The sequence below is a fragment of the Notolabrus celidotus genome, chromosome 3 (assembly GCF_009762535.1).
Source record: "Notolabrus celidotus isolate fNotCel1 chromosome 3, fNotCel1.pri, whole genome shotgun sequence".
NCBI lineage: Eukaryota > Metazoa > Chordata > Actinopteri > Labriformes > Labridae > Notolabrus > Notolabrus celidotus.
Window position 1 is genome coordinate 28,227,572 of NC_048274.1, and position 104,895 is coordinate 28,332,466.

At 41.1% G+C, this 104,895-nt stretch overlaps 3 protein-coding genes across 5 annotated transcripts; 2 read left to right on the forward strand and 1 right to left on the reverse strand.

The window, feature by feature from the left end:
• Positions 1–8,872: 8,872 nt before the first annotated feature.
• On the reverse strand, positions 8,873–99,763 carry cd276 (CD276 molecule). 2 transcript variants are annotated; one of them, XR_004630744.1, is made up of 9 exons: positions 99,471–99,763; positions 90,880–90,975; positions 76,173–76,523; positions 73,593–73,889; positions 42,009–42,146; positions 38,404–38,444; positions 29,679–29,717; positions 29,534–29,571; positions 8,873–9,799 (listed from the first exon to the last, which is right to left on the reverse strand). XR_004630744.1 is itself a non-coding variant. In XM_034679974.1 (8 exons), the coding sequence occupies exons 2-7, from the start codon at positions 90,923–90,925 to the stop codon at positions 29,712–29,714; spliced, it is 879 nt and encodes a 292-aa protein (XP_034535865.1). In that variant the 5' UTR covers positions 90,926–90,975; positions 99,471–99,762; the 3' UTR covers positions 8,873–9,799; positions 29,679–29,711. The 2 variants fall into 2 exon arrangements, 1 of the variants encoding a protein (XP_034535865.1); XM_034679974.1 differs by lacking the exon at positions 29,534–29,571 and having other exon boundaries at positions 99,471–99,762.
• On the forward strand, positions 14,868–16,780 carry LOC117810250. 2 transcript variants are annotated; one of them, XM_034679972.1, is made up of 2 exons: positions 14,868–15,731; positions 15,870–16,780. In XM_034679972.1, the coding sequence occupies exons 1-2, from the start codon at positions 14,931–14,933 to the stop codon at positions 16,725–16,727; spliced, it is 1,659 nt and encodes a 552-aa protein (XP_034535863.1). In that variant the 5' UTR covers positions 14,868–14,930; the 3' UTR covers positions 16,728–16,780. The 2 variants fall into 2 exon arrangements, with proteins under 2 accessions (XP_034535863.1, XP_034535862.1); XM_034679971.1 differs by having other exon boundaries at positions 14,869–15,722; positions 15,861–16,780.
• Positions 99,242–104,491, forward strand: ubl7b (ubiquitin-like 7b (bone marrow stromal cell-derived)). Its single transcript, XM_034679973.1, has 12 exons — positions 99,242–99,327; positions 100,747–100,872; positions 101,332–101,512; positions 101,681–101,800; positions 101,900–101,985; positions 102,951–103,035; positions 103,124–103,181; positions 103,301–103,434; positions 103,561–103,610; positions 103,714–103,890; positions 104,006–104,119; positions 104,256–104,491. The coding sequence occupies exons 2-12, from the start codon at positions 100,870–100,872 to the stop codon at positions 104,394–104,396; spliced, it is 1,149 nt and encodes a 382-aa protein (XP_034535864.1). The 5' UTR covers positions 99,242–99,327; positions 100,747–100,869; the 3' UTR covers positions 104,397–104,491.
• Positions 104,492–104,895: the final 404 nt, after the last annotated feature.

The following is a 104,895-nucleotide window of genomic DNA, read 5'->3' on the forward strand; positions in this document are numbered from 1 at the left end:
TCTTTTCTAAGTGTTTGTGAAAAACCAGACCCATAGGGACTCGAGCTATATTCCCTATTTGGCAAGAGCGGCCATGCCTACAATTTCCTCATCTGCTAGGGGAAACGCAACTGAGCTTACCTCTGAGAGTTATGTGCATCTAGGGCATGTAGCGTGCTGTTGTGGACCACCTGTGCTAAAAGGTGCCAGCATCCAACGCAAACTGTACTTGAAGAACTGCTGCGCAAAGGACAATATTATTAGAGGATTGAAAGACACTAGGAGAGAACGTGAGACAAAAGATGATAAGTGGGAGAAGAAAAGACAAAAAAATATGAAAAGTAAGAAAAGAATGCACAGATCGCAAGTCCCCTAAGGTTGTGCAGAGAAACAACAAGACCATGTATAGAGCCTGGGGGAGGGACTACTCATAAGCCTAATTTAATAGGAATAAAACATATTTAGTATAAACAAAATTTATACTTCTGCGTCGAATCGACAGCGTAGCCTACGCCGGGGGTCCGCGTAGCTCCCGTACCTCAATCAACCTTTATTTACACTCAAGAGATCATTGAGGGGCAACCCTCATTTCCAATGATATCGAGTATTTTACATTGACATTTGAAAAACAGCCACAAACAAGCAACAATGCATTTTTGATTTGGATATAAAAACAATTAAAAGATTCAATAAATATAAAAGGAGATGTTGGGGATTGACTATTAAAGCACTAAAATAAGAAGGGCCGGTGGTTAAAATGATACAATAAATATACGCAGGTTAACCTAGCTAAAACAGTTGCAGAGCGGGGTTGAAAGGTTAAAAATTAGGATTCTGAATTGTTCGAAAGTTAAAAGTGCATTTATTCAAGACGCTGCTGCAACAAAAAGGCAGTTTTTCCCAGTTCTGACCGAACTCGAGGAACATGCAAAAGTAGCTGGTTTGAGGTGCGAGTCTGATAAAAACGGTCTGGGTATTTAAGAAGTTCAGTGAGGTATGGTGGTAATTGTCCTAAAACAGCTTTATAGATAAAAATATTCCAATGGATATTGCGTCTTTCATGGAGAGAGGGCCAGCAAACCTTATTGTACAGAATGCATTGATGTGTGTGAAAGGGGTCACCTGTAATAAACCGTAACGCAGAGTGATAAATGGAGTCAAGGCGTTTGAGGGTTGAGGATGGTGTGTTTTTGAAGATTACGTCCCCATAATCCAAGACTGACATAAAAAGAGCCTCCACAACCCTCTTTCTACAAAACATTGGAAATACAGATCTGTTTCTATAGAAATAGCCGATTATTAACATGTACATTAAAATTTAGGTTTTCATCAATGTAAATACCTATATATTTATACTCTGTGACTCTTTCAATTTTTAATCCTGTTTTTGTGACTATATTTATATCATTGTGCTCTACTGATTTGGCCCTGGAGAATAGCATCACTTTTGTTTTGTCAGCATTCAGAACCAGCTTTAAGTCATCCAGAGTATCTTGCAGGTTGTTAAAAGAGTCTTGTAGATTACTGATTACAAGACAGTGCAGTGTCATCAGCATACAGATGTGCATGACAATTGGGCAAAAAAGAAACAATATTGTTAATATAAATAGTAAATAAAACCGGACCCAAAATGGAACCTTGTGGAACTCCCTTCGAAAGCGCAAAAAACTTGAAAAAATGGCTCCCAAGTTTAACAGATTGCAACCTATCTGAAAGATAGCTGTTAAACCAATTGGAAGAGTTAAAATCAAAACCAAGGTTATGTAGCCTCTGCAGTCGCAACTGATGGTCTACGGTATCAAAAGCTTTTGATAGGCCAATAAAAAGAGCTAAGCATTGCTGTCTTTTGTCTAATGCTGATGTGATATCATTTACAACCTTGGTCACAGCAGTGGTTGTACTGTGCCCGGCCTCTGAAACCAGACTGATATGGGCTGAGGATGTTAGCTCTGGAAAGAAAATCTTATAACTGATAATTTATCAAAGATTCCAGTACTTTTGCAAGGCAGGGTAGTTTGGAGATTGGTCTGTAGTTATTGAGGTTGTTTTTGTCACCACCCTTATGAAGTGGTATGACATGAGCCATTTTCCAGACTTTTGGAACAACACCAGATTTAATTGAAAGATTAAAAATGTTGGTTAATGCCTCAGCAATGATAGGTGCAGAGAGCTTTAGAAAGTATGGATCCATGTGGTGCTCATGTCCCCGTCAGCCCTGCTGCATGGGGTGACGCAGAAGTATAAATCAGCCTTAAGAAGTTGGAGGAAGTTTGTATTGGTAATTTGATTCTGAATAGGCAGGGGCACCAATGACTTGTCTTCTGCACCCTTACTCAGAAACTAAAGCCCTTTTCACATATGAACTCAAGAAAATTTCAGGACATCCTGCCCCTAAAGTCTTCCTAAGTTGCTCCCTGATTTGGTGAGGTGGTCTCAGGAGGCAGGTTGTTGTTAACAGGATATCCAAATGGGGGGTAAAGAGTAATTGGCCGTATTCATGGTGTTAATGAATGAGTGAAAAAGAACATGCTAGTGAGCAGAAAAGTACCAAGCACCTTCAATATGGGTAGAAGGATCGAACAAGTCATGCACCAGTCATGACTCCAGTCATTCAAACCCTCCCCCCTAGCCTGCATTGTCATAGACGTTCACCATGTGTTCACAAATTAGCTCAACCTGGCTCTTAGCAGAATTTTCAGGAGGCTGGCAGTAAAAGTCTTGATAGTGTTGGGGTGATAGATATGGCCATTGGAGTTCACACAAGCAGCTCACCCAGCAAAATGTGGGGTAATTTTCAAGAGTTCAGTGTATGTGAATATAATTCAAGTAACATAATAGGACGACTAAAAGCTTGCATGTTCCATTCATCTATTTTCACTGCTTACCTTTATCTCTGGGCCTGGGTGTATTTCTCCCAAGCCTTATTCTCCCCACACTGAGGGGGTCTCCTCCCAGTTAGACCTTCCCTAAACATCTGAGTAGGAAAGAATGTAGGGGGTGTCCAGATCAGATACTCAAACCATCTCAACTTTTGATGCTTGGTACGAGTGGTTGCAGCTCCAAATTCAGTTCAGACAATGGGGCTCCCAACCTCCTGTCTGAGCATGGTCTGTAAGTAGAAATTGTAATATTAAATCAGTGAGAAATTTCAACCTTTCCATCACTAGCAGGAGTTCTACCCAGAGTCGCAAAGGTTTATCTACTCCTTACCTGAGAGCTTATCTTTGAGGCTTAACTCTATCGTAACAGAGACTGAATCATAAAATGCAATGATCTAATTCTCTACCCTGCATATGTGTGTTTTGGTTCCTCCTCATGCAGTTTTCGAAGGTAGATACGGGCTCCAGAGACAGTGCAACCTTAAGGCTATACAAGAGTCCCTTAAAGAAACTCTGGGTTTTTATCACAGCTGCTTTTCTTGAAAACTTCAGATGGCAGCTTTAATTCCAAGCACCTGATTTGACTCTTTTCTTGGTTGTAGCTTTGCATGTCTGCCCTCCCAACAGAAACTTTCATTTTCTGACTCTCTTAAATTCTTGTGTCAACATCTCATGCCAAGCAAGGCTGCTGCTATGAGAATAAGGATGGTGCTTTCAAGTTTCTTTGTTTTTCCTCTTACTTTCACATTATGGTACACTCAAGGAATCTCAACCTCGAAAATAAAGGACGCTTCTGTCCTTGAAAATAAACTTATATGGACATACACACATGGAGCATAAACAATGACCTACAAAGGTTTTCTGAGGATCAAACATTGTTGTGCTGCTCTTAAAGTCACTGGCCTAAGAAGAGGTTCAATTAAAGGTCAATATTTTATTCTCAAACATAAAAATCGTACCACTGTGACTCATGAGACACAGAGGTGTACTTGTCTGAGTGTGGGCTCTATTTGTGTTTGACCAACTTATCAAGGATGCTGTCACACATTAGACTTTCCCTTTACAAGACTTTTACTTACACTGCAATGTTTTTCGATGTTATTGTTGAAGAGTGGTCCTCTTTGCATCTCTTTTATCTCTGACGTGGTCCCCTTTTAAAGGCTTAAAGTATAGGAGTTAGGAGTTTTCAACTGGTATGGAAACGGACTAAATTAATACTGATGCTTCTTTATGAGCTTAAAAGCAAATAAGATCATCAGCAGTGAGATTTACTATTTCTACATTGTATTTTTTTAATGCCTCAAACCACTATGAGGGAGTAGATGTTGCATCAGACAATTGATTGTTAGCATGATGAAGAAACTGCCTTACTTTACATTTTGAACAGCAAATATTCACAACGAATGACACATTTTAATGTCAAAAGAGAGCAGGATGAGACTTTATGTCAGAAAATAGTAACTTGGCATGTGCAGGACAAGATCAGCAAAGTGATATGATATAAATCTTTACCCAAAGGGGGTGCAAAAATCTGCACAAACTGAGAGCTCTTTATAGCAGCTTTAAAGGAACTGTTTATAACTCTGGAGCATATGTTTGTAAAAAAGTAAAAGTAGTGAGTAGTGGCCCTTTTCCACTACACAGTTCCAGCCCTACTCAACTCGACTCGACTCGGTTTGGGTACCTTTTCCACCAGCCCGAAAACCGTCTCACGGTGGGCGGGGTCGTCATAACACAGCTGCGCAAAACTGCGTTCACGTCATTTTGAACGCGACACAAACATAACACATACAAACAATGGAGGACATGGAGGCAATGGTGTACTTGCTGCTCGGTCTGTGGCTTTTTGTCACAGGCCACAGAGAAACTTTGCATGCAGACATTGTACAGTACTGATGTCGTTTTTTTTTAAATGGTGGCTTTGATTCCTGTGTTGGGTGTTGCACTCATGACTCTTCGGTGACGACATTCTGTGACCAATCAGTGGCCGGCTGTCTGTCGATATCACCTTTTATTATCGGCTCAGCTCGCTTGGAACCAGAGCAGAGCAGGTACAAAAAACTGGTATCTGACATGAGGTACCGCGCCCGTGGAAACACAACACAAACCAAGTAGAGTCGAGTCAAGTCAAGTAGGGCTAAGACGGGCCGGTGAAAATGGGCCATAGGAGTCTGATGAGAAGTGGAAAGTGGTTCCTACCAGAGATGGTGGGGCCCAGTGGCTCGATATGCTGCTCTCATGGTAGCTGCCATTATTTTCCCACAGTGACTGGTACCAACGTTTTTACCACAGTGTCAACAGGCAGAGGTAAAATATCCTGGACTCTTTTCATTGATCTGAGATTTTTACCAATCAGAATTAAGGATTCAACACAATCACAGGTATGACGCTAAGCTAAATTGCTCCTTTTTTCAGCTTCATGATTAGTGGATAGCTTAAAGGATGGTATCAGTTCTGACATTTGAAGGTTGTGAGTGAAGTCTTGCTATACATATTTGAAAAATATACAGTATCTAACATACTGTTGTGCTCATAAGTTTACATACCCTGGCAGAATTTGTGATTTTCTAGGCCATTTTTTCAGAGAATATGAATGATAAGAGAAAAACTATTTTTTTCACTCATGGTTAGTGGTTGGGTGAAGCAAACATTGTCAACAACTGTGTTTACTCTTTTTATATCACAACAGAAACTACCCAAGAAATCATACATTCTGCCAGGGTATGTAAACATATGAGCACAACTGTATATAAGTCCTTAGAATTCACATTAACTGCATTCAACCTGAGGGGTTCTTTGAAATTACAAGTGCGTAATCAGTACGAAGACTCTTACTCTGAATCAGTGGAGACCCATGAACTGATTGCTGTTTCCAAGCATCATAGAATAGTGTGATATTTAAAAAAAACCATGGTCCAAAAGTATCAGCTTCAGTATCAGCTTCCCAAACCCCATGCCGGTCAAACCCCATTGCAGTTGATTTGCCTGTTTTATTTCTACCACAGCCTCTGCATACTAAATACATAATCCAACCTCCTCAAGAGAAATAAAGCACAGTGTAAAATGCTGGCAGTGTTTTCTTCTTAAGCGGTGAACAATCCCAGCACATCGTAAAAATGAGGAAAGGATGCTCAAGCTGAGGAGAATTATTAGCAGTAAGTGTTTACATACTACGCTTACATCCAGAGTAACTGACTACTGGCCACAGCCCAAGCTAATTCCCTGCACCTTGATAACTTGTGACAGAGTGTCCAAAGATTCAATGAATAAACCAATTACACAGTGGTCTTCAATCCTGGTCTTGGAGCTGGTTTTCTTTACTACCGTCGACTTAATTGCATTTACTCGTGGTCCCTGGTGTGAATCAGTCCCTGATTAGACTGCTAGAATGAAACGGGCAGAGCTCTTTTGGTGCAGAGTGTTTGGACTGAGAGCTGCTGACCTCAGGTGTCCCAAAGCTGAACAGAATACAGGCCACATCAGGTATGAAAAGAAGAAGCTGCCAAATGCCTCCACTTTATTTGACTGGGGTTACTTTTATTAGAGAGGAAAGAAATTATTCATGAGGTAGTGAAAGGATGGTGGAAGTGTGCATGCTTACACTGAAGTATCTGCTAAACAAAAGGGGAAAAATAAAAGAGGGTGTTAAGTAAAAAAGCACACTAAGCATTTACTGTGCACTAAAATTTAAGGAGCACATCTGGCCACATTTGAGTGACTACTTTACTGGGACCTCATGTTCAAATCAAGTCAAATGCAGAGCAGCAAAGTGCTAATATAAAACTACAGCGTGATTGTGTGGCACAGTATGAGAGCTCTGCAGAGCAGGCATGTGGAGAGCTTTTTGAGAAATATCAGCACCAAGTGTTCCCGTTGGCATCATGATACTCTTTCATCCTGTTTGCATTGATAGCAGATTTTTCTTCCTTTTTGTTTGAATTAAATTGACTGCCGGAGTGTCTGTTTGGTCTGAGTTTTTCAGCCACAAACAACATTCACCAAATCAAGTGTGTGAAATATGCGTACCTGTGTTTGTGTGGAAGTTTAAACCAATCAAAACTCACCAGGAACTCCAGACATTTCACTTTAGGCTCTTGTTTGTACTTTTATGAAGTGGAGCATAACAATTTGAAATATCTGCAACCCTTGCCACACACACATACACACATTTACCTGAATTTGTGCTGCCTTGGGAAAATTGTGGTTTGTTTGCTTGCATTTTACATTGTTTGAATTACTTGTCTGCACTTGTACATGTCTACACTTTAGTGAGCATTGTACCTGTACATGAAAAACACCACAAATAAGACCTAAGAGCAGCATTTTGTTCACCCTCTATAGCCAACTGAAGCTGATTTTGTGTGTATGATGTAGTTTTGAGGCCTGGCTGCAGGGCAACTCTAAATCAGCGCGAGAAACAGGCACTGTGGGGATCATAGAGTGGGGGAGGATATGCAGTAACTCGTAGACACTTGAATCAAACCTGCAAACTCTGCGATGGACTATAGTCTCTGTACATGGGGCACGCGCTTAGAACGTTAGGGCAACAGCGCCCCATGAAATGTTTTTGTGTTTAGTGAATGTTTATTTGCTTCATGAATTATTAGTTTAGTTGACCTTCAAGGCAACCATAGTATTGTATCGTGTGCATGCACTTGACTTCACAGAGCAGCTGAGTTGATTTCTGCAAGTGTGAAGTATTCTGTAACAAAATCCAAAATCAAGTGGGTATCTTGTCACATCAGTGTTGTAGAAAGAAATCTATTATGGATAATAGTTTACTAGAAAACTTGTCATTGCTGTGTCATTTTTAGTCCTTCTTCATTTTAAGTTGGGATGAACGACACCAGTTTCACCTCATGTTCAAGAGTCGTTTTCTCTTTTGATTGCCAATTGGCGGTCACGAGTTGGAGTGTAGTTTGAAGTACATGTCATTTGGAATTAGGGATTTTGAAAAGCTTGACAGACTTCAAACTTAATGAGGGCTTGGCTTTTGCTTCTTTTGTCTCACAAGACTGATTTTTTAATTTTCAAGGTGTACATCCAGCAGAGTGTAAAGAAACAGTCGGCTGATGAGGTGCTGCTCCTCTTCCTTCACTTTGACTTTTCTTTGCTTTTTTATGAATGTTTTTTTTTTTTTTTTTGAATTTAGCTTCCTTGCACCAACCTCCAAAACCATTTCCACCGACCCTCTGTCCATTACTCCAATGTGAGATTTAGAAGTCTTAGCAAACATTTCCGTTTTAGCGGACCATTGGCTCCAGAGCTTGCAGTCAGAAGAAAGAAAATGTCTTCAAGACTGGCATTTTCTTCCTTAAATCCCATGACATTTTTTCCAGTGCCTGAATGGGAGAATGAGCACTTCTCAGAGAGGGGCCAACCAAATAAACCCTTCTTTGGGCCTGAAGCCACTAATCTGTAATTTAATTTCAGGCGGGTGTCTGGGCCATGAGGACACACAGCAAGGTCAAGGGCTACTGTACAGAGAGATCTGCGAATTTTGGCACAGCCTGGGGTTTGATCAACAGTCTCATCCAGCTTTGGAGGAAAACACGGGATATATGTGTGTGTGTGCTCATGTGCATGCATGTGTGGGTGTGTTAGGGAAGAAGGGATTTCTGCACTACCTATACAAGTCGGACTTGATGAAAGGTAGCTATTTGGCATATGACAGCAACAAACAATCACAGAGAAAATCCATTATTCAAAACAAGTGGAACGTTCAGGATGACTGAGCATCTGCAAACAGAGAGGGATTAGCCCTAAAATAGGACTGGGAACAATTCAACATGTCACTGGTGATCTGCATGTAAATGAAATATTTGTATTACTTTGACCATTATTCATGTTTTACTCATTATGTACACTAGTCTAGTCGGCAGATAAATCAACTAAGGATGAATATGAGCTGAATCCCGCGGGTTGAGAAACGTCTCTAATAAACTCTACCTTGCTCTGCTTGAGGGAGCACAAAGTGGCTGTGTGAATGGAACCAATAATTACCAATGACCAGGCAGTTTCACCATGTCCCTTTAATGTAAATTGGCACTGGGTTATCTGACACAAAACGGCTTTGGCATTCATACATGGACATAGGGCATGGGGACTTGCTCGAGTACCTATAAAAAAAAGCAATGAAACAACCTGTACAGCCCCGAGCATTATGTGATACAACATTCCACATGAGTGTTAAAAAAAAGAAGAAGAAAAGAGCTGAGATAGTCCTCATTCATTAGAAACAATTTCTTACATATAAGGCTGTCAGGTCAGTGAGGAAATCAGGGTGTATCCCATGCACCATTTGCAGTTTGTTGGAGCTTAGCTGGCATTCAATTTCAATCCCCTCAAGTTAGTGAGTATAGGAGAGCGGCACACACTGACAGGTACAAGTTACTCCGCCGACAGACGCTAATTAGCAAGTGCGGGAGTAATAGGAGAGCCAGAATCTCCGTCTCTCTCTCTCTCTCTCCCTGGCAGAGAGATGCTGATGGCAACTAAAGCAGGGTCATCTCTTTAAGTGTCTCACTTCCTATTAGACAGGCGATCTCTGGTACACGCCCCATCACAACCCATGCAGAGTGATGTCAGCGACAGTGAAAGGATCCTGTCACATCCTGTATGTTTCAAACGCAGCTCCTCTTCTGCATACTGCACTCTACTGCATTCACTCACTGCCCCCCCTCTCCCTTCCGTTGACAGACAAAAAAAATAAAAAGAGAGGGAGGGAGGGCGATAGGAAATAATGGCACATGATGTGTTTATGTGTTTTTGATGAAAACTCGAGGGAAAGTCTTAGAAAGGAGATGATGGACTCATCTTCCACTCAGCAAGGCTTTGACATTCTGTAGGGGGATGCTGGAAATAGTCTCCAGGTTGATGGATAGGTGGAGTGGGATTATACGCGCCAGACTCATCTCCTACCGGTCGCCTGGCCCCGGCTCCTGGAAAAAGACACAAAAACACAATGCGTATCATGTCAGGGTGTGCACAGTGGGAGAGGTTATTAGCTTTGAGAAATAATGAAACTCTGCAGGCTGGTCAGAATAAAAGCTTACTCAATAACTAAAGCAAGCAGAGGCAAGGAAAGGCCTCACATGCATACTTTCTGATAACTTCCTACATTCTTCATCAGCAGAGAAGACAAACGAAGCGGTTCAATGTGGAAAAACGTAGGAGAAAACAACAGAAAAACAAGCTAGTTTTGCATCATTAAATAAACATTCACACCAACAGGAAGCTGTGTTTCCAAGGATGCTACAACCTTCAAGTTGCTCTTCATCTAGTCATCCTTCTCTCTGTATCACAAGTGAACTTCTAATGCCTCTCCTCACTCATAGCCCCTATGGACCACCCCACTGCTAGCACAGCGAAAGAAATTGTTCTCCCTGCATCATTAAACAGTTTGAATTAACTCGTGTGGAATTTAATTATGTCACACATGAAGCTCTCCTACTTGAAGCCTTTAAAGGCAAAAATAGTTGGCTACACGCTTGGAGGTTCAGTTTTTAGATACATTATTCAAGTCAGTCAGCTATATCTGCAGGCAACTGGACTTCTTAATGAAAACAGCAGACTTAGGATGGATCTTTTAATTCCTGTTTCCTGGTGAGATATCCAGCATAAATACCCCGAGAGGAGCATATAATCTCTGCCTCATATCAGTGGGAATTCTGCTCATGCTCCGTGTTCCATTAAGACCTCAGCTGCACTGTCGAAACCTGTCAGGAATCCATGCTGGATTTAGATATGGTATAACTTTGACTGTGTGCACTTGCTGTTTGAAGCACTCACATTGTCTGTCCTAATATTTCATCACAGAAAAAGCAAAAATAGTTCAGTTAGAGAGCAGCTTCTTTTCCGTCTTAATTTGCTCTCATTATCATCTCTTTTATTATATTTTAAAACATGACAGGCTGCTGTGATGTGGATGAATCCGACATGAAACTCTGAGTGCAAGGATAACACTGGAAAATGTCAGAGAAAAACTGAAACAGAAATTAAATCTGTCATTCTTAGGATAGGATTCTTCATATACTGCAAATCTCACATAAGGATATCTATTTTACGGAGCCGTGCTACATTTGTCTAGCTTTCATTTTCTTCACGTCAGAGGGTAATTCAGCTGCCGACTCATCCATCAGCTGAATGAATGCAACACTTTTCACACAGGCCTTTTCTCATCATATTCAAATCTGTCCTTAGGTGCTCCAAGAGAGAACTCGGGACCTGTGTTTTGAATAGGAGTCACACGGTTGAGTCCAGAGGTCAGAGGTAAAATAAAACAGATAAGATGAGTGAATTTTTGAGAATAAAAAGAGAGACAAAAAGTTTGCTGTGATTCTGAACTCAGGAAATCAGAAAGTTAACTCAAACTTTAGTGTTTAACATAACTGCTTCTCTGCGTCTCACTGGGAATTCAAAGCAGCCGTGCCAGAGCCAAACCATTCCTCTACTCCACTCCAGCACCTGAGACACGAGGCTGATGGACAGATTCATTTACAGCAGGTACACGAGATTGAGCACTAATTTAACCCGGCTACAGGAGATTGTTCACGTGAAAGACACAGCAGCACCGTGGATTCAATCTAATGAACCGTAGCAAATCCACACTGTGCCCATTTCTTTCCTCATTTACATTGAAATGTAAGTGCCATCTTCTATTTCTCCCCGTCTGTAACCTCCCTGTCTTTCTTTTAAAAATCTGTATTTGAGGAACATCAGAACTGGAATAAAACTGCAGGCCTGCTGCTTTTTTGATACAACAAAACAAAAAAAAATAATCAGAGTACGTATCAAAGACAAACACTAGGGATGGTGAAATGAAAGTAAATGTTTGGGAATAACCTTGGAGAAGTATGCAGGATAATGAGGAAGCAGCTAAACCTTGGTGATTCTTGTACATCATTACCAGATGATCAAAAATGCTGTGACAATGTCTCCGTACTAGGATGGATAATTATAGATTATACACTGCTTATAGTGAGGACGGATCTTTTATGGATGCATTTATGAAATCCTAGAGACAGTAATAGGCTGCATTGAACGTATGATCCCCTGGGAACTGCAGGACACAAAATGGTAGGTTGTGTGGGATATATTTAAATAGTGGTTACCATCATCAGCGTGGGAAGAAATAGCAGAGGCTGTTATTATAAGGCGTAACCATGCGTGTAAATACATTACCTTCAAGTTAACTGTATATAAGTGCGCAGCAAAATAGGTTAAGTATTTTCTTGTCCTTCCCTTCTCTCCAGCCCCGTCTTCCTAAATCAAGCCGGTTACATTAACATAAGTGACACAGGAAATTGCCATAACTAACTTAAAGCTGATCATCAAAATGAATAAAGATACCATCACTGCTGCGGTGAATTCTGGCTCACAGCAAAAAAAATATGGCACAAGTGATGAACTCTAAAGATGTGTGGCTTTGCAGAAAATATTCAGGGCTTAAGCCAACCTATGCTGGCAACCTCCAGGAAGTTTCTGCTTCAGTTAAACCAACAGTCTCATCTTCTCGTGAAGTTAAAACGAGTCATTTTGGAGGCTTGGTTTTGTAGAAACAAAATAAAACATGTCAAGGGAGTGAGATTAAGAAGAGGTACATGGTGTGCTTTGACACCCAGAGGCGGTTGAGCTGTCTAGTCAGGTTTTAAGTGTTTATGCGAAGGTAAGTAGAAATGAACAGACGCCATTTTTTTCTTCCAAGATCTGATTCCAATACCTAGAGTGTTACCCAAAACAATAACGGCTCCAATACCAATGTGATACAAACATATAACCTTGCTTTAACTGACATTACATTCACTATCCAGGCATGTAATTGGTATCACACAAAAAAACAGGAGCATCCACCCTTAGAAATGAAGGTAATGAGAAGTCGTGATCTGTTCTAACCCCCTTTAAATGTGCAATGGACCCCTGTTCACGTCACTTTAAGATATTTCAAAACTCTGTTTCAGCTAAATTTCAGTAAAAGTTTCCTAGTTCACATTTAGTTTTGTATAACATGACTGAAAATAGTGTTTTTTGCACTCTCAACAATAGTAGAAAAATTGAAACTCAAACATAATTCAGGCAGTGGCTGATTTCTGTGACACAAACTGTCAGGCAGCACAGTCCATGAAGTGCAAAATCTTGATTCTGATAAAGTACAACGGTTGCAAGAAAAAAGGATGTGCTGCAGCTAACCGCGTGCACATGCAGGGAAAAAAACAACAACGTCCTTGTTATACAGTTAACTAGTGCCACTTTCTACATGAGGATACATCTATATAAATGCTGCAGTTAGAAGAGCAGCGTTTGCATTGAAATATAGTGAAGGTAAGTCTAAAGGTGGTAGAAGCTGAAACTGTTCCTATATGTAGGCCTAAAGCAGAATGTGACTTCACTTGGTTACTTTAACAACAGTCAGAGTGTGTCTGATAAACTGAGAGGTTATGTTTTCGATGCAGAGAGAGAGAAATTCCCATGCCTTTTTTTACTTGTAGTTTATTGATATTACCAACATTTGTTTCAGCTCAAAAGCACAGATTTTAAATTAAATTAAATGTATCAGGGGCAGCTATACCTGACACATGTTCTGCTGTGCATGGGGGGGTTGTGTGTGTGTGTGTGTGTGTGTGTGTGTGTGTGTGTGTGTGTGTGTGTGTGTGTGTGTGTGTGTGTGTGTGTGTGTGTGTGTGTGTGTGTGTGTGCGATACAGAGAGCAGAGGAGAATAGTGAATGCCAACCATGTAGAGACAGAAATGACATCCCGTCATGTAAATAAGATAAATTACATTAGGCTATTTAGTCTGTTAAATAAAAGAACAAGGTATAGATCTGATCTATGAGGGAGGAAACCTTCAATCACTTCTGCTTTGACTTCCAAGGGGGGGCGGACCCGGCGGGTGCGCCACCCATATATCGGCTGGGAAAACACTGTTTGGTATCAGGCTGAAGTCTTACACAGCATGCAGTATAAGACCACAAGTAATGCATATACGCACTTTAAAACCACATCACTATAGGACCACGGAACAACTCTGCTCTGCAACCAAAGAGGACACTCGTGCTTCCCTCTTGTGCGGACGCGCGCTCACACACACACATACATGAACATATGAACCCAGCAGACCATCGTATGGTGAAATAAAGATTTCCATATGAAGCACAGTTAAAACAAACGTGACCAGCTTGGACTGAATGAATGTGGGAGGAGCGCGCAGTTGAGTGGACCTGTGCTCGACAATGCAGCCCGAAGGAGTCGGCGCAGATCCGCTGAACTTTCAGCACAGAGCGCCTCGTCAGAAGTTGATAAAATGAATATAAAATTGCTTATTGTTCAGTTCATAGGGCGTACAGAACCGTGACCACTGTATCCAACGGTTCGATACAGATACACGTATTGTTGCACCCCTAGTATATATTTATATAGGGTAGAGAGAGGATACTACCCCACCTTTCCTACAAGTTACTTAAGTTTTCATCATAAAATGGGAAAAGTACTCTGATAAGATGTAATCTGAATGCTTTTGTGGGAGTACTCTAATAACATGTAATCTAATGACTTTATGAACAGTTACAGGATGGTAGTCTTTCTGATTAGTTTGGCGAAAGAACTCTGATCATTACAGGCATGTCAATTGTGTGGTGGTTAGCACTGACAATCTTCAACAAGATAATTCTTGGTTCACATCCTGGACCGAGGCTTTCAATGTGAGAAACATTTTTTGACACTGTCTAACATGTGCTTTTAAAAATGTTTAAATGAAAACACCTAAATCTCAGTTAGATATGCACTGCCAGGCAGGCCTGTGGTGAGGTGGCAGGACCTGCGTGCTTTCAGTGATATAGTTAAGGGTTCAAATCCTGGACAGAGACCTATTGTGTGGTATACAGGTAATGTTTTCATCACAAAGGAGACAAGCTTTGCTTTGGGAGTGCCATTAAGATATACATGAAAAGACCTAAAGAGACAAACAGAGGCAAAGTGGACAGGGCTGCTGCCTGAATTCAATGCAAGGGTCCTGGGTTCAATTCCACCAGGAAAAACTGTGACAACATCACATTCCATAATAATGTAACTGTGTGATGTCACAGTCCAAACATTCTGTTTCAGGAGAAAATTTCAAATGTCTCATTTCACACAAACCCTCTCTACAAGCAAGTCACTGTTTGATCGTGTCTGCTCGTGGTTTTCAATTGTGTTTTAACTTTTGCTACTTGCAAACTTTCACTGGTATCCACTTTGTTGAGATCATGAACTCCAATATACAGAGAGCTGAGGCTCAAACCGGCGACAGCTTCAAGGCTTCCCCTGTGGAAGACGTTTCCAGCCTTTCTGTCCCTGCTGTGGTCACTGTCAGCACTGACCTGGTTGAGGATCTGCTGGTCCAGCTGCTACTGAAGCTGCACCCTCTGGAAAGCTACACTAGCGCTCATCTAGACCAACAACAACTGCTGACACTCTGTCTCCACTTGAGTGCAACAACTCTGGAGACTCTGAGGAAAGACCCTGGTGTCTCTGTGGATGAAGACCTCCCTCTTCCTTCCTGTGAGGATTGGAAAGCTGTCGCGCTTCTCGTCTGCAGCGTCATGGAGAGGTTTGGGACAACGTACAGGATAAGGAAGCTAGTGTTGAACAAAGACCCGGCACTCCTGAGCTTCATCCCGGACCAAATCATTGAGTCTGTCCTTCAAATCTACAAGGACCAGTCTGAAGATGTGTGGATTCCCCCACCGATACCCTTTGATGAAGACGGCCTGCTATTCTCCCAGTTTCTTCCTGAGAACATCAAGGAGGAAATGTTGGAGCAGTATGGACCCTGGATAAGACGCATGAAGATCTTCCAGAGAGCGTTCCCAAAAACATCTGACGAGGAGATCCTTGAGATCACGGACTCCAGTATGCAGAGAGCTGAGGCTCAGAGCTGCGACAGCTTCAACACTTCCCCTGTGGAAGATGTTTCCAGCCTTTCTGTCCCTGCTGTGGTCACTGTCCTAAAAACATCTGACAATGAGATCCTGGAGAACCAGAAACCTCTTATTGAGCCTGTTAAGTCCATCCAGGACATTGAGTCTGGGGATGAAAAGGACTTTGTGGTTGATTCTGAAGAGGAGGAGAAAACTGCAGATGATACCTGCTGCCTGCAGCAAGAACCTTGCAGTGAGGACCACAAACAAGTCTCTGACTCTGAAGAACAACAATCTGATGATGGAGCCCAAGACCTAAAACTACCTGAGCTTTCTGTTGACCAGCTTATGACTGATGATGACAAACATCTGCAGACTAACATAGCTGTGGTGGAGCAATCCACTATCAAACAAGTCCTGTTGAAACTCTTTAAACCCCCAAACTTCTGCACACCGAGGAGCCAGAGGAGCCAGGACTTTGATGATGAGATGGTGGAGCACATCCACATGTTGCTCCAAAAGGAGGCTAAGAAGTACGCGAAGAACCGAATCTTTCTTAAACACCTCAACCGCCTCAAAGACCCGAAAGAAGAGGTCAAAATTAGCCGGAAACTGCATCGGCCAATCAAAGCCAGACTGAAAGATGTTTTGCCGAACACCCCCCTGAAGAGAGATGACCTCATGGAGGACGCTCAGGCTGCTTTGTCAGCCTGCAGTCTCATATCTTCAGAGATCATGAACTATCTCAAGCCATCTGTGAGTTTTGCGCCTGACACAAAGCCAGGAGACGAGACCCCATACAGCCTCAACATCCCCATCAAGAGGGAAACGACAGAACCAGGCAGAGAGCTGACCCAGCTGGAGCTGCATGCGCAGGAGCAGCAGGCAGGAACCAGAGAGAAGGTCAATAAAGAGGAAACCAAGATGAACAGGTTCATCTCTTGGTTCTGTAAACCTTTCAAGAAAAATAAATAGAACAAAAAACAAAGACAATAAGCACAAGCATCAACAGCTGCGGCTCACTGCAAAATAAAATTTGGCTTTTGCCAGCATTAAGTTGTTGTAGTTGTTGTGAATGTGCTGCAATAAAATGTGTTTAAATGCATCATTGAAGTCAAGGATTTATGTTGTATGGCAGCTAAATGTCAAGGTCCAACTCCGACAGCTTATGGGTCTGTGTTCTTCTCAAAGGGCTAGTAACTCTTTACACCCAACACAAGTCAACTCTTTGTGTTTCAAAAATAAAATAATTAGGCCTACATTTAAAACTCACTTCCAGAGTGGTTCCTTGCAACCTGCCGCCCTGGTAATAAATAATAACCTTAAGTAATGTTAATAGATATAATCTTTAGTAACTGATTATCAACAAGTCTTTGCTGACTAAATGCAAAAATCAAATGGTCAAAAACTAAATCTGGCTCCAGAGGTCAAACAGCAGACAGCGTTGTTTGGTTTCACAGCAGTTATCTTAAAGCGATCCTGCTTCTTCCTCAGGACACTAAACTGCTCATATTTGTGACAGTTAAAATATCAGGGTTTGAATTCAGGCCCTTGAACCTTGAACCTTCTTATATAATGTGTTGATGCGGGTGTTCCATTCATCTTGATATTTCACTGATACAGTAACACTCATTTACTTATTTTGATTTATTAGCCTTGTTGGTAAGCAATTGTGTTTGTAGACCACCCATCCATTATCTTGACCGCGTATCACGTTTTGGGTCACGGGGGGCTGGAGCATATCCCAGACTTTGGGTGCAAGGCAGGTTACACCCTGGACAGGTCGCCAACCAATCACAGGGGCAACCATTCAAAGACAGACAACCATTCACACACACACTCACACCTAAGGGCAATTTAGTGTAACTAATTAACCTGGAGTGCATGTTTTTGGACTCTGGGAGGAAGCCAGAGTACCTGGAGAGAACCCACGCATGCACGGGGAGAACATGCAAACTCCACACAGAAAGACTCCTCCTGGCCAAATATGAATCCAATACAAGTGGAAATTGTTCCATTAGATTATTACTTGGGTTTAAAGTACTGAAGTACTTGCTTTTTAAAAATACATAAGTATTCAAAGTACTTTTTAAAATATCTTAAAACGTATATTCACAAAGCATGAGTGCAATCAAGAATGCATGGGTGTACATTCTGCTACTTTATGTTTATCTAGAAAAAAAAAGTATACCATGAAATATAAGCAGTGACTAAGTTACTGCATGCACAGACAAGTTAAAAAAATGTTCATATTGAATGAAACAAGTTTGTAGCTACAGACCTCGACGTGCTTTCTCAGGTTAGATGGGGATTTTCTGTAGACTGTGAGGAAGTTTGTGTGGTAAACAGATGAGAGATTTACAACAATACGAATCATTCATCATTTCAAAAACCTCAAACGTGGGTTTAAGATATGGCCGTGGTGCTCAGGCGGAGAATCATCTTCTTTCTCGGCCATAGCCATCGTTACCACAACTAAATGAACGGACTGATCTGAATAACGTTTGATCTGTGTTTGCTCTACGCTCAACCGAGGTATGGCTACACCATTTAGACAAACCAAACACAAGTACACAAACAGTTTACGGTCTTTGAGATCTGATTTCAGAAAAGAACAGAAAATTGAGCTGACTTCAAAGCAAAAGTAGTGAGTAACTAGAGCATTGATAGAAATGTAGTGGAGTAAAAGTATGATAATTGTTTCTCAAATGTAGTGGAGTAAAAGTAATGAGTTCCCCCTCCAAATTATACTCAAGTAAAGTACAGATACTCAAAAAATGTACTTAAGTACAGTACTCAAGTAAATTTACTTTGTTACTGTCCAGCAATGGTTAAAATCAGGGTGCGATTTGTGAAAAAAACAGAGGGGGGATATGTCCCAAAAAATTTCAAAAATTTTGGTAAGCTTGCAAACAAAAATAACAGATATTCCTTTTTCTGAAACAACCTCTCTCTAACACATTGGAATGTAGCCATTATGTGTTTTAGTTAGTTAATGTATTCACATAAGTAATCAGTTATCACAAAATTACAATAGATGTCAAAACATAAATTATATACATATGATATTAATAATTTTAAGGTTGCTCAGGGTGACATGGTTTTGAGTTGAAGTGAAGGTGTCAAATGAGTTCGATGTGCTGTTGTCCTACGTTGATGAAGGGTCATTAAAGGCATCACGACGCACAGCAGAAGTTGTCACTTGGTCTTTCTTTCCCACAGCCCTCAAATGTGATTTAGTTTCTAGTTAACGCTGTTGAAGTTTAACAGTTCTGAAGAGATACTTAAACAAGTGCTCTACACTAATTTTGTCATTCAACTTTTTCGCAGTTTTAGCCATCCTCCCGTTAATATAAGTTGGATCTCCAGAAATGCTGGCAGCTGGATGTCGTTATCCCTCGCTTTATCTGTTCTTGACTTTTTCGGTTGAATTTTTGTTGAAAAAAATTAGGAAATGCTTTGTTGCCGTTTCATGTCAGTAGACATTTCGCATTACGTTGCTAGTAAACTTAAAACCTAGCCTAAACTATATTGTTTATATTTATATTTGTTCACTTGTCAGGAGGCGGGTCGGTTGGCACCATCTGCTGGCGGTAGGAAATGCATTTAATATTACCAGAGGGGGGAATGAGATGTATCCCCCCCGGAGATAAAAACTGTACAACCAGAGGGGGGGATGTAAAAATCAGAGGGGGGGAAATCCCCCCCATCCCCCCGGCAATTCACACCCTAGATGGGTTAGACCTCTGTGATATCAAAGCTGGTTACAGCTTTTGTTATGAAGACATACATTAGCACAACAGAAGCACTGATTGAAACTGGACCATACTGTTTAAGTATAACCTCCGTTGTTGTGCTGTAGTCGCTGGCAGTTAACAGCGTATCGTATTTTACTTGCACAGCAAATACACAAACAGCTAGCATGGCCAAGCTCAACATAAACACCAGCGTGGATACTTGAAAATATTGAGTATCAAAACAAAGTTTAGCCAACAGATGTCTTGAAATTCTCCTTTATTAAAAATGTTTTCTATGGAGATTAATTGTTATTTAGCTGATACCACATCCAAGGCAACATTGAAGGCTGATCAAGTGGCAAACTCTCTAAAAATATGAGTCCAATGCGGAAGTGCTAAAAACTGCAATTCAACGAGGATCTGCTTGAGGCTGGCTCCGGACGTACGGGAAACCACATACACACCAATTAAAAAAAAACGATCTTTACAGCAGAAATAAACATGTTTACAGCCTGGTACAAAAGACGAGTGTAGTTTGGATAGCTAATTTCTCGATCGGCTCACACTGTATGCTGGTGGATTTTTTTCTAACGCGGCAATTTCGAAGATATTGAGATTACGAGGCTTCCAATGAGAGGCACAGCTGACTTGATTGACAGGCGGGATCACTGTAGCTGTTGGCAGGTGTTTCCCTCTGCCTATTGGAACTGTGGCAATAACTTTAGATTTCATTAGCTTTCTAAACATTGTGGCAAAAATTTTGGTTTCTTTCTCAGGGTAATTAACAGCAGTGCTCTCAGATCTCAGAGATGTGATAGCAATTTGAAGCGCTAGTGTGAAAAGGTGTGACATTTGCATAATTTATGTTTAAAGGTGTGCCGACTGCAAAGCCCTAAAGAGAAGAAGAGCTGAATGAGGACAGAAATATCATAATTTCTGCAGAAGTCTTGCTCACCTTGTCTAATATCAGCTTCAGTGGAAATGTTCAGTTTGCAGTGCATCATGACAACTAAGCAGACTAATGTTTGAACCTGACTGTGAATTTAAATGTTCAGTTTAGTATTCTTTCCAATTTTCTTTCATTTTGAAACCAAACCCCTTTCCTTCACATGGTCCTGCTCAGCCAGTTGGGATTCTGATTTGCATAACACCTGTTCAGTATACATTATCCATTACTTCATTCACATTTGTCTCTCCTGCAGAGTGTGGCACACAATTACAAAATAGAAAAAAGACTTTCAAGACATTTCGGCAGTGGGTCATTCAGTCTAGTTGAAAATTCAGAAAGGGCAAAACATGATAACAGACAACAAGAACAGTCGCTGTGCGAGGTCCAATAATGCAGCAGCTCTTACAACGAGCCCTGCCACTTTTCCTAATGATACCCTGCTATAAGCGAGGTGCCGGACCGGCCATTCAGTGACCTCTGTTATTCCAATGCAGCTACAGCATTTCACACTCCAAAAAATCTCACACCTTTATCAACTATTCTCCTATGGTAAAGGTACCCCACCCCTGACCCCTCAAAAAAGCAGCCTGCAGCCCCCCTGGTGTTAATTATAGGACTTTTTCCCCTGGAGCCTGGGTGGGACGTGGAGGTGCATTAATCTTGATTCTTCACTTGAGTCAAAAGGATCGTTTGAAGAGACTCCTGGTGTAAACCCTGAAGGTGAGGTGACTCAGTCTCAGGAGATAGGCAGAAGGAAGGGAGAAGAAAGAGTCACAGTTTATTCAGCGCTCACACTGGGATGTCGGCCGTTTCAAAAGGCAAGTCAACCATTTATCCTCTACCACTTATCTTCCCAGTATGTTCGTCTGGATGAATATTAAGAGTCATGGGAGGACGTCCCTCCTGAGCCACTGTCTTCCACCTGTGCTGGTGACTGATGTGGCATGAAGGTGACTGTCACCCCATAGGCAGAACTGTGCAGAGCGAAGCATTGGCTGAAGGACTGTGACATGTTTACGTCAATGAATTTACTTTTAGCACCCACTCATCCCCAGCACTTCAGGTATGCACAGAGGTCAGTGCTGCATTTAGGTGTGACATTACAATCTTAACCCATGGCAGATGCATATTTACTATTTTTAGAGGCATTTTAAAAGCAAAAAAAAAGCCATTAGTTTTAAACAGAGGGCTGGCAACTCAGGTCGTTTGAAATAATGTTCATCATCAGGAATTACAAAATTGGTGGTCTAAGCACCCCATACACAGAGGCTATAGTCGTTATCACAGCAGTCGCTGGTTCAACTCCTGGCATCGAACAATTCATGCATGTCTTCCCCCAATCTCCACTCCCCCCATTTCCTATCTCTCTTCAGCTGTCTTGTGAATAATGGCGAAAATGGCCCAAATTATAACTTAACCCTTCTGTTATTCGTTTCTCAGGAACAGCAATAATGTTCCTTGGTCAACTTGACCTGGGGCATATTTAATTATCTAGAAGTGTCAGAACTCAAAAAATCCCAATACAATTTTTAAAATTTCATTATTAACTCCATTACTAACCATTCAAAGGTGACATATCACGCTTTTTTCATCAATATATATTGGTCTAAGAGGTCCCCAAAACATGTCTTTAAAGTTTATGAAAACACTTTGAAATCAGATTTTGGCATTCCTGAAAAGCCCTCTTCTTCAGTCCTCCTCAGAACACTCTGTTTTCTCTCTGACCACGCCCCCTCAGGAAGTGGGTGTGGCCTCGGATCTCCAGCACGTTGATCTAATGTTTACATGTTGGCTGAATATACACTCTGCTCACAGATCGCGTTACTTCAACCCTCTGAATCTGATCCAGAATCTGATCATGACAGAGAGGCGCCTGCAGCAGGACCTTTCTGAACGATTGGTCACAGATTTAGTGTTTCTTAGTGTTTTATTTATCAGTATGTAGACGTGTGTCTTGGTACACAGCTACGAACATGTAGGCTATGCTAACTAGCGCTAGCACTTATCCATGATAAATAAAATCATCCACTAGATCTTCAAATCTGCAGATGTGGGGAGTATAACCGACCTTTGCCAGAAAGGCAGCAGGACCTTTCTGAACGATTGGTCACAGATTCTGTGTTACTTGTTGTTTTATTTGTCAGTATGTAGACGTGTGTCTTGGTACACAGCTGCAAATATGTGAAAGGAACTATTTTATTTTATAACTTGATTACACTAATTAAGCCAAGCAGAAGAAGTTCCCAAAAAAAAAACAAAAAACTTAACATTTTTGTTTTTTTTGGGAACTTTGAAATGGGTCAATCTGACCTGGAACATAACAGGAGGGTTAAAAAAAATAAAAATAAATCTTAGGATCACAGTTCAATTACTATTTCTAAACAACAAGTCACAGTTTTTGCCAAACCCATTATTTTTGACAAAATAAGTAACCCATGAATTCTATTAAGAAGACAAAAAAGAAAAATCAAATGTATCATAAAAGGCATTTAAACGGCGCTTGTGCTCTTCATTTTAAAGATTTATTCTGCATGTTTAATGAAGCTCCTCCATATCTTATTAGTCAATCCACTTCACTGGTGGGGAATAAAAAAGCTAAAAGAATGAAGCAATTAGCTGCGTAAAGTGATGTGGGGGTTTCTTGTGCATGTGCAGCCTCCCATGCAGTTTCACAATAATGCATGCACACTTCAGAAAGCTACACATAAAAGCCACTGCTCGCCAATCAGAAGGCGGCATGTTTAGCATATTGTCATCACAGTGGGGGGACTGTTCAGTATTTAGGTTTGTGCCATCTGTAAATTCTCTGGTGCTGAGCATAGTCTCTTTGATAGGAGTTCTTTGTGAACAACAGAATGGGATCCATTTACAAAGACTTCTCCTGCGACCTGAACCTATAGTGAGCATGTTAATGGTGGCTGTGAATGGAAAAATTCCAATGCAGGCGATCGCACTGCAAAACAGCAAAGATAACCCAATTTGACAATTTGATTACTATTCAGAAGAGGTTTGTTTGGTCTGAGTGACAGATGTAAAGTGATGCAACTATGTTTTGACAAAGGCCATGGACTAGTGACCAAACACAAAACAGAGGTGCTCTTGCTTCTACATAAATTTAAATTTTATGATACTATAGACTATCCGGCTAGGCTATGAATCCAGAGCAGTCTTTTAGCTTTGTTTATCTGCTTTCATCAGTCCATCAGACTTCCATACTTTGGTGCGTGGAGTCTCATAAAACAGCCTCAGCCTCACGTACTTGTACGTGAAGATAATGTCAATTTTCATTACTGGAATGATGAATTGAATATATTATTTTACTTCTTAATTCCCTCTTAATGGCGCTCTTTCATCATCTATTCAGTTATTGCATATCTTAGGATTATTATGTCCCAGTTGTCTGAATTTGTGCATGCACTTCCGTTTGAGTGTGATTTCCAACATCACCATGCTGCTGATCTTATACACAGTCTCTCATCTGCATTATGAGCACTCTATGGTAGTTAATTGAGCCCAGAGGCAGTTGGTTTCAATGAAGGCTCCTGTGCTTTTCTGGCAAAAACAGGAGAGAAGGAGCTCTCTGGAGAAGTCAGCTCTCTGTCGAGAGGCAAACAGAGCAGAACTCCTGCCGTGTTCATTAGCTGTCATTGATCAGTGATTCAGTTGCTGTGCAACTCCTACCACAGCACACACAGTACCAGTTTTGTGTCCTAAAAAATTAATATAGAGGTAAGAAAGTGGAGCCAGCACAGCATTTTCCTCGTTATATTTTATTTTTCAAAGCACAGTTTTGATGGGAATGGATGTTTGCCAAGGTTTTCAACAGTATGCAGAGACTGCCACGCAGCACACTTGTCCATTCCACACTTTTCTGATATCAATAAGAGCTACTATATTCAGTTATTGGCTTCCCTCAGAGGCTATCATTGCTGCAGCCTATTCCATCACCGGAGATGTACTGTAGAATGAGGCTGCGAAGTATAAAAATGCTGATAAATGGCTGAGACAAAAACATAAATAATGCAGAGATCAGAGATACTGGAACGGTGAGTCAAACTCTACTTCAAGACACCTCCCTGGAGAGAGTCCAACATAAGTGTCCTGTCTGACATCATCAGTATCTGCCGGGCCTCACCTGCCACATATAGAGGAGAGGAACTGCTTCCCTCCACCCTGAAAATGATGACCTGATCATCAGAGCACCCCCCCACCTCACATATCTGACAGACAGAGCAGTATTCTTCTTTCAAATTCCACTCTATTTCATCCCCCTTTTATCTCTCACCTCATGTTACCTTCCATGACAATCCATGACAGTGTGCTATTACTGCAAAAAATGTGTAACAATAAGATCAATTGTTAGCAAGAGTGACCAAAGTTAAAGGGAATATACAGAGGAGCATCAAGTAAATATTCCAAAACTCTGCAATGGAGTTAAGAAGGGGCCATTATATGGCACTAATTACACATAAAGTGCTGATCTGTTATCAAGTGTAATCTGCACTCATTGGAATTCATCAAAAGTGTTCAGTTGATGACTAAGATGGTCTCTGCAGCTCACTGAGGTTTCTTTATTCTCTTCATGTTAGGCTTTGAATATTTATTCTTTCCTCATTTGCAGCCATCTATCGCTAGGCCAGAGTTCCGCCCAAACAATTCCTTATTGGCCCTTTACAGCTAAAAAGAACAAAGACTTAAAAAAATCATTGTAGATTATAACCCCAGGTCTAACAGTCGAATGCAAAAATTTCACTTGGAAATTGTGAGGGTTCTGGAGACAATGTTCCTTTGTAGATTATATTCTTTTTAGGTCAGATGAGTCAGTTTTCTGATGGGATGCATTAACTCCAGTGCCCAAAGAACAATAACACTGATATTCAGCATTTTTCATTTGAGTGTTGCTTGAACCAGCATTATTCAAACACTATGGTTATACAACTGTCTCAAGACAAAGACAAAGAAGAAACTTAAAAGACGAAAACTTAGGAAAATAACTAGTTGACTCGCTCATTCTTCTGAAGCAAGTTATTTTAGCCATCAGATAAGCTATTTTATTTAATGGCCAAATTATGCATGTAGAGAACAAAAGACTGGGGACTGTTACTCACATTTATGACAGGAATATTGTACTACAAGGAGACATTTCTGCATTATCAATATAAAAAAGTCCAACCCACAGTTTCTCTTTAAAAACATATAAAGCAGCAGAGTAAACAAATCAGATCTTACCTTGATAAAGACGACTCAAATCAACAAATTTAGGTTCTACTCACTTCAGCTGCTATGGTCCAAAGTTAACCAGCACTGCTCCTTGTTCTTCATGATCAATGTGCTATTTATGGTATCACACATTAGGTTGCAACAGAGTAGTGAGTATTGAATGTGCTGCAGATAGCCATTTAATATAATATCTGTGCATTGCTGCTATTAAAGACACACTAAAGGGGGGAGTACACCAACATAGGTCACAAATACACACATGTATCGATAAGGCCCAGGTTTGTGAAAACAAAGTGTCTCCTGGCTCTAAAACGGCTTAATTAAATGCAGTGCTTGGCTTTATTAAATAAGATATGCTGCACTCTGCATAAATGCATTAATCGATAGCTAAACTGCCACACAAATATTAGAATAATTGATCCAGGATGATTCAGCAGCGGGGAGGTCTGGGGGCTCGCAGGATATTACCTAGCGTTAACAATCACAGTGAAGGTCAGTGGATACTACAGTAATGACAAACGTCCTCGCTTTGACTCCTCCTTGGCCAGACTTTATTTTGGCTAGTAACAGGAAATGACTTTGTGCACCTTCCATCATCTACTACCCAGTCTGCATGCTGCGGCTTTATGGCAATGACCAATCAGGGTGTAATAAAAACAAGCTGTAACTGTCCAACCTTGTAATAAAAGTATTCACGCAACTGACACAGAACTGCTGGTTATTAAAGTAAGAGTTAAGAGTGCAGAGAAGAATGGATAAAGTCTGGGCTCATACTCTATACTTACAGTATGTGAGATGAGATATTAGTGAGCTGTGACTCATAAATGGTATAATGCAGTTGATTTCTTCTCTACCTACTCGCAGGAGATGTGTGTAGATACTGCACACATATATCGGGACAAGGACACCAAATCAACACATTGCATCACATTCATCCGTCCTCTAAGATTCTCTTAAGTCTAAGCATGTGGGTTATATGAGTGAAGGTTTACCTTCTTATTCAAATTCATTACCAAACTGATCACTAACAGATACATTTATAAACAGCTGTATCTGTCTCTTCCTGACAAAAGACAGGCTGGCTTCACCATCCTGTTATCACTCAAGCCCCACAGGGACCAAAAATCTTCAATATCTGACAAATCAAAATTGATGGAGTGTCTCTAAAATGTCTCCTAAAATATCAGCATCAAATATCAAAGCATCTGTGTCAAAAGAAAAAAAAACTAATCAGAAATGAAGCTTTGAAACCCTAAAATATCCTTTGCGCTCACAACTCCCAAAATAGCTCTAAGCTTTTGGGCTTTCCTGGCCCATAGGGGTGCACAAGCTCGGACCAGGAAGGGATAAAGCACCTGACACAGACTGTCCATGGTTGAGTGAACATGGGGCCATTGCCGGGATTGTTCCATTCCTCTCCCCAAGGGCCACTGCCTGCACCCCGGCCCCCATCAAATCGGAAATGCTCGCCTGTCTGCCACTGTATTACCGCTGCTGCTCTTGGTCTAGGTCAGTCTGCTATTACAGTGGAGTCACTACAACAACAAAAAAGGTTATATGGCCATGCAGTCGACAATCAGCCTGACAAAATGAGTGGGGAAAACTACACTCCCATACATCCTCTGAGCAACATGTTCTCCAACATTCCAACAAAGTCAAGAGAAATTGTTTTCACCACAGAAAAATAGAAAAGCCTGAAAGAATGATGAGCAGCACCAGGTGACAATGCTGACAAAGCATTTTGATTGACAGGAAAAGTTTGAACAGTTAGAGTGAAAAAATTCCTGGCTTCAAATAGCTTCTGTATTTGTTTTGGACTTGAAATTGCGGGTTAATAGCAATCAAGAAATGAAAAAGTGACCAGTCTACAGTAGCCAGGAGGCACATTTAAGAGAGTCAATCCACACTGCAGCAAATTGTTCCACCTCTACCTTTTCTTGCACCCAGCAGGAGGTAACAGAGATAGCAGCTGCAGTGGAGCAGGATTGATATCTCTGGAGTGGTATTTCAGAGATGCTTCATTTTGCGATGTATTGTACATTTTTTTAATGACCCCTTGTTTCACTTTTGCCTCTTTACTTTAATATTCTTTAATTAAAGCATACAACAGATAAATGTCCATGAAAAGACATGCACCCAGCATCTAAGAAAAGGGGCAGTATTCACGGTTCATTTGGCTGCAGCTGTTTCAACTCCCTTCAACAACCTTCCACTACTGTGTCAGAGGTGGAGCTGTCCATGGTGCTGAATCTCTGGTCACAGTACACACAAAGCATTCAGGATTGTTTCTTTAAAATGGGAACATATTTCTTGCGTATATCTCCATTGTTGTGTATTAAGTCATACTGTAGCATTTCTCTTGTGTCGCTACGGCAGAGGCCATTTTTATGACTGTGTTAAACTCCTACTGACTGTTGATTTTTATTATTGGCTGTGTGAAATTCTGATTGGTCAAAAGCACCCTACTATGATGATTAATTCTCAACAGCAAAAGCTGCTGCAGACAACCTGATCACACACATCATATCAAATCAATCTGCGTAAAGGAGTTCTGCCTCTTCCTGTTGTCACTGCCTCAGGCCGGTCTTGATATTTGTGAACTAATAACAGTTACCCGTAAGAGATGTGAAAGCAAACCCAAGAAAAGTGGAGCAAGATCCTGTCCTCCTATCAAGGTGATGACTGCAGAGCTTGTATTAGCATCTGTAAGCTGCCAATTTGTACTTTTAGAACATTGTATATTTTGATTATACTGTGTATACAAAAGCCCAGCTAGGGACAATAGTTGAAAATTAACAAAAGCAATAAACTCTATGTGTAATACATCAGTTTAATGCTTTGCATTGGTACTGAATTAATTGCATCATCCCTATTTTTTAAATAAGATTAACTCATGAATCAATAATTGCTACAATGTGACTTTCACCAGAAGCTGAAGTGGTAATGGCAACAAATGTTAAACTTTTGACATTTACTTCACGTATGTTTGAAGGTGTGTCAACTGGAAAAAACTATGAGATGAAGGAGAGCCATGTAAGGAATGTTGACAGTTACTTTAAATGAAAACGTTCAGTCCAATGGAAAACAAATGTTTTCACATTATCATGAATTTATTTATTTATTGATCCACAAGGATGCTGATAAGAATCTGTTGGATTTTTTTCAGCTGTACACATAAATCATTTTTAAATCAATTGAATCATCTTAAATTCATATTTCTTCTCAACTTGCTTATGCCTTTAATTGGTAGCCTGGTAACAAGCATGTTAATGTAAAGTGAGCAGGTGGTTATTCTTATCCTGTCGTGATTCTAATTTGTAAAAACCACCTGCTCACATTACGTAAATCCTTACTTTCTGCGTTGTGTGAAATCAGTTCCCAGATGTGGAATGCAACCTGAAGCACAGACTGTCTTTGTCTCCTGTCTACTGGGTATTTTTGAATGGCTTTGCTGAAATATACATGTAATATTCATGACTGGCCAAGCATCCACAGAAAAGCAGTGACACATTGCCTAAATGTAGCAGAAGGATGCTATTAACCTTATTATGTAAGGCTCTCATTGAAACACCAGAATGGTCTGCTGCAGCTGCAACTCATCACAAACTGAAGTTAGCAGATTGAAAACTTCATGAGGATGGCAGTGAATATGCATAGATTTAAAAACAAGGAGGCAGAGACTTACACCTTCAAAGGTTTAAGACAGACTCAAACAGCAGGGCATGATATTTATGTTTGCACGCCCAGTGAAATGAAATAGATCTGTCATAGCAGACCATGACCCTGTGTTTCCTAAAATCAAAATGTTAATACTTCTCATATTCCCGACTGTCTGCTGAATTAATGCAGCCAAGCCTCATTACAGCAGCACTTACCCAGAGCCTCTGGAGACCACTGTGTCCTTAGAGCAATACTGCAGAGAGTATAAGGCAGTTGTGATAAGGCGAAAAAAAAGGACACCTGAGCGACACTTAAATACAACAGTGTATGTTAAGACACATAAAAGTTGCACATGCTCACCTTGAATCTCCTGGCCTTAGCTGTTCAGCAGTGTCATGGCTGGAAAAAAGAAAACAAACAGTCATGAATACTTGAGCTCCAAATACTGTATATTTAAAGCTGTGTGAGAGTTACAACCGCTGTAATGTGGGATCATGTCAGCATCAATATAACTTTCATGTCTATTGTGTCATGGAAAAGCATCATTACAGCCTTGGTTGTTGTTATCGCTTCCCCTCATTCCTTCAGCAACCCCTCCTTCTCCTCCTCCTCCTCTGCTCCATCTCTGTGCACCAACCTTGCCATGGCTAACAGGAAGCAGAGGGCACAGCGCTTTATTTAATTAGTCACAGCAGCTGAGTGCTCATGTGGAACCAAACAGGGGAGGCAGATTGGGGTAGTGAGATGGATAGGCACTCTCCCACCGGGCCCTTGGCTGTGCTGTCAGAGGAGCGGAGATTACATGACAGAGGGGGAATGGGGGGGGCTGGGATGGCAGGAGGATGTAAATGGCGTCTGTACAGAAGGATTCATCCCAAGAAAAAGGATTGCCTTCATTTGTGAACCCCTGTACCCCTGTCCGCTCACGAAACCACTCTATATTACTATTACTTTTGTCAATTATGCAAAACCAGGCAGCCGCGGGACCGGCTTGTGTTGTGATGCCACTGAGTGGTTTGACTGCTTTTATTAACAGTGACAACACTCATTATTCCAAATGATTTAGGAGCTGCTATTTGCCTTCTATCTCTTCTGACAATGATCAGGTGGCCTTTTCCTCACAGGCCAGCAGATAACTTCTGAGAGGTTACAAAAGTAGCTCAGTGTGCAGCACATCTATAATGAAATCCATCCCAAACTCAAGGCAAAGGCAGGATGGAAGCAGAGAAAAAGTGTTTCCTTTTTTATATGTCGCACTTCCTCGTCTTCAGAGAAGGATAAGAGAGATTAGCTACACAGGAAATATTCATTTGTACATAATTATAGAAAACTGTGCTATGTGAAATCTATAAGATTCATGTGTAAGGAGGTTTATATTCCCATTATTACCCTACCAATCTTAATTGGCCTTCAACAGCAAAACAGCATCTCTCAGTCTTCACCCTTGGAGAAAACTCTGTAGTAAACATGTAGCTTACTGTGTGCTGCTGAAACAGCAAGGAACATGAGTGTGGTGCTTGAATAATGTGTTTGCAGCCACGAAGCAATGTGTGCAGGAAGCTCTTTTAATTAGCACTCTTGAAGTTGTCCTGTGACCCACATCTAATAATGAAGGCAACATGAATGTTCTATTTACATATCTTTAGTCAGTAATGTGTGACCGTTGGGAAAGCCCAGTGGCTGAGTATGTGATGCCAGTGAGAAAGGGAGGGCATGTCAAGCAGAGCCGCCTGAGGCTGTTTTCCGAGGCCCACTCAATCTGAACTGCAGCAATGTGGAATGGTATGTTAGTGACCTGCAGGTCTGTCAAACTGGGTTATTTTTAAGTATGCTGCATGCAACTTTTTAATAAGGCTTGGTTTGGTGATGCCATGTCGTTCAAAAATCCAATTCCCAGACTGTTTTCAGTATGACTTTACAGCTTAACCATCTGTAACACTCCTACTCAGTGTCCTCAACTGGGCCTCTCTAAGTATGTAAACACAGTACATAATGGAAGCAACTTTAGGGTGCCATGTGAATGTTTTCTGCAAACACACCAAACAAAATTTACATGGAGTGTTTGAAAAATACCTTGGGTGCATATCCATCATTTGCAAATCTGATTATACAGAGCATCATTTACATCTGATGGATGATAATTAAGATGTTTCTTATCATGAATAGCATATATGGCAGATTATTACTCAGCTTTCTTACTGATCTTCCGGCTGTTTAAGATGCTTGATTCTGATTGGTCAAAACCCCTTGACAATGGTCATTAACTTTCACTAACCTGAGCAATGAGGGACAAACTGATCATGCGTCACACCAAAAAAAAAAAAAAAATAGAAATAAGAGTTTGGGCACATTTTTCTTCTGCTTGCTGATACCATAGACTGTAAGGTGAGGTAACAAAACAGTGTGGTTAAAACGTTAGTTTTGGTTAGCATGTTAAATCGTCAAGCTACGGACACTTTCTATTGGATCCTGCCCAGCAATATTAGCAACTGCAGTGGAACAGGTAAGTGAAACTTGAGGTTATCGGTTGCTTATAAGAAACTTAAATCATGAGCGGTGGTGATGATAGTAGCAGTTTACATTTTTTTTTGTCTTAGCCTCTTTTAACCTTAAAGGTGTGTGAACCATATAGCTCAGAGAAGGAGAGTTATATGAGGACAGTTTCATGTGAAATCGACCTCAACAGGCACATAAGAACCCATTGCCATGTACTGCAAATTGCTGTGGAATCACTGGGACTATTTTTTAGAAAGTGCATACAGAAATAATTTTACATCAATAAAATAATGTTTTAATCTATGTTTTTTTTTTTTGCCAACGTGTCTGTATCTTAAGTAGTTGCCAGGTAATAAATGGGATAATGAGGGATTAGCAGGTAGTTATGGGTGGACAAGTCCCTCCACTTCACATCAGGGTCTTGTCTCACCCTGTCCGGATTCTATTTCCCATAACTACCTGTTAACCATACATTATCCCTATTTATGAAAACATTGTTTCATCTGCCCAAGTGGATAAAAACTCCACAGGAAATTACTATATCATTTGGACATGATCTTTGAACTGAAAATAAAAAGTGCATTTCAAGGATTAACGTAACTTTATATAACCAATAACAACTGAAAACCAAGGAATTTGGGAATCTGCTCTCTAATATCAATAATTCACCATAATAAACTCAAGGTAAATTGACTGAGTTAAGGATACAAAAATGTATATGTAACCCTACAGAACATACTGCTGTAACCTACACGGAAATATTAAAAAGCTTAATTGTTGCACTCAACACACTACACTTAAAGTCCCATGAGAACCATAAGGTGAATATTATGTTCCTCAAGTGGCTGTACTTCATTGTTATGTGAATAACTCAATAGAGAAGACAGAGGGGGATATAATAGCACAGAGGTGACTTTGACTCTGGTACAGCTGTCCTTGTTTCTGTCTGCTCAAAAGTCACCTTAAGCTGGCTAGCTTCTTAAAATCAACACAACATTTAAGGTGATGAGCTCCTGGGCTCGAGGCTTTAATATGATTTAGCAACTGTCATCCATCTTTCAGAGTTGGCCTTGGCATGAAGGAGTCATAAGACAGAGGAGGGTGGAGCTTCCTTCTGCAATCAGATTTATAACGCTTGATATTCTCAAACTTTCCACCTTCACAGGACCTTGCCTCAGCTAAGGAGGGTTACTAAAACCATTTTTCCTCATGGAGCTTCCTCTTCAGAGGGCGTGTCAAATTGTTCTTTCCGACAATTCTTTGTCTATGAAAGAACTGGGTCACTGACTAACACACTCTTCCAGTGCCTTGTTGCTAAGGCCCTGACTCCTTAGAGTCCGGGATTTAGGGAGACAGGGGCTAGTGCACACAAACTAAAGCCAGCTTCTGACAGGAGGAGCTGCACTTGCGTGACTGCAGCCCCCTCTAAACAGCACATCATGCTCAGATTACTGAACACATTTCAGAGAGGAGGTGGGGAGGTGAGGGATGAAGCCAGCAAGATGCAAATACACTGCACATCTCTAAATGTGGATGCAGATTAGTGTATCAAAGTGCTTTTATCTGTGTCTAGTGTGTGTGTGTGTGTGTGTGTTTGTGTGTGTGTGTGTGTGTCACTTTGCCCTTCAGTGCACGTGTGTGTAAAGGCGGTGCTTTTGGCTGCAGCAAAATCCAGAATTTGAGCTCCGCTGTTTGTTAAACATTATTTGCCTCTGCTGTAAAGGCAACAAAGGGATCCAAACCCTATTGCAAATGAATGGGCCCAGGTCCCTAGTTATCACTGGTTATTGTTCGAATCAGGCTGGCTTTGAAAGGGGAGGCGCGCTCTCCTTTGGACAGCTCATTAAGATAACACACAAACGTGGCTCCCATCATCCTGGGTTTATTAAAGTGGGGCTCATTTCAGCTCCATTGTCTCATACAGGAACCTCTGCTTTTGTCAGCGCAATTGGAGCCAGATGGCAAAACAAAGCTGCCTGTCTGGAGTGCTTACGAGTGATCTCAGAAGGCAGGGCCATTAACTTGACTTCACCAGCTCACCGCCCACAACGTCCACCTGGATCAACCAGGTGCATGGACGGTGACGTGAAGCAGGGAGAAGCTAGGGTGGCTGCAAGTTGTTGTCTTGTCACTTGAGCACAGGCAAGCTAGTGTCTTCTATTTCGAGTCCTATCTTCCAAGTTCCCTTCAGCTATAGCTGACCTATGAAGCCTCGCTAGTTGTGGGATAGCTGACCCCGCTCCTTGCTGCACAGATCTCTCTGAAACATTCATGAGAGCGGCATTAGAGAATAAAAGTCATTGTCCCCCTTCACTCAGAGACTCCCAGTCACCTCTCAGCTTATTAAAATCACATGGTATTAACTTTGCCGTTCACAGAAGGCTAAATAATTCAATCAGACTAAAGAAGGAGTCAAATGAATAACTCTAATGACATTAACGCTTGAGGGAGAACCGCTCAGGTTTGTGAGGGGTGGGCGCTGAGGCTGGGCAGCAGGCAGAAGAAAGCTTGCTCTGCTTGCTAATGGGGAAATTAATTCTGGACTCATAAGGTCACACTTAGCAAAATATCACATAACTCACATAGAAGTATAAGTTCTGGTCCAGTGGAATTACTGAAAAGCAAAAGATGAGAATCGAGCTAAACCTATAGCTTCTTTCAGATGTAAATATAGAAGTCTCATGAATATCTTGAATTCACTAAATACATATTTAAGACTAGTATGAAACTTTAAATCATATACAAATCTCCTTTATTGTGATGTATCAGATGAGAACGGTTTCTAAAACTTTTTTATGTCTTTGGTAAATGTGAAGCTCCACAGTTAGCGGCCTGTTAGCTTAGCAAGACAGAGAGTGGAAACAAGAGAAAACAGCTAGCTTGGCTCTTTCAAAAGAAATACAATCTTCCTATCAGCACCTCTACGTTCACTTTCACTTTGGCTGCTTATGAAACTGCCTGCTACCTACTACCTACTACCTAAGAATGCAGGATACAGGATGTACTGCATACTGTGTACTGCTTTTGAAGGTATTATGTAGTAAGACTGTTCTATTTGATCTGTTATGCAGTACGCTGGTTTTTCGGCTTTGAAAAGTGGAACTGAACAACGGCCAAGCTAATGGGCAAAACTGTGTCTGTAGCATCCACTTGTGTAGATATAAAGATTAAAGAAAAACTATGAAGTAGTGGTTGTATTGAATCTAATAATTTCACAGAATGAACAGTTTACCTGTGGGATGGGTATGGCCTCTGTAATGACCAGAAGTTACAAGATTTACTGGTGTCTTTCGCACTACTTCACTGTAAATGTAATGGGCCGTTAAATGTCTGGTACAGCTCCAACACAATGGTTGGCGGTAATACTCCTAAAAACTGAGTGCCACCCGTCTTATACAGAAAATAGAAGAACGTTAGCGCAGTGCATTGCAGGAAACAGTACGCGAGGGAGACTGGTCCGCTACATACTGAGAAATTTTCCTGAATAAGTACGACATCAGGGTACTTTTAGGTGTACTGCAGATTTTGCTCTTGTTCACATACTACATTTTAGCCAAATCAGTACAGACTGCTAGTATAGTAGAGCAGGGGTTCCCAAAGTGTGGGTCGGGACCCCCTGGGGGATCGCAAGATCACAAATGGGGGTCGTGAGATGTCTTCAACAATACTGTTTTTTAAAGTTATCCAAAGTAGTACATTTTACCCATTATAGTAAAAAATATCAACAAAAATATTAGCTAAACTTCAAATAAAACCTTGCAAATAGAAAATGTAATGAGTTTTCTGCCTTTCTTTTTGCCAGATGACTCCTCAGTTTAGGGTTAGTGAACATTTAATTATCAAAAGCATCAGTAGCAGTAGGTTCATTCATAACAGCACAGGTAACACAGCCACATGCTCATATAGGTAAGCTAATTTTCTGCAGACCAGCTAAATGAAGCCACATTAAATCACTTTGAGGGACAGTGGGGGTCCCAAGTCTTTGGCTCCTATATTTTGGGGGTCACTGGCTGAAAAGTTTGGGAACCCCTATAGTAGAGCATAGTAGGCGTTTCGAAAACTGTCTTACTCTATCAGTTAAAAAAAAACTCCACGTACAGTAAAATATGCATATCACAATGTTTTGGATTGAACCTGCCAGATTCTCTCTTGGCCCTGAGTACCTGGAACCTTGTCCCAGACCAAGCAACCACCAGAGACTCTAGCTTTGGCGCACTTTGATTTTTTAATGCCACTATGAAATGTTAACATGCTAACACATTAAACGAAGTTAGTCAGCATGTTAAACATGAGATTGTTTGGAGTTGTTAGCTCAAGGCACCACTCTGCTTTAGTGAAGCCTCACAGAGTCCTCGCAGGCTGAGACTCGTGTTCATCTTGCCTTCCTTGTTTAAATGCTTGGCTTTGAACACTTTCTGAAACGTCTCTCTGCTGAGGGGCACATTTCTAAAAAGGGTACAACGTTCCTTTTGGGTATTGTCTTTATTGATTGGTCTGAAACTAGTCAGACTGTAAGAAATAGTGTCTTGAAAACCCAGTGTAGCATTAAATAGAGGAAACACTGTCACAGGTGATGTCAGCCCACTTTGCTGGATTTCTCATCATAAAATTCAAGCAGCTTATTCCAGGTGACAACAATATGCATAACACATTTCAGCCAAGACTGAGAGCAAATCAATTCGTCTTGGTAAACAAGATCATTTGAGTGCAGGACACGGCAGCGCTGTTGTTGGCATTTTGAGAAACTTGGAAATTGCGGAACTTGTTACCATTAAATTTATAGGCAAGATAGATTTCACTGTTATGGCTGTAGCTTTGGGGGGGGAACGTGGTAATGTAAAACAGCTTGTTGGCATTGCTAAATTAGCAGTTTCGTCTCCTTCTCTCCGCCTCAAACACTTACACAGTCACAAAAAAACTGGAAGAGTTATGCAGGGGGTTGCTGTGGTTGAATGGATTTGGTGCCTGGAGCCTGTTTCATTTCTCACGTGCACTCATGCTTCATCAGTATTTGCTCGCACATCAGTAAACAAACTTAACATTTGGTTACTCGTTCTGTTGGGTCTCTGTCACCCTGACACCTGGATTTACTTTTAAATAAGACAGACTTAACACACTGGGGTTGATTTGTTGTGTTATTTTGCTATTTTTGTAGCTTCAAAACATTTCCCAGTATGTGGAGAGCCTGTACTGTATGTTTTAAAATTACCCTAGATCCAGTTTGTAATAAGATTGATAAAATGCACACTAGTATGTTCTTGAAGATGCTTACAGCCTTGTGTGCATACATATATTCAGATGCTAATTCTCTAGCATTCAACATTTTGAGCTGAGTTTATGGATATTCATCTCCCATTTAATATTCCTATGTATTGTCACTTTACTGCAAATTAAAAGGGTTTTATAGGAGTGCAATGTAATGGACTAACACAAAATAGCCACAGTCTTTAGGAGGCGATAAAATAATTCCCATTTATTTAATTTGTGTGTGTTTTGATTGTTTTGCTATAAATGCTGTAATATGATGGCCATCCAACTACCTCCAGGTTAATTTGCGCATCCTAATGTTTCTGATATTAATTGATTTTAGAAACAGCAGAAAGTTAAGGTTTGTCCAGTAGAGGTAGGATGCAGATGGTTTGTAGCAGGATCAACTCTCTCATTACTGGGTGAATTAGGAGTGTGTGGACAGAACTTGGGAAGTTAGTAAAGGAAACGTCAGATGAAGAAGTTAAAACAAGTCAGTGGATCTGGATGAGGAGGAATAATGTCATTGGGGGCAAGAACAGAAATAGGAAATCTATATAGAATGAGTTCTAGCCTAGACCGACATCTCATCTTGGCTCTGCCTCCCCTGCCTTCTAGTATATCTAGCTATAGACTCTTCAGTGGGGGTCAGGTGTAGGGTAAGTAGTGTTGGTGTTGTCATTACCTGGAGCTGGCATGTACGGAGCCTGGGTCCATTGAATGTGATGATGCTGTATGGTTGGGTTATAAATTGGGTGTTCTGCTAGTGGATATGATGGACCATGAGCTAGCATGGAGGAGGGTTGCTCTTGGACACCAGAGTTAACTGTTTAGCCTCTCCGAGGTGTCGTAGGCCTAATTAAACGAAACATCAGTGAAGGGAGGTGTCCACTTGATAACCACAGGGATGTGCTGGTTTCTCGATGCCCATCTGTCCTTTCTATCTAAGGCAATGGGGGAAATCAGGAGCCATGTGGTGGGCTATTAAACTTATCAGTAGAGGGGCATAGTGAGGTGGGGTGGGTTCTGCACTGAGCACTCATCCTTTCTTTTTCGAGTACCTTGTGTTAACTCAAGTTATTTTTGTAAGTCAAAGGTAAAAGTAGAAACAAGTATGTCTGACTTTCCAGTTTTTTAACATTGTGGGATTTGAGGTGTGTGAAAAGCAATGCAAGATAGTGTATTTTCATACATTAGGTTAAGCTAAAAGGTGTGGAAATTTTAAAAAAGTGAATTTTCAAAATGCTCCTTTTTTTTCCTGGGCAGCACTGCCAGCTAAATCAGACAGCGAGTCCCTGCTGCTAGCAGAGGCTGAGTCTTGACCAGGTGTGGATTGGCTGACCTGTCTTTGACTCCTCTTCTTCCAGCTCCTTGCCTCTTCAGCTGTGGGAAGACAGAGGAGTCATTATCAGTAGGAGCCATGGCACAAAGACAGTCGCACAATGCAGTCACTTCATCGCATGCCTATGGTGAGCTGATCCTTCACAGCTCAAAGGACAAGCTGTGTTGAGAGAGCTATATGGCGACAAAAATCCCACAATGGTACCCCACCACGTTCCCCACCATATATGTCTACACACAACCATACCCACCCCTTAACCTCTTATCCAGCCCTTTCACAAAGACAGTAATCACATTAGGCTTTAGCTGCTGGCTTTCTGGAAACCCACTGTCAACAGAGTTAGAGAGGCAACCCGGTGAAGGCTGTCACACTAACACACGCACGCTGCATGCATGTGCACACACACACACATACAGGCTAAAAATAGGACGTCGACTGAGTATCCAAGCAGCTGATATTAATTTTCTGACGCTATTACGATGCCAATTGAGCTGAGACTCACTATTCAATGTCTGATATGTGAGATTAAACTGATAATTGAACAAAATTAAATGTCAAAGCAACACAATTCATTTGTTATTATTCCTATGCGTATTCTTGATTTTCTCTGACTTTGACGGCAAAGTCTATAATCCTCTGGGGAAATTAAGCAAAATTCCTATTATTACAGCAGCAGAACACAGTTTGCAGACTCAAACAGCATTTGTATGCATAAGTCCGCCTACACCACATTCTTCAGACTTTCCTCCTCTGTGTTATGTTGCATTTTGAAATCTGATTTTATCAGTGTTTCATTTCATCATATGTTACTTTGGAATTCACAGTAAATGCTCATTTATTATCGTGGCACCGTCATTAGTCATTACAGGCATGGCTTTGGGGAGCTTACACCACACCATACAGCTGTAAAGGTTACATTAACTTGACATATGTGTGCTTATGTGTGAATAAAAAATGACAGAAACACCTCAGAAAAAGAAACACACCACTACTTCACATCATCAAAATTGTGGTGCAACATCCCTACAGATGTGTGAGCCTGTTTTCCTTCACCGTTTCACTCCCCACCTCTGAAATCGACCAACAGTATCACCACTGAGGCAGCAGTGGAAATACCTCGGGGAACAGAGAGCGAGGCTCATTTAAAGGCACCTTAAAGTCAGGGTGAAGGCGAGGGCATCCACAGGACAGGGAGTGAGAACTGCTGCCCTTGTACATTCAGAGTGTTACAATTTTATGCCCATGTTGGCTGCATCCCAGACGTGTGTGTGTGTGGGGGGTGAGGGGATGGGGGGGGGAGAAGTGTGGTTATGGCTTAAGCTCTAAAGCTGGACAAACCACATAAAAGATGAGAGAGTCGGGGGGCAGAAACAGCTACTCAGTGAAGCCAGAAGAGTGCTACCGCTCCTCATCATCCTCCCTTTCTGTCTCTATGATTCCCCGACACAGGAATGGTGCAGCACTGCTGCTGAATGTTTCTGAACACTGCTGTGTCTTCGTGAGTGCAAACGGCCCTAGTTAGTAAACCTATAGTCCTATAAATACACTGATTAGTGGGACTAATTAATTCATGTGTGCACCCACAAACACCAGAACCTTCTTCTTTTGAAATCCTGTGCATAATAAGACAGAAAGCTTAATGACAGCAGCGTTTGTGCTGGATTCCATTCATTCCCTTTTCCTTTGAATATCAACTCTTGATGTCAAAAAAGAGAATTGAAAAAGGGACAGCTTTATTTAGTCGATATTTTGATCGAGGATTTAATATTTTAACAGCATTTGCACACAGTGGAATACATCTTCATGTGTCTTGTTCACGTGCACACAAAGACAGTTAATCACAGTAAAGCCGAGGGTTAAACCCCGCAGAACACATGCACAACTGGGGTAAAAACCCCCTTGGGGGAGCACTGCTTCCCTCATGACTTTCATCCGTCACACAGGGGAGATCCATCTCATGTCACCTACACATGATCTGCATGCATAGGTCTGATTAGATCACATGCTTATCTAAATGTAAAATGAGCTTTGTGGTTCTGAATAGGTCACTGTAGGCATATATAAGACACATAGCCACAGTCATTTTGCAAAGTCGGATAAAAAAAGAGTATAAAATACACACCAGAGACAACTGAATCATACCAGTGATGAGACAACACTGCCTCTGGAATTGAGATTGCACTTACAACTGCAATACCACAAGCTGCTCTTCTCTGTTACACTACATGTTGGGTCTCCCACATATGTTATGACAGGGAAGAAAAATTAATCTCTTGCTACCCCACTCTCACTGACCCTTGGACCATCGCTACCAAGACGCAGGGAAGAGAGTCCACTTCAATCTGACCATACTGGAGAACGCCATTAAAAGATAAGACAACCACAATTAAGTTGCACTTCTGCGCTTTCTGCCCTTCCCCTACAGCTCTGGATATGTGTGTAGAAAAACCTCTTTTAAGCCGCTCCAGATCTGTATTCATAAAATATCATTCTATCAGGAGTACAAGAGCCTGCATGATATGTGAATAAGTCAGCGTTCCCCCTCCTCTCTTCAGGTTCGTGCTTGGAAAACATCAGTGGATGAAGAAGCATTGCTGGCTGGGGATAGAATAAGACTTAACATTTCAATAAAGCAGACAGTGGACGACCACATAATCAGTCCAGCCTTTGGTGTTGGAGCTGCGGGAAGGCAACGCAGTTCCTCATCCAGCCGAATGAACAAAAGGGCCCCACAACCCTGGGAGCCTTTTGCCCCGTGGGAGGGACTGCATTATATTTTTCTCTTTCCATTTCATTTGATTTCATATGTTCCATGGAGCTATTTACTCTTTCCTCTGAGTCTGTGTCACTTCCATATTTATTTTCAAACCTCTGGGCCCTGGTGCAGACACTGGCTGACCTTATTTAAATGTCTCCTCCACTCTGAGCGGATCTCATTACAGCAGAGCTGGTGGCTCTGCACTATCTATCTCATTTCAAAACTTTTTCTCTTTGCACTTGCGGCGATCCTCGGCTATTCCACAACGCTAATTACTGGACCCGAGTAATGATGTTCCTCTTTGCCGAAGATATGTGTCCCACCATCTGAGATCCTGCCTATACGCATTAAGCAGAACTCCCTCTGGATTCTCAAAGTTCCTTGAGCAGTTAACATCTCATCACTGCTTTCTGCTCTATCTCTCTCTCGTTCTTGCAGTGCCTCCCACATGATCGAGGCAACACGTCGCAATTATGCATATCATTTACTGGCCCACTATCTGAAGAGTTTAAGGAGTCACTCTGCATTTTAATGAAGGCCCTGAGAAGGGTTGAAAGGAGAATGATAGGTTAGCATCCATTATTCAGTGAGCCCTTGAACTGTGTTCGCAAAAGGCCAACACAGTCCAAGAAAAAACAGAAATCTATTTAATTACTTTATCTTTTAGCGCATATAACTCCAGAGTAGCCAGAGATTTCAAATGACTCCTAATGAAGGCCTGACATGCCTAAAACATGTTTTTATCTAATCTCAAGGATTAAACATGGCTGTGAAACAGAGCCACCACCAATTGAATTGTACTCCTTTTTTCAGAATATACACTGATATATTTCCCCCTCCTACCCACCTTCTCTCCTAGCTTCCTCGCAGCTCTCCTTGATCTTCCTGCGGCAGACAGCAGCCAGGGCAATGAGCAGCACCAGTAGACACACAGCCAGGCCAATAGTTACCCACAGAGCCACCGGGGGGAACGCGATGTTCTGACCTGAAGCAAAGGGCAGAGGGAGAAAGAGAGAGAGAGAGGGGGGGGGGGGGGGGGTAGAGGAGAGAGAGTCTCATTATTCACTCTTACAGAGCTAAAATAAGAGCACAACTGTCACCGCTGCATCCATCACCATTATTTTGCAATTTGACAAATTTTCTGACAGAGGAAGTTGTCATAAAATCCTGAATTATCCAGACAGCAGAGCAGCTAAAGCACAACATGATGACACCCATGATGATTATTGCTATCATCATCCCTGTCATCATTGGGATATCATCTGCGTATCAGGTTTGACTTTCAGAAACAGTGGGACTGTCAGACAAAGCAGGGACGAGCTGCCAATGACTTGTTTTATGTGCTTGGAGTAAGAGCTTCTTTACCAGTGTCCAATTAAGACTCTTGAGTCTTTCAATTGAGTCCAGATGGCACATAGCTTACCAGACGCACAAGGCTGTGTTGTCGTTTCACTCAAACAGCATTGGCACAGCATTAAGGGTTTGTTGGCGCTAACTATCCCACCCCCTGCAATCTGCTACACATTGCTCAAATCTACCAAGTTCTGATGCATTTACTTGGATATATAACTGCTTTATGTGTATAACATCAACACCACCTTGAACAGGAAAGAAACATCAACACTTAATGATATATTATAAACAGAAACAAGGTAAAAAAAAAAGAAAGTATGTGGTACATATTTCAACATAAACCTTTGATTTCTTGACAATTAGGTATCAAAATTAAGAGAGACTATCTTGGCAAACTGCAAACTGGTGAGGAAAATAAGAACTGGTCAGCAGCACACAAAAAAGGATATCAGAGACATAGAGAAAATTTCCCTTGGGTATTCAAACTGAACAGAGGGAGCAGAAAAGAAAACAGCAGAGCTGCTAAATCGCTGTGAGCCTGGCTGTAGCACAAACAGGCCTCCTTCAGAGATTGCCCGCTCTGGGCAGATAATAATGAAAAAAAAAAAGACTGAAAGATGACTGGCATTAGAAAGAGGAAATGATGAAGCATCTGTAAGGACTTGGCAGTGGCTATGAAGACAGGCAGACAGCCTATAATACAGCCCAGCCAAGATGGAGGGCAAATAGAGGTGTCCTTCTGGAGGGGGGTGAATTCTCAGATGGCTATCCAGTCTATGTGATGCGAGAAACAAATGTCCTACGAAACAGAGTTAATGAAAGGACACTGTTGGCCATAGAGGGGGAGGAGGTTGTGGGACATGTACCTACCAATGATACAACAGGGCAATTAAAAAATCTGTTCAGCCTTTAGTCTGCTGTTGTTTTTAGCTGGGCTCACTTGGCTCCAGGGACAGATATGTTGGTCTATCTGTTGGTGTGTCCACTGCTAGTGCTCCAGACTGTTATATCAATAACTATTGGCATTATGACATTTGGTACAGCGATTCACGGCTGCCAGGGGGAGGGTGAAGTCTGGGGTTTTTGGGGATACACTTTATCCCTGTACTAGCACCAACACAGGGTTAAAACATGGAGTTGTGTCTACACTCTAAAACAGGGGTTCCCAAAATGTGGGTCAGGACCCCTTGGGGGGGTCGCAAAACACAAATGGGGGGTCGTGAGATGTCTTGAAGAATGTTCATTTTTATTAATTATCTATGTACAGTTAATTTTACCTATTATAGTAAAAAATATCAACAAAAATAGAAGCTAAACTTGAAATGAAACCATGAAAATAGAAAATGTAATGAGTTTTCTGCCTTTCTTTTTGCCAGATGACTCCTCAGTTTAGCGTTAGTGAACAGTTCATTATCAAAAGCATCAGTGGCAGTAGGTCCATTAATATGGCACAGGAAACACAGCCACATGCTCATATAGGTAGGGTCATTTTCTGCAGACCAGCTTAATGAAGCCACATTAAATCACTTTGAGGGACAGTGAGGGTCCCAAGTCTTTGGCACCTATATTTTGGGGGTCACGGGCTGAAAAGTTTGGGAACCCCTGCTCTAAAAGGCTATTAGAAGGAATTTAGCAGACATTTATGTACTCCCTCTTTGGCATTATCCTCAAATCTGAATTTTAATTTGCCCAACACTTTGATTTATGATAAAGTAATAAAAAGAAAAAAAAAAAAATTCCCATCAGCCCCAGCCGCATTTTGTGTGGAGTTGACAGATTTGTTATTCAAAGAACAATTTGGATATTAAGATATATCCAAATTATCCGCGATCCATTTCTCCATGTAAGAGCATTGGTAAGATCCTCACTCTTTTGCAGGTATACTCAGTATCTCGTCTTCAGAGGGTAGGAATAAGCTGTTCTACCTTTAGCAACGTGACCGCTGGGTTCTTTAATATCGGATTGAACGCTTTTAATTGCTGCCATCACGCCACCCATTTCGGCATGAAAACCCTAATTAAAGGTCCGAATAACCTTTATGATGTCCATTGTGGAGGGATTTTCACATGTTTCAAAGTTATCAGCTATTCCTCTTCAGAGTTAGCTTCCAGGACGTTTTCCTCATTAAAAAGCCCCCCAATCAATTTACACTTCGGTTATTTTCTTCAGTATATTAACTTATAATACACATATGCTTTTGAGTTGACAAACTCTAACAGTGATTTTGGTTGTTTAAATAGTATCAATTGTATTTAAATAGTATTCGTGATTAGCAACAGAGCAGTACGAGCCATGACTGTTCAGCATGCCGCCATAATCAGAAGTCTGAGTTGGTTGATTAAATAGACGTTATAGCCTTTCAATATCAGCAATGCCAATGTGAGCATGCTACCATCCTGACATTAACATTTAGCTCATCAAATCCAAATCCAAAGTATTATTTACCAACCAAAGCCCAGAGCCAAGTAGGAGAACACTGTGGCTACATGCCATCTGGCGTTGAGTTTGATCGCCTGTGGGATCCAAAATCCAAACATATCTATGCCTGTAGTCAGCACTTTAGCAACTTTAACGTTATATTAACCTTATCCAAAGAGTTTATGATTGTTTAAGGGGTACCATAAATGTTGGATTAATAGTTAAAAGGCAAGTGAACTACAAACCATGCTTTTTGAGGCTGCTCTGTGTGTAAATCACTGCATGATAAAGCACATTGTCGATAATAATAATCGTTAGGTGCAGGGAATTCATTAAAACATCCTGTTCTATTTAGTGTGAATGAAAGTATGTTCATTGTATTTCATTACATCTCCAGCAAATGTGAAATTATCCCTTATCAGCTGATTAGCAAATGTTGTGTGTGGGTTCAGTGAGTGGGATAATTTGTTGTCTTTTATAACTTATCGGCAACAATCCGATCCTGTTCTGTTTGGTTTATTTATGTTTCATTCTTTGTCAATTGACAGTAACGGCTCAATTTAGGACATGACAATTTGTTCACATTAGCATCAGAGTTTAAAATCTGTGTTTGCAGTATTAAAGGGTGGGGGAACAGGATTGTTTTCCCCCTTGTGGAGCACCGCCTCCAACTATGACGTGGCGCCGACTGTATCTGTTCAATGATAAAGTACAGCCCCACAAAGCTACTAGCATGGCTGCGTATTCATTGACTTGTATTGCTGCTCCATTCATTCCAACACTTCGGCTTGGTAAAATAGATTAATTAGACCCACTGCCTCAACATGTAAAGTAAACATGCATATATTCTGTAAATATTACACATTCCATTTACATTTCGTCACCAAGTGTATTTAACCTTATTTATAAAAACTGTTTTCAAGAGCGTCTCTCCACACAAAGGGCACCACAAAGACTCTCTGGTGCTGCTGTTGCAAAGCAGGATAAACAACCAAATGTCACAGAAAAAGGATAAAATCTGGAAAGTCAATCTTGTCATTTTGATGAAGCTGTGTATGCCTCCCTGGGCTAGTCATGACGGATGGTGCTGTGGCTCGCTGTCCACTGAGCCCTTCACTCTGTTATATTTAGAGAATGACCATCTGAGAGCCTCTTCATACCATGCAGTGAACCCACAAAACATGTATGACAGAGAAATAATCATACATGAGCTTTTCACCTCTCATAAAGTCAGAAAAGTAATAAATGTGTCTAGCTTTTTAGTGCAGGTAAAGACGACAGCATCCTCTTTGTTTCCATTGTCTCCTCATTCTCTTTTATCCTCACACCTTCCCACCACACTCTCCCTCCCTCAAGGCAGACTGATAAAGACAAATGCCATAGTCGGCTATCATTGCTGCGCCGGGGCCCAAAGGGCTGCAGGATCATATTTTTCTTTTTCTCTTGTTTGATGATGTGATTTTGTTTTCTTCAGAAATAGATTTGTCTCTAATGGCTCTGTTTACCTATCCTCCCTTTCCCCCATTCTCTATTCCCTCAGTGCAAAGGGAAGGATGGAGTGCTTTGGGCTGCACTGTCACATTACCCAGAGTCTGCACTCTTCAGAGCTGCACCAAACAGGCTAAACTTCACTTCACACTTGGCCTTTTTGAGACACTGTGAATATCTGACACACATTAGAATACATTTCAAACGGTTTTAAGTCTGTCTATGCTTTAAATGAGCTGACATGACATGATAGAGAATTTAAAATCATATTATTCCTAAATAGAATCTACCCACCAAGTGTTCTCTTCGTTATTACCGTATTAACCTGAGTATAGCATATACTATAGGAGGATCGTCTTGTATTTGGGGTTTACTGATAAATTGTTACAACAGACAACGCCACTTCTCTATAAAGATGATCTTACCCCTCATGACTGATGTGTCACTCATTTCTACGTTACCAGGAGGAGGAAAGATAAAGAGACAAGGTCAACAAAGTCGCTCAAAAGTTAGAAACTTAACCAACAACTGAGGTGACATAATGATGTTTTTAATAAAATGGTTACCAGTGTAGCAGTGACATTAAAAAACTGTCAAACAGGCAGGAAATATGGTGTCACAGTGTGAAATGTCAGAAGATGATGTTCCCGAAGAGATAGCCTTAAAACACACGTATGAGCATGTTGCTGAGAAACGTATCGATGGTACAACCAGACCGTTCATCCATTCAAGAGTATTCAGGTTGTATTAATTTCTAAGCTGTTAAAATACTAATACCATCGGTGCTTCATTTACACATGATCACATTTTATTCCATTTAAATGTGAGAAAATCGTTTTAACTTGTTTCATCATTGTTGCCATGTAAATTTGTTTTTCTTTGTAAGAACAAGATTTTGAAGTCTGCCTCTAAAATTGAAACTCAGAAGAAGGGAGAGGGGGAATCGTTTTATAATCAGGGTCAATAAGGTACATCCTCCTGCTTTTGCTGATGCTAACATTAAATATCAGTTAACAAGTTAACATAAATAAGGATAGTTGATAAAGTATGTGCAGCTTGAACATTAACTGACAGAGAATGGAACTTTTCAGATGTTTTAAAAAAAAAAAAAAAAAAAACATCTGAAGGCCTGGAGCCACTGCAAAATTCTGAATGTTTCAGCATATTGTATGTAAAAGAAATGCGTTGTAGAGATAGTGTATTTAAAAGATTAGAGTACATTATATATTTTGATGTGGGAATAAAGCTGCACTTTATAATGCTGGCACTTTAGCACTGTCTGCAGTGTAATTCACCAATCCCCCCCCCCCCTTTTTTATATGGCATTACCGATCCATGATTATTTTCATATCTACATCAATAAAATTTGGTAAAATAAAATTTCAAGATTATTTTGCAAGGTAAAAAATTGAGTATAGATCAACACCAAGTAGCAGTGAGCTTCTGGTTTTGCTGTTTTTTATCCATAAAATGTCATATATGAGGGCAACATATAAAATGAAGACACACAGCTGTCTGAAGGGGCACAGGTCAGATCTACTGTATTTCAAACAGCAGTGAGAGATCTTGTTAAGTGTCAACACACATTTTAATTTAAATCCAATATAAAAGCCTTTCCATAAAAATGTAGAATCTAGTGAAACTTTTTTCCGGAGTATTGAGTCAACATAATGGGACTGATGTGTGAATGTGTCTATCTCCTGTAGCTTTTCTTTTTATTTTTTTTTTAAAGTTATATTTTTTGGCCTTTTTGCCTTTATTTTACAGGACAGCTGAAGAGAGACAGGAAATGTGGGGAGTAGAGAGCGGGGGAAGACATGCAGGAAATGGTCGACCGGCCGGGAATTGAACCGGCGACCCCTGCGACGAGGACTGTAGCCTCTGTATGTGGGGTGCTTAGACCGCTAGGCCACCAGCGCCCCTCCTGTAGCTTTTCTGTTCAAGCTTTCCTCCAAAAGATCACAGCGCTGAGACATGGCGCTATGGGTTGCTACAAACGTACCCCTAACTAATATTTACAATGTTTTTTTATAGGTTACATCGACCACACCTGCAGCACATCCACTGTTACTTCTTATAGGTGGTGCTTCATCGTAGGTGTTTTGTGTATCACAGGAGACCACAGAGGACTGCCAAGGTAAAAATAGATATTTAATGGGGGCAGGCAAGAGTATGATAAAACACCACCTCCATATGGAGGCTCTAACACAGGGCACATCACCAGTGAGAAATGAGGCTCCCTAAGTCTCTGGAAGACCCTATAGGGGACTCGCAAGCGGCCGGCTTAGGTATTGTTTGGGCTTCAGTGAATGTGAGAGCCAAGCTTTGCAGGCATTTTTACAAGCCTGAGTGTTTTCTCTCCAGCACCTTTGGAGGAATAAAGTGCTCCTAAGACTCCCTTGCCTGTCATCCTGGTTCTGCAACCTGAAGACAGTGGAGATCAAAGCTGCTTTCTCTCACACTGTCAGCCCAGTTTTACCTGCCTAGAAGAAACCTAGCCTCTTAAGCTGTGACCAAAGGAGAATAATGTCCCTTGACAGAACGATGGCTTCAGGCTGAGAAGAGCCTCAAGGCTCATTGTAGACAAGCTGCAGGGATGAGGAAGAGGAGAGGAAGAGTCAATTAGTTTTTTCTTTCATTGTCAAGATGAACAACCTGACCTTATTCTGCCTGGTTGTGACAATAGAGGAAGAAAGAGAGGAGGAGTGTTGATCACAGAAGTCGTGGTGGACTGGGGGCTCGCCCAGGGGGTGAGCAGCAGCAACAGGGCCTGGCCCTGCTTGAGGGCTACACAGCCCCTGAGACCAAAGAGGCAGAGTCAGGCCCGGGAGTTGAAATAGGCTTATATATCTCTCTAAAAACGAGTCATATGGCAGAGATAAAGACATTCATTCAGACAATGCAGTAAGGTTGAGAAGAACAGTGAAGTGAATGAGATATAAAACTCAGTGAGACTAAACGAGAGCTCACGCTTAAATCACATTCACACAACAGTGGTGAGGTGATTGATGCATACTACCTCAGCGAGAGCAAACAGGCTCGCTGACGCTGGTGATTTAAACTTCTTTATTCAGTTCCTGAGCTACACTGTCCATCTCTTAGGAATGAGATTGGCAGGAACAATAACAACAGTGCTAATGGAAAGAAGATGGCCTTGGTGTCAGAGGACACGGATTAGCCAGAATGGAAAACATGAGCATGAATATTAGGATTACATTGAACGAATGACTTTGAATTTGTTTCAGCTTCAGTTTCAATTATATGCCTTTATTATTAACCTTGAAGATGTCCATCAAAACCTCTAAACCCTCTCCCCATCAAGGCTCAGCATGACAAGCTTGTGAACACACGGGCACACCAGATGTTCTTGCAATATTTCCTTGGGAACACCTCTCTTCACTGTGAGAGGATGACTAGCTCACTTTTAGAGGGAAAACTTGGCAAACTGAGATGGATGGCGACAGGTTTTTGTCCTGTCAGCATCTTCGCTCTGAGCCTTCTCTCCTCTTTTTGCATTTCAATAAATTGCTATTCACCGAGATGCTACCTCGCTGTCTTATTGGCATGCAGGGAGGCAGTGTGCTCGTCTCTGGGACGACCTAGCGCCCATTTACTTACACAATTTGTCTGACATTATTGCCCTTCCCCTGATGCCGTGCGCTCGTGGCAAACACGAGTGTATGTTGTGCAGACATGCACATTAAAATAGAGTAATGGCTCTGCATTTATAGGAATAAAGTTTGTAACAGCCCTCTTTTTTTCCCCCTCAGCAAGGAGAACTATAAAAGCCATCTGTTGGTGATGGGGGCAGGGGTGGAGGGTGAGCAGGAGGAGGATGAGGTAGTGAGTCAGAGAAGATTGGAGGGATGGGGTAAGCAGGTGAGTGATTAGGCGACCTGAGTGAAAGACAAAACAAGCAGGTGAATGAGCTTGTGGATTTGCAAGCGAGCATGCATTAAGCTGGTCACTGTGTGAATGCTACACTTGCATGGAATCACAATGAGGTTTGGTGGTATAAGTCCACTTTCACCTCCTAAAGCTGTCCTTCACACACATCAGGCTGCTACTGACCTTTCTCCAGAGGAAGGTTGGCCCACAGTCCACAGACACTCTGCTTGTAGAGCTGAGCTATGGATTCAGAATGATGAGTGTGTGTGGTGTGGTGTTAAAATGAGTCTGACTTTAACCTGATCGATCCACAGGTGATTATTCCCTGCTGTCCAACGGTGTCACACTATTAAGGAAGGTTATAATGAGACATAGAGGCAGACTGTGCTTGATTTACAACTGATGGGGCGATGCAGAATATAAAGTGAGATAATGAATTTCTGATATTTTACAATGTGTTTAAAACAATAAGATATCAGATTTTGTTTCAAAACATGTGCCACATAGGACATTTCTTCTTCCATAATAAAAAAATGCATGAGTCACAGTTGAGACATTGATTACTTAGCCTATTAAACACAGTCCAATTCTCCATGGTATGGGCTTATTACCGAGTTAATCATCTCAAACCTACTGTCAGGAGTTTTTAACTGGTTATGAAACAGGCTGAAATTAATATTGATGCCTCTATATGACCAGCGAGAGCGAACCACACCATCAAAGTGAAGACTTATTATCACTATGTATAGTTATTTTTAATTCCTGAAACTGCTGCCAGCAGGTGAGACAAATCAAATTGCGCTGCACAGATTGGAAGTGCCTTTGTAAATGTTTTTTTTGTAAATGAAAAAAGTCAGTGAGGGATGTGATTGACTGTTAAAAGGAAGCGGGAGGAGTTATTTCAGTCTGAAAACACTTCTTATGTACAGTGCCGTGAAAAAGTATTTGTATAGTATAAAAGTAACTGGTTGTGCCACCCTTGGAGGCAATAACTGCAATCAAGTGTTTGTGATTACTGGCAATGAGTCTTTTACATTGCTCTGGAAGAGTTTTGGATCACTCTTCTTTACAGAATTGTTTTAATTCAGCCACACTGTAGGGTTTTTGAGCATGAACGGCCTGTTTAAGGTCATACCACAGCATCTCAATCGGTTTCAAGTCTGGACTTTGACCAGGCCACTCCAAAACCTTCATTCTGTTTTTTTTAAGCCATTCAGAGGTGGACTTGGTGGTGTGTTTTGGATCATTGTCCTGCTGCATAACCCAAGTGTGCTTAAGCTTGAGGTCTCTTACTGATGGCCGGACATTCTCCTTCAGGATTTTCCAGTAGAGAACAGAATTCTTGATTCCATCAATTACAGCAAGTCGTCCAGGTCCAGATGCAGCAAAGCAGCCCCAGAACACCACTCTACCACCACCATGTTTCACTGTTGGCATGGAGTTCTTTTTATCAAACGCTGTGTTGGTTTTACGCCAGATGTAACGAGATGCACACCTTCCAAAAAGTTCAACTTTTGTCACGTCAGTCCACAGAATGTTTTCCCAGAAGTCTTAGGGATCATCAAGATGTCTTTTGGTAAATGTGAGACGAGCCTTTGTGTTCTTTTTGGTCAGCAGTGGTTTACGCCTTGGAACTCTCCCATGGATGCCATTTTTGCCCAATCTCTTTCTTATTGTGGAATCATGGACACTGACCTTAACTTAGGCAAGTGAGGCCTGCAGTTCTTTAGAAGTGGTTTTGGGTTCTTTTGTGACCTGGATGAGTCGTAGCTGTACTTTTGGAGTAATTTTGGTAGGCCGGCCACTCTTGGGAAGGTTCACCACTGTTCCAAGCCTTCTCCATTTGTGGATAATGGCTCTCACTGTGGTTCTCTGGAGTCCCAAAAAGCCTTAGAAATGGCTTTGTAACTCTTTCCAGACTGATAGATGTCAATGACTTTGTTTCTTATCAGTTCTGGAATTTATTTGGATCGCAGCATGATCTATTGCTTTTGAGATCTTTTAGCCCACTTCACTTTGTCAGAGTGGTTCTATTTAAGTGATTTCTTGATTCAACAAGTCTGTCAGTAATCAGGCCTGGGTGTGTCTGGTGAAATTAATCACAGTTAAATTGTGATTTAAAAAGGGGGGGGGGCAAATAAGTTTTCACATAGGGTCAGGTGGGTTTGGATAACTTTTTCCCCTTGAAAAATAAAATCATCATTTAAAAGCGGCATTTAGTGTTTACTCTGGTTATATTTGTCTAATATTAAAATTTGTTTGATGATCTGAAACGTTTAAGTGTGAAAAATGTGCAATAATATGAAAAATCAGGAAGGGGCAAATACTTTTTCACAGCACTGTATGTAGGATAAGATTCGAAAATAGATTTGACATACTGGTTTGTCCACAGGTCCCTAAAATCATCACAAACTGCTTTAGATTACAACATCTATAAATATCAGTATCATCAGCAGATAGCGAGAAGATAAATCAGATTCCAGATCAACCACATAAGTACTAACTGATCTGTGTTTGCTTGTGACAGGTGGAAGGAAATTGATCAGTGTTGCATCATCATACTCATACGTTAGCATAAGGGCTGCACACTTTTCACCAACAATTAATATGCTGCTATAGTCCATGGCAAGCTAGCTGAGTTAAGCTAGTTCTTACAAATTCCAGTGGAGTATGTGGTGGTGTAAGGTCACATGATCATATAAAACATTACATGAAATAAAGATAAGCGACAAAACAGGGCATGGAAAGACGAAAATGTTGTGCTTGATATGAAAACAATGTTTGGGTTTAGTATTCCTTTCAGACAGACCACAGGGATCTTTTAGAGTCACATTTCCAATTCCATTGCTGCCGCAGACAGCCTGCTGCTGTGGACGTGCCATACTCCAGATGCTACAACAACTACTATTCATCTCACTACTATCATCTCTCTCTCTTCATCTTCCCTCTATCCCTCTTTCCAACCCAAACTCAGACGAGGCAGATGACTGTCTAACATGAGTCTGGTTCTGTTCAAGGTTTCTGCCTGTTAAAGGATGTTTTTCCTTTTTGCTGTAACTTGCTAAATGCTGCAAAGTGCTCTGCTCATAGTGGATTAAGATGAGATAAAACAGAGTCCTGTCTGTAAGATGGGACTGGATCTTATCCTGTCTTGATGTTGAGTACAGTCTAGACCTGCTATGTTTGTCTTGAGATCATATTTGTTGTGATTTGGCTCTATAAATAAAGATTGATTGATTGATTGATTTACAGCTATTGCCTTACATTAAATAATTGCGTGCAATTTTATTCACACATTCTTTGGGAAAGCACTTAGACTGTAGCTTTGCTGGTAGACCAATCATTACCTTTACTTTTATATGTTCCATTGTCACATTACAACATGTCCGTGCAGAGATGTGTCACTAGCAAAAATAATTACTGTAATGAGACATCTGTTGTGGGCAATACATCGCTGTGTTTTTTTTAAATGCCAAAGTGTCATGTAAACAAATGAGCAACAATGAATCATTGAAGTTATCTCAATTACTGTCAGAGAGCTTTTTATGTATTCCTACAGTACATGACCAGAAACGCTGGTGTGACAGGTTTGTCTGGAAGGGGAACAAGGAGAAGCTAAGTCAGTGGTAGCTTCAAAGGGATGATTTCAGGTCTTACTCAGATATGCCAGGGGCAAGGTTAGAGTGTTTTTTTATCTGTACAGTTGAAGGTAATCCCATACCCTGTAGACCCACTAATTAGGTGAATATACACCTCAGAGTCTACTGCATGTCATGTTAGTGAGGCAGAGGCCATGTTGCAGGCATGGTGTGAGAATGGGTGATATCCCGTTGTGTTGCCCTCTGGTAAAGGAGGACAGTATAACAGGAATACATTTCACAACGGAAATACGTGTTCTGATGCTGATTTGGTTACTCCATGCATTTCAGCGAAGAATGGATTCAAAATGTCATGTTGAAGTGCACAGTGAGCATCAGCTTGATGCATGTGAACTAGTGAGCTTTCCTTTCACACTAAAACAAACGAACATTTGTACACCAAGGAAAGAGTAAGAGAAGGAATGTGATCACACAGCTCAATAGAGACAAGAGCAAAGCTTGAGGAAATATGTCAGCGAGTATGAGGAATACTACAACGTCCACATTGTAGATGTTCTTGCCAGATTCCCTGTCCTACTGGTAGGACAAGTCAGCCGTGGAAGAACATTGGGGAAACATGGAGCATGGTGTGTAGAAAAATATTCTCCAGGAGTCAAGCCAAAAAAATCCTGAACAGCTGTTTTGAGACTGTCTGGTGTGATATACTCTTAATTTCCACCAGGTATGAAACTCTCCTCCACAGCCACTGATAACGGTATAAATATTTATTTGATAATAACTTTTACAGAGCTAATTCTAACTATTCTGCGCTTCGGTATATACTGTATTATTATTCTATTGTATATTGTTTTAACTTATTCATAGTTATACCTTATTTTATTCCTTCTTTGTTTTGGTATTTTATAAGTTTAATAAGATCATTCTGTAATAAAGTATTTCAGATTCGGATTCTTTAACTGTGGGAAAGAATGTGGAACAATCCAAAAGTCATGAAATCATGTTTGATCTGATTGGTTTGAGAAAAAACTCATGATAGGATGTATGACAACGGTGTTAATAAAAATGACTGATACAATTTTAGGTTGTACTGCCCTGGTCTGGGAGAATGATGACTGTGTGAACAGAACTGCCTCACAACTGGTCTACTTCATCTAACAACAGCCGGGCTACCTCCCTCTCCACATCTCCCTTGTCCCTCCAAGCCCTACTGGGGCCTCAATTAAAAACTCCTCTGATGTCTAGTAAGTGACAGAGACTCCATCACTTCCACACATCCCTCTCCACTGAGAGTGGCATTAAGATGTTGGAGGCAGAGTGGACTATTGATTTTCCTCTCCATTTTTTTTTGGGGGGGGGGGGTTGTTCCTTACTTCACAAGGCCATCTTCACATTGCAGGCGGAACTTGGGCGCAATTCTTGGTTTACAACAATGCGTTGTATAAATCTTTAATTCGTTTTATAACAAGAGTTGCCCGTGAGATGCTGAGGATGTGCAAACCAGAATCACTAGTGACAGCTATCTGTGCCAAAACTCACTAACTGGCTGGTTGATTATGTCGAGCGGAGGAGCTAAGAGCAGAGAGACAAGGACAAATAGGTATCAATAGACTAAAGAGCCGTTTAAAATAAAGTGTAGGCATTGATCCTGTGAAACAAACCCAAACTTAATTATCCACCTGAGCAACATTTGGTTCCTCTTAAAACAGTATAATTAAATTCCCTGTTGCTTTGAGCTTTGAAATATGGTGTAAACATAAAAATGACATACAAACAAGATAAAGAGTTCAGAACAAATTTAAGCTCAATCTCGTTTTTGTTTTACATTGGTGTCAATCAACTCCCTAAAAAAAACATCTTGCTCTTATGCTTTTAAACGCTCCTGTGCTTACCTTTTAGTTGCTTAATTTGTCAGCCTGCTTAGTAGCATACTTTGACGTTTTCAGCAGCGAAAGCAGGCAACTATTTTCAATACACAATGGTAAATCCATGATTAACCTTTTCAATGGTGTCTTGGTATGGGTCAACGAGTCTAAAAAACAAAAATAGACTGCAGGCCATAGTCAAGATATGCAGCAGTGTTGCGGGCACACCCCTGCCTGACATGTCAAGCCTCCACCGAGCCAGGACCCTCAGCAAGGCCTGGTCCATCGTGGCTGACCCATACCATCCCCTTTTTCTTGAATTTCGCCGTCTTCCCTCAGGCCGAAGATTCGCGATGCCGAATAGCAGGACGAATAGGAAGAGGAACTCTTTTGTACCGACAGCAGCTAGTCTGCTTAACAATGCCGCATAACTGTTGTATCCAGTTGTTACTGTTGTTGTTGTTGTTACCGTTTTGAATGTTTTGATGTTGGTGTTGTACTGTTTTGTTTGTTTGTGTCACCGCTGACTGAAAGGCAAATTGCCCCCCGGGGATAATAAAGAAACCTTGAACCTTGTACATTGTGGACTGCCAAATCAAAACAAAGAGATGAAAGATGCTAAAACGCACGATAAAGCTTAGCTGAGCAGTCAGGTGCCAATTATAAGTAGGTAGACGCTTTCTTCGGCGTACATATATTTATGTAATTGTCACCATAAAAACATTGATTGGTTTAACTTCAACAAGACTTCAACCCTGCTTGTAGCTTCATTTGATTAGCGAGTACTCAAGGTGCAAGCAAGTGAAGTGACTATATGTAAATGATCAAGTGCAAAGGTGAACACATTTACAAGGCTCATTACACTCACAATACTTCACTGACACATGAAAACAAACAGCAAATAGATATTAGCTCCTGTACTACTAGAAAGCGCACTGACACAGCAGATGAGCCACATTTTCATTGTGCTCATTTCAATGGCTCATTGCACCAGGAACAAAGTGCAGGTTGAAACTCTAAGCTCAGCCTGTGAAGTGCACACCTACAGTATTGCTGAAACAACTCCTGTGTTACATCAGTAAAGTATGAAGTGGGTGAGAAATATCATCCAGGATATGAACTTTAACATGGCACTTATTGAGCTGTCAATTCAAGCCTTCATTTAAGTCAGAAACACAACAAGCTATTCCCTTTGGCCTTTTCGCTTTCTCTCTTTAGATTGCTGGGAACCCTCTATGGCTCGTGGAAACTCAGTCTTTTTATATGACTGCCCATCTCTTGCCAAACTTTTAAAAGTCACTGTTGATTCCGTCAGATTAAAAACATTAATGTTTGTTTTTGAAGAAACAAAGCCAAAACCAGAGGAACAGTTGGTGCTTACATGATTGCATCTCTGAATACAAAGTGACAGAACACAAGCTAAACCCTGCATCACGGAGAAATGAAACTTTTATCCGAAACATTAAAGAACAGCCTGGACCTCTTCAAAGAGTGTAAGTTCTTAGTATGCTTCTCCCTCTGCTGTATTACTGGGAGAATATATAATGACAGATTTTTTTAAAAGACATGACTCTGTATGTCTTTGCCTAGGGCTGTCGTTATAAAACAGCATTGCTCATTTTCCTCCACTACAGTCTTCAGTGGCTTCAGGAGAGACAGATGAATAGCCTTAAAGCAGCACTCGACTCAGGCCGAGCAGGTCAGGAGGAGGCATAGCGCATTAAGACAAAAAAAAGTGAATCATTTATATGGATCATACAAGGCCAATGTCTAATCCTTCATTGTATTTATCTTCAACTTTTAAAGTCGAATTAGTGTCTTTATCACATACAACACTGGGAGAACTTAACATGGCAATGTCCCATGTTATCTTTTAAGCACAACTCATTGCCTACTCATAAATGACTGCAGTCTGCTAACACTGTGATCCATTTTGATATAGAATGACTGAAGCAGATATTTTAATATATTTGAATGTCTCTAACAGATGAAGCTATATCAATACAGGTAGTTCTTCATAGAAAAATCCAGTTAAACATCAGGTTCAAACCACAAAAAAACATCCCCCCTCTCACTTTTTCATTGAGTCTGTTCTTGTAAAATACCTCACAACCTCAAAAGACAACTCACAAAGGAGAAGTAGCATCATGTATAACAGATATAACTTTAAATTGAAACATTTATGGCACATTTACGTTCTTCTTTTATTGCAACAGTATAAAGCTTCTCAGGGTTGTGCTTTGACAGATTTTTCAGAAGAGTTCCTAACAATGCCTCTAAGCTGTTCCAAAATCACTGTCAAGTACAGCTTCTCATGGCTTATTGCTTAAATATGCTTTGTCTTCTTGCAGCGCTTTTAAAATATGATATCTCGGACAGACTGAAAAAAATGACTCTGTAAATCTCCCTCCCACAGGAATACTGCTAATCACAGTCTCACAACTTGTGTGAAGCTAAGTTATTTAGGCTGAGAAAAATGCTCAGCCTCTGGCTGGGAGAGGAGTCGGAGGCAATACCAATGCCTCACAAGGATACCACTTGAGGACCAATGTTTTATAACTATTATGACTATAGAGTAGCTCTTGCACATATAAGGATGATAATTCTCTCCTTCTCTTGTAAAATATCAGAAATGAGGGCTTGAAACAATGCCAGATAAATACAAAAGCAATCAAAAATTCTAAAAATATTTGAATCAATATTAAATCCTGAATATTGCTCATGATTATTTATTAGTTTTAAGGACAATTGTTTACTATAATTTATGAAATATAAAAATAAATCTGCCCTAATATAATATGGCCCACACAAGCGGCAAACTCCGGTCTCAAACGATGAAGCCAATGCGGAAGTGTTATAAACTGCAATACATTGAAAATCCGCTTGAAGCTGGCAGCAGAAACACCGGAAACCACATAGAAATGAATGGGAAAAAGACGATCTTTGCAGCATTAATAAACATGTTTACAGCCTGGTTCAAAAAACGGCTTGGCCCTACAACGCTAATCTCTCTATCGGCACACACTGTACGGGGGGTGAATTTTTTTCTAACACGACAGTTAAGAAGATATTAAGATTACGAGTTTTGCCCAAATAAGGACATGACTGACGTGACTCCCGGTCTGGAACACACAGCCATTGGCTAAGAGGCTCACACTACGTCACACTCTGCCTAGTTGAGTTCCGCATTACCAATATGGCTGCCGCCGTCAATTTGCTTCAAAACAGCTCTCAGGAACAGATGTGTGACGTCACGGATACTACGTCCATATTTTATACAGTCAATGGGCCCACACTGGCACCAAATGTTTGATTTGATAGTTCTCCAAATATAATCAAAGCTTAAATCTTATAAGAGCTTTGACTTTTGATGATAATATAGTCAAACACAAGACTTTTACTTGTAATAGTTTAGTTTCTCAGCGTGACATTTAAAAGTTAACCATCAGAATATTGTAACAGATGTTACCTGTCAATCTTTTTGCCTTCATCTTTAAAACAGGAAGACTTTGACTAATAACTTTGAACTTTTTTTAAGATACAGACCAATATGTCGCTCACGTTTAACCATGCGGTCGGTGTTTATGCACGTCACTCTCCATTCTCGCTGTGTACCTCTGCTTTACTAACACACACCTGATCCTCCTTCTCTCAGCTGGTTTTGCTGTGGATTAGTTTCTACACGCTTAGATTTGGACTGTTAACTTATTCTTCATCGCCAACAAAAAAAAATTGAAAACAAAACTTTTTAAACAACAAGTTGTTTTATTTAGATGACCTAAATAAACTGCTGATGAACTGACCATGTCAACCCAGCTGACAAATACAGGGAAAGAAAAGGGAGAGGTGCCAGTTGAGTGTGTTTGTGGAGAGCTGTAGGGAAGCTAGTTGAGGAGATTAATGTTGTTTGAGACTAACATCTGCTGGAGAGTATACATAAAGAACATAATACATAACCTTAAATTACAGAGAGTTAAGAATTTCTTGAAATACTATTTGCAATCAACAACCACCTACCCACAAAGTTTCCTATGGGCCAGCACACATTTTAATAACACTGTGGGTGGGCCAAAATCATGATCCGGAATTTAAATCTAATTAACAGCCTTAAAACGGACACTGATCTACTTTAAATATAGAACCAAATTAAGAAAATAAAACTAACTTATGAACAAATCAAAATAACTTTTTTTTCTTCTTTGCAATAAATGCTTTTTCCTGCTTTTGGCTGTTGGCATTGTGAATATGAATCCAGAAAAAGACTTAAAAAGGAGGGAAATACATGGGGAAGGAAGATAACCCTGAGATTGTTTTCAAATACACAACAGGTAGCAATCCACAGGGCTGCAGGCTGTTGTTAAGTTGTCCTTGAACAAAGCATTAACCCTTTAAACCCCTTATTGAGCTGCTCTGTGACTGAGTTTGTTGGTGTCCCCAAGTTTGAGTGTGTGATCCAGGCTACTGCTTTAAACAACATGCATGTTAAGCCAGCATGAAAGCTGACTTTTTCACATAGAGGAGTCATAGATTTTCTTCCAACAGAACAACAAATGCATGGAGTTATAGTTGCTGATCTTCGAACAGATTGTTTAAAAAACCTATAGTTAGCCCCTGTAGTTGAAGCAGGGCTTGGTAATAGTTGCAGGTTAGCCCACTTTTACAAAAGTCACTCTTCAAGCTGCTTTGAATCAATGAGAGGAGAATATGTGAGTCAATTACTATATGTGACAGCAAATGTGTTGAACGCGTAGTCTTTACCCGGCTTAATTGCACATTATGTTGGATAACAGAATGGGTGTTCATAACTTCTCCCAGCAATTAGTCACTGACACTCTGTATTCTTCTTTTTTGAGTTATACAATGGACCTCTTTAGCCCCAACTGACAGGAAGACCTTGAAGCAAATGTGAAAAAATCTGCCCTCCTACCCTTTCTCTCTTTATCATCATATTTTGCACACTATACTGTCGTGTTTGTATCTCTCTGCCCTTTGCTTCAAAATGTATGATGAATAACAGGAAAATACAGGGAGAATCATAATTCACTACTTTCTTGTAAATCAATGGCAAATTTACAATGTACAGGATTACAAGTTGAATCCTATTTTACTCTGTAACCTTGACAGCTTCTTCCCCTGCTTTGGAGTACCGGCACTAATTCTTCTTGTGGTACACAATACAAAACAGGACACACTTACTTTCATCTCTGGATGTAAGGCATCACTCTGCTGAAGCAGCACATAATTCAAACCTATAACCAGTTACATCATCGCGCCAACAATGTCATCACATTATGTGACGTGGCTGAACTGAGACGCAGTGACATATTGAAATCCAAGGGCATCAGTGCCCTGCCTGCCAAATCTATCAGAACCTGCAACAACAAATTCAATTTGTGGGACTCCAAAATAGGGTATAAAACTGACAACTGCCCCTTCTTATTGAAAGGTTACAACACAGTGCACTGAAGGTGTTATACACGTCTTTGTGTAATTTATTGGATTCAGACATGTTGTTCTAACTGCGTTTTACATGACAAGACTCTCTTACTGTTAACAAAGCTAAACATGATGCTTCAACATATTCTATTTCTCACTAGACATACACATTGATACTATTTATGACAAACTGAAGAGATTTTGACACTACAGAAAACCAGCTCATTAGTTTTTTTCTCCTCCCTAGGTGGCAAAACACTCATTCAACTGCCTTTTGCTCATTGGTTGTTTTAATGTACTTGTGCTCCCATTGGGCCTCGTTCACTAACATCCTCTTTAGTTTTTCTGAGATTTGTTGTAATAAGAAAGTTTTTTAAGAAAAATCTGATTCATGAAGCTGTCCTTAATTAGCAGATTTGTTCGCACATGTTTTCTTAAATTGATGAATGTAATGTCCTTGTAAGTTCTGAGGCTTGTGCCATATTTTTTTTAATTAGCACAGGGAAACACCCTTCCAACGTCCATTTAAGGGCTGGGGAAAGCAGTGCTGTGTGCACACATGATTAAAAAGAGAGGTAGAGTGACATCGAGGATGTGCAAATTAGAGTCTTAGCAGATTGCACACTGGAGTACAAGTGGAAGAAAACTTTAGTACATCTGAAACGGAGGTAGAGCTCCTGGAATTGAAACACAAGTGGCTTGATTTAATATGTTTGGTACAAGCAGCAACCTCTGGTCTCAAACTATGAAGCCCATGCAGAACACACTGTACAGGGGTGAATTTTTTCTAGCGCGATGGTTCAGAAGATATTAAGATTACGATTTTTTGCCCAAATAAGGACATGACTGACATGACTCCTGGACGGGAACACATAGCTGTTGGCTAGGAGGCTCAAACTCCGCCCCTTTACGTCAAACTATCTCGCATTTCCAATATGGCCGTCGATTGGCTTCTAAACGGCGCTCAGGAACAGATGGGTGATGTCACGGATACTACTTCCATTATTTATACAGTCTATGGTTTGGTAGCATCAGTAGTTGATATAAAAATATATATATTTGATAATATCACTCACTAGGGAGGGCTGTATTCAGAAAAGGAAGACTCTGGTTTTCGCCTTTCTGCTAGGGCTAGGCTAACCATCTGCTGGTTGTGCCCTTATTGTGTATTTATTAGAGCGAGTCATCTTCTCATCCCACACATCACTAGAAAGCTAAGAAAGCACATTTCCTAAAAAATTAAACTATCCCTTCTAACTCATATTAAATTCATGAGCAAACCTGTTAAATCAGTCAGAATTTTAAACCCCGAAAAAAGATTCTTCGGCTTGTTTGAGCCGAGTTCCTTGATTCCACAAAACAGCCGCAGCACTCGGACGCACTCCTCGCAGTTTAACCCTGTTTGGAGCGCTTAACCCCCTCTAACAGCCACATCAGGAAAATGACCGCGCATTATAAGCGACATCAGTCTTCATCTGGTAGCGTAAGTGGCTGAGAGCATGGAGATAGATACATTATAGATATGACAGAGCCTTGCAGTGTGGGTCACCGAGCCGTCTGTCTGCTGTTGACAGAGAGTGTTGCTTACTGCGGCAAGACACTGGAGTAGGGCAAGTGATGAAATTAAACACGGTTGACAATATTATAATATAGTTTGTTTCCTAGTGGACAGTTTGTCTGTAATGAGCTGCAAGTTGTCAGGCTCGGGGGTGACAGGCGTTGGTTTAGAGTTCTAGCCAGTGGGAAGATATTAATGCATCCTGAAGGGGTTGTGAGTCATCGCAGGCTGATGTCCATTCAAACTGGTATCATAAGGAGCACGGCCACAGCGAGGCTTAATCATAGTCATTACTGTGATATTCGACACTCGGGTTGAAATAAAGGGCTCTGTAAAAGGTGCGTTTCTTATCACACAGTGAGTCAGTGGGTGCTGACGTGTCTTCAAGACAAGCTGTCAGTACAGTGGAAGGTGAGTGAGTTGAGCACCCTGCCTGCTTAAAACTGGTCTCCTCTGGGACACAGCCACACACTCAGTTCTTAACTTCCATTTCACACTTTGTAATCAATTACTGGTCTCTAGAGCTATCGAAGAAAAGCGCTACCTATCCTGAGAATAAGCTAAATCTCTCAACGCCTCCTAATTGAAAACACATTATGTTGCTAGACAATGCTCTTTGTGTGTAGCCAGCCACTAATTTGGACTGTTTGCATGCACAGAACAAAGCAATTTACTGAGGTTGCAAACACCCTTTGCAGGACAATAATTCAGGGTGTTATCAGGTGCAGAGTTTAAACATCAAATGAACGGGCTGAATAACTAAATAACCAAACTTTGAAGGTGTGCCCAGCCATTTTGTTAGTGGCTATTCTCCCAGTGACTCTGAAAAAGCTGAAACTAATATGATTTCATATCATGAAGCCAAGACTGATGCCAGACCTCCCGAAACCAATCCCTCTTACAGGATTTAGCAGGAGCTGTGTGAAATGTACACTGCAGGGCCCCACCGGTCCCACTGATAGTCCTCGCTGTGAGTCCAAATCAAAATGAACCCGATCAATAACAAAAGAGGGGCTTTTGTGCATTTACTGCCATCGTAAATACAGTGTCCTGAAAAGGAAAGCGAGGGAGGACAGAGAGAAACAGGTTTCCGCCAGGCCGGGGACGGGCATAAAGATGTCAGAGTGCTGTTTGCAAGAGGCTGGCAGCAGGCGGGAGCATACTACCACTGCATAATGGTGTTGGAGCAAAAGTAGACACTGATACTGATCGTATGTGTGGTCATGAAGAAGATAGGGATGAGCTTAAAGATTCTGCATGTGACTGAAACCAAAACAACCCTTACATTTCTACTACAACAATACATTTTTAATATATTCTACTCGTGCTTGTTTAAATTCTCTCCAGAAAATCCTTTTTTTTCACTGAGCAATGTACATACACCGTTTCTGCTGAACAGAAGACTTACATCAAAGCCTTGCAGCTACATAAGTTAGAAGTGTATTATTACCCGGATCTCTTACTGATCTCCTGGCTGTGTAAAATGCTTGATTCTGATTGGTCAAAACCCATTGACAACCCCTTGACAACAGTTATTAGCTTTCACTAACATGAGCACCGCCAGATGTAAACTGATCACACGTCATGTCAAATCAATCTGCGGAAAAGAGTTCTGGCACATTTTTCTACTGCTTGTTGACACCACAGACAGTAAGGTGAGGCAAAACCGTTAGTTTCCGTTCGCATCAAACTCATGTGGCTAAAATGTTCGGTTAGCATGCTAAGTTGGCAGGCTACAGACGTTTTCATATTGGATCCTGTCCAGAAATATTAGCAATAGAAGCGGAGCAGGTGGGAGAAACTTTAGGTTACCGGTCCCTAAAAATAAACTTAAACAATAAGCGGTGGTGATAATAGCAGCAGTGTTAAAAATTGTGACTTTTGCCTCAGAGAAGCTCAGAGAAGAAGGAGAGCTGAATGAGGACAGTTTAAGCATCAGGTTTGGGGTCTTCTCTCACCCTGTCAGGGTTCTATTCCCCATAACTACCTGCTAACCATACATTATCCCTTAATTAATAAGCCTACATGCAAAAACAGGGGTCACACTTTAACAATTTACAGGATGGACATCATCCCAAAGAACATCTATTTATCTTGTTTTTTTTCAGGACAGCATGTGATTATCAGTTGTCCCTACAAGTAACAGCTGATGTAATAGTTTTTGAGGGGTGGAGCAAGGGGAGATCATATACTGTAAGTCATTGTTCTCTTCCATGGATAATTCATTGAAAATAAATCAGATGTATATTACCTTATAGTATGGTATAAATACCTTGCTGGAATTGCAGAAATATCATGTTCACAAGATTTGGGAATACACAAGCATTCCCAAGTGACTGTTTGACTATCTCAAGAGATATCATGTTAACAGTATTGAGACAAAAATATTGGCCTTCAAAGTGTTTCTCTAAGATGTCAAAGTGAAGTTCATCTTGTTATTTTAATTAAAAATCAATCAATAAATCCTCTTTCCTCTCAGACATTTGTTTAAACTTGTGATGGCAAAAAACTTTGACCACCAAATGTAACCAGTTCTGGATGGTTGTCTGTTTGCATTTCTGAGATACTGTGATCACAATAACTAGTGTATTCATAACAGTGATAACTCTGGCAAAGGCTGGTGCTGGCACAGAAGCTAAGCACTCATTGCTTAGGAAGAAATACTATAGCTATGTGGCTTTTAATTGTGGCAAAGAAGCATTTTGACACCCAACCAGTGCAATAAAGCTCTGATGCTTAAAAGCCAATATGGCAGGAAGGGAAAATAAATCCCTGCACAAAGAGAGGAGCTCATTTTGTCGTTCTGATTGTACTGCTCCAAACAGACCAGAAACAGCCCTCATAAGAATCCAACCCAACAATCCCCAGAGTCCCTTACAGTAAGACTGGGGGCATGACAAATAACATTGACCGAGCCATAATACAGGGATAAAATTCCCCACACTGGAGGCCCAGAAGAGGACGTTTAAACATCTCTGAGCACTGACTGCAGCAAGTGGCCCAAGTTAATAATCCTGATAGGAATTAATGTGCTTACAATGGTGCCACTGCTGCCTACCTAAATTTATTCGAGATTGCCTACATTACTTCATCTGTCTATTTGGTTGTTTTCCCTGGCCGGCTTCCTGATAAGACAGAGCATGTATTCAGCAAGAGAAAGAAGGCCTATTTGTGCACTGGACACTAATTAATACAGTGCTCCGTCGGGAAAGTTGCCTGCTTGCTGCTCTACTGACAAGAGATTCATTTATACTGCTGTTTTCTGCTTCTCCAAAGGCTCTGTTAATTGCATTTAAATTAGTCCTTGTTCAGTAGAGAACAAGAAGCAGCACAGGGATTTTTTATATATAGCAAAAACACGACTTTGAGCAACATATTACCCAAAAGTTGACTGATAGAGCTTTTGAAAGAAGATCATACCAGAGCAAGGAGCAGACATGTTTGGAAGATATTTCACGACTAATCAAAAGCACTGAATTTTACCAAAACAGTGTTTCTACTGAGAAGTCTTTGAAACATATCTTTCTTTTAGCCCATTGGCAGTGATAGCAAAGCAAAGCTTTTACTCCAATAAAAGACACAAAAGTGCTTCAAACTGCTAAATGATATTTTCATACTTTCCTGGGAATGTAGTATATAAACATATTAAGAGAGAACAGTCTCTAAGGTACCTCTTGGAGGCAAGGAGTGAGTTCTTTAAGGTTCAAGTGAGCATGGCAGGTAGCTATTTAGATAGCAACGCAATGTCAGGATCAAACTCTGAAGACATAATAACATAGTGAGGAAAAAGGGGCAAGAGGAAAGCTGGCACATATCTAATGAAGAAAAAGAACAGTAATGAATAGCTGAATGCTCTCACGCAGCACGCCTGCCATTAGACTCCTTCTGAGCTTCCATCTTCACAGTAAAGGTCAATGTTTATATAGCAATTAAAGATGTTTTTTAACCTTGATTTGCTCAGTGAAGGTTGGTTTAGCATGCACATGCTTCACAATCATACAGTAACAAGCAATCTCCTTGGAGAAATGCGCCCTGCAAAAGCAATGTTGCAGCAGGAGTCAAATAAGTCAGCCTGGAAAAGACTCTCTGGAGGAATGTGAAAGGTCTGAAGGAAACCAGAGCTGACAGAAACCTGAGGAAATGTTCAAAATGAGGTTCAGAAGACATGGGAGACAAGTGCTATGTAATTCTCTGGGAACGTATCCATCCTATGTCTATTCCAGCGCTATGCTTTTAATGAAGATTGAGGAGGGCAATCCTTGTAGATCCATGGGGGAATTATAGGAGCGACAGTGGTGGGCTTCATGAGGGTTCAACACTGTTGGCTAAAAAGCTATTTGATATTCTAAGAGACACAGAGATGTTTATGCAACATGTGTGACAGCAGAGGTAAACATTGATTGATCCATTTGGATCATATCTCCTCATTGGACTCCAGATGAGTTTAAAACATAACTCCTATAATTGTGCTTTCCACTTGAAGCTGGCTGAAAAAAAATAACACATTTTAATTGGAAAGTTGGGCATTTAAAATGTCCTTTGCATGTCTAGTAGAATTAAAGTTTGTAATGTTTAGCCTTTACAGCTATTTTATTTATTTCAGACTGTTGGGGTGGGGATGTTTGATGGTAATTAGTTCTAGATAGCAAAAGTGACACCAGGAACAACCTGATCACACACATCAAATCAATCCATGTTAAGCTGACCTCAACCACTGCCTGTTGACACTTCCAAAATGTCCCTTAGTCTCTGGCTGATCTTGGGTGTCAGGAAATAATGACAGTTAGCAGGCACAGATGTGAGAGCAGATTGAAGAGCTACTGAACTCCAACAATGTCTGATAGGGAAAAGTGGAGCAAGATCCCATCCTGCAGTCCAGGCATAAGTTATAACGATAATAGCAACACTGTTAAAATATTTGATATTTGCATATTGGCGTTTAAAGGTGTGTGAACTGCAAAGCTCTGAGAAAGAGCTGAATGAAGACATCATTTTCTATAAAAACATTTCTATAGACGACCTGTTCAACTTGTCCAACAATACCTTCATTGGAAATGTTAGTCAAATATGAGTTATAAAAGGACTGTATAAATTCATATTTCAATCAATATTTTTTGTACATTTGCTTATTATTTTAGTTGTCAGCTAGGTAATGAGGGGGAAAGTTGTGGCAGGGTGAGCAGCACCATGACACAAAGCTTTGAGGTCTAGTCTCACCCTGAAGGGATTATACATACATTTATTTATTTATTTATTAGCCAGTGGATCCATAGCAGGGTTTTGATGCTGTTTCTCTGGGCTGATCAATGCAGCGGTGAGAAGAATGGTTACTTCCAGTTATCTGGAATACGCAGTTTGTCTGCTCCCTTTCCACCAAATACTCTTATTAGGAAGGAAGCATGGTCTTGGCTGCAGTTAGTATACTACAGTCCAGGCTTTATATTTGCAGTTGAAAAACTAATGGATGATATTCATACTTTGAAGTTCTGATCTAGTTTTGGTGATGACCAATGTGAAAATATAGCATTACAGAGACCTGTAGTCTCAGTAGTTTATCATCAGCAGGGTCATTAGCAAAATTGATTGAGTGATTGTTTTTGTATTGAAACGGTATTTATTCTGAAAAGATTCCTGCACAGTTGGCTTCTATTTCAGACAATTAACTGAGGCTGTTTTATCTGAGGGTCAAGTGCCTGACTGTAACAGCTCGATATTAAGTTGAATTCAGAGATTTTTAGGAAGCAAAATAATGAAATTCATCGAAAACATCAAGGCAATATTTTTCTCCTTGGACACAAAATATTGATGAAAAAACATGAACACTAGGAGACTTGCGCTTTCTATTACATACACACACTTGCATGTCTTAAAAAAGGAAGCAACAGAGTAAGAAAGGGAGGAGGGAATCCCACAGTAACAGGCGTAAGCAAGCCAAGGCCACACAGGGAGGACTGAGACTGGGAAGAAATTCTGGGATGCTCTTTTTGTGAAGCAACATTGCTAACCACTGAGCCAATCTGTTGCCAGAGAGATAGCAAAATTCAGCAAAAAGTCTGCAGCGACTTGTTGGGTGATCTCCCTCCCCGTCAGTGGGTCCATCTCCTCCCTGTCAGGCCGTAGCGCCACAACTCTGAGCTCAGCAAACGTTTTCATCTCCATCTTGCTTTCTGTCACCCGCTTCTCGCCCCCTCCTCACCCTGTCTCCATAACCCCCCATCTCTCTATCTCCTGGCCTCATCTCTCTGTCTCCTCCCTTTTCCCGCTCTATATATCTCCATCCTCGCACTGTTCACTGTAAATGCTGTGCCAGCAGAGTGATACCGGGGAAATGGCGCCATCCTCATCGGGAGAGCTAGCAGACGGAGTGGGGGTGGTGCTGGAGGGGGTGTTCGGTGACAGGCCCTGAAACCCAGCCATGAGACAACACACTGCAGCATTCACACAGCACCCAGTCAACAGGATACACAGATAATACCACATATTTAAAAGAGGATAAGTAAAAAACAGATTTTTGATCCCTTATAATTTCAAGATACATGTTTCTTTGTGATTAGCAAAAGTGTCCGTAAAGGCTGGGAGTGTTAGAGTAAGTGAGCCTCATTGTAAGCCATCAGAACAGGTGGAGGAGGGGTGGGATATCAGAGGAGGGGAGGCAGGGGGTGGTACACAAGCAAGCTGGCCAGGCAAGCAGACAAGCCACGGTTCATTTGAGGACTGAAGCTGCTCCTTTCCATCATTCGACTGTTCATTAATACCAGCTGTTCCTCTGGGTCTCCCCAACTAAGCCTTGCTGCACTCAGAAAAATCTATCAATATCCCAGCAACACAAAAACACTCGGTATTCCAGAGCCAGGCTTAAAAACTGACCATTGCTCCACAGGGTTTAACCGTCTCTGAGATGCCCGCTAATAGTGTGCATTTGCCATGTGCATATGTTATTGACAGTCCCCGCGTTTGTGGTGAGCTAGCTAAATTGGTGGTGACTATAAAAGAGGCAAGATTAGCACGGATGACTTAACACAGACTCTCAAAGTGTAGCTCATGCCGGCCCGCATAGTGGTCTGCTCAGTGTGGGTAAAGGGTTCATTTTCTCAAAATTAACCTTGTCAAACTCCTGTTCTGCCTGGGGGAGATTTGTATTACTGTTGCAATTTTTCAATCAGCGATTGGGGAGAGTGTGAAATTTTAGCATGCTTGTTCACTCTCTACCCCCCCCCCCCATCACTCCCTCGTTCCCCCTCTTCCATTTCTTATTCTGTTTTTTTATCGCTCTCAAAGTCCATTTAGAATTTGAAGCAGATTTCACCCATTCTTATAATAGGATTCTTCACTACCACTGTGTGGTTTGTGCTGGGGCTATATTTGTATGTGTATACAGCGAGCAAGTGCATTTACTATATCAACTGGAGCTCGCACACTCCACACTCTGCTACTCCGGCAGAGGAGTTCTGTCGGGTCAAAATTAATTACAGAAGCTGTTAAGCACACACCAGCTGTTGTAAACAAATGCAAATATATTTTCATTTCAAACAAGCCCTCTTGTATGGCGGAGCACAAAATACTGTAAATCTTCTCTGTGTTTGCTAACAACTTTGGCCATCATCAAGCTGTGCTGGCAATCCAACAGAGAAACAGCTCTTATTCATGTCACCCGATAGCTTTAAGTCATGATCACCACTTTTTAATTAAGGCCTTTTTTCCCACTTTATTTTGCAGCTTCTTGTTCGCTCTTTGCTTCATCACACTTCAATAATTCCGTCGCTCCTCAGCCAGACCTTTCAGTCTGTCTCGCTCTTGGGTGCTTTCTTTCACTTGGTCTGTTAGGACTGAGTCCTTTTTTTAGATATTAGTAGAATCGCACAATCATTACACTCCAGGTGGAAATCAAAGCTTAAAAAAGGCTCTAACATTGAATTCAATCCTTCCAGTGTTACGATCTTTGTGGGATTTGTCCATTTCTAAAGGAAAGTATATTTAATATTCACGTCACCAAGGAGGAAGGTACCCTTACTTTCATATCAGAGAGGTTCACATATTTCATCTCAATACTCTGCATTAGAGCTACGCAGCCTTCAAAAAGAACTATCCAGATGAGGCTTACAGTATGGAGAGTAGATCCAGGGCCACATTAGTTCAATGTCAGAACTCATTGCTGCTTTTGTTTGCACGACTGAAGTGTGTTCCTGAACATAAAAAACCACACTTCGCCACCATATTTGTCTATATTTCTTTTATAAAACCTGCCAACATGCTCACACTGCTCCTGTCTGCCATAACAACAGACAACAGAGAGACGCGTCTTTCCCCAGGCTGTGCGACTCCTTACTCCATAATAAATAAAACTTGCTTTTGTTTTGCTACAGCATAAAAGAGACTACAGCTTGAATTTCATTATTCAACTCTTAGATGAATAATGATGAATAAATGATCCCTGAATCCTGACAGCCAGACTGGAATCACATTAAGTAGCATCCAGGTGTGCTTAAACATCAGTATTGTCTAAACACGTATTATCTTAATCTGAAAATGCCTCGTCCCTGAGGCTGCATAACTTTGTCAGTTACTACCGAACTGGTCCTTAGAAAAAGCTTGAAGACAAAAGTATCTAGTTTTGTTTTTCGGAGACACAAAGAAATAAATAAGCTTTAAAAGTTTGGAGTCAGAGAAAGTTTCTCCTCACCTGGGCATTGTACACAAGTGACTGGCAATACCAGAAATGATGTTTGTAAATCGTGTCGACATCAGGGGAACAAATTGTAGAGTTAAAAGGTTTGGCTTCAATTAGATTCAATTTATGGTTTCCAACTCCAAGAAAGTGAGAGCAGAAAAGAAATAAATGTTGTTTTCAGCGTTTCACATTAACATGCTTCCCCCGACAAACACAAAAATGCATGACCATCTTGATTACCAATTCAGAATGACTCATTCAACACCTTTTCAAATTGAGGATCTCATTTGCGGAGGGAAAATAAAGCAGACAAATAAACTGACATCAAAGGTAATAAAACAATCATATCCATTTCCACCAAACCACGAGCACTGCATCAATCCAGGAAAGGTCAGAGGCAAAAAGCAGCCGCACACCACTTTAACACGGCTACCTTGCAGCCATATTTCATTCTCACCATGTGTTTAATACCTTTCCACTCCCCCAGTGGTCCCTCTGACTGGTTATCTGTACTGTTTTTGAAAGAGGCCAACCAAACTGTTAGAAAGGCCACCCTCCCTCAGTCGTCCAGCGAGCCTTCCCTGCCAATCGGCCATCCTGTTTCCAGACAGCACAGTCATTTCCCAGCCCAGTGGAGCAGCACTCCCTGACCTCTGCCTCGACCTCCGCCTCAACAGCCCGAGCTCCAGCAACAGCTCCAGCCCAGAGAGCAGGCTGAGGCCACCTGTACTTATTTATGAGCCATTTCACACAGTGCTGCTCCCATTAGAGACCAGCCTTGGCCCACCTTACGCGGCACTCTCCTTGCACTTAACACATAGAGTACAGCAGCACGGCTTGCAGGGAGGGGGGGTGGCATTAGGAGATCATTAGACCCTATCACATACTGTGGGTGCGGTCACACTCCCCAGCTGAAGATTACATCAAACAACTGGAGAAAGGCAAACATATCAATGTACTTCATGGTTGGCAAACACTTCCTGCAGACAGCTGCTTGGAAACCAATCACCCAATCCAGCACAATCTTTTATAACTGTATTGCCTTCTTGAAAAGTGTGATGAAAAACTATTTGACTATCCTCTGGGAAATAATCACCCACTGATCTAATTGAATAATGGGTAAAGCTTATTGAAGCATGATTGGACATTTTATTGTTTCTCATTTATGTCGTTGGAGCTTAACTGTTCGTCTTAGACGGAAATGGAGAGACTTGGAAAAAGACAAAGCAAAAGTTGAGCTGAAAATTGACTGATAGATTGATTCATAAAAGCACACAATAGTCTAATGAAAGACTCTACGTGCAGTACTGGAATCAAGATCAGTCTAAGCTGGAAACATAGTGTTGGCTGTTTATCATAGATATGTTAGGTTAACTCCTCCAAACAGTTTGAGGCTATGCGAGAGGATAGCCTCAAACTAGTTAATCGTGTCCAGAGCTATTGACATTATAACACAGCAAGCAGCCACTGAATACAGGCTTGTTTCATTTGCATCACACCTAGGGGTTGGGAATTGATAAGATTTTATCAATGTCAATGCCATTGTCGATTCTGCTTATCAATCCAATTCCTTATCAATTCTCCTAACAATTCCTGAATATTTTTTTGAGGGGAAAAAAAGTAGTTCTACACAGTCTTCCGCACCAAAAGGAACCATTTAATTTTTTCCAAAATTATGTCTGCACAAGACTGAACATGAACATATTCACCTTGAACATACTGAACAATAGGTTGATCTCATTCTCGGCCGTGTGAGTCCGAACGTGGCCCCTCGAGCCTGGAGGAAAATACTTTGAATCGCGGAGGTATTTTACCCGCTCTCGGAGCCTCATTTTTGGCCGCTTGAGTCCGTGACGTGACGTGACGTGACGTGACGTGACGTGACGTGACGTGACGTGACGTGACGTGACGTGACGTGACGTGACGTGACGTGACGTGACGTGAAGTAATGTGACGTGAAGTGATGTTGTGCTGGGAAAAGAATCGTTAAGAAGAATCGATAACATTTGAGGTGTACAATTCCGATGGAATTAATCAATTGGAAACGGTTCTAGGTCGGACCAGGTTTTCGATTCCCACCCCTATTCACACCTGAGATGTTAATGTTGACAGACAGACACAGTACATGATAATACAGAGAGTGAAGAAGACCAGCACCCACCTGTGATTGTGACTGAGGCGTACCCTTCCTCACCCAGTAGAGGGTTGATCAGTTTGCAGCTGTAGGTGCTGTTAGGCTCCAGCATAACTTTCAGCACGCTAGTCATGGTGAACAACCCCTCCTCATTGGCCACCAAAGAATTGGTGATGTTGTCTGTCAGGTTGCGCCCGCCCCCATCCTGCCAAATCACGTCTGCTTCCGGATATCCACCATAGGCCACACAGGTCAGGGCCACCTCATCACCTGGCCGCAGATTGGATTCAGGCTCTAAAGTCACGACAGGTTTGGAGTAGGGTGCTGAAAAAAAAAAGCAAGAATACACAGTAAAAGGAGGAGGGAGGGATAAGGGAACAAAAAAAAGGTATGGGTTGAGTAAGGACGGGTGAGGATAAGGGAGCAGCAGACACGTACTAGCTTTAGTTAGATTCTCTGAAGTGAGAGTCACCCTGGGAACTGTTTGACATGATTCCCATTAAATTCTTAATTATATTTAGGGAGCTTAGCATAACACAGTGCCTAAGATCCCACAGACACAGACGGCATCTGTGACACATCCTGATGCTGCATCTCTACACTCAAACGCAACTCCCTCCAGAGAGTCGGAGCACTGAGCCACTCCCAGAGAGGAAATACGGTGCAAGTCGGTGCTGGAGGCGGGAGGTGGGGAGGCCTAGGAGAAAAGTGGCAGGCACGGAGATTTGGGACGACTCAGCCCATGGCATGAAAAAGAGTGCAGGAGGGGTGGAGGTGAGGGGTGAGCCGCAGCCTCGGCTGGAATCACGCTTCTCCAATCCCTTGAGCTAAAACACGAGTACAGAGGTGGCGGGGAGAGATGCTGCTGTATTCCCAAAACCAATCATTGCACAGCAAACAATGGGGTGGAGCTGAGGGCGAGATGAAATAAGTTTGTCTGAGCTGCTTTCTGAACAGTGGACTCTGAACACAAAGACAGATTTAGCGTGGTACACACTAACTTCCTCAGCTGTCCATTTGACTGACAGAGAGAATTCCACCGAGGGCTCCTTTCATTTTCTTCCAGCACAGCATGAAGGAAGTCTACAATGTTAACTGTAAATTCTCTCTAAAAATAGAGCATCAATAAATCTAATGCATAAAATGGAACCAATTTGTCACTGTGGGAGACATTGTTTTTTCCCTCTCCACAGCCAGGAGAAGAAAAAAAATGTTATTCATTAACGGTGCCTAATGCACATCCATCCTGTGGGAATACAGCGACAATCTCACCACAGATATAGAAATGGAGAAGGAAGGACGGAAAGGCACACAGTATCATTATAAATAAATAAAAGGCTCTCAGCTGTGAAGGGGGCTATGTAGTCGCACAGCAGAGAAGATGTTAGCAGTGGCTGATTGACCGTAGCAACAGCTAATAATCAAAGTCAGCAGATATTGACCATGACAGAGACCACAATCAGCGCTTATTGACCAAAAAGACTGCTCAGCAGCCCTGAGAAAACGGTTTATCACCTGTTTACGTCTGGGGAGGGCAAATTATCATAAATCCCCTTCTTCATGGGCAACTGTATAACACAGTTTATTGCATACTATTAATGTATATGCGTGAATAAGTGCTGAGGTCATATCACTTTGAACACAATCAATTCAAAGTATAAAGGGGAATTACGACGCAAACGTTTATTTTGTTTGGTTTAGTTCTCGCCACAGTTATAATTACTTCGCAGTAAAACACAGTTGAACTCCGTCTATGTGTGTGTGAGTCTGTTTGAGTAAAAACAATTGCATACTGCTTCTTTGTAAGGACTGAGGAAATAAACCCAAATGATTTCATCAGAGTTATTTAAGATTGGGAAGGGGAAGAGATGATCTGTGGTTACAAGATGAGGATGTGAAGTTTCATAGACATGAGCAAGAGAAGCCTAAAAACATGCTATTAGGTTGCATCATGGGACATGTGCGTTTCAGCATTCTAATTGCTCTGGCTGTATAACGGACTAAGAGTCAAGACATCCCTACAAAATAATTTATGTGATATTTAAGTCTTGTCTCACTAGAGAAGGGGAAAGCACCTAAATGAGAATCTCTTTGACATTAAAAGAGAATAATCCAAACAAATAAACACATTTAGTGCTTCAAATTATAATTCATGCTTTTCAATTCATCTCTTCATAATGTCTCCATCACTTAGTTTATCATTTATTTATAAGAAGTCAAAAACTTCAGCAATACAAACTGACAGATATGACAGTGGCTGATGGGAAATATCAGAGTACGGTAGCTTTTTGTGTCTGGATGAATAAATTAAATTACATATGGATTGTATTTAATAATATGCTAATTCTAATTCTAATAACAAATGTTATTTTTTTAGTTTTTTAAACAGCAAATATATAAAAACTCATTTCAAATTGGGAAAAGCAGAGCAACATATGAATTGCTCTGCTGAAAGGGGTATAACTGAGGCTAATCTGCAGTCCCGTCCCTGGCAGAGTTCTCTTCGTGTATGTATGAATCTATTTTCAGCCTGACCCTCATAAGTGTCCTTGCGTGTGTTCATCTGTTTGTTTCTACATGTATCATGGACATCACAGCTTGACTCACCGGCCACCTGCAGCAGCAGAGCAGCACTGCCGTAGTCCTGCACCCTGACGAAGCAGGTATAGCTGCCTTCGTCAGCCACCACCACCCTGCTCAGCAGGAGTGAAGTGTTGCCCAGGCCCAGCTGGGCGGGGAACAGGCTGGTACGGTTGGCAAACCTTTCTGCTTGGTCTGCCAGCTGGTTGTGTCCCTCCTGGTACCCATGCACACTGCGTTTGGTGTCTGTCAGCTGCCAGAAGACGCTCAGATCAGACAGGTTGAAGGGACCAGCGGGGCTGAAGGAGCAGTTGAGAATGGCGTCCCTGCTGTGCAGCGCCACCACTGGCTGCTCTGGGACGAACACTTCCATCATAGCTAGAGGAGAGGAAAAGGAGCATGTGAGTGATGTCAACTTCAAGAAATACTCTCAGAAAAACCCTGACTATGTGATTGTACTGTTCTACCTCATGTTAGAAGATGTCAGGTAAGCTGCCAACTACACAAAAATACAGCAAAATGCATCAGACATCTCTCTTTCAATCATCTCAGCTCTGACGCGTTCCCTGTGTCAATCTTGCATGCCAGACATCACCCCATTTGTAACCCAGGTAGTCTAAAATAGCAAATAAACAGCATGAGTAAATACAACTTGGCCCAGGTCTAGTATAAACATACAGTATTCACTGAATCACAGCATTAATTCAGTGTGCTGTGTTCAAATGTGACAGTCTGACACCTACTCAAATTTGAATATCTTTGAAAAAAAAATCAATGCAGCATTTTTAAATATATGCTGCGACTGCTTCAGAAACATCCACTCTGTTTGTGCAGCTTGGGAGCACGGAGCGGGTGACGCGGGATGAAGGCAAGAGGGGAGAAGAGGAGGGATCTGGAGGTAAGTATTAGGACTTTGTTTGGGTTCCTATAGGCTTTGCCTCCTGGCGATGGCTCAGTGTGCGGAAACTCTGCGATGGAAGAAACAACATCTGTACAGCTTTGGTTAAGTCGTTAGTTAAATCTTTTTTTAAAAAAGGTTGTTGTGGGAGGGTGTGATATAACTACAGCAAAACTTGAGAGTGTGTTTTTTAGGAAACGAAAAGTGACTCTGCTTCCTATCAAACACTGTTAATCAAAGGCTGCTGATGTCTTCTGTGCACCTGTGTGTTTAAATGCGTGTGTGTTGTTTGTCTAGACTAGGCCAAGAGCAAACAGTACACTGCATAATCATTGTGGATTAGCAGCCATCACAGACCGTCCAGAGTACATCCATGGTAGTCAGCATTCTCCATTGATCCCCGCCTGTGCTTATACAACTCTGAGACACTTATCAGCATCACAGGGGAGAGAAAAAAGCCAGTCGGACCCCGGAGCAATACACTCTTGCTTTATGCTCAGCCTCTCTAATTGTTATAATCACAGTGGCATTTTAGCCTCCTCACCCTCTTTTTGAGCTCTGTCTATCACGCAGCCAACGCCAATGTTGAATCACTTTGCTGTGAAGGAGATTTGACTGCTGCAGAGGTGCAATAATTACTTCCCCTATTAACAACAAACAAGTCTTTCATCTGCAAGGGTTCATATGTGGATGGGTATAGCAAAGTCAAGGCAGGCCTATTTTTTCAATCACATTCAGCCAAGGTAGCCTCAGTCAGCACACACCCGCAAATAAGCCGCTCCTCTGTAGGAACAGTGCCACCTACTGACCGGCTTTACAAGTGCAGGGGAATGGGACATAGCATGCACAGAGTGCTTTCTGAATAACCCATGCTCCATTTAAATGTCAGTGCTGGGACCTTGCAGACTAAGGAAAATATTTTCATTGAAATAATTTCGTGATTAGGAATTAAGCATCTCATATTGCACTGAATTAAAATAGAAGCAAACATAAAAACTTCCTGATTTATGAACATATTTCAATGAGCTTGTGTCAAGGCTTCATTGGTAGGCATTACTTTTGAGTCCTCAATCCAAAAAATAGCCTGTAAAACAACAGTTCTCTGACTTAAATGTTGAGTGGATCACTATTTTTTTAAATTTACTGTGATTATAAAAGCTCCTTTGGTGCTTTTGGGTGTTTCTAGCATTCCAAATTGAGTGCACACTCACTCTGTTGCTCAACAAACAATAAAGATGAGCTATCATGGTCAAGCACTGCAGGAGCAGAAGTGATACTGGCATGTCATTAACAGGGACCACAAGGGCAAATTTCTCTTATATGTTTTTGTTGTCTGTTTTCGATGTCTTTGAAGGTGGACCTACCAATGTGGTCATAAACAGGCTGCTGGTGTGTTTTTTTGATGGTAGAGGGTCAGTGACAGCCATATCTGAAACGTGCATTTTGACGGGGAGGAGAGAGTGCAATTAAATCACTCCCCGAGCAGCCTGGGATGACTCACACCGCTGAGTTCATACAGGAAGGGGGAAGGGAAGCAGAGAGAAAGAGAGGCCGGCACCGAGCTCACACTTAAAGATAATATCTGGAAACAAGCCAAGGAGGAGGCTGTGGCGGAGCCTCGCACACTAATCCCTCAACGCTGACCAAAGCCGTGTCAGAGAGGAGAGAGATAGAAAGTCCCCTTTCTCGTGCTACATCTCTGCCTCGCTCCTCCTCCTCTTTCACTCACTGTTTCTTTAACCGGTGACCTACAACTGGCTCCAGAGGCCCCTGGAGGACACACTTCTACACAGGGACCTTGTGTAGAGACACCGACCTGCGCTTTGAAAGAGGACACAAGTGGGGCATTTAGCATTGCATAGAGGGCAGGGGATTGGTCAGGGCGAGCTAGGCCAGCTGACGTCATGGAAAGCACACATCTGATGTCCTATTCGTCAGAGGTGAAATACCACAAGCTAAAAAGAATCACTGCACACTTGGCTGTTTTTGATCCGCCAGCCTTTGCAATGAGCAGCATGTTGCGCTGCAGAAGCTGACTGTTTGATCGTGTCTTCGCAAGGCCTGCTCTCAACATGAAAAACATGCATTCTCAAAAGAAACGAGCGTAAGTGGGAGAGGTTGAAGGTGCCAACACAAGTGGTCTTTGGATGGGGGGGCCGGGCTGCACCTCATAGCCCAGGCTGTGGTGTCCTCTCAAAGGGTAAGTGGGGGATCTCGCCTCTCCCTTCTCCCTCTTGATAAAGAGATGCTCAGAAGCCATAGAGGGCAAGCCGGGAGACGTCAAGCTGTGGGGATTTACACACTGCACTTTGTGTTTATGGGCCTCAGCTCTGTTTGAGTGCCTGCGAGACAGAGACGGGCACTTTCACAGCCGACATGAAATAAACTCATTACAGCCTTTGCGAGCCAGGTTGGCAACGGGCCCTGCTTAGCAGGGAGGCTAAGGGATGGCTAGAGAAGGCTGCAAGTGATCTTCACGCAGCTCTCCACCCTACTTTCAAGACTAAACACCACCTTGTCACTATCAACACCTCCTCCCACTCTGCTTTTTTAAGGTGTACAAAATATGGGGGAGCTGGTGGATTGGATTCTAGCTCTTTAATCTTACAATGATATGATGCTAGCTACGCACATGAGGGGAGCATGGAGGCTGGGTATGAGACAGAGACAGCGTGGGATTCAAGCAGACAGTAAACAGGACGATCATAGCTTTTATGGGGAAGGTGCTTCCAAGGTGATGCATGAGGCTGCTGGTAAATAAAACCCAGAGATATCTCAACCCGTCCTGACGGATACAGATAGGCCAGTGCACATACATGCAGCTACGTACACACAAAAATGAAAGCGTGTGATCACAGTCAGATAACTGGAGGGAGATTATTAGCTTTCACATGTCATCTTGTAATGTAGATAGGCATGATTTGAATATGTACACTATGAATAAAAGAAATCACATCTGTATTTGTCCAACCATTGAACAAACATGAATCTGTTTCAAAGAGATAAATGGATTGATAAGATCTATGACGCATTTCAGATTATCAGTATCAGTGGTATACAGGATACTACACTGACACCACATAAAGAAAAGTACATTTCAAAGACACAAGAAGTTATTGGCTCTTTAAAAAACATGATATCAACCCCAGGGGCAATGTTTCTGCAGCATAATCAAAGTCATCTGCAGTTGGTCTATCCACCGGTCATTCCATCTGAGCATGTTTATTTTATTGGAACATTCTGTATTTATATACAGACATGCTGAGGAGAGCAAAAGTGCTGTGTGCAGTTCAACAGAGGAAGGAGGACCCACAGGCAGATAGTTAGATTCATTAGCAAAAGAACAAAAAGCCAAAAGGTCAAACAAAGCTTACTTAAAATTGTCTATAAGTGGGTACCCGTTGGCCTAGCGGTTTAAGCATGCACGACCCATATACAGAGGCAATAGTGCTCGTAATTTACTGACCCAGAACAGAGACTAAATACACAAAGGTGTGAAACAAGACACAGGTGACACTAATCATGGTGGGGCCATAGACTGTACAAATAATGGATGTAGTATCCGTGACGTCACCCATCTGTTCCTGAGCTCTGTTTTGAAGCCAATCGTTGGCGGCAGCCATATTGGTAATGCGGAACTCAACCAGGAAAATGTGACGTAAAGAGGCGGAGTTTCAGCCTCCTAGCCAACAGCTATGTGTTCCCGTCCGGGAGTCAAGTCAATCATGTCCTTATTTGGGCAAAAACTCGTAATCTTAATATCTTCTGAACTGTCGCGTTAGAAAAAAATCACCACCCGTACAGTGTGAGCCAAGCTGTTTTTTGAACCAGGCTGTAAACATGTTTATTAATGCTGCAAAGATTGTCTTTTTTGAATGGGTGTCTATATTGTCTTCGGTGTTCCTGCAGCCAGCCTCAAGTGGATTCACGATTAATTGCAGTTTATAACACTTCCGAATGGGCTTCATATTTTGAGACCAGAGGTTGCAGCTTGGGTGGGGCACACGATCACCGAGGAGGGAAAACTCAGGAAGTAAAACTGGACTTGCCCCACAGGGGGAAAATACTACAAAATAAAAGAGGAAACACTACAACAACACGGGGGTAAAGGATGACATTACAACACAAGAAATGACGACTGAATGACAACTCTGGGAAAAATAAAACAAGATTAGTAACAGAAAAGGGAGAGAAAGAAAACATGAGGATCTCGTGAAGGTCTACATAACAGAAGAGGAAATCAAACACTAAGAAAATACAAAACTTAACAAAAGCAACTCATGATGACTTTTATTCAAATTAGATTTCTATTAATTGGCTTGCTTAATCTATCAGTGAAAAAGGTACACTAGATTTGGCAACAATCCCTTTAAGCCAGGCCTGCATGATATGAGAAATAAAAGGAATATGAGATAATGTTAAATATTACAGTAATAATATCAAGAGATACAGATCTGAAAGATCAGTAAGCTAAAACTAAGTTTTACTCAATCTATCTGCTATTTCTCGTGTTTTTCTCAATACCTGAGTGGGCAAAATATTTGATGTTTTGTAAAAAGAGAAGGGGATTACCAACGGGTTAGCCGTCTGGTTTAGTGGTAGATTATGTTGTGATTAAGGGGAGGGGCAGGTACTATAAGTTTTTCTTCTTCCTGCTCCTGTTTGTTCATAGACAGTGTATACTCTATTATGTGAAGATGTTGTGTTGTCAAACACTGAAGTGAGCCAATAAAATCCTTATGAATTAATGAATATTTCCATAAACAACCAAACATTATTAGTTTGTCCTTGAACTGTTCTATCCTAATATTGGGAGACATTTTAGTTTCCTGGTAGTTAAATACCTTAAGATGACATAACGGTTTAGTTTAAACTGAAAAAATGTTAAGCAGAGATACAAAAGAAAGACAAAACAAAGACCTGGAGTCTTCTTTGCCATTCAATGAGGTCCAGAAGCAATAAAAGCTAGCAAAAATTAAAATTTTCAGTTTAAAAAGTGACCTACCGAATTCTTAAAGCTTCAGCCACAATAAGCAATATGTCGAAAAGACTGTAATTGTCTCAAGTGGAACATAGACCATGAATTTGTCCTTCACTGAATTTTTCTCTCGCTCACAAATATGCACTGCTTACAGGCAAATGTGCTACATAGCAGCTTGTGCACAAAGCCTCACTAATTTACTCCTCTTATACAGAATTCTTTTAACTGCTTATCCTGCAGCACCAAAACTGAGTCACCAAATGGCTGACCTTGGCATGCACAAGCCCACACTGTTTCAGATAAACACACAGCGAACACAGAGCTGGTGATAATTTAAGAGAGACTAAGCCTAATTAGCATCGTGTTGCTGACAGCTCAATGACTTATCACATATCTTCCCTCACACTGAGTGCAGGGTATAAACATATTACCTACTGCTATGGACAGACAACGAGGTGGGGGGGGGGGCAACTTCTGTCAGGCTGCTGTCATGAACTGCAACTTTACATAATAAGGCTTGTGCATGAAGAAGGGGGTTTGCAAAATATAACTGTTAGTAGTTGGAACATATGGACTGCAGAGAACGAAATCATCCTACAAGAGTTTTCACACACATCTGTTGCCTGTTCTACTCTAATTGGTCGAAATTGGGATCTATTCATCTAAATGAAATCAAACCCCTTAACGTCCCATTGCTCGCTGTCTCATTGGGTGTTTGTTTTATATTTAAATGTACAAGTTTGAACTTGAAAAAGCTGTGAAATCACAAAGCCGCATATTCTTTTGATCATCCTTAATCTATATCCATAGAAAGGAGCCCAGCCAGAGTAACGGCATGTTTCAGAGTGAGTTGTGTCAAACTGTTGATCATTGCAAAATTCCATCAGCTTATGCCTCCAAGGACAAAAACACTCTACACTTCAAAAAAGTAATCATGCTGATGCCAGAATTATCAGTTCTGTATGAATGTGCGTCCAGTTTTTAAATGAGCAATTTATTCCTGCTGTTGTTTGTTGGCTTAAATAGGGAGGATGAGATTTGGTAAAAACCTGTTGTGTACGAGAAGCTTTCTTAAAAGCTGTAGACATGTGTTACAACAGATCTTTTAAGTGATCAACAGCTCTATCACAAACATAGACTGTATAAATAATGGACGTAGTATCCGTGACGTCACCCATCTGTTTCTGAAGCGCTGTTTTGAAGCAAATCGACGGCGGCTGCTGTCAAGCGATTGTGACGGGCTTTGAGCCTCCTAGCCAACAGCTACAGTGTTCCTGCCCGTCAATCAAGTCAGCTGTGCCTCTCATTGGAAGACTCGTAATCTTAATATCTTTAAAACTACCCCGATATGAAAAAATTCACCTCCCGAACAGTGTGTACCGATCGAGAAATGAGCTATCCAGACTACACTCGTCTTTTGTACCAGGCTGTAAACATGTTTATTTCTGCTGTAAAGATCGGCTTTTTTTCCATTCATGTGTATGTGACTTCCAGTACTTCCAGATCCGGTCTCAAGCGGATCCTCGATGAACTGCAGTTTTTAGCACTTCCGCATTGGACTCATATTTTTAGACCAAAGGTTGTCGCTTGACCACAAAGGAGACGGTTAAAACACATTAGTAGGCTTTGGTGTTAATTAGCAGCCTGTGTAGTGCCACGATCCATGATATACAAACCATATCTAGCTGTTCACATATATACACACCCTCCCAAAGCATTCCATGCAAGAAAAACCCAAAGGCGAGAGAACACATTGATATTCCACACCTGTGTGACTCCTGACAGCTCCACAGCGGCACACTGTCTGAGGAATTGGACACGAGACACTACAATGGAGATTCTGTTACAAAGCTGCTCTGGAGCAGAGAGGTTCCTATCAGCATGACCAGCGACAGTCACATACACAAACAGACATGAGTACATAGGGCCAGTACGCAGGTGTCTGGGGCCCCTGACACACAAAAACAAACACACAAACAAACAGCCTCAACAAAAGGCGAGCAGACTTCATTTTGCAATCTTTTGTTCCTTATTTTTCTGCAGTAATTTCTACAGCTGGCTGAATATTTTCAGAAGTCCTTGACATCAAATTTAGTTTACAAGCTGAAGCCCGGCACACATGCTCAAACACATTTAAACACTTGATTCAGTACCGGATCAAAGCTCCCCTGGCTCATTAACCAATACAACTTCAAGTTGACTCAACAGCAGCAGAGAAAACAGCACCTCACAGAGTCTCTTTACAGAAGAAACAATAATGACAGTTCAATAACACACAGTGAGCAGAGATATTTACACAGTTGGCTCAACACAGCAAGTACACATGTTTAAAGGGCATGTATAAAACTCTGCTGTAGCATAGCTCATACATAAGGAAAATAAGGCATCAGTGCTAGAGGGGGGGATATTGACACAGCAAAGTAAACAGGTGCAATACTAACAGACTGCAATGACAGTAGGGTTTAGTTGAGCCAAAAGAAAAGGCAGAGAAATATGCTTTTACAACACTGCCCCCATCTGTCCCTGATTGCAACTGCAGTTCAGCACATTCTCATTCTGGACATTTTGCAGCACATGAACATCAAAGGGTTTTACTCAAAGGATCTGTGAGCCCTTTCATACAGATAATTCTTATGATACAACCAATCCCTGTAAAAGTCTGAGGGGAAAGCTAGCTTTTGATTTCATGCTGTCGGGAACAGATGTACATGTCCATAATACTATGATTCGAAAAAAAAGGAGCAACTGGAAAAAACATAAAGGAGTAATGGGAGCGTGTGCCGAGTTAGTGTGTTTCTTTTTCTTAAGTGAGCAGCCTGTTTCTTTAGCAGTGTTTTTTCTTCAGATGGCTCCTCAGTAAAAATAGCACAATATGGATGAGATTAAGTGACACTGCAAGCCTTCTGTGGTTGAAAGGGGTCACTTTTAACATTAAGCTCTTAGAATAATCCCTCACTTTTTGCTTCAGGAACTCATCATGGAGTGTGGGTGCCCTCACTCAGGCAGGGATACAGGTGATGGCAGATAGGAAAGACAACCATTCTGACTTGCTTATTTTTAGCAGTGACATAAATCAAGATGAGACTCACTGTTGTGCTTTTTTTATCTCCTTTTCTCACTATCTCTGCTCTCCCTGCTTTGCTTCCTTCATAGATGTGTGCCATCTCATATCCCGTCAATAACCTGTTAATGGGCTCCGGCAGTCAGATAATAGGGCCGACTGAAGAACAGTGGGCAGATAAGAGCAAGCCTGTGGCTTATGAGCCTGAGAGACAGAGAGACTTTGATGAGCAAGAGGCTGGGGAGGGAGCAAGGAGGAGTGGGGAGATGGATGAGAAAGAGCCCCTTGAGGTAGTAAGGGTTTTACAGGGTTAGATCTGCCTTGATTGCAGCTAATTTCTAATAATGTCAGGCTACATGGAGGTGTATAAACCATAGACTGTATAAATAATGGACGTAGTATCCGTGACATCACACATCTGTTCCTGAGCGCTGTTTTGAAGCCAATCAATGGCGGCAGCCATATTGGAAATGTGGAACTCAACCAGCCAAAGTGTGACGTACAGGGGCGGAGTTTGAGCCTCCTGGCAACGGCTATGTGTTCCCGTCCGGGAGTCGAGTCAGTCATGTCCTTATTTGGGCAAAAACTCCTAATCTTAATATCTTCTGAACTGTGGCGTTAGAGAAGAATTCACCTCTGTACAGTGTGTGCTGATAGAGAGATTAGCGACGTAGAGCCAAGCCGTTTTTTGAACCAGGCTGTAAACATGTTTATTAATGCTGCAAAGATGGTCTTTTATGAAATGGTGTCTATGTGGTTTCCGGTATTTCTGCAGCCAGCCTCAAGCGGATTCTCACTTCCGCATGGGCTTCATAGTTTGAGACCGGAGGTTGCCGCTTGGTTCGAACACAGTGGACATAATAACTGAGGAGCTAAGAAAGACTGGCACTTTTTTTTATGCATCCGTTGATGCAGTCGTTTTTCATGTACCATCTTATGAGATGAAGTTTTCATCTCACAGGTTCGCACACGATGCTGATTCATGATTTCATGCACCAGGAATGATATGAGGTGAAATAAGGGTCAGTCCGTCGCCAGCTGTGCAACTCCAGATGACAGAGCAGCCGTGCCTGACATCATCACTGCCGCTTCATTGAGGCAACACCCTGGAGGTTGAGGTGTTTCCCACTGTCAGCTGCTGGGTTGCTTCCTCAGCAAGTCTGTATCTGTGATGCTTTCCAAGCACAGATCAGCATCCGTTCAACCCATTCATCACAACCCACTAGGCACACAGCAGACCCACATATGGCTCCAGGCCCCTCTTCCCCTCCAAAACTGCAATCTCGGCATATTAACTATATCAATTTTTTAACGATTCCCACAAGGCGGCATTTTTAGGACTTGTTGAAATAATCATGAGGTGCTTGTTGGGTAATGCACTCGGTTTCAATGAGCGCACTGTGAGAAAAGGAGAGCTGGGAAACGGTGATGGGCGAGCCAACAGAGACTGGTCATTATGTATGCACTGCGGCGAAACCAATCTTTGTTGAGCCTGTCCTCGATTGTTTTTAAAAGGATACTTCACTGGACACAATCAAATTAGCAAGAACATCACTGATATGGGGTAATAACCCTAAATTGAATTTCAGCACAGGCTAAAGTGTCCCCTCTCTGCAGAATCAATTGCTGTGGAGAGAAAAGGAGGACAGGAAGAGGGCATTCATAGTTAGCAGACCTTTAAAAAGTACACCAGAGACGCAGACATGAGCCGGCTGTTTTCACGCTCTGTAGCCTTGCCATAATGCGTGCCTGCTGACGACTACTACAGATGCAATCTATCCAATTATCGTAATTAATTTGAATTACCTTACAGCTCCCATCACTGAGAGGGAAACCGGGTCAGCTTTCCATTTGTGTGTTTGTATGAATGCAATTCTCTTTCCATTGTTTGGGTGCTAAGAGCTGCTCACGTCAGAGCTCTGGCAGCCTAGTGGCTTTGCTAACTGAACAGAGAGGATGACAACAACAAGCAATTAGCTCGACAGCCTCCTGTTAGCTCTGCCACTGGCTGACACTGCTGTGTGCATTGCTGTAGCGAGCCAAAGATGTTACTGTACTGAGCTACAGTTGATGCTCAGTCATTACTGTATGTATACATTGACGTTTTATACATTTTGCTGACACTTGTAACAACCACGGGTTATAATAAGTGTCATAAAACGATACTTGAGATGCGACAAGCAACCAGCAGAGTCAAGGGTCAAAGCAAGGCTTGGCTGGTGTGTAGCAATCTTCCTTCCTCAATGGTGCATTTAATGGGAACAAAACAACAACAGACAAGCTTCTTCACGGCTGCAGCAACACAACAGCTGTGCAGTGCTGTCTGAGTCACATCAGGGAGAGGCTTTTTTACCACGAACGATCCATCATCTGACGCCTGAGTCAGGATACAGCTGGGAGCTACAGAGACAATGTTGCTACTTGGGATGTCACTGTTGTCATGTTCTGTCCGTGTATGCTTTTCTTGCAAAAAGACTATTCCTGTGATAGGAGTGTTGGCAAATCACACAAAGTGTAATTTTGTCTGCTGAGACAGGCACTTGGAGGAGTTATCAGGAGATGACATGGTTGGATACAAGTGAGATTACAGCCAGTTATCTCAGCGAGGGACCACGGAGATCCTGAATCCTCTCGACACAGACGCGCAACAATACAGAGCTGCTCACAGAACTACAGATGTTAGAATCACAGAACCCATCAGCTATCATGATAATGTACTCCACAACGGCCAACTTTTTATGCACTCTGGTGTAGCCAGAAGTTGGCAAGAACCAATTTCCAGCAGAGACTTCCTTTTCCATGCACTGCATTGTTCACTGTCCCATTGGCAACTTGAGAGCTTACCATTTGTTCAGATCAACAGTGATGACAAATGTGCACCTACAGATGCATCTGCAAAACACACAACATCATTTCTTGGTTCATTGCATACCCCTGAGTCACACCCATATCTTTGGTGAGACGCTGACACAAGCCTAGGGCTAAAACTTGGTTGTTTCTTTAAGCTGCTGTTAATTATTATTAGAAGTTGCATACTGTAGTGCTGACATATTTTTGCTTACAGAGTCTACATTTTCAGCATAGATATGTTACACAGAGGCTTTTTTCCTGACATAAGTACTTCAGTAGTGCAAAAAATAAAATTCTTTGTAATTCAAAAGTTTTAAGTTCGCCTAAAGCAACATCTGGATCCTGATTTAAAAAAGTAAAAATACAAACTTGGCCAGATCAAATGAACCATATTTAAAACACTTGTAGTTGAATGGAAGGTTTTCATTAATGATCCATTCCAGGAAGTTGGGAAATCTAATCGCTGATTGGCTTTCACCACAACGCAGATTTGTTGCGCAGCTTGAAAGTCTTGATCAAGAACAGATTGTTAGCTGCACTTGCATACAGATATCTGTTTCTAACAGTAAATAAATCTTGGTCAGATTATCGCCATTGGGAGACGGGATCTCATTGCAGCTCAATGTGTTCCTGTTTTTATTGACTGATGGTTGATTTTATTTCTATCTTGTTTTTATTGACATTGTTCTTATTGATGGCTTATTTCTTGTTCTTATTGAGGGTTACCTTCATAGTACTGAGCACTTTGTTTGTGCTGTTGGTTGTTGTTATATGGAGGCTGACTCACTGCAAACAAAATCTATGTACAAATAAAGTAATATTGAACCTTGAACCTTCTGCCTGCTTTTGCTCTCCATACGGACTACTTTCCTTGAAACAACAAAGCCTGCTGATACGTGATGGTCAATACTACTACGACAATGTTCCTGTGCGTACAGATGCTTAGTTAGAGTCTGTAGATAGAGATTATAGATGTTTCTATCACACTTTTTTGTTTCCTCTTATAAGCAGACTTGGATACCAGCTTAAATAGATTCCCCCTCAAAACCAAGTGCAAATAAAAAAAAAAACCAATAAACTGTACCAAACCACTAATGTAGTTATTCTGCTAGCTTTGACACACACTGTAAGCAAAACACTGTGCATTTTTGTAACTGTCAAACAACATTTTACTGGAAACCAATGGATGTTTGTGGGTGGCTAAGTGGTTATGGTACTAGATGTGCGTGCATACTTGCCCAGCTGCAGCTGTATGTCAGACAGAATCAAAGGCCGTTGTAAATACTGATATTTGTATCAGAGCAACTCTCTGCTTTGGGGATAATGCATATGTTAGCATGGTGCCAAAATTGACCTTTAATTTGGATAATTACTGTTGGATGAAAATAGTCCATTTGTAAGCTGGAAATCGTATTAACTACATCTCACTGAATGCTGTGTCTGAATTAAAAACTTAAGAAAATATATGCACTTTTGTTCGTGTGACTGTGAAATTCACCTGAAACCCTCTTTGAAGCTGCTAGCACAGTGGGAGTTTCTTACATTACACTAAATTAAATCCACAAGGCACGCTGTGTTTTGTTTCATGTTACATGTACAGACACTGGCATCAAACCAAGCTCCAACTAATTCACTTAGAGATCCAGTTAGCAGAGAGAAACTGAATCATTGTGTGAGCCACAATAGTCCATTACCCGTGAGTTAAAGGGCTCCATCAATCCCTGACACCTCCTCTCCTCCTCCTCCTCCTCCTCCTCCTGCTGCTCCTCCTCCGCCTCCTCCTCCTCCTCCTCCTCTTCCCTCCTGGTGAGAGGAGCGAGTCAGGCAGTGGATGCCACGCAGCCAGTAATGAGGCGGCCGCGGGCCCATTTGTGCTGGGAGAGAATAGGTCCCTAATGAACCACAGAAGACACTTAGGTCCACTGAGTCAAGATTGAAATGTGCCACTGATGGCCGATAGGAGGTTGTGTCAGCTCAACCAGAGAGCAGAAAAGGCAAAAAATAGCTCTTTTTAAATGATGGTGTTTTGGACGATAAAAGTTCTTTGTGAACTTTGCCAATTTTATGGCACGCAGAGGAAACCTTTCAGAGCTGACTTTCGCCTTCTTCGGGCTATAAATGTACATTAAGGGATATTATTCACTGCAATATTTTGATTTACATTACATGCCAGTCACACACAAGCTGGTTTTTGAAGCACATGCAGTCTTGACCTCTTTTTCTGCCCACTCAATCCCCTTCTTTTACTCCCTGTGTCTTTCACGTTATCAAACCAGTGCAGGCTATTTGTCTCTTTTTCATGATGACATATGCTCTTCCTGGAGCACCATTTCTACTGAAGTGAAACTTTTGAGTGCGTGACTGATGAATCCTCAGTTGCAACATCAACCACCACCCGTCTTCCCAGTGATATAAATATAAGAGGATGACTTCCACACCACACTCCCTGAGTCATGGCAGAAGGTAAAAAAAAACTGCACCTCTGGCACTTTTTATCTGAGGCCTCACCCTAGCCCCCGGCTCTACTCCTCCACCTGTCTGAGAAAGGTGGAAGCTATCTGTTTTACAAGCAGAATTAAGAGAAAAATATAAAAAGACATCCTCCCATATCATAGAGCTGTAAGCCTGTAAAAACTCATCTTAAAGGAATTATGGGGAAAAATGTCTTTTCGCTCCCTGAGGCACAGCGTCTATATAAATAAGAATATGTTCTCTGTCTTATAGATGGATGAGAGTTTAAACAGGGAGGGTTTATAACTTTCCAACTACTGGCACATTATTTTTGGGAGTTGCCTCATTTGAACTATTGTTTTGCCCAGTGAAGCCTTTGAAAGGGGAAAGACTAATAGGCCCTGCAGGGTGTGTTGTTTAGCAGAATGTGGTATTTCCCACAGCGATGACTGTGATCTAATGGCAGGGCACAGTAAAGCACAAAAAAACCCACCCATAGCTTGAACGGCCAGCATGGCAGGCAGCAGGAGGGACAGCATGGTCTTCCAAGCTGGATTCAAACTGCGGGTCAACTTCTTCAGACACAGCGCTGCAGGGAGAAAAACACAGACAAGTGAGGAGGAGGAACAAACACAGACACAACAAAATGGCATAATAGGACAACGTGAGGATAGAGGGGTGATCAAAAACTGGGCAGAAGAAAAAGAGGGCGTTTTCTGTGTCTTTGTTGAAGCCTGCTTTGACTCCCAGGTGGGCGGAGTTTAAGACTATAAGACAATGCAACATGTCTCATAAAGTATAGGCTGTTTAAAAGTCTACAATATTCTAAGTGGCGTATAAACTTATCTGAAAGGACGACTGACGGGGACTATTTCTGTCCTTTTTTTCTGGCCTGCTGAAGGCTTTTCTCTTTCAGACAGAGTACAGCTGTGATGACAAATGGGGACTTCCAAAGTTGACAGGAAACAGCCAAGTCATTCTCTCTGCTATCCAGAGGGAAAACACTACTTTAAGAGTGAGTAAAGACAGACAAAACTATCTCCTCCCGTCTACTCGCACTCGACTCAGCATGAAAAATGTATGAGGTGTATATCTCAGAGAGAGGTCACTTTCTCCATCTGTATTTGTTGAGACGGAAACTACTTATATTTGTTTTTTACATCAAAGTAGGGGTGAGCTTTTTCTCACTCTCGTGATGCTTTTGTTAAGGTCACCTTCAAGTACTTTGGAAAAGTGGTCTGGTTTGCCTGCTGCAAGCCATCTGGAATAAACATGATGCTCATCATGATCGCCTTATGAAATGTGTCTGTGCCAAGAAACAGTAAGGCCTTTGAGGGATTAATTAAACTTCATAAACTTGATGCAAGTTCATGTCAAGTGTCAGACCACCCAAAAACGACATGCAGAGTAAAATAAAACCTATTATTACCCGGCTTTCTTACTGATCTTCCTGCTGTGTAAGAGGCTTGATTCTGATTGGTCAAAAGACCTTGACAAGCCCTTGACAACGGTTATTAACTTTCACTAACATGAGTAACACAAGAGGAAAACTGATAACATGCCATGTCAAATCAATCTGCGGAAAGGAGTTCTGGCACATTTTGCCTCTGCTTGTTGACACAATAGATCGTAAGGTGAGGTAAAACTGTAAGTTTCTGTTCGCATCATGTTGGTAAACAATGTGGCAAAAACGCTACTTTTGGTTAGCATGCTAAATCATTAGGCTACGTACATTTTCATATTAGATCCTGTCTAGCAATATTAGCAGCAGGGGAGCAGGTGAGTGCAACTTTAGGTTTCCAGTCACTACAAAGAAACTTAAATCATGAGCGGTGAGTCCAATGCGGAAGTGCTAAAAACTGCAGTTCATTGAGGATCCGCTTGAGGCTGGCTCCGGAAGTACCGGAAACCACATACACACCAATTCAAAAAAGCCAATTTTACAGCAGAAATAAACATGTTTACAGCCTGGTACAAAAGACGAAGTCTGGATAACTCATTTCTCAATCGGCACACACTGTTAGGCGGGTGATTTTTTCATAAAACAAAGTCTTCCAATGAGAGGCACAGCTGACTTGACGGAACACAGTAGCTGTTGGCTAGGAGGCTCAAAGCCCGCCTCTTTACGTTACAATCGCTCGACAGCAGCAATATGGCTGCCGCTGACGATTGGCCTCAAAACAGTTCTTCAGAAACAGATGGGTGACGTCACGGATACTACGGCCATTATCTATACAGTCTACGGTTAAAAGTTGTGACATTTACCTTGTTTATTCCTAAAGGGGTTATAACTGCACAGTTATAAACTATATACATAAATCATTTTACATCTATAAAATAATCTTTATCAATGTTTTTTTCCGACATGTCTAAATCTTAAGTTAGTAGCCGGGTAACTACCTGCTAACCATACATTATATCTGACCTATTTAACACAAATAAATCCTTCAAGCTTTTGAAACAAGAAAACATACACATTCTGCTTCGGTTCTATGACCAAAATAATACTGACTACCTCATTACATGATAAAAAAAACACCAAGCTTACGACATTTTATGACTGACATCAACACATGTTGCTTGAGAATATCTCCAGGCGAGTGAAATGCATGATGCAGCGTATACGTGGTTAAACAATATAAATTACGTGCAAATATGTAGAGTAATAATAAAAAGAGGAAGACAAACACAGTGAGGAAGAGAAGGAGGGGTAGTGTGGTAGTGTGGTAGTGTTCTACTGAATAAAAGACTTCCTCTGTATTTAGAATATTAAGCAATTGTGTACTACCCTCACCAAATGACATCTGAAATGATTGAGTAGTCATCAAAGCATTGGATACCTCTCTGAATATCCATCCTGTTAAAATGTGTTATTTTCTATGAATGACAGTGTGGTGGTGTTTTATGCTGAGTTTCCTTTGACTGTGAAACATACCTCTGTGTAGTGTTGCTGTGAAAAGAGTCAAGGTAACTGAATGTGCTACAAGAGGAAGATTTGTGTTTTAGCAGAAAAGGATGTGGGCAGTAATTTACCAGCAGTCTGTGACTATTCTGAGATAACTGGTAATTTGGTTTCTTGTCAATAGCTGGTTTGGAATGACATCATGTTTTAACACATAGATGAAGAGGTGCAGGGTTCTGTTTCCTGTCTGCTCTGAACACTCACATCCTCATCCTTTATGTCACCCTATTCTTCACTCCTCATCTTATTAACAATAGGGGGGGGCAGGTTTCTGTGCCATGAGAGCGTGTGAGAGGAGGATGAAGATGATAATCTAGACAGATTAAAGATCAAACTCTGAATTTTACAAAGAGGGATCTATGGCTATAGTTTATTGGCTTGTCTTTAGGAGAAAATTGGATAAGGCTGCAATGAACTGATAATTCTAATGTCTTAAAAGTCTATAGAATGTCACTAATTAGGGAAAAATGTCAATGAGAGTTTCTCATATTTAATGTGGTGTGTCATTTAAAAAAAAAATTAACTAAAGTATACTAAGTTTCAAATAATAAACACAGAGGAAAAATAAAAACCTATATATTCCTTATGGAGGCTAAAAATTGCATTTTCTACCATAATAAAACATTTTTTTAATTGTAAATGGCGATTCATTTTAGGTCTTTCAAGTAATCAGTCACGTGAACCTGTAGCGACTACAGAGAGCCAAAAGCCGCTGAGAGGCTGAGGTCAGGCCTAGTTAAGTGTTTGACGCGCTAGAAGCAAAATCCCTGATGTACAAAAAAGTAGGTTTAACCTTTTATTAACGAAAAAGGATAATCAACTCATGATGAAGTGCACAAACAATTGATTAAAGTGATCAAAGAAAATAGCGGTAAACAAAAAGTATGGAGACCCAGCTCACCCCCTCTCTCTACCACCAAACAAAAAAATACAGGTGGCCTAAATGAACTGAATATCTCGCCCCTATACAGGACCTGTAAATAACCTAATTACCTGACCCCACAGTAAACCATATCATAAACAAACAAAAACAATAACACCACAAAACATATACAAACAATAGCCACCCTAAACCTCAAAATGAGATACTATAAACACTCAAATCTCTCATGGTTCCTACAGGACCAATGGCTGCACTGGTCTAAAAATCACAAGATAAAAGGGGAGCTGGTGTGCTCTAAGCCTTCAGGGCCACAGGTCACACTTCACATTTCACACAATGTGTGTGTATACAGGCTACTTTCATCAAATACATAACTTTCATAGGGGTTAACTGTTAAAAGTATCAGGGAAAAACATTGAATAGATATTAGTTACATGAAATATACAGTAACTTTAAAGCTGACTTCACATATTGAACTATACTACTAGTCAAAAGTTTGGACAAACCTTCTCATTCAATGTTTTTTATTTATTTTAATTATTTTCAACATTGTAGATTAGCACTGAAGACAGCAAACTAATATAGGTGCCAAAGACCTCGCGACCCCCCACTGTAACTCAAAGTGATCTAATGTGGCTTCATTTAGCTGGTCGTGCAGAAAATTAGCTTACCTATATGAGCATTGTGGCTGTGTGACCTGTGCTGTTATGAATTAACCTACTGCTACTGACGCTTTGATAATTAACTGTTCACTAACCCTAAACTTTGGAGTCATCTGGCAAAAGAAGGCAGAAAACTCAATACGGTTTCTATTTCAAGGTTTTATTTGAAGTTTAGCTACTATTCTTGTCGATATTTTTTACTATAAATGGGAAAATGCACTATTTTTAGATAACTAAAAAAAAGAAAAAACATTCTGGAAGACTTCTCACGATCTCCTATTTGTGTCTGGTGACCCCCCAGGGGATCCCGACCCACACTTTGGGAACCCCTGGTGTAAAGTATACAGTATATAGTATCAGGAAATATGACAGTGACAAACCAATGGCTGATACTTGTGCTGGTTTGTATGAGCTGCTCTGTTACACAGACATGTGACTGATGCACAGGACAAACACATCTGCCACTACTCATGTAAATAATATCCAATGAAATCTGAACCAAAGACCTGAAGGGGATTTACCAGACACTTCTGTAGTTCTATTGTCCTGATGCCTGCAATCACATACGCTTATTATGTCTGTTTGTTTTTGGTCTAATAGTCTTTCTTCCTTCGACAGTGTGTCTTTTTAATGTTGTCCACCTCTGTTACTCCTGTTTTTAAATCAGAGGGTAAAAGGCTTTTCATTTTATCCAATTTTTCCACTTCTTATAACAAGTGGTGAGGAGTCGATCTGCACTCACAGGAGCTACATCTGAAGAAAGATGAAACATCAACATGTGGCTGGTTGCTAAAACATCCCACAAATTAACTTAAATGAAACCTTATGTTTGAATGGCCACATGTCTGCACACATCTACAATTTAAAGTCTAGTAATCATTTCCTTTATTGATTTTTTGTTCATGTGAAATGTGATTAAATTTGGGGGGAGGAAGCTGATAGAGAAGCAGTGATGTTCCAGTTTGAGTGAAAATATTACTATCAGCTGTAGCTCCACCTAATGGTTCAACCGAATCTTTTTCCATGGGGCTCCTTTTATGGCTTCAGCAGAGGGGATGTGGGCAGGAGTGCAGCCTCATCACAAAGTTTCCCTAACAGTAAGAAGTCACCACTTACTGTACTCTCTGGACTTTCAGAAGAAGATGTGTCAACCTAGAGACCAGCTCAAGAGAGATTCAAACAACACCATGTAGATCTCCCAGGATATTTACCCATTAAAGTCAGAGAACGTGAGTTATTCACTGCACACAGAATCAAAAGACAGAATTAATATTTAATGAGGAAAAGTCCGGACAAACATCACAGCTGTCCTCTCCAGAAGGAGTCAGCTAAAATATGCCAACACACCAAACCACAGTCTGAGTGTGCCTGTGGTGTGCAGACACCAGGAAGTCATCAAAGGTATTTTTTTTACTGAATGACTCAAAGTACTGAGCTGACCCCATGCCAGCATGGAAATTCTGTTTTCTTCCTCTCATGCAGCTCAGCTATAACAATTCAGTGTCAGAGATCAAAGCGAGCGAGCTCTGCTTCCAAGTCACAACCTGAGGAGTATAATGACACAAAAGTTCAACTTTAGAGGACAGTGTTTTAATACAGCTGGGTTAACCCTCATTATTTCACTAGAGTGTTAAAGCGTTTGCTAGTTTTGTATTCAGATTTCAACACTGTATGTGCAATTGAATACTAATGGGGCTGTAAAGTGAAGAGCATTAAAAGGAAAGGAGACGATCAGTGAAGGACTATTTGACAGTCTAAATGTCTAGACTTCTTTTTGGGATTGGTGTGAGTCAGGGAGTGGTTTTCATTTTGACACACGGCTAAGGAATGCTAGGTTTTAGGTCAATGAAATAAGTGATTCTTTTGTTTTCTTTATGTTTTTTCAGTTTTATAGCACTAATTGCAGTTTTCATCCCCAAAAATATGTGTCAGTGTATCTAAACTGACCGTCCATGCGTACACTTCTCTCCAGAGTGACAAGGACACACTGGGAACTCATTCCTTGTCCAGAACTTCTGTATTCAGGTTAATGTTCTCATTGTGCTTTAACCATTTGGTGCATTAGAGCCTTTGTCATCGCTGCCCAACTCTCTGGAACTCTCTCCCTCCACACGTCTGCAACTCTGACTCACTTCACTCATTCAAAACCACCTCAAGACCATCCTTTTAAAAAAAGCATACAACAAATAACCTCCACTCCCTCCTCAACTCAACTCTCAACTCAACTTTATTTATACAGCACCTTTCATACATAAAAACATGAAGCCCAAAGCGCTTCACAGAATAACAGAGAGACAGAAAACAACAGCTATGGTAAAATTATAAAAGGCAGGATTATAAACAAAATAATTAAAAATCAAATTAAATCAATACAGTAAAATTAATAAATAAGTAATAGCGGAAAGAAAAGTTCAAAATATTAATTAACAAGATCAGATGGGTACAAGAAATAAATAGATGAATAAATAATGAAATCAGATAAATAAATGTTAAATCAATGATTAAAATAATAATGATTAAAATAATAATAAAAATAATATAAATAATAATAATGCAGTCCAGGGCTAAAAATAAATTACTCGAAATTAAAAGCTAGAATAAAATGTTAGTCTTAAGTTTACTTACGCCTCACCTCTGTCTTTGTTTAGTTTTATTTATTTTATTTTATATTTTTTATCATTTTATTTAAAGTGTATTTGAGTACCTAGAAAAGTGCTAAATAAGTCCTATAAATTATTATTATTATTATTATTATTATTATTATTATTATTATTATTATTACTTTGTCAATGTACACATCAGTTCATCAACTTTAAGAAAGCAAGAAAGTTTTACATGCTAACTTTCTTCATAATCTCTTGAACTTGTTTACTCTTGCACCATGCATCCATATCATATAGAATCTAATGATAGCTAAAAATAATGCTCTGCTACATTATGTATATCTGATTAGCATGTGAGGCGGTGACAATACAGTGTAAGTGATAAAAAAAAAGCATATAGGATCTGTATACAATGGGATGCACACCGCACATCCTGCTTATGTAAACAGGGGCCAATTAGTGTAACCTTTATCTCACAGCAGCGTGACATATATATGTGCAATAATGAATGCAATAAAATAATTCTTTCAACTGCCTATGGTCCCAAACTGCAATTACATCCCTGACAAGACATGCGTTGGACATTATTATCTCTCTGCTATCACTAATCATTTCCTTTACATGTTGTCAGAATGGAAAATACTACATCCTCCTACACCCCACAGGAAGCTGTACCTGCCAAGCAGAGAGCAGCTGCACCGGCATGTGATAAGGCAACCATGTGGCAGAGGAGACATTCTCATTATAGCCTATATATGGCACCAACATAGGCTTCTTTGCCTGTGACCTCATATCAACTTTTTCTACCAGGGTTTATTTGAAATATCAGGGGTAAAACTTTCACTAACTTACAAGAAAAAAAATAGAGAGATAGAAAGACCCCGACTCCCTCCAAACACACACACACAAATACACATAACATAGATCAGGATGGGAACCAATGTAATTTAGCAAATTCAAAGCAGTTTAATACTCAAATGAAAAAGATGCACAGTTTTTCTTAATATAATAGGCGTTTTTCAACTGCAGGAACTTTACCCAGGAACAAGGGACTTTACCCCTGAACAACATGCATTTGACCGGAGGAACCAGGGTCTAAATTTAGTTCAGGGGTAGATAATCCACCCCCTGAAAAGCCCCCGCTTTTGGGGGTCATACTTTTCAAAAGGTCCTGAGACTTTCAGCTTAAGGTAACGGTGTTTGTGGAGTTTACACAGTTGATGATACAGAGGGAGTTCCTGGGAATGCATACTAGTTCAGTTATTTATTAAGATTTCAAAATATAATTTAATATTTTTTTTTTCTCCATATGTCACTGGCCTGATTTGCACACCTGGGACTCCAGCCCGTGGTTGAAACACAGACAACAATGGGGGCACAGGAACCTTTTAGTTCCAGGGAAAGTAGTTCTGGTGGGCTAAAAGACCCTGGAACTCTTGGTCAAAATGCATCTAATGGTGAGAAAAACATTATACTACAGTATACATACTGTTAGATAAAAGCCTGCATACTGTATGACCTCAAGCAAGTTGCATGAACGCAAAACACGTTATAAAAAGACTGACATACAATTTAATTGAAAGACTGGGGATAATTTACGTCATTTTTTCCAGCACATGCAACACTCTCTACTTAATTAAAAGCATGGATGCAGTGCTCCCTGTTCGTCGACTGGGGGCGCTGTCCATTTCATTCATAAATAGCATTGCCTTATATAAAATAGTGTACTGTATAGCTAAGCAGGCCTCTGTGTTACTTTAAAACTATAAAAAAAATGACCAGCCCTGCCAGAAAATGGAGCCAACTATGTGAACCAGTTATCCTGCCCCGGGTGAGTTCATGGGGTTCTCCTGCTCCCCGCCAGCTGTTGCTCGTCTTTGAAAACACAAGTTATCTTTCTAATTAGCCTACATTTGATAAGCTGTCCGTAAGTTCGTGCACTGCTTTCAAACACAAGTTTTTCTTCGGGCTTACCATGTCAGGAGGACGAAACTTTCAGACCAGCAACCATCCAGCAACAGTTTTACTCCTTTCTCTGAACAGCTCTGCCGATGTGGTTTTCAGGAGTCGCTCATTCCTCTCACAACAGCAAAGCACTTTGAAAACTGCTACCGCCGATAGAACTAACTGTGACAACGCTAGATAACGCTGAAGGATGTTTTTATAGTGCGTGGGTATGTCCCATTGATTTGGGACGCTCCTCTCTTCACAGAGACAAACCACTCCTTGCCGCTTTGTCCAGCAGTGATGTCATACACAGAGGGGAAGCAGTCTCGAGAGTACCGACCCCCAGGGTTAACCATTTGTGAACACATCGCTATCAACCTCGTTTTCTTACAATATACTATAAGAAAACATATTTTAAAATGTAAATCCCCGCCTGAAATTACTTTTTATTTTACAAATGCTTAAATCCGGACTGTGATTCTCTCTCTCTCTCTCTCTCTCTCTCTCTCTCTCTCTCTCTCTCGCTCTCTCTCTGTCTCTCTGTCTCTCTGTCTCTCACTTCTCTTACAGTATGAAAAAAAAGACCATAAGTCGACTTCTGAATTTACTCTTAGGACAAGCAAAGCTGGCAATTTATTTAAGTAGAAAAGACAGAATGGAAAATGATCGGAGATGGGATTGTTTGATCATTTTTTAAGAACCTTGTCAAAGCTTGAGTATCGTTAGAGTACAGATATTATGTAAAAATGGAAGATCTAGCTGCTTTCAAAATGTTCTTTAAAGGACTCTAAAACCATTTTTGCAGATTTGTTAATATAATCTAAGTCCAGATGTTTGGTTGTATATCATGACTGTCTTTGTTGTAAGATTGTAAATACTTTTAGCAGAATAAATAAATTTCACAAACTCTCTCTCTCTCTCTCTCTCTCTCCTCTCTCTCTCTCTCTCTCTCTCTCTCTCTCTCTCTCTCTTTTTGCCATTTTGCCATTTTGTAGTATTACCATGGATTTTTGTCCTAATACCTCATTTTTTGCCTTTGAAACTATTATAGCAGACTTGGTTAACAGTGTGAATTGGAATGGAACTTGCAGACTATATAACTGTCTGGAATCACGTCTGCCCAAGACATGACATAGCTTGGAAAGTCTTGAATCTGCAGCAGGAAAATCAATTGGGGACATTTTGTCTGTAGCACATGACAAAAAAACATAGCACAAAATTAAATACAGTGTTATCATATTCACATATTTACAGTAATGTTAATTTAAATGTCCAAAACGTTTGTTTGTGTCCTTTTACCAAGAGACTCAAAGAACCCCAATGACAAAAACAGTAAAGCAAAAGTCCCTCTGATTGGTCAGTTGAAGTGGACGTCACAGATACCACGTGACGAGCACCAGGAAGTGTATCAAGTGTCAACAATAAAATGGTGAGTATGCTATTTTTCTAATAAATACTGCCTTTGTCTCGGCACTCTACGTATCACCAGTTTCAGCACTGTTACGAGATTGTTCTTGAGCTACCACATGACAGAAGTAGCACGTATAATTTAGAAAGAAGGCGTTTTTAAAGCGAAACCAAGGAGCTAACCGTGGTCTAGCCATTTTTGCTAGCGTAACTGGTCATGTTAACAATAACGATATTAATTCCAGGGTTTATTTTTTTATTCTCTAACAAGTGTGTGTGTGAGTCGTCTCTGTGTGTGTTGATTGTTGTCCGCTGTCAATAAGAAATATAGTCTGTTTTTATCTTGTAATGAAACCAAAGTGAAGCTGAGGTTACCACAAGAACCCAAGTCCCCACCACTCATGTTCAATCATAGTTAGATTTTCTGCTTATATCACTGTACACGCAATAATGCTGAGGGTATGTTCTGTTTGTGGAATAGATAGAGATGTCCTCTTCAGACTGGCAGCTGTCATTGAAGCTGGTGGATCAGCCAAAATCCATCTTCCACTTCCCAGAGATGATGCCGGGGGATGTTGCTCCTGGAGGATACAGAGTCGCTACTTTAAAACAACTTGTGGCAGCACAGCTTTCAGACTCCATCCCTGACCCTGATCTAATAGGTCTGATTTGAGGACATAATAAATAATCTGTGAATGAATTGTTTCTATGTTGCATAAAGTAATCCCTCAGTAGTGTTATCTCTGTTGTGAATAAAAAAAACGTGTTCCTATTTTCCAAGTTCACTAATTTCTCATGTCCTGATCCGACTCTGTTAATGTTTGTATCAGAGCTGGTCCACTGTGGGAGGAAACTGAAAGATGACTTAACTCTGGATGCCTGTGGGATACAGCCGGGGTCCACCTTACACATCCTCAAAAAGACATGGCCTGAGCCAGAGAACAATTCAGGTCAGTGTGTTTTTCCATAAAGCGTTTAAGCTAAATCAGAACTTTTGTACAGTGAAGCTGTAAGTGTGAATGTGAACATGGATGTTTTTTATTTTGCAGAGCCTGTGAACAGAGCGACAGCAGCCAGAGAATTCAGGGTGTTTCATGCTGCACTTCACTCTCTCAACTCTACCTACAGAGATTCAGTGAGTAGATGCACCCCACAGACATAAACAGGGTCTTGTCCTTCTCCCCCCTCCCTCTATTACACTCAGGTGATTAACTGTATCCTTCAATGCAAATAACAGGAATGTGGAGGGTTTCATTGGCACTTTTTTGACCCAAAGCATTCCTTGACCTGAGTAGTGTTGTGCTATAGTTACAGAGTTGTGGTTGCAGTCATAACTGTGATCAGAGACATGCATTATTGAGTGGCTCTCCCAAGGTGCATTTTAGTGCTTCCTGTGAACAGCAACTAAAAGCTGGTCAAAGATTACCCTCATCGTGAATACGCTGGGAGCTTTGCATAGCATTAACCTGCCAGGCACTCTCCCCTTGTGAATAGCAGCATGTTGGCTTAAATGATGAAGGGATGATTTAGATAATTTAGGAAACTGGACAACTAGATAACTGATATAAGCCACCCACTTGATAACATTGATCAGTGGATATAAACAGATGTGGATGGAGATACAGAGTATGGAGTCAGATGACAAACCCTTTTACAGCAAAGCACTCAAAAATAAAAAATATACTCAAAAGATGACAGCTACTCAATGTTTTCTGATCTGTCACGGCACTAATGTACCTGCAGAGTTATACAGGAATGACACTGAAATAAGATAGCAGGATCAACCATACATATATGCCAGATAATAATCCTGATATTGATGGTTAAAACATACACTGAGTGTATGGATTGTCTGTTGTTCTCTGTTTGACTTGCTGCTTTGTAGTCTTCCAAAGTATCTTTTAGTAACACTCACACTGTTTATCATTATTATAACCAATACATTAATAATCTAAGTGTATGTCAAATCTGCAACACACACTTGTAATGTGGTTTAGGTGGTTAAATAAGTATAGATTTATTATCTTGATAAAATTGAATCCAGAATCCACTACTGTTTTTTCTGCTCTAATATCAAATGCCGTCCCCCCTCTTGTTTAGGTATATAAAATGCTGACGAATAAAGAGTCTTTGGATCAGATCATTGTGGCTACACCAGGGCTCCGATCAGACCCCGTCGCCTTAGGTAAGTCATGCATCGTATTTATAACTACTGTCTAATTCAAAATGCAAATATGAAAATGTTAACATTTTCCTTTCACACTCTTGTTCAGGGGTACTCCAAGACAAAGATCTCTTTGTGCAGTTCACCGATCCTAGCATGCTGGACATGTGAGTTTGGCTTGTCTTTGCTACTGGCTGTTGCATGCAGCATAAGGATTTAGCACAATACAGACACACAGTGAAGGTTTTTCAGATTTACGTCAGTATTCTTTATGTTTGTATCACAGTTTGATCAGTTCACACCCAGCCCTCGTCAACGCCATCATCCTGGTCCTGCACTCTGTGGCTGGCAGTATGCCAGCCCAGTCCAATGCGGGTTCATCTCGCAATGTCTCAGCCAGTTCTTACAGTGACATGCCAGGTAAAATGTTCCTCATGTACGCACTTATAAAATTAATTATACAAAGGTAATTAGAACATAAGAATATCTATCAAAGACAGTCCTTTGTTAGACTTAATCACTTTGTACTTCTTGTCTACTTGGCAGGAGGCTTCATGTTTGAGGGCATGTCTGATGATGAGGAAGATTTCCAGACTGTAAGTCACTCTACTTCACATACATTAGTATTCCTGCAAAGGAAAATGTCATGATCAAAATTGTCCGTTTGTTGTGTCTTGATTTGCTGTTATACTGTAACAGGGGAGCCCAGCAGGACCCTCAAGCAGAGCAGGAGGCTCAGGAGGAATGAGACCAGTGTCTTTAGGCCATAGCGGTGCAACAGGACCTCGCCCAATAACACAGAGTGAGCTAGCAACAGCTTTAGCCCTTGCTAGCACTCCTGACAGTAGTGCAGTCACTCCAACAACTTCAAGCCAGGTAACGTGATTATTTTAGAAAATATATATTATTTTGTTCAGCTCTGTAATACTTTTGATTCAAACTGAAGACTTTTTAATGGTATTTAAACATCACCTTTTATAATATTTCTCAGGCGGACCCCTCAAGTAGTGTGGCCCCCATGCCAGCAGGGACACCGGTCAGTAACGATCTCTTCAGCCAGGCTCTACAACAAGCTCTACAAGCCTCCAACATGTCTGCTCTGCAGGTGAGGCTCCAAACTCACAGAATATGTCACATCCTCAGTCCATGGAGGAATCATGTTTGATCAAATGCAACAATAATAAGTTGTGCATTTGCATTTGTTCATCATCCACTGAGTGAACGTGTTCTTGTTTTGCCAGGGCCGATGGCAGTCCCAGATGCAGCAGCTCAGGGACATGGGGATCCAGGATGAGGAGCTGATGTTGAGGGCGCTGCAGGCTACAGAAGGTGACATCCAGGCTGCCCTGGAGCTCATATTTGCTGGAGGCCCAGGACTCTGAACCCACACCCTATGGACAAAGGCAAATGGGGGGGAAACAAAAGGAATATTGTCCAGTCACTGCCCAGAAAAAATAAATTACTCTTTAGACATAAAGCATATGATTTGTTTTTATTCTCACACATTTTTATGCAGGACCATTTCAGCTGAGCTTTTTAAAGCTATAACAGTTTTTTTTTTTGTAAAAATAAAAAATAAATGTAGTCATAGTTACCTTGTGATCAAACAAATATTTGGTTGTACTGTCAAAATTCTTCTATACAAGTGACCCAGCCACACCGGTACTTAGTGTTCTCTCAGCCTATGTAATTCTACTATTTGATCACTAGATGGCAGTGCTGTAGTTTATTCCCATTCAGATACAACAGATTACCACAAGTCAGCCTTGCAGATATCCTGCTTGTGATTTTGCTCATTTCTTCCTCTAGTTTTAGAATTATGTTTTTGACCTTCCCTCTGTGGAACATTGTTTGATTAATCATGGTAAGTGTGGGAGCTGG

What these genes read in the sequence shown, in the direction of transcription:
- LOC117810250 (XM_034679972.1), top strand. Translation starts at nt 14,931, where the DNA reads ATGTCACAGTCCAAACATTCTGTTTCAGGAGAAAATTTCAAATGTCTC. An exon ending in CTGACGAGGAGATCCTTGAG is followed by an intron (nt 15,732 to 15,869) that starts ATCACGGACTCC and finishes GAGATCCTGGAG; the next exon opens with AACCAGAAACCTCTTATTGA.
- cd276 (XM_034679974.1), bottom strand. Translation starts at nt 90,925, where the DNA reads ATGCTGTCCCTCCTGCTGCCTGCCATGCTGGCCGTTCAAGCTATGG. An exon ending in TCTGCTGCTGCAGGTGGCCG is followed by an intron (nt 73,890 to 76,172) that starts GTGAGTCAAGCT and finishes TTTTTTTTTCAG; the next exon opens with CACCCTACTCCAAACCTGTC. An exon ending in CGCCTCAGTCACAATCACAG is followed by an intron (nt 42,147 to 73,592) that starts GTGGGTGCTGGT and finishes CCTTTGCTTCAG; the next exon opens with GTCAGAACATCGCGTTCCCC.
- ubl7b (XM_034679973.1), top strand. An exon ending in TGAGCCAGAGAACAATTCAG is followed by an intron (nt 101,801 to 101,899) that starts GTCAGTGTGTTT and finishes TTTATTTTGCAG; the next exon opens with AGCCTGTGAACAGAGCGACA. An exon ending in GATCCTAGCATGCTGGACAT is followed by an intron (nt 103,182 to 103,300) that starts GTGAGTTTGGCT and finishes TTTGTATCACAG; the next exon opens with TTTGATCAGTTCACACCCAG.